Source organism: Rhinopithecus roxellana, chromosome 13 (genome assembly GCF_007565055.1).
Source record: "Rhinopithecus roxellana isolate Shanxi Qingling chromosome 13, ASM756505v1, whole genome shotgun sequence".
Classification (NCBI taxonomy): Eukaryota; Metazoa; Chordata; class Mammalia; order Primates; family Cercopithecidae; genus Rhinopithecus; species Rhinopithecus roxellana.
Genome location: NC_044561.1, coordinates 67,752,217 through 67,896,395, shown reverse-complemented (window position 1 = coordinate 67,896,395; position 144,179 = coordinate 67,752,217).

Here is a 144,179-nt window from a genome sequence, read left to right as displayed (position 1 = left end):
AGGAAGGAATAAAGAAGAAAAGGAAGGAAAGAAGGAAAGAGAGAGAGACAGAGAGAAAGAAAGAAAGAAAAAAAGGGAGAGGAAAGAAGAAAGTGGGAAATGAAGGAAGGAAGGCAAGAGAAAGGAAAGAAGGAAGGAAGGAAGAAAAAAAGAAAGGAAGAAAGAAAGAAAAGAAGGAAGGAAAGAAGGAAAGAGAGAAAGAAAGAAAGAAAGAAAGAAAGAAAAGGGAAAGGAAGGAAGAAAGCAGGAAATGAAGGAAGGAAGGCAAGAGAAAGGAAAGAAGGAAGGAAGGAAGGAAAGAAGGAAGAAAGGAAGGAAGGAAGGAAAGAAGGAAGGGAAAGCTCTTCTGAAACATAAAAGAGGTGGACATATTTCTCAACTTATCAACCTATTTCTCAACTTATTTTAGGAGGCCAGAGTTACTCTTATATAAAAAACAAACACATACAGCTCATGATAATAAAAATACAGACCAACTGCCCTCATGTAATAGACATAAAAATCCACAACAAAATATCCAAAATACGACAGCAATGTACTATTGAAGTGATATTTATCCTGCGAGTGCAAGACTGTTTCAGTACTTTCAAATCAATCAAAGTAACAAATAATATTAGGAGCCTAAACAAGAAATAATCACATGATTATATCAATTAATTCAGTTTAAGTGTTTGACAAAAATCAAATTCACAATCTGTATGCTGAAAATGACAACATAACACAGATACAATAATTAAGAGAAGATGTATAAATGAAAATATATATCACAATCATTTATTGAAAAAATAAACATGGTAAAAATGTCAAATCTCCTAAAATGAATCTACAAATTCAGGATGTTTCCCTGAAGGTTCCAGTGTATAAGCAACCCCTGTTCTGCACAGCCTTGCCAGCATCTGCTATATTTTGTCTTTTTACTAACAGCCATTCTGACCAGTATGAGATGGTATCGCAATCACAGTTTTGATTTTCATTTCTCTGATAATTAGTGATGTTGAGCATGTTTTCATGTTTGTTGACTGCTTGTATGTCTTCTTTCTAGAAGAGTCTCTTCATGTCTTTTGCCTACTTTTTAATGGGGTTCTTTGCTTCTTGCTTGTTGAATTAAGGCGTGAACCACCGTACCCAGGTAAAAGCTCTTTAGTTTAATTAGGTCTTACTTGTCTGTTGTTGTTGTTACAGTTGCTTTTGGGGAATTAATCGTAAATTCTTTCCCAAGGCTGATGTCTGGCAATCCCATTACTGGATAAATATTCAAAAGAAAATAAATTGTTCTACCAAAAAGATACATGCACGTGTATGTTCATTGCAGCACTATTCACAATGGCAAAGACATGGAATCAATCTAGGTGCCCATCAGTGGTGGATTGAATAAAGAAACTGTGGTACATATACACCATAGAATACTACACAGACATAAAAAATAATAAAATCATGTTCTTTGCAGCAACATGGGTGCTGCTGGAGGCCATCATCTAAGCAAGTTTACAAGGGAACAGAAAACCAAATACTGCATAGTCTTTTTTTTTTTTTTTTTTTTTTTGAGATGGAGTCTCACTCTGTCAACAGACTGGAGTGCAGTGGCGCTGTCTCGGCTCACTGCAACCTCTGCCTCCTGGGTTCAAGCGATTCTCCTGCCTCAGCCTCCTGAGTAGCTGGGACTACAGATGCATGCCACCATGCCCAGCTAATTTTTGTGTTTTTGGTAGAGATGAGACTTCACCATGTTGGCCAGCATGGTCTCAATTTCTTGACCTCATGATCTGCCCACCTCGGCCTCCCAGTGTGCTGGGAATACAGGTGCAAGCCACCACACCTGGCCTGCATATTCTTATTTAGAAGTGAGTACAAAACATTGGGCGTCATGGACATAAAGACAGCAATGATAGATACTGGGGACTATTAGAGGGGAGTGGGAGGAATGAAAGCAAGGTTTGAAAAACTACTGGGTACTATGCTCAATACCTGGGTGACAGGATCAACTATACCCCAAACCTCAGCATCATGGAATATACCCATGTAACATACGTCCATATGTACCCCCACATCTAAAGTAGGAGTTGAAATTATAAAAAAGGTAAATGCAGAAAATGAAAATTGTATTATAAAATAAAGAATACAGCTACTTGGGAGGCTGAGGCAGGAGAATCGCTTGAACCCAGTAGGCAGAGGTTGCAGTGAGCTGAGATCATGCCACTGCAATCCAGCCTGGGCAACAGAGCGAGACTCCATCTGAAAATAGTAATAAATAAATAAATAAATAAATAAATAAATAAATAAACAAACAAACATCTACGTACTCTTTTGAGGAGCTTAGATATATAGTGTGCTTTATCAGCTTCATCCTTTTGAAGCTGCTTTTCCTCTTTCATGGAATATTTTGATTTTAGAATTATAGGACTAATGAGAAAATTGATAAAACTATGCTAGAATTCAAAATGTAATTAGCAGAAGACAGAGCAAAGAAAATTGAGTAGGGATGGGGAGAAATAGTATAGTAGAGGCATAGAGAAGAGATGGTCACTATTGAAAAAACACAAAATTATCTCACTTGGTATTTCAATACTCTTTTTTAAAAAATTGGAAGATAATTACATGAAAATTTTAAAAATAGAGAATTTTTGTATATTCTTCATTGAATTTTCCCTAATATTAATATTTGATATATGAGACACTATTGAAAAATCTTAACTAAATAAGCACTGGAATAGGTACTATTAATTAGACAGATTTATTTACAATTTGCCAATTTTTTCATATTGTCCTTTTTGTGTACCAGGTTTAATTCCTGGCGACCATACTGCAGTTAGGCACATGATAATTTTAATCATATACATGAGATATCTTCCCCACATCTTAGTTTTATAGAATTCATAAATTAATTTCAACTAAGTGAAAACTTGCTTTTTTTTTGAGACAGAGTCTCGCTTTGTCACCCAGGCTGGAGTGCAGTGGTGCGATATTTGCTCTACTGCAAGCTCTGCCTCCTGGGTTCACACCATTCTCCTGCCTCAGCCTCCCGAGTAGCTGGGACTACAGGCGCCCGTCACCAGGCCAGGCTAATTTTTTTTGTATTTTCAGTAGAGATGGGGTTTCACCGTGTTAGCCAGGATGGTCTTGATCTCCTGACCTCGTGATCCACCCGCCTCAGCCTCCCAAAGTGCTGGGATTACAGGCGTTAGCCACCACACCTGGCCCACGGCAAACTTTTAATTAAGAAGTGATGGCAATTTCCTGTTATGTTAATCTTAGGAACTAACCTAATACACCAAAACTTCCTCAGAGATTATGTCAATGAGCAAATTTGTACAACTGGATTCAGGTACAACTAACAGAAGATAAAAAGTAATAACAATTTACATCTGATTTCCATTTATCACAATGTAATAAGATACATTTTTTGCAGAAAACCCCACATTTATTATGTTTCTATAATAAATATGACAAAGAGATTATATTTGGTTATACATTTTATTTTCTAAATATTTATTCAGATTATTATAATTAATAATTCTGGAAAACCTGTTTAGAAGTCAGTAGACTAGACAGATAACCATGAGAGAAGCCTTGGTAGGCATTTGAATAACATTACAAATTTTTTTTAAAAGTTATATAGATCTTAAAATTCATACAATTTTCTTTTTAGCACTTACCGGAAAATAGAAAGTGACTGAAGTCATTGGTTACACTCTGTTTTTATGAAAACAGTGACATTCAATTTTTCTGTGGGCTATATACAATAAAATTGATTTCAATTACATTGACGAGTTTATGGATAGTGATCTGCTCATTGATGCATAATCTAAACCATCATATAGAATTTAATTTGGAATGGGTATCAAAATAAAATGCGTATTGAACTACTTTGAAACTTGGATCTCCTAATATTAAATTATTTTTGTTAATCAAAACTTTTAGAAAATAGCTGGAAGTGGTGGTATGCACATGTAGTCCTAGCTGCTCAACAGGCTGAGTTGGGAGTGTTGCTGGAGCACAGAAGTTCAAGGCTAAAAGGAGGTATTTTCACATCACTGCACTCCAGCCTGGGTGACAAAGCAAGACTCTGCCTTTAAGTATAGATAGATAGATAGATAGATAGATAGATAGATAGATAGATAGATAAGATTATATGTATAAGATATGAGATATCTTCCCCACACCTTAGTCTTATATATATATATATAATAGATACACATATGTATATACATATGTAAATATATTTAATATATATTTAGTATAATTATTAATTAATCATTATGTCATACCAACATTCTCACATCGAAAGTAAGATCTTTAATGTAGTGGTGAAGTTAGAAGCATAAAGTCGCGATTTGACAAGAGTTTCAAGCTAGCAAGCTCACCTACCACCGTTTCATATACAATGTACACTGACAGAAAACACAGGACCCTTCCTTAAGAGACAGAGACTGTTCATTAGCCATGATAAAAGCCAGCAGCCACAACAACAGTATGTTGTGCTGATTCTGTGAGTCCCAATTCCCACAGAGCTACGCAGTAAAGGTCGGAGTTATTTTTCAATTTCTTCGAGAAAATATTTCTAAAGCAGCAAAGCACAGTTCAGTGAAACATTATTTTAATTTACAAATGAGGTATAGAGGTACTTGAGTTCCTCAGAAAAATAAAGAGCTATTCCTGCAGTGCTTTGCATTTGTAACTTGTTTTCTTTTTTTGAAAGACATGCTTGGGTCTCTAAATACTAGGTGTTTTCAAAAGTTAAGGCCTATTAATGCTTAGTTTTTAATAGTATTTTCTTACAGTGCGATGAAGAAATTGATCAAGAAAAGACAGCCTGGAAAGCAGAATTTAAGTTCCCAGATAGGAAAAACAAGATGAATAGAAAATATGAAGAAGTTCGAATGTATACTCATGTCTCATTGTGTGTGTTCTGACCCCTTAGAACACTACTAAGGGGTTCTCTTATTCAGTGTATTTACCACATTCTACTACAAATTAGAGTATTATGAACTGAAGTATTATACATTTAGCAATTAAAAATCATGCAATGCCAATATCAATGTATGTGATAAACGTTTTCCTCATGCCTGGATTCCTGCTTGGTTTTCAAAGACCATTCTGTTAGTGTAATTTAATCCCTTTTCCTTCCAAACATCTCGCTTCCATTTTTCTCCCCCTTACTTTCTATTTATTTGCCATTAATATGCTGCTTACAAATGAGCAGGTAAAACCTTTCAAAATTGGCATCTTTTTATGTTTGAAGCATTTTGACGCACTGCTTATTGGGCCTTTCTTAATCTCTATTAGAAAAGCCTAAATCCATCTCAAGATAACTCGTGCATTCTATTTGTATATTTTCAACTAGTTTTCAGTTTGCCTTCTAGATAACATAGAAATGTGCATAATCCAAATTGGCATTGTCTTGTTTTCTCAGTCAAACCTCCTGATTTGATTCTGTAATCCATTGGTTCTGTCTTTCCAGTCACCAGAACTACAACTTTCAAGTGCCTCTTTTCTTCTTATTTGCCTTTATAGTAAATCTATAATCAAGGTTTAATATTTTGTCATTTTGTTTATATGTTCCTGTCTATCATATATATCCAACAACATAATCTGGGGCAATTTTTATCTCATAACTACATTAGAGAAATTAACTGTAATTTATATATTCTAAATATCCTCCCATTGCCACCTGCAAAAACAACTAGGTTAATTTTCCTGAAGGACTGATTTTATAACAAAATCCCAAACTCAAAATCTTCTGTAGAAAAGAAAGACTAATTGCTGTAATCTGATTTAAGAGACCTTTATAGCTAGGGTTCCACATTACTATCAAATTTATTTCATCTAAATATAGTATATAAATTTCAATTGACATAGTAATTTTTAAAAAGTGAAACAATATAATTTTCTCTATTTTTTCCTAACTCAAGTTTTTATTCTATGTGAGTGTCAGAACACTCGGAGTAGGTTTGAAATTCCATGCTGCCAGCATCTGTCCTGGAGTTAGAATTAGTTTTAGGTGGCTTATTTACTGCCAAGGCAGAAATGTGGAGGTGGACAAGCCCACAGTCTCAGATACCTGATTGCATTTTTCAACAAAGATATATTTCAATTTTTCTTCTTGAGTCTCAGTTATTAGTCCATGTACATTGCTGCTAAGATAACCCTGATTCCCAAGAAGATGTTCCCTTCTGGTCCAGTGGCAATCTCTGTGCCTCATTTTAGTGTGTGAACTGCAGGTCCAATGTCTCACTAAAGCACGGGAGTCACTGAAGTTTGTTTAAATATGTGTGTGCTTCGATCGAATATACAGCCTTTCTTTATTGGACTTCTTGAACTGTTTAGAGTTCTCCTCTCCAATTTTGCAAATTTCTTTTGAGTGCTACCATTTCACTCAAGCCAAGACTAGAAACACCATATATTTTTCCTCCATACATGGCTCCATATATTTAAACTTCTTTGTCATTCCTTCTGTCCTCTTCTCCTGCCCTAGAAATATCTATACTTCTATATCTGTATCTGTATACTATGTTTCTTTTTTATTATTTGGGGAAGGGAAGGTCAAACCTAATCAAACCATATGTTAGCAAACCATTTGTTTAAATTTCTTTATTTCCTTAAGGATATCTACTCATAGAGTTCCAGGGGAAAAATATTTTTGCGATAATCCTTGAAGCAATGAACATAGAATAGCCCTATTTGTCTATGGGAAATGAGAGAAACACAAAGAAAAGAAATACATGAGAAAACTGAGTAAGTAAAAATATATTCCAACATCAATTAATGTACGAGAATCTAGTGCACATCGAATATTTTTCAGCTTGACAAACCAGTATATATGATGGTCCACATAACCTGCATTTAATTTTCCCATTTCTCATTTGTGCTTATGCAAATCCTTTTACCTGTCGGTCTCCTTCAAATTTAAATTATTCTGTAAAAATTCTCATGACTCCGTCAGACGAAAGTGGTTTCTTTTTGTCGTTGATCCGTGGAATAAGAATGGACACCCAACCAAACATTTAGTTAAGTTGTCGAGACTGATAATACCATACACAGACATCAAGAGAGTATGAAGCAGTTTATTACTCACATAATGAGGCTTTGTGGGATGAACATGGCTAGTTCTTAAGCAGGAAGAAAACAGTTTGAGGTCGCAGAGTTTGGGATGGGGATGTAGCCAGCGGCTTGACTTTTCTTACGGTTAGTAAGAGGAATCAGAGTGAGGGTTCGCACATACAGGCCTGAATTTGGATCTGCATTTGCCAACAACCAATATCAAGAGGATGAGACAGGCTTAATTATAAGCTCCCACTTTGCACTAAAATATTCTGTAGCGTGCATGGATGATATGACCCCAGAAATAATATATTAAAATAAAATTAAATGTTTGGCACTTACAATCAGCTTCACAGAACTGCACCTCCTAGGTTTTCCCCTCTGGTCAAAATACTTAATATGGCCACATACAAAGTTATACAGCACCTTCAAAGATCAAAACACATCATACAAGAACTATTTAGAGAAGGGGTAATTATGCCCACGGTTTCTCTTTATTTAATAACTGCATTTGGTCTATTCTTAAAACTGGAAATAATGAATAACACTTAATGATGGATTATTGCAACCTTAATGTCATAATTTCACCCATTAAGTCTTCTATACCCGATATTGCTTAAATTACTGACTCCATTCAATCCAATCAGCAACCGGTAAGTACTTTGTAGTCACAGATGCAGCTAATCAATTCTGTTCATTGCCTATTTCAACAGCTTCTTAGCTGCAGTTTTTCTTCACCTTCAAAAGACAATGCATCCTTACACAGCAACCCAGGGGCATCTCAACATATTTACTGTTGCATGCAGCCTTTGAAGGTAAAATCTTAATTACATTAATTTTTTTCTAGGAACATATGTATGACATTATATTGATGTCATCCTCTTCCTAGGAGACTCTATTTACACATTCATTCAGGACAACCAAACATTCATAACAGAGCTCACCAAAATTAGTGGACTATTGACTCACACAAAGCCAAAGGCCTTACCACTTCAGTAAAATTTCTCACTATCATTTAATTAGATTAGAGGGTGTTCTGTTCCTGACATTGTAAAGAAACAGTTGTTCACTCTGTCATCACCCACAATGTTAAAACAAATTCAACATCTTTTGGATCTTTTGGATTCTGGAAGAAACATATTCCTTATTTACATTTATTTAAGCTCATTTATGTTGTTGCTCACAAATTGACTTACCATGAATGGGTCACCCTGCAACAAAAGACTCTAGAATCTATCAATATTGCAATACAACAGAGACTTAAGTTAGTGTCCCCCAAAGATTGTTCACTGTAGAAGCTTTGGCAACCTCCTCTTATGTCTTTCAGAGGTTCCAGACTACCCATGTGATATGGTTAGGCTGTGTCCCCACCCACTTCTTTTCTTGTGGTTCCCATAATCCCCACCTATCTTGGGAGGACTGGTGGGAGGTAACTGAATCATGGGTGTGGGCTTTTCCCATGGTGTTCTTGTGATAGCGAATAAGTCTCACTAGATCTGATTGTTTTATAAAGGGCAGCTCCCCTGCATACTCTCTCTTGCCTGCCACCACGTAAGACATGCCTTTGCTCCTCCTGACTTCTGCCATGACTGTGAGACCTCCCCAGCCATGTGGAAATGTGAGTCCATTAACACACCATGATGGGTGGAAGCACTGCCATTACACATAATAGAGCCCACTGCATAACAGCCACTTTCTGTTGCTTAAACAGAATGTCCCTGATCAAGAATGAGACCCAAGGCTCAGCACAACTGGCCAAACACCACACAGTAATCTTAACAATAAATGCTCTGGCCAAGAATCAGCCACATCTGCATAACTTTACTGAATATTTATCTGTGGACAGTGGTCTGGCCATTTGGGCAGGCCAATGGTAGCAACAAAATTTTCATGTCCAACATTCTCCTGTGTGCAAAATTAACTCTGAAATTGTGTGAATTACAAGTACCCACTGTATCACCAGGGTTGCATGTCTTTTTACATAATGACGCCACAATACAAATCTTTATCAAATTATTCCTTTTCCCTTCAGAGTTCTAGACATTAATGATAATGAGCAATTGATTGTGAGCAACGAACACATTTTACTTGACAAAATACACAATGCTGGGCTCATGTGCTTGTTGGAGTTTTCCAGAAGAAAAACAGAACTGAGAGAGAGAGAGAGAGAGAGAGAGAGACAGAGATTGAAAGAAAGAATGAATGAGATTTATTAAGGAAATTAGTAATATCATGGAAGTTCATGGAGGCTAGCAAGTCCCAAGGTTTACAGGACAAGTCACAAAACTGGAGACCCAGGAGAACCAATGAGGTAGTTCCAGTCCAAAGGCTGGCAGGCTCAAATATCAGAAAAGGCTGATCTTTCAGTTTGAGTCTGAAGTCAGAAAAAGAAGCCAATGTCACAGTTCAAAAAGCGTCAGGTAGGAGGATTCTTTCTTACTCTAGGGCGATTCAGACTTTTTGCTTTATTCAGATTTCCAGCTGATTAGGTAAGGTCCAACCACTATACGGTAGAGAATCTTCTCTACTCAGTCTACTGATATAAATGTTAATTGCATCCCAAATGCCCTCACAGAAACACCCAGAATAATGTTTAAGCAAACACTAGGACATTCCATCATCCAGTTAAATTGACAAATAAACTTAACCATCACATCTGCTAACCAAGGAATAGCATCTGCTATTCAATGGAAGTTTTATTTCCTTACCATTCTCATGCTGTGAGCCTCATAGGTAACCATAATGGCTTACTATAACAACTTCAAATGCAATTAAATAAATCATAGCACATGTCAATCCTCCAACATTGGAGTGAATTCTAATAAAGAGTCTGGATTGATTTTTATTGTCTTATTATTAATAATTTTTATGTCTTACCACCCACCCTTCTCTTTTGTTCTACATCTTGGCAAGCCAGTTACATATTTAGATCTCTACCCAGGTGCCAGTGGACAGTTCAAACCGTGTAAACTTCATCCCAAATGCACAACTCCCAACCCCAAGCAAAATAACAGACAAGCTACTCATCCCTCCATATTATCTTAAACCATTTTCAGACCTGTTTTGGGGCTTGCCATGATCTGTCCAGAAAGTCTCATTATGTGAGACATAAATCTTTTCATACTCTCCTGGTGTATGTGTGATATAATCAGCTTTAATATCCCAATTAAGTTTGGGTCACAGGTATATTCTTCCTTCACATAGTACTCACGAATACTCCCTTTCTTCTGTCTTCCTGTAAAATCACATATATCACTTTCTAATCTAGAATTCTTGCCTTGATATCCCTACCTTTGCAACCAGGGATTAAGGTATGATGACCTTATAAAATTGGCATGAAGATGCTGTAATGTACCTGAAACCCATGATTCCCAGAGAAAATGAGGTTACCAAAAATGTGATTATTAAGAAAATAAATATGAAGCATATTGAATATGGTATTTGTTTTTTCTGAGAGATATAGTGAAAAGTGTTACATGTTTTATTCAGGTAGGCAGCTTTTTTTGGTGCTACCTGTTAATCAAATTTTCTTGGTGGAAAATGTGTGCCATTGTGCTGTAAACTAATGATGATTAGTATTTTCCTTATTGCCCACTTTTCTTCCATATTACTAAATTGTATAAAGAAAACAGTAGAACAATATAATGGAGCTTATTAAATAGTATATATAATAGCTACGGTTAACAGTAAAATGGCTTCAGATAAAGCCCTTAAAATATAAAATAACCTAAGATTATAGAGCAGAGCAATATTGTAGCATTCGTTATCAAGTTCAAAACGTGTTCAAAAGAAGACCACTTATTTTCTTTCCTTAAGAAGCACAGACTGTATAGGTCAGGTAGTCAAGCAAAATCTCCACAGCAGGATACATACATTTGAAATCTTTCAAAAGGCAATGTTTTTATTCCTTATAATTAGGCAATTAATTCTATTGGCATTTATAGGCTGCCTGTGGTGAGAGAAAAAGAGATAAAGAAAAGTAGTAAAATTAAATATTTCAATTTTACTTTAAAGGTCACTGAATTATATGACCCACCTTAGGAGTATTTAACTTGGAATAAAGAAGTCAGAAAACAAATGAGCTGAAAAACTCAAGTTGTGAAGTTTGCTACTTTAATTAGAACATAAAAGATTTTCTTTTTAAATAACTCACTGGTGTGTTTGAATACATGATCTCTTTGTGTCTTGAACTAAATCTTATATACTCCCCATTGTTTTATTCTACATATGCATATTCTGTATTCTATATCTCGTTTCTCTTTTATGATACAAAATACAGAATTAAAATAATATAATTTTATTTCTCTCACATGGCAGAAAAGCATATTTCCACAGAGTATAAATGAGCTAGTGGAAGTTTTGATGTCATGCTCTTGGAGCAGAATGACTTTATCTGCTAATAAATCATCAATATTTATCAAATTTATTTATTATCATTCTTAAAAGTTCAGATAATAGCATTAATAAATTTGCCTCTTTATTAATGATTTCTCCTTTACTGGATAAAAAGTAAATATTTCTGAAATATAAACTTTGACTCATAAAATAATTCAAGAGAGATACCTACAAAGGTTTTGAATATGATGCCTAATAGTTCTTTGTGAAAAACGTTTTCTAAAAGAGATAATATGTTTTCTTTGAAAGTCCCAATAGGACACACAGAAAATATACATGTATTACATATTAGGCCATAGTAAAATCTGAATAAATTTTTGAAAGGGAAAAAATGTAGTGACAACAAATAACTAATCTTCCATGAGTAATAGTTTATGTGGTAATTACAAATTTAGTGCATTTAAAAAATACTTTTCTTTTTCTTCTTTTTTTTTTGTTTGTTTCTTTTTTTTTTTTTTTTTTTTTTTTACATATACAGGGTCTATTTATACACAAGAATATAAGGATGCAGCAATCTTTATCCCAGAGATAATATACATAAGTTCTCAATAACTTGATTATCCACATGAGGTGCTTTTTAAATGCTGTTATTATCATTATTATATTACAAGCTCTAATTTAATGCACTGAAGTTTTACTGGATTAATTTAAAGTAATAACAATAAAAATTCTCACTTTAAATTAGTTCATTTGTTTGGAAAATTATTTAACTGCAAAATAAAAATAATTTAAGGAAATAACTGAAGACTTATGAAGACTCTTTCAAAAATGCTATTATTATAAAGCAATTAAATAGTGATGTACTAGAACAAACTGAAAGACTAGCTATAATAAGGACTGTAGTAACAACTCTTATAAGGAATTTAATATATACAAATTTATTGATGGCATTTAAACACTAGACAACATGTGAACAAAATAAAGTTAAAATTCCTACTTCATTCAATGTTTGCAACTTATGAGATTCACTCAGGAATAAAATTTTCAATAGAAAAGATTTAGAAAAGAAAAATCTACAAGCAAAACTAAGCAATTGGTAAAATATTTTTCAGAGACACACACCTATGTATCACAAAAGATGAAATCAAATGTTCAATTACACTAATAATCAAGGCAATATAAACAGAAATACTAGATTAATACTTTCCAAGCTACGAGGGGTTTCCTAATACACTGTTAGACAGCATCTGGGATTAGGGTGCGATTACCTGAATCGGCATTTTCTAATGCAGTTGGGAGAGCCCTGTTTGACGCAAGTGATTGGGAAAGTTTGCTTTTCCTACATTTTCAATATAACTCAATTTTTATGTAATAATAACAGAGTAGGGCACTCAAGTTTAAACTCCATTTTTAACATCAATTTTATGAAAAAATCGACTTGTCAATTAGTTTCTGCATTTAATTTATTCAAATTCATGGTGTATATGACATCCTTAACATTTGTTGCCAATGTCAATGCTAGGTTAAAAAGTGAAGTGGCTTGTCTATGTAGTATTGCTTTAAATGGAACTGAGGCTGGCTTGTGTTTATTTTCACTTTCTTGACGAAAACTCTACAATTATTTTTAAATTATCCACTCAACAACAATTGAGTAATCTCAAGGTTATTATGCCTTATAACATAGAATTATCATTTTGCCATTTTAAAAGGAAAATAGACAGGACATTACAAACAAAAACCCAAACAGAACACAACAGGATCTGATAAAGTCTTTGACCTTTTGTCCAGATGATAATATGAGCTGCTAAAAATAAATGGAGATGACTAAAAATGAAGTGAATAGGAACTGATATAATGGGGAATGTGAAAAGGATTGGAGAAGATATATGCAAAGTGGTTGAGAAGTAGATTCAGGACTCTTCTGGCTCTAAAGGGTGTTACTTTGTGAAGCATGCCTAGCTTAGCTGAAGATTCTGATGCTACCTGAAATTTAATAAATAAATATCTTTATTTTGGGTTTTGGTTTTTGGACTTTGTTTCAGAGACAAGGTTTCACTCTGTGGGCCAGGGTGGAGTGCAGTAACATGATCGATTGTAGCTCACTGAAACCATGAACTCCTGGGCTAAAGGGATCTTCCCCCTTCAGTCTCCAGAGTAGCTAGGACTATAGGCATGTGCCACCACACCCAGCTTTTATACACACACACACACACACACACACACACACACACACGCACACACATATATTAGAAATGGAGGTCTCACTATGTTGCTCAGGCTGGTCTCCCACTCCTGGCTTCAAGTGATCTTCCTGCCTTGGCCTCCCAACATTTTGGGATTACAAGGGTGGGCCACCACACCTGGCCTTTTTGTTTGTATTGACCAACTATTTCTATGTAATGCTGCACAAAAATCTATGTTTATAAATGTGTTCTACATTCTAAGACTATCCTTGTCACATTTTTGTATTTAGGTTACTCTAGCTTCAGAAAATGATAGAAGTAGTATTCTTTTTTTTCATACAGTAGAATAATTTGTACTATATTAGAGTTATTTATCAATAGGACTATCCTATGAATTGATCTATTCTATTCTCATTTTCAATATATTCTTAAATTCATTGCATTGTTGTTTTTATGATATACATATAGATTGATATAGATATAGATATAAATATGTAGATATATTTTATGGTATCTAAATGGCATATTATGGTATATATGCTTTTGATTCTCATTTTCACATATTGCTTATTGGCAAAAGCACTTACTTGCTAAAATTTGTTTGCAGCTTGAATATCACTTTCTGTACTTTCGTGGTCATTTATGGATATCTGCATAGAGCCAAAAATACAAGTTGCACAATGCATACATTCCCAAGTGAGATTAAGATTAAACACAGCGACACTTTGCCTTTCTGTTTCAGCTCACTTACTGCAAGCAAATGTCCTTTCTGTGCTTTATTTAGAGCTGTGTTTTTCACATTTTTGTGCTTTGTTGAAAATTTCACTGTTTAAAATGGCCCCCAAATGTAGTGCTTAAAGTACTATCTAATGTCCCTAAGTGCAAAAGGTGGTAATGAGACTTAAAGTAAAATTATGTGTGTTAGATAAGCTGTGTCTAGGTATGAGTTGCAGTGCTGTTGGCTGTGAGTTCAATGTTAATGAATCAACAAAATACATTAAACAGATTGTATTTAAATGGAGGCATATAAAACAAAGGTATGTGTTGATGGATTAACAAAATAATGTGAACAAAGGGTCACAAATCCAACTGTATTTTTGTCTGAGTTCAGTATTAGCTAATTCAGTGTCTGTGGGGACTCGTAAAACATAAATACTGCAAATAATAAGAATAAAGTATAGGTATGTGTAGCTATATTTTACCTATAAATACAGGGACATAGAGATAGAGATGCAAATAGAGATGTGTGTTGTATGATATATAGTGTGTTTATATTTATATAATTAAATGTATACATATTTTTATGTGTCCAACTTTGATATTCATGTTTCTAGTCTCTACACTTCCTTTCTGCATTTATGTTATTATTATTATTTTTTTTTGTAGAGATGGACTCTTGCTCTGTCATGCAGTCTACAGTGCAATGCCACAATCGTGACTCATTGCAGCCTTGAACTCTGGGCTCAAATAAGCCTCCTGAGTAGCTGGGACTATGGGTGTGTGCCACCATGCCTAGCTAATTTTTTATAATTATTATTGTAGAGACAGGGTCTCTCTATGTTTCAGAGGCTAGTCTGGAACTCCATGTTTCAAGTGATCCTCCCGCCTTGGCTTCCCAAAATGCTGGGAGTATAGGTGTGAGCAACCACACCAAGCCTCTATTCTTAACAATGTGTATTTATGTGTTTTCTTTTTCCCGTATGATTCTCACTAAAGATTTGTCAGTTTTATCTCTTCGAAAATTATCTTTTGCTTTTTCTTATATTTCAGATTTATTATATATAAATAATTTCTGATGATAATAAACCATTTTGTCTGTATTCTGTATTATGTTAATAGTCTTTTTTTTTTTTTATTGATACGGAGTCTCACTCTGTTGCCCAGGCTGGAGTACAGTGGTGTGATCTTGGCTCACTGCAAGCTCCGCCTCCCAGGTTCATGCCATTCTCCTGCCTCAACGTCCAGAGTAGCTGGTACTATAGGCGCCCGCCACCACACCCAGCTAATTTTTGTATTTTTAGTAGAGACAGGGTTTCACCAAGTTTTTCTTTTTTATAGTATTACCAATTAAAGTTAAATATGTTTTATTTAGGTGTTAGTTTTGATATCTAATATTTATATTTTACACAATTTTATGTGTTTTCTGATTATTGTTACAGTAACTTTGGCCCATAAGATGTTTCGAAGTGTCAGGATTTTTTCATAATTTCTACTTATAAGGGTTTTTTTTTCTCACTGTTTAAACTAACATCTAACTTAATTTTATTGGAATTTTAGAATATGTGACGTACATTACATCAATGTTTAAAATTTGAGATTCAATTTCTGATCAATTCTTAGTCAGTTTCCATAAAGTTTTTAAATAAAAGTAATCAGCAACAAAATCTCTATGAAGTATTGTTGAATATGGTATTCCATTTATTTCTCTTTAATCACCTAGCTAGCCTTCTACATTCTTACAAGAGTCTGTTTGATTTACCAATTTTGAAGATAAGCAATTTATATTATATCTCTTAAAATGATAGTGAGTTTTTCCCTTTTTAATTTAATTGTACCAATTTTTCTTTATCTATTTTAACCTAGATTATTAGATACATACAAGTTTATTAGATTCATACAAGTTTTGATGTAATTTTATCGATTACATTCATCATCTACATATAGACAGATAGATAGATAGATAGATACATAGATAGATAGATAGATAGATAGATAGATAGATAGATAGATAGATAGATAGATAGATGAAGTAGGTAAATCTTAGTAAGATAGAACTATTTAGCATCATACATTTTTCTCCTATATTAATTTATGGATTTAATAGAAAAAGGTAGCTATTTAGTTGCCAAAGGAATAACATGTGTATGATAACATTGATGCTTCTTGTTTTTGTTCCTTTTTTCATTATTTTTACTATTTTATTTTATTTTATTTTATTTTAGAGATGGAGTTTTGCTCTTGTTGCCTGGGGTGGAGTGCAATGGCACAGTCTCTGCTCACTGTAACCTCCGCCTCCTGGGTTCAAGCAATTCTCCTGCCTCAGCCTCCTGAGTAGCTGGGATTTCGTGCACGCACCACCACGCCTGGCTAATTTTTGCATTTTTAGTAGAGACAGTCTTTCACCATGTTGGCCAGGCTGGTCTCTAATTCCTGACCCCAGGTGATCCACCCACCTTGGCCTCCCAAAGTGTTGGGATTATTGGCGTGAGCCACTGCGCCCAGCCTGTTGCATTATTTTTAAAGGTCAAGAATAGACTGTGTTTCAAAAATGAAGAGAAAGTTACCAGATGAATTTCTGGAGATAAGTAGATACAATTAAGAACAGGAATATAAGTATTGGGTTTTGAAATCATTTGTACCAACATACCCATTGCAAATAAGGGATAAAAGGAAAGAGTACTTGCTAATCCAGCTATGTTAGCAGTTCATTTTTCAAAGATAAGATGAATTCTCTACATTTTGTTTGTAAAGTCAAAGTGACAATATAAACTTTGACTTAGATGGGAGAAGGGTAGCAAGTTTAAGAAGAGTAACGAGAGTGATGATAGAAAAGTAAGAAATTGACTGGTCTCGGTGGCTCATGCCTGTAATCTCAGTACTTTGGGAGACCAAGGCAAGTGGATCACCAGGTCAGGAGTTCAAGACCAGCCTGGCCAACATGGTGAAACCTCGTCTCTACTAAAAATACAAAAAATTAGCTGGGCATGGTGACGCACAGCTGTAATCCCAGCTACTTGGGAGGCTGAGACAAGAGAATTGCTTGAGCCCAGGAGGCGGAGGCTGCAGTGAGCTGAGATTGCGTCACTACACTCCAGCCTAGGTGACAGAGCAAGACTCTGTCTCCAAAAAAAAAAAAAATGTTGGGATTAAAAAAGGAAAATCTCAAACAGTTGAGGAAGTAAGGATGGTCACTTAGTTTAAATAAAAAGGTTCAGGTCACACTGGAAGAAGTCCTTCTGAAAACAAAATAAAGGTTCAGGGAATAGATATGTTTGCATAAAATACAGGTATAGTTATATAATTTTAAAAACATGTAGAAGATGATGGTCAAATAATAGGCTACCTCAATGTAATATTGCACACGCTGAAGGTTAAAACTACTAGCAAATTCATGAGGTATGGAGAAACTTCAGTTTGAAGTAGAGGTGAAATTAAAGTATCCGAAAATGTGAGGTAAACTCATCTAGGGCAGTGTTTCTGTAGAAAGAGGAAAAGGAGATTTTTCCTTAATTTCAAATTTTTTTCACAGCGGTGCTTTTATCTAAAGCTAAACCAATGAATTTGGCAAATTATTATATGCAGGGAAGCTGTAGTTTTAAGGTTTCTGATGTCTTGTTTTCAATTTCTGTGCTTATCTCATAGTGGACGAATTACAGTTTTTTTTTTTTTTTTTAACTGGAAATCATACTTTCAGTAATACTAAATAGTTAGTTGGAATATCAACATGAAAGATTAGACTAATTAAGATGTTAGAGATAATTTGGAATCAAAAGAAAACAAAAATTAAAACAAACACAAAACTCCATTCAATTGGGCACTAAGTATAATAAATGGGGCATTAAAATGTTGGTTGAAAACCAGAGAAACAGGTGAAACATGGTAAAGCCAAAATTTTCAAGAGTAAGCATATTTTCTGGAGGTTAGCAAGGTAGCAATGTAACTTATAGGATAATGGACATAGTATAGGATGCAAGAGAGATGATATAATGAAAACACAGTTAGTTTTTAGTTATTTAAAAGCCTCTAAAGATGTTTAAGTTTTGTTGATGCTTAAACAAACAAAGTAAAAACAAACAAACAAGTGTTCCAGCAAGACAACTCGGTATCAAGCTGGTAAGAGGAGAAAACTAATGGAACAGTCGGGGGTGGAGTACAGTGGATGGTTACCCAGAGGGGAAGCAAATACGAGGATGACCAAAGACATGCTTGTATTGATGGGGTTACTTGATGCTACATCGTCACAAGAATTTTGATTGACCTGATGAATGACTCGGGAAGGAGGGACAGGCAGGGTTTAGGGTAACTCTGGTAAAACATGGCCTTGTTTCAAAGAGTGCCAGGAAAATGTTCTTTTCTTACTAAGATATTATTTTTCTGCATTTTAAAATTTTATTTTTCTTTCATTTTTTTCTCCCCTGGTCTCTTAATGCAGACTTATGCTAAAACTCATTATAAATGAGATCAGATCAATGACCTACAAAATTAAAATTAAATATGATACCGTTGTTGAATGGATTAATTCTATTTAATGTTAATGAAAGATTATTAACTCTTTTGTAAGGTAGAACAAAAATGTATATAGTAAATAATATCCAAAAATGTAGCTGATGAATTACTTGGTTATCTTAGTATCTACTTTTGATTCCTGTTTCACAAAAATGTATTTTTCTGGGAGATAGGTTTCTAGGTCAATGTTCAAATTAAAGAGTTTATTGTTATATTTGCTTACAAAATGTACCCGGTTTAGCTCCAAATTCTAACTTTACAAGTGATTCGGAATTACTATTGCCATTAATAATCATGTTTATTTTTAAGGTGACAGATTTCTTCACGAGATCTTTATCTCTCAGTTTTTATTTTAGATTTCTTTTATGTAAAAGATATTGGAAATTTTTGATTGTGTAGGGAGGAATAGAGAATTGGCAAGAAAACTGCATACAATAAAGTTTATAAATATTCAGCATGCAAAAATCTTCCTGGCTAACATGGTGAAGACCCATCTCTACTAAAAATACAAAAAAATTAGCCGGGCGTGGTGGCGGGCGCCTGTAGTCCCAGCTACTCGGGAGGCTGAGGCAGGAGAATGGTGTGAACCCAGGAGGCAGAGCTTGCAGTGAGCAAATATCGCACCACTGCACTCCAGCCTGGGTGACAAAGCGAGACTCTGTCTCAAAAAAAAAAAAAATAAAAATAAAAATAAAACAAAATAAAATAAAATAAAATAAAAATTCAGCGTGCAAAAATCTGTTTCTGGAGTGCATGCTTATGTTATTATTTCCATGTGAAAATTACTCTGTTTGGGCGGGGGAATAAGCTTTTGTTTGTATACATCTCAGGAAATGTGATTGGTGAAGATAAAAGTGTTGTATGATTGATAAACAAAAAACACACACTTAATATATACTATTTGGTGAGTTTTGACATATACATATACCCATGAAACTATCATTAAAATCAAGATAATAGATATATCCAAAACATAACATATTCACCACCTCCAAAATTGCATGCTTCGTGTGTGTGTGCATGTGTGTGTGTTGTGGTAAAAACACTTAATATGAGATCCACCCTCATAATACATTTTTAAACACACAGCATAGCATTGTTAACTGTAGGCTCTATGTTGCAGGGCAGACCTCAGGAACTTATTCATCTCACATAAATGAAACTTTATACTCATTAAACAGCTTCCCATTTTCCCCTCTCCCCAATTCCTGGCAGCCACCATTCCTCTTTCTGCTTTTATGAGCTTAACTATTTTAGATACTTTGATAAGTAGGATCATGTAATATTTGTCCTTCTGTGACTGACTTATTTCACCTACATAATGTTGTCCAGGTTCATCATGTTGTCCTATATGGCAGGATTTTCTTCTTTTTTAAGGTTGAATAATATTCCATCATATGCATATACTGCATTTTTAAATCTATTTTTTCATGGGTGGATATTTAGGTTAGTTCCATATCTTAGCTATGGTGGATAATTTAAATTCTTTAAACAATCATAAATGCTGATGGCTTGGAGCATGTTATTTAATGTTAATTGAAGATTACAAAACAGAAAAATAGTAATGAAGAGCTTCATTAAAAGCTACCACATTTTCAACTAAGAAAACTCGAGTGAAATTTATTGTTTTGCATCAGTTAAATGATGATGATTTTATGTGACAAAAATAGTCCACGCTTTTAAACGTTATCCATTAATAATATTTTATTTATATAATAAAATGAGAAAAAATATAACTATCATTCAAAATTTCCTATAATTCATTGGCTTGATGTATGCCAAAAGAAAAACCTGGTTTTAATTGTTAGTAGGTACTGACTGGGTTGGCTATTTTCCCTTATCTCTCAGTTCCATACTAACCTTTCTCTGCTCAATCACAACATTTGCAGATTACACTTTTCAGGCTCTTTTCATAATACATATAATTTCTCTTTTATTCTGTCAGTAGGATGTAAGTAGGCATACAGAAGATAATATCTCTGTAATTCTGGCTTGAACACCCAGTTGGTTACTGGTAGTTGCTGAAGGTTGAAGAAGGAGTAGCAGTTAGGTGATTCTGGAATCCAGCAGCCCAGCAAATGTAACATTATTTTGACAGTTCTAGCTTTGGTTGAAAAAGCACCTCTTCTTCATCTCTATATAAAATGCAGCAGCTGGTGTAGGCTTATGACTTCCAAACTGGGGGCTTTAGCTGCTTCAAATCTCTGAGATTAAAATATTTTTCCTTTTGTTCCTCCATTTCTTTTCACATAAACGATTCCCTGTTTCTCTTTTAACTAACTGCTTTGTAAGATTAGTCTACATTAAACTGCCTCTATTTGAAAAAAAAGTTTCGTATTCTAGTTTTTAAAAAATCAAAATGAGAATGTATTTTCTTAAAACAGATTTTAGAGCATTTTCTATATTTCTTCCATATAAAACAATATTGAGATATATCCCTTGTATGTTCCAGAAATTATTTGATGCCCTTAGGAGATTAAAACATCAACAAATAAGAAAGAGAAGGGTCTTTTCAATGATAGTGCTTAAATTGTAGCAGCACAAAATAAACAATAAATATGAGAAGTATGTTATCTAATATATCAGGTATTAAATGTTATTCATACAATGAAAACACAGAGATGGCTCAAGGAAATGGGAGGGCTAACTAGAAAGAGAAACTTAATGATTATCATTGGACATCCAAGAAAGAGACCTCATTGTGAAGGTGACATTTGAGCAGATTTCAAGGAGATGTGAGTGAATACTGGAAAGAACCAGTGCAAACGCTGCAATGCCGGATGGTGCTTCGTTCACTGATATCTGGAAGGGTCTCATGTGGCTATAGTGTGGTGTAAAGGGAAAAGCAATACAGAGATGAGCTCACTGAGAAAGTGAGTGGACGACAAATCACAGACAGTGAAACTGTGTAAGGACTTTGTCTTATCTCTGAGTAAAATGCAGGACTACTTTTGGATGATGAGCTGGGTATTGACATGATCATACATTCACTTTAAAAGGATCTTTCTATATAAGAGAGCACATGAAGAGGTGGAGAAACTTAGGAGGCTTTTGCAGTAATACCAGTGAAGGTGGCAAAAGAGGCTGAAATAGAGATAGTAGCAATGGATGTAATCTAAAGCAATCGAATGTTGAATATATTTTGATGAAATCAAAAAGAGAATATTCCATTCCTCAGTCACGGTAGTAAAGAGCTGGAGTTCCTCCTAATTTTAAAGATATATCCAACTTTGATCTGATGAGTATAACAAAAACAAGGTCCAAGGATAAAAAGAGTGCCTCTCATTTTGCGTATTTTCTTTTTTTAAAAAATTATACTTTAAGTTCTAGGGTACATGTGCACAACGTGTAGGTTTGTTACATATGTATACATGTGACCTGTTTGTTTGCTGCACCTATGAACTCGTCATTTACATTAGCTATATCTTCTAATGCTATCCCTCCCCCATCTCCCCACCCCACGACAGGCCCTGGAGTGTGATGCTCCCTGCCCTGTGTCCAAGTGTTCTCATTTTTCAATTCCCACCTATGAGTGAGAACTTGCAGTGTTTGGTTTTCTGTTCTTGCAATAGTTTGCTCAGAGTGATGGTTTCCAGCTTCATTCATGTCACTACAAAGGACGTGAACTCATTCTTTTTTATGGTTGCATAGTATTCCATGGTGTATATGTGCCACATTTTCTTAATCCAGCCTATCATTGATGGACATTTGGGTTGGTTCCAAGTCTTTGCTATTGTGAATAGTGCCACAATAAACATACATGTGCATGTGTCTTTATACCAGCATGATTTATAATCCTCTGGGTATATACCCAGTAATGAGATTGCTGGGTCAAATGGTATTTCTAGTTCTAGATCCTTAAGGAATCGCCACACTGTCTTCCTCAATGGTTGAACTAGTTTACACTCCCACCAACAGTGTAAAAGCGTTCCTATTTCTCCACATCCTCTCCAGCACCTATTGTTTCCTGACTTTTTAATGATTGCCATTCTAACTGGTGTGAGATGGTATCTCATTCTGGTTTTGATTTGCATTTCTCTGATGACCAATGAAGATGAGCATGTTTTCATGTGTCTGTTGGCTGCATAAATGTCTTCTTTTGAAAAGAATCTGCTCGTATCCTTTGCCCACTTTTTGATGGGGTTGTTTCATTTTTTCTTGTAAATTTGTTTAAGTTCTTTGTAGATTCTGGATATTAGCCCTTTATCAGATGGGTAGATTGCAAAAAATTTCTCCCATTCTGTAGGTTGCCTATTCACTCTGATGGTAGTTTCTTTAGCTGTGCAGAAGCCCTTAACTTTAATTAGATCCCATTTGTCAATTTTGGCTTTTGCTGCCGTTGCTTTTGGTGTTTTAGTCATGAAGTCCTTGCCCATGCCTATGTCCTGAATGGTATTGCCTAAGTTTTCTTCTAGGGTTTTTATGGTTTTAGGCCTAATATTTAAGTCTTTAATCCATCTTGAATTAATTTTTGTATAAGGTGTAAGAAAGGGATCCAGTTTCAGCTTTCTACATATGGCTAGCCAGTTTTCCCAGCACCATTTATTAAATAGGAAATCCTTTCCCCTTTTCTTGTTTTTGTCAGGTTTGTCAAAGATCAGATGGTTGTAGATGTGTGGTGTTATTTCTGAGGCCTCTGTTATGTTCCATTGGTCTATATCTCTGTTTTGGTACCAGTAGCATGCTGTTTTGGTTACTGTAGACTTGTAGTATACTTTGAAGTCAGGTAGCGTGATGCCTCCAGCTTTGTTCTTTTTGCTTAGGATTGTCTTGGCAGTGTGGAGTCTTTCTTGGTTCCATATGAAATTTAAAATAGTTTTTCCAGTTCTGTGAAGAAAGTCATTGGTAGCTTGATGGGGATGGCATTGAATCTATAAATTACCTTGGGCAATATGCACTTTATCACAATAATTGATTCTTCCTATCCATGAGCATGGAATGTTCTTCCATTTGTTTGTATCCTCTTTTATTTCATTGAGCAGTGGTTTGTAGTTCTCCTTGAAGAGGCCCTTCACATCCCTTGTAAGTTGGATTCCTAGGTATTTTAGTCTCTTTGAAGCAGTTGTGAATGTGAGTTCACTCATGATTTGATACTCTGTTTGCCTGTTATTAGTGTATAAGAATGCTTGTGATTTTTGCAGACTGATTTTGTATCCTGAGACTTTGCTGAAGTTGCTTATCTGCTTAAGGAGATTTGGGGCTGAGACAATGGGGTTTTCTAAATATACAATCATGTCATCTGCAAACAGGGACCATTTGACTTCCTCTTTTCCTAATTGAATACCTTTTATTTATTTCTCTTGCCCGATTGCCCTAGCCAGAACTTCCAACACTATGTTGAATAGGAGTGATGAGAGAGGGTATCCCTGTCTTGTGCCAGTTTTCAAAGGGAATGCTTCCATTTTCTATAGATCACTAACCCTGCTTGGATCCTTCTTTCAGAACACTTTAACTCAACTTACTCAACACTTCAATGCATTTAAATTAACATATTGATTACATTTGACAGCACTTTTTCTTGGCAATTGTGTTTTTAAATATGTAAAGTTATAGTAGACTGTATGTATAAGTAATATAAACTATAGCTTTGGGAAAGTGGATTACATATTTTAAAGAAGACGTTTTGTAGAGTATATTCTAGTCTATTGTTTGTGTAAGTAAAGTAACATGGACAATTTTCTATTATGAGTCACTACGATCACATTTATGACTAACTGTGATTAGTTGAAGGAATCCAACATGTTCTAATGTTTATTCTAAGTAAAATAATGGCTAATGTGATTGAGTTTTGCATGTAAAAATTTAATAAAAAATACTTGAGCATAACAGACTTTTCTTATTACAAAATATAATGCTTTACATTTCAAATGCCAAATTTATGATAATTGTAAAGGGACGACTGAAAGAAATACAACTAGAAAAATTATATCAATAATTTAGCATTTTCTACCTCAAAGAAGATTGGTATAAAAATTAAATGGTTTTATGTGTCAAACATAATTCAGTAGAAATAAACTGCCATCTGTTCCATTTAAGATCATTATAAAAAATAAGGCATATAGTGCATCTCGTTTTGTGATCTTACTTAGACTATTGAGAATAATTTGTTCCCAATACTTTATAGATTGAACAGTCTGCATAAATAGCAGCCTTCTTCATTCCTTATTTAAAATAAATGGAGCCACTTAAGTAAGATGAAAAAGATTACAGAGCGAACTAGTTTGATTTAATAATATATATTAGCATCCAAATGTAATGTTTCTTAGTATATTGTTCTAAGCTATGAAATGGTGCATATTTATATCATTTTTCTTGCATACATTTTAAAGAATTTATTCTTCATTAGTTATGAAAGTGCAAAATCAATAATAAATCACACCTCTAACTATTTATATAAGAAACACACACATCCATATGCACACACATACATACTCATATGTTAAAGGGCGTCTGTACAGTATATTCATATTTTAAATAAACTGTTCAGGCATACATATGATTATATCCAAATACACACATGCATATGCAATGAAAAAATATTTCTTGAAGTCCTACATTAAGAATGTGCAGCCAGGGTTAGCCAGGGCGTGAGTACCTATTCTGCTCAAGAGAAAGATAATTTTAAAATAACTTGAGCAGAGTGATCAGAAATGCAAATAACCTAAGTAAATGCAAAGTCTGGATAACAGGTGGCACATCTTTAAATTCCAAGGGGCACTCAGACTGATGAGGTGGTGAAGTATGTCAAATTAAGTAAAGTACATTTTAAGTGTGGAGGGAGGTTGCGTGGTGAGTTTTTCTAGGCAGCGGTCTATGGCAGGCCGGATTTGCCTGTAAACTTAAGACCTGGTATCTCTGATTCCATAATCCAAACCTTTACACCCTGCCAGATATTAGTCCAAGCCTGAGTGGTTTAGCCAAGGCAAGCTTAAAAACAAGCCTGACTGGATAAATAGCTAAGTCATTTAGCAAAAGAATGAAAACATGGTGGAGACTTAGCTCCAGGACCCTGAATCTTTATAGTTGTTTTTATTACAAGTTTAGATTCTAAAATCAGGTAAAAACAAAGCTATGCAACATAGCATTTTTCAAAGGCATTGTCAATTATAAGCAGTTAATTTCTATTTAATGATACAAACGCATCATTAGACTTACTATTAATTCATCTGTTGATTATGCAATTAGCGCTATTCTTCATACTTTGCAAAGATAGCCACTGTTTTCAGCCTTCTATAATGTCGTAAATTATGTTCCCAAGTTAATGAAGAACTGTCATTATTAGAAATATATAACTGAAAAAGTACAACATCATTACAAGGTACCACTTCCTACAGTTAGAGGGCGCACATTCAATTTTTGTTCTTTCATTTGAGTGCTGCAAAAATATTTAGTCTTGAAACTTATTCTAAGTTCTGAAACTTAGAAATTTAGCATTCTTCAGCTGCTTACATTAGATTATAGCAGGTTATCTAGAAACAATCCTGCAGCAGCACACTTCTTTGAAAATATTGATTCCATTCCTGTTAAAAGAAGTATTTTATACAAATATCCAAAGCAAATACACTTCAAGATGAAATTTAATGTTTGCATTTTATGAGAAAAAATATATTTGAAATAATTACACCTGGCACACGCAATCTTTACATTCATTTTCTTAATCATTTGTCATTATATAAATAGAATTTGATGCCACCTAAAAGCATAAATACTAATAATGTATAAAACAGTTATTAAATGATGTATTTCAAAGGCAGTGACATAATCGAAAGTGTTAACCTTCAGGATGATTTCTGTGAGTTATCATTTAGTATAGCTATCTTATATAACGACCTTATAAAATCATCATTTGCCTGAAACAATGAAATCAAACCTTTCCCAAAATATCGTGACAGAAATGTTATTGTGAAGACTGATATAGTTGATGTTTAGATTTTCTGGTTAATCCAGATATTGAATAAAATAACAATTTCACATTTGAATTTAAAAGATAAAATGTTCCTTTAATGTGTTATGCACGATTGCTTAACAAGCTGATTTTTAAATCCATCTCATACCAATCAGAATGGTTATCATTAAAAAGTAAAAAAACAAAAAAAAACGGTTGTTAGCTCATAGGAATGTATATTAGTTCAGCAACTTTGGAAAGTAGTTTGGAGATTTCTCAAAAAACTTAAAACAGAATTGACCCAGCAATCTCATTACTAAATATCTACCCAAAGGAGTATAAGTTATTCTACCAAAAAGACACATGCACTTCTATGTTCATAGCAGTACTATTCACAAGAACAAAGACTGGAATCAACCTAGATGCCCATCAATGGTGAACCGGATTAAGAAAATGTGGTACATATTCACCCGTGGAATTCTATGCATCCATTTAAAAGAAAAGAAATCATGTCCTTTGTAGTAACATGAATAGAGCTGGAGGCCACTATCTTAAGCAAATGAATGCACAAACAGAAAACCAAATACTGTGTGTTCTCCCTTATAAGTAGGAGCTAAACACTGAGTACACATGGATATAAAGGTAGGAACAATAGACATGGTGTCTACTTGAAGGCAGAGGGTTGGAGAAGTGGGAGAGTAGAAAAACTACCTATCAGGTACTATGCCCACTACCTGGGTGATGGGATCATTTGTACATCAACCTCTAGGGACAGACAATTTATCCCAGTAATAAATCTGTACATGTAATCCTCTAGACTTAAAATAAAACTTTAAAAAAAATCCAATTTTTCGAGATAGATAAATCGTCATTGGATCTAACAAATTACAGATGTTTAAAATCAAAATCTCTGATTTTAATATCATGTAGTTGAATAATTTAGATTTAAACTCATTTTACATTGTCCTAAGCTTCTATAAGTCACCTTGATAGGTGAAGGGGAGAACAAAGGTTGGTTTTCTAGTTCTCCAAACCACGCTTCCTCCTCTTTTTCTGGTCAGAGGAACCTAAAGAGAATGTTAAGAGGAATCGATTTAAAATAATAAATGAATCAACAGCAAAACTGGAGGAAAATCAAAGATTGCTAACTTCATCCCTTGTACTACAAACATCTGATGTCTTTCTCAAAAAGCCTCTTAATATTCTCTTGGACTTAATCTGAGATCCCTTGAAGCCCAGTTATTTCTGTCTTAGTTGCTACTCTTTGCCCTAAATCCATCCATGACTTCACATGGCACATACAGGTTTTTCAAATTCTTCAACTTACCAATTCTCTTATTTCACTCAAAACACAAGATAGCTGTTATATCAGCAAATAATGTTGAGATTAATATTTTTTATTTATCATGACAACAGGTTTACAAAGAATACAGAGCTTAGAGTTTGTTCAAAAGCTTCGTATAACAATAAATAGAATTCAGCAAAAACTTACCACACAGTCTTAGATTGTGAGGTTATAATTCACCAATAGGTTCAAATACTAGCCTATTTGGCCAGGTAATCATGCCAATACAGTAATATATATTATTAATATTCATTAGTCACACTCGAATTCATCAAATATCAAAAAATTGGTCCTGTGCATTTAATACACAAGATTGGAAGAGTTGATAAACTGAAAATAATTAAAAGTAGAAATTGCATAAAAGATGTGAAAAGAAATAAATAAGAAGAGATATCATATGCAAAATTATAGAACAGTAAAATTTTTAAAATGACATTTTTCAGCTAACAGCTTGGAAAAAATGTTCACCGTCTGCATTACAAGCTTTTTGCAGTGTTGGGGGAGAGGTAGGTGTAAAGTGAAGTTGTTATTTGTGGCCTCAATGGCTTCCTGAGTGCCAGCACCTGCCATTCTTGCTTTGAACTATTACACACTTATTGCCCATTTCTGGGTACCCGTCTCCAACATATGCCTTCAAGTGCCAAGCCTCATGATGACTTCCCCATTTTATCAGTTCCTCCTTTCCATGTTGACCCAGCTACATTCAAATTACTCAGATACAGTGCCCCCCATGTGCCATAAACTACCCCCGCTATGAGCCTCAATAAAGGAACTAGCCCGGGGGTCCTTACTCCATTTTCTCTCTGCTTGCCATGACTTCGTGTGTCCCCCTGGACTTGCCGTGCTGCCCTCCCTCGGACCTGTGAGTATAATAAATTCTTCAATTTCATATGCCTCTCGGAGTGTAATTTCTGCAGTTACATTGAAGTGATTCTTAAAGACCCTACAAGACAGACTAGCTCTCCCATTGACAACACAGTGGGCAAGTAAAAATGCTATACTATTTACAGGAATATGAAATAACTAATAAATGACATAGCTGATAACATAATTGTTAAAAATTTTTGGAGGAAAATGTGAGTGTTAATTTAAAAGGTTATGCACATGTTACATTTCTTTCACAAATTCCAACCTTAGGACTCTACTCTTCAGGAGGACTTGAGAAAAATTTAGGTTATAGGTATAATGTATTTACTATTGGTTACATTTGAAATAAAATAGTAGGAAATATCATTTATATTCATTAGTAGGAAATTATTTTAATATGTGGTTATTCATCCACAAGATGAAATAATTTGTAGCCATTAAAAATGAATGAAATACATTCATTCATGTCGTACATGGAAAGTTCTCCAACACATATTTTTAAGGTAATTAAAGCAAAATTCAAAGAAAATATATGTGAAGCCTCGGAAGAAGGACTGTCTGAAATTGATATCCTCTTTTTTGAGAGTTATGTTACACATCTCTATATCTATTACACAACAAAAGTTTCAAGACAGTTCTCATAGAGTTATTTCTGATTGTTTTCTAATGATATTTTATTTTCCTTCTGTTCATTACAATTAATGTAAATATTTGGTGAAATTATTGTTTACTAAATTATATATTTTCATTTATATTGGTTTCCAACTTTGGACTTTTTGGGAGAATGGATCTGAATCACAGAAAACATTGTTCTTTGAAGTAGTAAATCTGTCAGTTTTCAGAGTTCTCACTTACAAATTACATTTTGTTCTGAAATTTATCTATTAACATTTGTTAGATCAATAAAATAAACAGTGTTTCAAATATCTACACCATCATTTTTAGCAAAATGTACCATGAATTTACATGTAAATCAAATTTTTTGATAGTCGCATTTTTTTGCTAAACATTGTCCATAAAATGTAGTTTCAGCCCCCACCTACTTGTCATTCAAGAGACTTTTTTCCAAAATTCCCACAGTTTTCATTTCCATGGGCAATATATTAAAGGTCCTTATTTTTCACATTTTCAACAATATTTGTTATTTCTGATTTCTGTGTGTTTTTTTTTTTTTTTTTTTTAACTAGACATACTATTAACTTGGTGCAAAAGTGATTGCGGTTTTTACTATTGAAAGTAATGGCAAAAAAACCGCAATTACTTTTGCACCAAACTAAGAGTATGTATGAAATGATATCTGTGCTTGAAATTTGCATTTCCTTGATGACTAAAGATGGTTTTACTGGTAATATAACTCTCTTATTAGTAATTTATATATCGTGGTTAATAAAATGTCTATTTTTATATTTGTCCATTCTAAAATTAGGTTGGTTATTTTCTCATGGAGTTGCAAGAGTTTATTGTATATCCTAGATAAAAGTCCTTTGTCAGATATATATATCTCTGTACTTCACAAATGTAGTCTCCTAGCCTTTTGCTTATAGTTTTATTTTCTTAACACTGTCTTTTGAGATGGAAAGGTTTTCAATTTTGATAAGGTCCAAATTATGTTTTGTTTGTTTAATGGATCACTGTTCTCAGTAACAAATTTAAGAAACGATTACCTAACCCAAATCTCAAAGATGTCTTTCCACATTTTCTCCTAACATTTTTAGTTTAAGCTCTCATATTTAAATGTATCACCCATTTTGGGTTAGTTTCTGTGTGTTGTGTGAGATAAGGGTTTAAGTTCATCTTTCTGCATGCAGATAATCAAATGTCCCAACACCATTTATCGAAAATGACATTAAACGTGAACGCTAACATGTCCTGATTTTGTGACTGTGAGCAGGATACTCAAGTTCCTTTGTTTCTGCATTTTTTTTTTATTTTTGATGGAGTCTCATTCTGTCACCCACGCTGGGGTGCAGTAACAAGATCTCGACTCATTGCAACCTTCACCTCCCCGTTTCAAGCGATTCTCCTGTCTCAGCCTCCTGAGTAGCTGGGATTCCAGGTGCCCACCACCACATACGGCTAATTTTTTGTATTTTTAGTAGAGATGGGGTTTCAGTAGGTTGGGCAGGCTGGTCTCTAACTGCTAACCTCAAATGATCTGCTGCCTTGGCCTCCCAAAGTGCTGGGATTACAGGTGTGAGTTACCAAACCCGGCCCTTTTTTCTTAATGAAAGGGTTGAAAAACCCCAAATATACTCTGGAAGCACATACATGTGAAAGCACATGTGAAGAATCTTACTGGGTACTGACTGAACACTGGTGGTATTTTGCTGTTTTAACAGAGCCCTGATAAATATAATCCATTTTTGTAATCAAAAATTAAATATCCTTCAGACTTGTATATATGTTGGTAGACAGATAAAACATTTTCTCCTAGAATAAAAAGCCCACTAGTAACTATGATTAATCTGGGGAAGAAAAATTTGGAGAGAGGGCTGAGAAGAGTTTTTAATTTTATTTCATATTTTCATCTACATTTTGAACTTTTAATTAAGTTTTTTATCCGCAGCACTTTTGTAGTTTGAGTTTTTTACCCATTTCTGTATTTCTTTATATGTTACTGTGTTTTTACAGTGTACCAATCAAATTTTAAAAACTGTATTTAAATATTACCTTGTTAAAAGGTGAATCAGTTATTTCTAGACTGTTATTAACTTAATGTATGATTTCTCATGAATTACGCTAATTTTGATTTTAAATGGCATAATGGTAATATTAATATCAGCCTAAGTGTAAATCAGCTATTTGTTTATACTTTGTGATCTGCATATAAAACACAATACTCACACACTCAACAAGTCTTCTGGATTAGAAGATACATTTTCCAAGTACAAACATAAAAATCTTGTAAATATGTATTGTTGGATGAAAAATATTATTATTATTATTTTGCGACAAAGTCTTGCTCTGTCATCTGGGCTGGAGTGCAGTGGCATGATCTCGGCTCACTGCAAGCTCCGCCTCCTGGGTTCACGCCATTCTCCTGCCTCAGCCTCCCGAGTAGTTGGGACTACAGGCGCCCACCACCATGCCTGGCTAATTTTTGTATTTTTTAGTAGAGACGGGGTTTCACCGTGTTAGCCTGGATGGTCTCGATCTCCTGACCTCATGATCTGCCGTGCTTGACCTCCCAAAGTGCTGGGATTACAGGTGTGGGCCACCGTGCCCAGCCAAAAAGTATTACTTTTTTCGTGGTCAAATCATCAATTGCTTCATAAGTTGAATATGAAACTGTCAAACTAGTTATTTTTGTTCAAAATCTTGGCATTTCTGCTGTCATCGAGCCAACTGAGAAAAATTTAAACAAAAACCAAATAGTACCATTGAGAAAGCTAATGAAAATAACAGTATACTTCCACTTTTCTAGAATTGAAAACAGTTTAATGCATCAGCAATTGGAACATCATATACTAATCTTAGATAAAGATGAAGTGTTGATGTGGATCTTTAAAAAATATTCAACTTCTAGACATATGGAAAGAGACTTGTTAGCAATAAATAAAACATAAAACAGGCTGTGGGTTGAATATAAGAGATTTTTTTTGACATTCCCTGAAATACACCAGGGGGTTCTTTTTTTCATATTGTGCCTTAGAATTCTTAATAGATCTGTAAGGGCCTCTGAGTGAAGGTAAAATGGGCTCTGTAGGTCCTTGTGCCTCTATCAGTTAGAAAAGACCAAGGTTTTAGGTTGTAAACAGTCATGTGTTTTATAATATTCCACTTGAGATAAAGTTATACTAGATAGAATAAAAACCTATAAAAAGACATCTATATGCAAACAATAAGTCTGAACCTTATATTCAAACTCTCAACGACAACAATAATGAATGAAAAAGAAAGTTTGGGTGGGAGATTTCATTAGGGTAAAGGATGCCCACAAAATTAGAATCTTAATATTTAGAATGCCAAATTGACCCCAATTTTAAATGTTGTCACTCCTCGAGTTTTACTCTTTAGCTCTGCATGCTCTTCATATTTCACCCAAAGGCCAGTCTCTTTCAGGAGTATTTTTGTGGCTATGCTTGGACCATTAATATCACATCAGATTTATGGTCATGCTCCCATATGCATGTGATTGTGCCTATGACCATGTTTGTCCCTATAGATAAAGTATCTTCTTAAACATAAATCAATTTCTACTTTCTTTATGTATCCTGGTAATTGATAGTGATTCATCAAGTGTTTGTTGTTGTTGTTTTACGTTATGGTTATGTGTCCATTACTTTACTAATGAAAATATGAGTGAGAGAACCAGTATTTTTATTAGTTATCTGTCTTAAAGGGGAAGACAACTGGGTGACAACTATGTATATAAATAATTACATCAAAAGACTGGTAAAGCTTAATAACAACACATATGGAAAGCTGTAAGGCCATGAGTTGATTTAAAAAGGTTTTAACATTTAGAATCACACTGCTGTGGGAGCTATTTGATCAGTAAGCACACTCAACTTACATGTGATATATATACAAGTATGTACTTTCTACTTTCAGGGCTAGTGGAAGAGTAGATAATTACTAGAAATCTGAGGGGCATAAGCAGCATTCTTTCACCTTACAAGGATTCTAAATCAGTTAAAAATGAAGACAAAATAACCTATACATGTAAAACAAAAGTATCTCTTTAGTATTGTCAAACACTAGGGTAAAAGGTATAGCTTGATTAAGAGACAAAAACACTTTGTAGATGCTTTAATCCTGGAACACCTTGGGACATCCCACTGCAGGGAAACTTGGAGCTCTTATTCTATCACATCATAAGGCTGCAAATTTTCCAAACTTTTGAGGTTTGCTTCCCTTTTAAACATAAGTTTCAATTTCAAATCATCTCTCTCACGTTCAATGTTCCACAGATTTCTGAGGCAGGGGCAAAATACCAAGAGTCTCTTTGCTAAAGCACAGCAAAAGTGACCTTTACCAACAAGTTCACCTTCTCCATCTGAGATCACCTCAGCCTGGACTTCATTGTCCATATTAATATCAGAATGTTGGTCAAAATCATTCAACACATCTCCAGGAAGTTCCAAATTTTCCCACATTCTCCCTATGTCCTCTGTGCCTTTCAAATGGTTTAATCTCTGCCTGTTACCCAGTTCCAAAGTCACTTCCACATTTTTTGGTATCTTTATAGCAGTACCCCACTCTCTGCAGTACCAATTTACTATATTAGTCTATTCTCATACTGCTATAAAGATACTATCTGAGACTGGGTAACTATAAAGAAAAGAGGTTTAATTGACTCAGTTCCACATGGCTGGGAGGCCTCAGAAAACTTACAATCATGGCAGAGAGGGAAACAGGCACATCTTACCTAGCAGGAGGTGCAAGAATGTGTTTGAAGAGTGAAGGGGAAAAAAGCCCCTTATAAAACCATCAGATCTTGTGAAAACTCACGCACTATCATGAGAACAGCATGGGGGAAGTTCCTCCAGGATCCAATCACCTCCCTCCCTCAACACATGGGTATTACCATTCAAGATAAGATTTCCATGAGAACACAGAGCCAAACCTTATCATCCCTAGTCATAAGTCTCTTCATCTGGCTGGGCACAATGGCTCATGCCTATAATCCCAGCACGTTGGGAGGGCAAGGTGGGCAGATCACCTGAGTCCAGGAGTTCGAGACCATCCTGGCCGACATGGTGACATGCCGTCTCTACTAAAAATACAAAAATTTGCTGAGCATAGTGGCGGGCACCTGTAATCCCAGCTACTCAGGAGGCTGAGGCAGGAGAATCACTTGAACCCAGGAGGCAGAGGTTAAAGTGAGCCAAGATCACACCATTGCACTCCAGCCTGGGTGGCAGAGCAAGATTCCATCTCAAAAAAGAATCTTCATTCATTCTCTATCACCAAAATTAGCATTGCTAAAAATTATTAAAGAATATGCTACTTTCCTCTCTCACTGTTACCTTGTCCTCTTACACCCAGCGCTATGCTAAGGTCATGAAAGCACCCTGCTTCCGGAATAGATGTATACATACAAACTCATATACACAGAGTTTGGTTACTTCCTCAGATTTTATATTTGATTAATAAGCTATATACCACCATTGTTGTTTCTTTATTTCCAATATATGACTATCTGTGTCTTTGTAGAATTAGGCAATGTTTAATGAATTACAAGCTTGGGATTTTGAATAAAAAGTATTTGTTTCAGTACGGCTTACTATATGCTCATAGATACGTGTTTACTTTTGAAATATAATCTGAAATTTCCCTGTTTTTCCAAGCTCATACAACCTTATCCTTGCTAGGCAATGTTTGCTAGGCTGTTTCCATTGTCAGACAAAATTCTAAAATGTTCAGCTTTACTTCAGTATTTATGACTTTATTAAACCATACAGGAAGAGCAGTAAAAAGACCATAAAACATTAACAAAAACCCTGCATCCTTATACCATGCAGAATAAGTCATCATGCAGAAACTAGAATAACCTTCAGGATATAACACAATTCTTTTCCTATGGTCTTAATATTAATATACCTTGCTAGAAAAAGAATTTAGCAATATCTCTCCTATTTGCATGTCCATTGATAGGTTCTCTGCAAGAAGAAAAATATGGCTCTTTTTGCCCAACCCTGCAGGCAGTCAGACCTTATTGTTGTCTTCCCTTGTTCCCTAAAGTTGCTGTTATTCTGTTCTTTTTCAGGGTGCACTGATTTCATATTGTTCAAACACACATGTTTTACAATCAATTTGTACAGTTAATGCAGTCATCACAGAGGACCTGAAGTGATGTACATCCTCAGCTTACAAAGATAACAGGATTAAGAGATTAGTAAAACAGGCATAACAAATTATAAGAGTATTATTAAGGAAGTGATAAATGTCCACGAAATCTTCACAATTTATGTTCCTCTGTCGCAGCTCCAGCTGGTCATTCTGTTCGGGGTCCCTGACTTCCCACAACAGACAGACCCCAGACTCTCATAAAAGTATTAAGATACCTCAAGGATACAGAAGGTGCTCAGCCATTGTTGGGTATATGGACTAAAGAGAAAAGTACCCTGAGAGCTAAAGTTTTCAAGCTCCAAGGATCAGGGAGTCTTTGCAGGAGTTTTATGCTCGTTCATTTTCACTTCTATCACATTTCCTGTTTTATTTTATTTCACTAAGTTTAATTTTAGGATTTTTCTTTGAGAATGCTAATACATGGAAATGATTTAAAAATGCAAACTATAAAATATTTACAATTGAAGTAATTTGAGGGTTTATACAAAAAAAGCAGCCATCTGTTTGTACCATTCTCATAGCTCATGTTCTCACTTCCTTTAAGTCTATTTCAGTGTTGGAACACCTTAGATAAAACAGCACCCACCACCATTTCTCTGTCCTCCTTATATTGCATTATTCTTTTTCGTAAATGCATCTCTTACTTGCAATACCAGTATTGATTACATATTAGCATCTGTCTCCCTACAGTGGAAATTATGTTTACGGATATCAATATGTCAAGATTAGTGAAGGGTCTGAAAATCTACTTTACGTGTAAGCTTGTAAGTTAATGTGTCACAGTTTTGTAGATGCTGGCAAAAGACACAGATTCCTGCTTTAGAGACAAAGGTATTTTTTCTCACAGCACAGTGGGTAGCACATATTTGCAACTATTCCCCTTTCCCTGAGGACCACAGGATGATACTGAAAACACAATGAATTTATGTCACAGCTGAGCAACCTTAGCTTAGGAAGCCCATAGCCTTATAACTGTGTTGCTGGAAAACTGGCTCAATTTTTTCCCTGAACAGGAGTATCCTCTTTATTGTCCTGGTCAGGAAACAAATCTGCCCTCCTGAAAGATGCAAGTAAACAAAATTTTACTTATATCATTCAAAACTGTTTGATATACAAAATATTCTTAAAAAGACAATTTGGAATAAAGTTGTCAATGTCCCTTACTCAGAAGACATGTAGTAGTGTGAGAGACCCATGGAAAATTTCCACACCCTTCCAAATTTTTTCCCTTATTTCCCTACTGTTTTGGCTTCTGGAAAGTTTTCTCATGAATACATCATTTCATCAGCTAATCTGACTGATGTGTAATGAGACAACTTTGTTAAATTTGACTCACGCGTCATTTAACTGAGGCCACTATCGATATACTGCAAATAGCAGAATGATGCAAAACTTCAATGATAACTTAGTCATGCCCAGACCTCACCAGCACCAGTTGCCCAGCTTAACTAATCCAATAAACTATCATAACCTACCTTAGAAAGTTGGGTAACTTTCTTTTTAAGCTTCCATATTTCACTTGGCAAAATGCAAATATTACTTCTTCCCCTTGCAAAATGGTACAGTCATTTTTTGTTTTGTTTTGATTTTAATTTAAATCTTCAATTACCAAGTGACTAAGTATTTCTACTCTATGTGTACACTCAGGAGAAATAAAAATGTATGTCCACACACACTTGTAAATTCATACTCATAGAAACTTTATTCATGAGAGTCCCAAAAGGAATAAGCTAAAATGTCCAAATGATGAATGGGTAAACAAACTGTGGTGTATGCATGCAATGAAATATTACCCGGCAAATAAAAAATAAGCAAGATACTGATACAGCAACCTGGAAACATCTAAAAGTAAACTAATGATAAGAAAAAGAAACAAGTCTCAAAAATGACATACTGTATAATTCCATTTATAGGAAATTATTTAAGAGGCATACCTGTAGTGTCAGAATCTGGTCATTGCCAGTGGCCAAGGATCAGAGGACAAATTGAAAGCAAAACAACATGAGAGAACATCTGGGGGAGACAGAAAATTTTCTAAAGCTATATAGTGGTAGTGGTTACATTTCTTATAGCTTTACCAAAACTCATCCAATAAATAACATGAGTGGATTTTCTTGTATGTAAATTATACCACAATAAAGCTAAAGAAAATAACCTTAGATGAAGGCATATACACTGAATTATTTTGAAACATAACTATGAAATTGATGATAGTGGTTGCCTTGAGGAGAGAAATGGATTAGACATTAGGGCTGGTTTCTTCTCTATGCAACTGATGAAGTAACTAGGGCTTAGTGGTGGCTTGAGTACCATTAGTTACACTCTCAACTCCATGAGTATACATATGATAAGTAGAGAATCTAAGTAAAATAGTGTGCTTACTCAGTCTATAACTACTTCCATAAAATTCCTTAGATCTTTGTTTATTCATTCATGCTTGCAATACATACATTTATTAAGACCCTATTATACATCTAGTGGTCTTATACTTCTCATATCTGTATTCCTTCATCTGCATCTTAAATTTGAATTAGATCTATCTAATAAATATGGCATTATCATATTTTTTAACTTCAAATTTTCTTTAATTTTATTTGGTTTCAGTGAGATTTTCTACCAGTTCACTTATTTTAAGCATATAATATATTTAATTCTATTAATTAATACATTTAGGAAATCTATGAAGCATTTGTTTGCTAAGTCTGATAATCTCAGTCTAACTGAAGTCATTTATGCTGAATGCTTTTTTCAGAACAAGAATCACATTTTCTTATTGTTTTGCATAGTTACTAATTCTTTTTTTGAAGACTGGACATTTTTAAAATACATTTTAGTGACTATACATTTTGGTTTGTTCTTTGAAGGTAATTGGATTTTAATTTTTCAATGCAGTTAAAATGCCCAGACTCAAATTTTCAAAGTGGCGTCCCCTGCTGTGTACAATTGATGGTCAATGTCTCCGTAGAGATATATCCTGCACTTACGTGGTTTAAAGGCCAGAAAATGATTTCCCAAGGCTGTGCTTAGACTCTTCAAGCCAATTAGGCTACTTGCCATTTGAGATGCATGAGGATTAAAGAATGCTCTCACAGGCACAGCAAGTTTTCAAGTCTCCCAGGCTTTAAATTTTCACGTGGATTCTGGCTTCTCTATGTTTATGTAGTTAAAGTAGTTTATCAGTCATCCCAGAATATGTAGAATGCTTATTATCTTAGTCCTTCTACAGTTCTCTCATTTAAAATATTTCCTGGTTAGTTTTAAGTTCCTCTTCCATATTCTCAGTCAAAAAGTTCATATACTTACCATTCTTATCTCAAAAAGTAGTTTTTTAATGAATCACTTTGGGAGTTTTCAAATTTGTTGAAATTGTTATTTTTAAATGTTATTTTATTTTTTATAAATATCGTTTTTATTTTATATGTTTTTTTTTTTTCTGGACTGAAATTAATTAGTTTCCCAAGCTGTCATTACTGAAAGTAGTCTTAAATGTTTTCTGTAAGTTACCTTTGTTAGAACAATTATTTGTATCTCAAATTATGTTCTTTTGCTTTCAGTTTCCCAAAATCATTTTTTTAGAGATTACTAGCATCATGCAACCAGATTAATTTGAAAATTTATTTAGCATACATAGCAAGGAAATTTTGTAAGAGTTTTATATTTATATCACAGACTAACATGACAAGTATGGTCTCATTGTGCAATGTTTAGCAGAATCAGCCTTGTAGCTTTTACTTCCTCTGTGTAGATCATTTTTTCTTAAGAAGTAATAAGACTTTCTATATGACATTTGCTCCGGATTAAATCATCTAATTTACTTCAGATAACATGTCCCCTTACATGATACTAATATATCATATAAGATTATTGATTGTTTTCACTGACATCCAAGTTTTCAAAGGTATCCAATATTAAATTATTTCATTTTAGATATTTATTGAACTATTATCTTCATAGGATATAGGAAGCTATTGCAATTTGCACTGTCAACTAAAAATCTTATTCAATTATTCAGGAAAAAATGATATGTGTTCCATTTTATTACTCATAGATTTATTGCTACTGAGAATAATTAATGGCCCATTGTGATGCTGGTACTAAAGCCAAGCTAAAGTTAACTAAAAGAGACAAAGAGTTTTAAAATGACACTGCAACAGCTATTTATTATCACATTTTTTTGCAAATCAAAAATAATTTTACATAGTGTCACAATACCCGAAAACTTGATCAGGCTTTCTGAAAACATACGTTACCTCTTAATTCAAAGTTTGAATTAATTTTAAAAGCATAATTTTAATAAATTTAATTAAACATATTTTAGAATACACCTTCAATAACTAAAGTGAAATATATTGAGTAAAATAAATGTTAATTGTATGGATATTAGTAAACTTTTGACACTAATGATATATTTTACAGATGTCTAATTATTTGTCCATTAATGATGACATTCTTTTTGTAAATCTGGTTTATGCCAATGCCTTACTAATATAAAGCTATCATACTCAGTTTATGTTATGTGGTACCATTTATAACATGGAGTAGATTTAGTTATCAATCCAGCAGGTATATTTTAAATCAACCTGTATGCCTAAATAAAAATTCCTCTACTAGGTAGCTACAGATATTGATTGATTTACAGAGAAGACTGATTTACAGAGAATCGACTTTCAGTACTCAATATTAATTCTATTTCATATTTTATTACTTAAAATTTGAACACCTCTTATTTCTGAAATGTCACTATTGTGACAACATTGTAGGTGAAAAACATAAATATTAAAATTTTCATTTATAAAATTTTACATGATCATACATAAGTTGTTCCACCCACATCTTTTAAACAGCCTTATGTTAATAATTAATAATGTAGTTCAAGAACTGATTGTTTTATATGTTAATATATCTTAATTGTTCATTGAAACCTTATCATCAAAAACTTACTGATACTATAAACTGTTTTTAAGATACTTGTGCAATAACATTTCTTATTACTCAAAACTTTTATAGTGATTAATAAAATCTATCACTTTTTTGATCCTCGTGTCTGGTAATTTTCTGCATCAGGAGACACTGGTAAGCTGTCATGTGGGAGAGGGTCATAACACCAGACTAATATCTCATTTGAAAGGTTGATTCTGCTTCATGTCTATTCTTTCAATTTTTTCAGGGGAATATTTTCTTTATTATTGTTTTTTGCCTACATTTCTGTCTGTTTCTCAATGTGTCTTTCTCAGTGAATTTCAAGAATCTTGAGCCTAGACAGCAAGTGGTTATGTCAACTGTTTATCAGGTATCTTGTGTTTATTTGGATCTTTTTTGGGAGATACCTCATTCCACTCAAAAGTCTTTAACAATAGGTTTGGGAGGCAGAATATTTTCTTTTAACTATTGTTTCAAAATATAATAATTACTGTTCATTGCTCAAAGACCTCAGTTTCTACATAACCTTTAGGGTTGAGAAGCGAATTTCCTTTACAATCCTGAAAGTTCTTGAATTCCTCGATTCCCTTATTTCTTTTCACTGTTCTTCAAAGAATAGTCAGTTCTTTCCTATGTTCATGTATTTATTATTGTACTTTGCCAAATAGAGCTATCTTTTTCTTTTCTATCTCCTTCCAGTAAGGCTATGTAAGTTGGTTACACTCTCTTCCAAGTTACTGCAGGTCAAAATGTCCCCTAATATTTCATTGGCACTTACCATGGTTCTTCCAAACTCTGAAACAGCATCATTGCTGCTATTCAGCAAACTACCAAGCCAATACCAAATATTTTTATCTTATGTTAGTTCACCATTCACTTTTGAGTGTCAAATCAACTGGACTGTGGTACAGAACAAAGAAATGTTTTATTTCATACTATGCTATAGTAACAAAAAAGTTTTATTTCTCACTGATTCAACTCGTTCATTGGGAGGTAGCTGGAACTGTGTGGAGTCCTCTCATTCTGGAATTAAATATGGCGGATCTTGCTCAGTCTGGAACACAGCAATTCATCATGACAGTAAGGGGAGAAGGTGGTAATGTGTGCTGTTTCTTAATTCTCTCTAGAAGTGTAATGTTACTTTTATTAACCTTTGCTTGGCCCAACCAAGATTAATAACAATGTCTACTTTGAGAGTAGATTGAGAAGAGCATTACTAACATTTTAACATTTTTTTTTTTTTTTTTTTTTTTTTTTTTGAGACCGAGTCTTGCTCTGTCACCCAGGCTGGAGTGCAGTGGCTGGATCTCCGCTCACTGCAAGCTCCGCCTCCCGGGTTTACGCCATTCTCCTGCCTCAGCCTCCCGAGTAGCTGGGACTACAGGCGCCCACCACCTCGCCCGGCTAGTTTTTTGTATTTTTTAGTAGAGACAGGGTTTCACCGTGTTAGCCAGGATGGTCTCGATCTCCTGACCTTGTGATCCGCCCGTCTCGGCCTCCCAAAGTGCTGGGATTACAGGCTTGAGCCACCGCGCCCGGCCCATTTTAACATTTTTTTTTTAAAGGAGAGGTAAAGAAAAATATCTGTGAATGGCCCAACTTTATAAAATATAAGTTTTTAAAATAATAAATACTGTCTTTGCTGAAATTATATTTTCTTCTGCTAGCATCTCCTCCTTTAAAATCCTCTACAAATAAATTAGTCCTCAAAGAGTAAGTCCTTAGGTTTCAGAGTATGACCTATCTATGGGTAAGTAAATCAACCATATAGCTTGCAATGTTGTTTAACTTTTAATTAATGTATATTAGAAGAAAATTGAATGGGATTGAAAACATCTGATATCACTGTATTTAGTATTGCTTTGTAAAATCTTGCTTTAATACATATGTGGGTGTGTTTGTGTGTATGTGTATATAAATGTGTTATTTATATAATATATAAATGCATTATATACAATCTATAAATATATTATGTAACATATATTAATGTATTATATAACTGTATTTAAATGTATTATATATAATATATATATGCCTTGAGACTGTAGCAGGTTGAAGGTTTACAATTTGAATAATTTTAGCCACCATTTGTGTGCTATGCTGATTTGCAAAGCATATTCACATTATCTTTTAATTCCTCCTCATTGAAACACTATAAAGTTTGCATAATTTCTCTATTTTTATGTAAGTAGAAACTAAAGCTCATGAATATTGTGAGTCAAAGGCATAATTGGCACATGACAAGACCATGAAGTAGGCTACTAACTTTCCTTAAAAAATCATTCTTCTTCCAGTACATAATAATGATTTGGCAGTATAGTTATGGACTGCTGCTATTGGAACATGCATTTTCTGAATTCCAAGATTCACTTTTTTCACTTTATAATTTTTATATATCATCATTTTACAGGACTCTTAATTTTTATGTATTCAATAATGTGTGAGTGATATTTTCATGAAATGAGATTTCCTCATGCTGTCTGGAACCTCTGGGTCTTCAAAGAGTATAGGAATTTAGAAGCCAGCAGTAGAATCAGACACTACTTACTACAGCTAGTGCACATTTCACCAAGATTTTCCTTATATAATGTTTCTAGAACTGTCATATTCAATTGTATAAATTATTTCAGTTTTAGAGATAACAAAACTGAGAGTTTGAATAAGTAAGTGACTCTGAAGCCTCTAAATGAACAAATGGTGGACACAGCTCTCTAATGGATTTCTACTTAATAACATATTAGGCAGGACACAGTAAGTTTTGGACTAAAAATAAAATTATGTAATTATTAACAACATATCATACCATATCTTGAAGTCCAGTGAAAGCTTTGGCCAGGCATACAATATGTATAGGTAACAGTTAATTAATGTGAGATTATTCATGTCACATAAGAAACATGAATTTTAAATTTATGATTAATATTAATATTTAAGTATATAAAAGTTATTATATTTAAAAGTAGTTGTTCATTGACATTGTTGTTCAAACATATTTTATTATCAATTAACTTAGAATTCACAAAGTTAAATATTAGAATGCTCTTAAGGGCATTCTCCTCTTTCCTGAGAGCCGAACATTCATTGGGACAACTTGTCTGCAGAGAGGAGCTACTCACTGTGGGTCTCCTCCGAGCTATTGTGTAGCTTAATAAAACTCTTTGCCTTGCTCACCATCCACTTGTCCACATACCTTCTTCTTCCTGGATGCAGGACAAGAACTCAGGACCCACCAAATGCTGGGAGTAAAAGAGCTGTAACAAAAACAGGGCTAAAATACAACCCCTCTTTGCTCACCACAAGGTTGTGGGAGACAAGAAGGAGAGAAGAGACAAGAAGGGAGAAAAGAAGGAGAGAAGAGAGAAGGAGAGAGGAGCTGCAGCCCGTTGGGGAGCCTAGACCTGGGAGCTCCCCAAGCCAGGGCTGTACCCTCTTTGAGACATTGTGGTCCCTGGCTTCTCCAAGCTTCACCACATTCAACAGTGCCAGCCATGGAAGCTGCTTGTGGGACACCTGCTCCAGCTGCAACTTCATAGTTAGCCAGTGCCCATGCCAGAGCCTGATGCTACCCACCCTGCCACACCCAGTGTGCCTGGCTATGTGTAGTGACCAGACCCCTTGCTTGCTTACACACCCCTTGCCACTTTGCACTTGGCTTGCCTTTGGCAGGCATGGGATTCAGGCCAGTAGCACAAGCTGAGCACAGAGTGCCATGCTGGGTGGGCAGAACAAGCCCAACAGATATAAATAACAGATATAAACTCAAGCAATGGTGCGGCTGACCACAGAGGTTTCTGACTGGTGAAGCAATACCCCGAGATTCCTGTGACACAGATATGAATGTTTTGTTAAGATACATTCCGGCCGGGCACGGTGTCTCACTGCCTGTAATCCCAACACTTTGGGAGGCTGAGGCGGGCGGATGAGGAGGTCAGGAGATCGAGACCATCCTGGCTAACACGGTGAAACCCCGTCTCTACTAAAAATACAAAAAATTAGCCAGGCGTGGTGGCGGGCGCCTGTAGTCCCAGCTACTTGGGAGGCTGAGGCAGGAGAATGGCATGAACCTGGGAGGCGGAGCTTGCAGTGAGCCAAGATTGTGCCACTGCACTCCAGCCTGGGCCACAGAGCCAGACTTCGTCGCAAAAAAAAAAAACAAAAAGCAATAACAACAACAAAAAAGACACCATTCCAGAAAATTCCGGAATGCAGTTACTGGTAATTATGGCTATTCTAAAATGAAGTTAACAATAGAAGAAAAAATTAAGGAGAGGCCAGCTTTTGTGTGTAAAGAGAATATAAGCATTTTAACCTGAGGGATTCAAGCAAGAGGCTCCCAATTATGTTAATCAGAATATCAGGAATATTTAGAATAATAAAGATCCAGATAATACTTCACATAGGTTTACAACATTATATGATTTAGTAGTGAGATATTTTATGTTGAATTTGTCACCTTAATGAGGTATAGTGGTAAACTCACAATTACATATGCATCATATTTATTCTACTTGTTAACTCATGAGCAAATGCTGCTCATGACCAGATGCTGTCTTCCAAAAGGTGATTGCTGCATTGGAGTAACTGACATATTTTGCAACCACCAAACATTATGCAGTAGTATAATTTTTAAGTAAACTTACCATAGGAAGAGTCTACACTTGCTTTTTAAAAAATGTGCACTAAATTGCTCTAGTACCTTTTGAATTCTTCTTATCAATAAACATTATTAATGACAGTATGTGCTAAAATAATATTTTAAGTCACTAACTATACAAAATATGCCACATAAAATTGGCAAATGAGTCTTTTCTGTAGGTAAAGATTAAGGTTGCTATTCTGATTAAGTGAAAAAGTATAATTATGTCTTTAATTAAATTCACCATGGTGTGACTCTTCTGATTGCATGACAGTTAGCCCAAGTGAGCCTCATTTAAAATAATGATCTAGTGTAAAACTGGAATTCTAGTCATCTGTTTGAAGAATGAGGAAAGAAACATTCCTGATGGTTATAATTCCACGTATTCACAACACAGTGGCATTTAGTAACCTAAAAATGAGACAATCCATTTTACAGCCTGAGTATAAATAAAAATTCCAGTATTGATTATCTTTGTATTCGTTCAAAATTAAGTTGAATATAAATAAATGTATCCAGATCTTATGTTTTACCCTAATTAATTCAAATGATCTAGAAAGTAAGTCAGGTAAAAGATCTGTCAGTATGCTCTAGTTCTGACTTTATTTATATCAAGTTTTTAAATACCACACTAATGTTAGGTCACTTTTGTAATAAAACAAGCAATACTCTTAAACCCTTTTCCAAATATAGAATAAATCCTCTGCAGGCTTCTCTGGGGTTAATATAAAAAGAATGAGTTTGAGCAATTTAATTAATTATGAGAGGTCATGTGTTCATAGGCAAAGTAATTTAGCATCTGATGTATTCATTAAATTTACCAAGCAGAAATTTAATTTTTTTATAATTATTACTAGAATTTATTTTTAAATACAGAATGGAAGCAATCAATACAATTGCATTTAGAGGGCATCTATTACAGGGAAACTACCTAGAATCGTGGTGTAATTTTTTGTTGCATCCCAGAGTTTTGTAATTACTTGTTTGCCAGTTTTCGATCAAATGTTTCCTAAAGGTAAAGAGCTATAACAATTTATTACAAAACTGCTTTAAGAGTGCTAAAAATGTCTAGCAAATTTAAAAAATGGGGTAACAGCAACGGAAAGCTTAAAAATCAGAATTTGCTTGAAATGTGTTCTATGAAAAACAAAAGTGAATGTTTGAGGAGAATAAATCATGCATTTTATTTTTACTGAGTGAAAATAGATCTAGAAAGTTTCTTATGGACAACTGCCAAACTATTGTCTTATGTAAGTCTCCTGGATAAAATAGTTCTGTCTGATTCCACATGCTTTTTCTTAATATCTGAATTTAGACATATTAGATATATTTGTCTCAATTTAGCTCATTTAAAATTGGAATCATAATGTAGGAAAAAACGGTTTTAGAAATGTAATAGAATGTAAGAGAATAAGAGTAATTCTAATATTTAGGTCAAAACTTATGAACTGCAACAACACTGGAGTAGGCAGGGATTTAGTGGACTCAAATTTACAAGTCAGCAGACACACTGTGATTAGAAGTGTAGTGTTCAGAAACAATAGAGCTCTACTCCTCAGATCACACCTTACCTAGTCTGTTTATTTTTAAGACCAGTTTTCAGTGAGGAATATTGACAAATTGAAGGATAACCAAAAGGATTACACATTCAAAAATTAATGTGTTGTATAGTGGAATTAATTATCCTTCAGTGTGGGAAATTGCAACCATAATAAGTTAAATGTATTTTTTTACTTAAAAGATTGTCTCATGAGGAGGAATGCATCCCAATTCATACAGTTCAAAGATCAAAACCAGGACTAAAGGAAAGATGTCATAGAAGTTTCTTGATCATATCAGTACTTTTGCAATGATGAAAGCTATTATCATACTGTGATAAAATGAGTTCCCATAATGGTGAATGCTAAATTAAAGGACTGATGACCCTATGACCTTTCAAGCAGCAGCAATTACTTCTAATTTTGGTATAGGATTGTGCTGAATGATCTCTATTATCTATTTATAATTTAAGACTGTAATTAATTTCATCTACTATGCTACATTATTCTGGTTGGTAGAAGCATATCTGTATACAGCTTTCTGTTGATGTCTCACTAGGATGTTTGTAGAATATATTATGATATATCCATATAGAATATATCATGTAATAAAATGCATAGATTAGGGTACAGTTCAATCATTTTTAGTGTACAGCTCAATGACAAATATATTTGTTTCTGTACTCACCATTTCAACAAAGATACAGACCATTATCATTACCTTGGAAAGATCCTATTTTTCCTTTTAGGAAATCTCTTTCATGTCTTATTCAAAGCGAACATTGATCTGACCTTCACAATCATAATTGTGCCTGTTCTAGAACTTCTTATAAGTGAAATTGTACAATATTTTCTGTTTGACTTCTTTCATTCAACATAAACTGAGATTCTTCCATATTGTTGCATTATTAGCAATGAATATTAGCAACATTTATTTTTGTTGATGTTGAGTAATACTCCATTGCATGGCTATACTATTACTTGGGTTGTTTACAGTATTAGAGTTTTTTATTTTTTATTTATTTTTTATTTTTTTTTATTTTTTACAGTATTAGATTTTTTAAAAATCAGAGCTCCATGAACATTAGTATAAATTCTTTCTGTGCTTATATACTCTCATTTATCTTCGTTAAATAACTGTAAGTTACATTTCTTGGTGAAAGAATGAATGTGTGGCCAGGGGCGGTGGCTCATGCCTGTAATCCCAGCACTTTGGGAGGCTGAGGCGGGTGGATCACGAGGTCAGGAAATCGAGACCATCCTGGCTAACACAGTGAAACCCCATCTCTACTAAACATATAAAAAATTAGCCAGGTGTGGTGGCGGGCACCTGTAGTCCCAGTGACTCAGGAGGCTGAGGCAGGAGAATGGTGTGAACCTGGGAGGCAGAGCTTGCAGTGAGCGGGAGATCGTGCTACTGCACTCCAGCCTGGGTGAGTGAGCGAGACACTGTCTCAAAAAGAAAAAAAAAAAAAAAAGAAAGAATGAGTGAAAGTGTGTTTAGCTTGATAAGAAACTGTCATACAGATTGTAAAATGGATATACCATTATATGGTCTTTTCAGTATAATGGATTCCAGTTGCTTGATGTCCTCAGCAACATTTGGTATTGTTGTTCTTTCAAATTTAAGCCATGCTAGTGCACTGAATAATACTGGTATCTTGTTGTCCTTAATTTACATTCCCTTCATGACCAGTGATATCGGGTATTGTTTTATCTACTGGTTTTCCATTTACATAACTTTTGTTGTGAATCGCCTGTTTCAGTCTTTTTGTCTATTATTTAATTTTAATATCTTCTCATTATTGAGTTGTAGGAGTGTTTGGTATTTTTTGTATTCTATTTAAAGTTTTTTAGTTATGAATATGTTTCTATATTTTTGGGTTAATTTATGTATTAGTGCCATTTCTTTGCCTACAAAAAAAAATTGGGGGGCGGAGCAAGATGGCCGAATAGGAACAGCTCCAGTCTCCAACTCCCGGCGCGAGCGACACAGAAGACCAGTGATTTCTGCATTTTCAACTGAGGTACTGGGGTCATCTCACTGGGGAGTGCCGGACAATCGGTGCTGGTCAGCTGCTGCAGCCCGACCAGCGAGAGCTGAAGCAGGGCGAGGCATTGCCTCACCTGGGAAGCGCAAGGGGGAAGGGAATCCCTTTCCCCAGCCAGGGGAACTGAGACACACAACACCTGGAAAATCGGGTAATTCCCACTCCAATACTGCGCTTTAAGCAAACGGGCACACCAGGAGATTATACCCACTCCTGGCCGGGAGGGTCCCATGGCCACGGAGCCTCCCTCATTGCTAGCAAAGCAGTCTGTGATCTAACCGCAAGGCAGCAGCGAGGCTGGGGGAGGGGCGCCCGCCATTGCTGAGGCTTAAGTAGGTAAACAAAGCCGCTGGGAAGCTCGAACTGGATGGAGCTCACAGCAGCTCAAGGAAACCTGCCTGTCTCTGTAGACTCCACCTCTGGGGACAGGGCACAGCTAAAAAAACAACAGGGGAAGCAGCAGAGGCCTGTGCAGACCCGAACGGCTCTGTCTGACAGCTTTGAAGAGAGCAGTGGATCTCCCAACATGGAGGTTGAGATCTGAGAACGGACAGACTGTCCTGCTCAAGTGGGTCCCTGACCCCTGAGTAGCCTAACTGGGAGACATCCCCCACTAGGGGCAGTCTGACACCCCACACCTCACAGGGTGGAGTACACCCCTGAGAGGAAGCTTCCAAAGTAAGAATCAGACAGGTACACTCGCTGTTCAGCAATATTCTATCTTCTGCAACCTCTGCTGCTGATACCCAGGCAAACAGGGTCTGGAGTGGACCTCAAGCAATCTCCAACAGACCTACAGCTGAGGGTCCTGACTATTAGAAGGAAAACTATCAAACAGGAAGAACACCTATACCAAAACCCCATCAGTACGTCACCACCATCAAAGACCAGAGGCAGATAAAACCACAAAGATGGGGAATAAGCAGGGCAGAAAAGCTGGAAATTCAAAAAATAAGAGCGCATCTCCCCCTGCAAAGGAGTGCAGCTCATCACCAGCAACGGATCAAAGCTGGTCAGAGAATGACTTTGACAAGATGAGAGAAGAAGGCTTCAGTCCATCAAACTTCTCAGAGCTAAAGGAGGAATTACGTACCCAGCGCAAAGAAACTAAAAATCTTGAAAAAACAGTGAAAGAATTGATAGCTAGAATAATTAATGCAGAGAAGGTCATAAATGAAATGACAGAGATGAAAACCATGACATGAGAAATACGTGACAAATCCACAAGCTTCAGTAACCGACTTGATCAACTGGAAGAAAGAGCATCAGCGATTGAGGATCAAATGAATGAAATGAAGTGAGAAGAGAAACCAAAAGAAAAAAGAAGAAAAAGAAATGAACAAAGCCTGCAAGAAGTATGGGGTTATGTAAAAAGACCAAATCTACGTCTGATTGGGGTGCCTGAAAGTGAGGGGGAAAATGGAACCAAGTTGGAAAACACTCTTCAGGATATCATCCAGGAGAACTTCCCCAACCTAGTAGGGCAGGCCAACATTCAAATTCAGGAAATACAGAGAACACCACAAAGATACTCCTCGAGAAGAGCAACTCCAAGACACATAATTGCCAGATTCACCAAAGTTGAAATGAAGGAAAAAATCTTAAGGGCAGCCAGAGAGAAAGGTCGGGTTACCCACAAAGGGAAGCCCATCAGACTAACAACAGACCTCTCGGCAGAAACTCTACAAGCCAGAAGAGAGTGGGGGCCAATATTCAACATTCTTAAAGAAAAGAATTTTCAACCCAGAATTTCATATCCAGCCAAACTAAGTTTCATCAGTGAAGGAGAAATAAAATCCTTTACAGATAAGCAAATGCTTAGAGATTTTGTCACCACCAGGCCTGCCTTACAAGAGACCCTGAAGGAAGCCCTAAACATGGAAAGGAACAACCGGTACCAGCCATTGCAAAAACATGCCAAAATGTAAAGACCATCGAGGCTAGGAAGAAACTGCATCAACTAACAAGCAAAATAACCAGTTAATATCATAATGGCAGGATCAAGTTCACACATAACAATATTAACCTTAAATGTAAATGGACTAAATGCTCCAATTAAAAGACACAGACTGGCAAACTGGATAAAGAGTCAAGACCCATCAGTCTGCTGGATTCAGGAGACCCATCTCACATGCAGAGACATACATAGGCTCAAAATAAAGGGATGGAGGAAGATCTACCAAGCAAATGGAGAACAAAAAAAAGCAGGGGTTGCAATCCTAGTCTCTGATAAAATAGACTTTAAACCATCAAAGATCAAAAGAGACAAAGAAGGCCATTACATAATGGTAAAGGGATCAATTCAACAGGAAGAGCTAACTCTCCTAAATATATATGCACCCAATACAGGAGCACCCAGATTCATAAAGCAAGTCCTTAGAGACTTACAAAGAGACTTAGACTCCCATACAATAATAATGGGAGACTTCAACACTCCACTGTCAACATTAGACAGATCAACGAGACAGAAAGTTAACAAGGAGATCCAGGAATTGAACTCATCTCTGCACCAAGCAGACCTAATAGACATCTATAGAACTCTCCACCCCAAATCAACAGAATATACATTCTTCTCAGCACCACATCTCACTTATTCCAAAATTGACCACATAATTGGAAGTAAAGCACTCCTCAGCAAATGTAAAAGAACAGAAATTATAACAAACTGTCTCTCAGACCACAGTGCAATCAAACTAGAACTCAGGACTAAGAAACTCAATCAAAACCGCTCAACTACACGGAAACTGAACAACCTGCTCCTGAATGACTACTGGGTACATAACAAAATGAAGGCAGAAATAAAGATGTTCTTTGAAACCAATGAGAACAAAGATACAACATACCAGAATCTCTGGGACACATTTAAAGCAGTGTGTAGAGGGAAATTTATAGCACTAAATGACCACAAGAGAAAGCTGGAAAGATCTAAAATTGACACTCTAACATCACAATTAAAAGAACTGGAGAAGCAAGAGCAAACACATTCAAAAGCTAGCAGAAGGCAAGAAATAACTAAGATCAGAGCAGAACTGAAGGAGATAGAGACACAAAAAACCCTCCAAAAAATCAATGAATCCAGGAGTTGGTTTTTTGAAAAAATCAACAAAATTGACAGACCACTAGCAAGACTAATAAAGAAGAAAAGAGAGAAGAATCAAATAGATGCAATAAAAAATGATAAAGGGGATATCACCACGGACCCCACAGAAATACAAACTACCATCAGAGAATACTATAAACACCTCTATGCAAATCAACTAGAAAATCTAGAAGAAATGGATAATTTCCTGGACACTTACACTCTTCCAAGACTAAACCAGGAAGAAGTTGAATCCCTGAATAGACCAATAGCAGGCTCTGAAATTGAGGCAATAATTAATAGCCTACCAACCAAAAAAAGTCCAGGACCAGATGGATTCACAGCTGAATTCTACCAGAGGTACAAGGAGGAGCTGGTACCATTCCTTCTGAAACTATTCCAATCAAGTGAAAAAGAGGGAATTCTCCCTAATTCATTTTATGAGGCCAACATCATCCTGATACCAAAGCCTGGCAGAGACACAACAAAAAAAGAAAATTTTAGACCAATATCCCTGATGAACATCGATGCAAAAATCCTCAATAAAATACTGGCAAACCGGATTCAGCAGCACATCAAAAAGCTAATCCACCTTGATCAAGTGGGCTTCATCCCTGGGATGCAAGGCTGGTTCAACACACACAAATCAATAAACGTAATCCAGCATATAAACAGAACCAAAGACAAGAACCACATGATTATCTCAATAGATGCAGAAAAGGCTTTTGACAAAATTCAACAGCCCTTCATGCTAAAAATGCTCAATAAATTCGGTACTGATGGAACGTACCTCAAAATAATAAGAGCTATTTATGACAAACCCACAGCCAATATCATACTGAATGGGCAAAATCTGGAAAAATTCCCTTTGAAAACTGGCACAAGACAGGGATGCCCTCTCTCACCACTCCTATTCAACATAGTCTTGGATGTTCTGGCTAGGGCAATCAGGCAAGAGAAAGAAATAAAGCGTATCCAGTTAGGAAAAGAAGAAGTCAAATTATCCCTGTTTGCAGATGACATGATTGTATATTTAGAAAACCCCATTGTCTCAGCTCAAAATCTCCTTAAGCTGATAAGCAACTTCAGCAAAGTCTCAGGATACAAAATCAATGTGCAAAAATCACAAGCATTCTTATACACCAGTAACAGACAAACAGAGATCCAAATCATGAATTAACTTCCATTCACAATTGCTTCAAAGAGAATAAAATACCTAGGAATCCAACTTACGAGGGATGTAAAGGACCTCTTCAAGGAGAACTACAAACCACTGCTCAGTGAAATAAAAGAGGACACTAACAAATGGAAGAACATACCATGCTCACGGATAGGAAGAATCAATATCGTGAAAATGACCATACTGTCCAAGGTTATTTATAGATTCAATGCCATCCCCATCAAGCTACTAATGAGTTTCTTCACAGACCTGGAAAAAATGGCTTTAAAGTTCATATGGAACCAAAAAAGAGCCCGCATTGCCAAGACAATCCTAAGTCAAAAGAACAAAGCTGGAGGCATCACGCTACCTGACTTCAAACTATACTACAAGGCTACAGTAACCAAAACAGCATGGTACTGGTACCAAAACAGAGATATAGACCAATGGAACAGAACAGAGTCCTCAGAAATAATACCACACATCTACAGCCATCTGATCTTTGACAAACCTGAGAGAAACAAGAAACGGGGAAAGGACTCCCTATTTAATAAATGGTGCTTGGAAAATTGGCTAGCCATAAGTAGAAAGCTGAAACTGGATCCTTTCCTTACTCCTTATACAAAAATTAATTCAAGATGGATTAGAGACTTAAATGTTAGACCTAATACCATAAAAACCCTAGAAGATAACCTAGGTAGTACCATTCAGGACATAGACATGGGCAAGGACTTCATGTCTAAAACACCAAAAGCAATGGCAGCAAAAGCCAAAATTGACAAATGGGATATGATTAAACTAAAGAGCTTCTGCACAGCAAAAGAAACTACCATCAGAGTGAACAGGCACCCTACAGAATGGGAGAAAATTTTTGCAATCTACTCATCTGACAAAGGGCTAATATCCAGAATCTACAAAGAACTCAAACAAATTTACAAGAAAAAAACAAACAACCCCATCAAAAAGTGGGCAAAAAACCAAAACATTTCTCAAAAGAAGACATTCATACAGCCAACAGACACATGAAAAAATGCTCATCATCACTGGCCATCAGAGAAATGCAAATCAAAACCACAATAAGATACCATCTCACACCAGTTAGAATGGCAGTCATTAAAAAGTCAGGCAACAACAGGTGCTGGAGAGGATGTGGAGAAATAGGAACACTTTTACACTGTTGGTGAGATTGTAAACTAGTTCAACCATTATGGAAAACAGTATGGCGATTCCTCAAGGATCTAGAACTAGATGTACCATATGACTCAGCCATCCCACTACTGGGTATATACCCAAAGGATTATAAATCATGCTGCTATAAAGACACATGCACACGTATGTTTATTGTGGCACTATTCACAATAGCAAAGACTTGGAATCAACCCAAATGTCCATCTGTGACAGACTGGATTAAGAAAATGTGGCACATATACACCATGGAATACTATGCAGCCATAAAAAAGGATGAGTTTGTGTCCTTTGTAGGGACATGGATGCAGCTGGAAACCATCATTCTTAGCAAACTATCACAAGAACAGAAAACCAAACACCGCATGTTCTCACTCATAGGTGGGAACTGAACAACGAGATCACTTGGACTCGGGAAGGGGAACATCACACATAGGAGCCTATCATGGGGAGGGGGGAGGGGGGAGGGATTGCATTGGGAGTTATACCTGATGTAAATGACGAATTGATGGGTGCTGACGAGTTGATGGGTGCAGCACACCAACATGGTACAAGTATACATATGTAACAAACCTGCACGTTATGCACATGTACCCTAGAACTTAAAGTATAATAAAAAAAATTAAAAAAAATAAAAAACAATTGTAACAAATGTATATTTTTAACTTTGATATAACCCATTTGTCCTATTACTATTTCATGTGTAATGCTTTCATGTTCTGGCCAAGAAACATTACCTCCCCTAGGTTTACAAATATTTTTGTACTTTAAAAATATTTTTTCTATGATTGATTTGCAAGTTAATTTTTGTACAAAGTGAGGTTGTGATCAAGGTCTTTTGGTATTATTGTTATTTTATTTTTTTAAAATACAGATAATAGGTTATCCTACCACTAACCAACAAGTTAAAGGGTAATTTTATTCTGTAACTTACTTGATTAATGCTTTCTTTTCAGGAGAAAGTAAAATATTATTTGTATTCCTGTGGGGTTGATTCCAATACATGTTTATTTTCACCCCCCAAAATATTAAAATTGTATTTCTTATCGCCACGATCTGAGAAGGGTTTAGATTTTTATTTAAAATATTGTCTTTCATTATGTTTATGATATAATGTTGATTTCTTCCTGGACTCATCATTTTACAACTGGGGGTTAACTAATACACAGCTGGTTAAAATACTGGGACAGCAAAATGGTGAAGTCATTAGGAACTACCTTGGGCCATAGATAGGAGAGCTCTTACACACACACACACAAACACACAAACACAAACAAATACAAATTATTCTCTGCAAGTTCAAAATCCTAAAAAGTTCACAAGACTAATTGGATTTTTGGTTTCTAGAGAAATTTCATACTATATTGAGGAACATGCTAACCTATTATTCAAACTATTTTGTTTTTGTTTTTTTTTCACCAATTTACTTTTCTGAATGTTAATTTGCATGGGATTCTGAGCAAAAACCATCTCTCAGAGCTTCAAAAAGTCATAACCCAGGAAATTCCTCTGAGAATTCAAAACAGGCTCAACGGTATTTGAAATGTCAGCCACTGTACTCACATGACTAGGAATTTTGGAATAAGTTCTTAACTGCCACCCATGACTGTTAAGATTTTACTAGAAAGTGACTTGAGCCTGCTTCTAAATACACTTCTTTGAAAGGCAACTGTTCTTCTGGGCTTTATTTAAAACTGCTTTTATTATTATTATTTTTAAAATTCTTCCTTATAAGAATGCATAAATTATTATTTGATATCATATACCCATCATGAAATAGACTGTGTCAGAACAACATTCCAGCAGGGAGAGAAATGTGCAAACACGTTTCCACATCAAATGCTCAAGCACCTATGTGAGAGGACCCCTGGAGGCATATATTGCCTACATGAAGACTTTCTTCCATGTCTTCGAGTCCTGTTATGTTGGTTCTTCCTGAGGAGTTGCCCTGACTTCACTGCCAAATGAGTTCCTATATATGGTCAGTTACTGGAGTTTGCTAAACACGCAGCAGGGTGGCTGGGCATGGTGGCTCACGCCTGTAATCCCAGCACTTTGGGAGGCTGAGGCGGGCAGATCACCTGAGGTCAGAAGTTTGAGACAAGCCTGACCAACATGGCGAAACCCCGTCTCTACTATAAAATACAAAAAATTAGCTGGGCGTCATGGTGTCCACCTGTAATCCCAGCTACTGGGAGGCTGAGGTGGGAGAATCTCTTGAACCCAGGAGGTGAAGGTTGCAGTGAGCCAAGATCGCGCCACTGCGCTCCAGCCTGGGACAAAGTGAGACTCCATCTCAAAAAACCAAAATATAAAAACAAGCAAAGAAACAACAGCAGCGTTTACTGTTCAAGGGTGGAGAGCTGGCCTTCAATCTGGAAGCAGCTGTATTACAACTGGTGGATAATTGCACTTACTTCATAAAGGGTAAAGATAAATCCACTCATTGGGAAGAAAATAGTTTTGCCCATGCTATCAGAGAAACTAGGGAGTGGTATTAATAATAGTGTATGGGTTTATATCAGTTTTGGACAGTAGCCAATAAAGTGTCTATGTGGTCAAAAAACAGGCCTTAAATGACTGGAAACTAAAAGGAATCACAGTGTCGAGTGCTTATTATGAAAAATTATCATGCAGTTAGAGAAGAAAAAAACGTACTTCTTACTTCAGCAGGATAACAGAGTAAACAAACTGATGACCTTATTCTTTCATTGGAAGTGGCCTCTTAGGTAGACATAATGAGAGGTAATGAAGTCATTTGAGCAATGCAACAATTAGCAGAATAAAGGGAGAATACTCCACTTTCTTTTTCAAAAATTGAACTTTGAATAACCCTTGGCCTTTTGTCAACAGAAATATAAGCCTAAAAACAGTTATGTTTCGTATTACCAAGAGGATCAGGCTGACCTATAAATGGCAAATCTATTACATTTACCCACCTTCCAGGATTCTAACTGAATAATTAGGGGATACTGACTTAAATTATATTGATTCCAGATTTGGACTTGCATATCTGATATCTGGTACCTGAACAAGATGCCATAAAGATATTGGGGGTCTTTGGCTAAAAACATTATTTCAATTTGGATCCACTGCTTTGTCAAATGATGAAGAGATCATTTTTCTGCAGTTGAACCATAAACTTGCTTAAGATTAAGAAACATGTACAATGAAGTTATTTTCCTTACAAGTCACAAGATAGTGGACTGATTTTTAAAAATAATGGACAATTGAAACATGTGTTTGAAAAACTAAGGTTTCAGAAAAGACTGAAGAGAGGAGTCACATGATTGAACAAATGTATGTAGAAGTGAAGAGGTCACCATCAAATCAATGGTTGAGATAAGGTAAGGAATAAAGGAAAGAGATAACGGGGCATGACATAGGAATTTACATACATTTTCACTTCTATGTTTTTTCTCTGCCTAAAATTGCAGTGGCAGGAAATGGATTAAATTTATGAGATCCTAAGAAAAGCTTGGTCACTAAAGATGACATCATGATCATACCTTTAAATGTTGCTGGGAAAAAGAGACTTAAATATAATTGACATAAAAATAGGATTCCTAGAAAAAGGGTAAGTGAATCTAAAAAAGAGTTATATTGAGGAAATAAACGTTGATTGCATTGGCTAATTAGAAGGGATGATATTTAAAAAGTGTCAAGAACTTTGAACAGATAATACAGATTAAAAATTACAACAAACTGAGATTACACAAACTCAGCAAACAGTTGGACAGCATGTCAGAAGAGATCAAATTGGGGAAAGATCATGAACACTGATTCAAGATGAAAAATTAAACATATTCCTGCAGATATTCAAACAGACAGTTGAAGTCTCTTATCAGTAAAAGTACAATAATTCGATGTACAGGACAATTGTTATATCACCGTCTATGAGAATTTAAAGAAGCAGAATATAATTTACATTTGGTTCCTCTGCCAGTGCCCAATGCCCAAATTAAAAATTGGCGTGATTAGTTGAGTATCTTTAGATAGAGACGTTACCCTGCATTATCTGAATGGGCCTAATGTGATCACAAGGTCCATATAGGATGGAGTCAGAGGATGAGAGTCAGAGAAAGAGATGTAATGAGAAGTAGTAGAGTTTGGAGGGATGTGGAGACACATGCTCACACATGCTGGTGGCCTCTAGAACCTGGAAAAGTCAAGGAAATGGTTCTTCCCTACCTCTCCCAGAAGGAATGCAACCTTTCCAATCCATTCTGTACAAAATATACCCAGAATGCATGTTTGCATGTGGTGACTGTTTTGACCTATTTCTGCTATTGAATATGGCCATGCATCCAGAGGGGTATAAAATATAAAAAATAAAAAACACTCCCTTGAGTATGAATGAGTTGTGCCGGACCCGGTGGCTCACGCCTGTAGTCCCAGCACTTTGGGAGGTTGAGGCAGGTGGATCCCCTGAGGTTGAGAGTTCAAGACCACCCTGACCAACATGGAGAAACACCATCTCTACTAAAAATACAAAAATTAGCCGTGCGTGGTGGTGCATGCCTATAATCCCAGCTACTCGGGAGGCTAAGGCAGGAGAATGGCTTGAACCTGGGAGGCGGTGGTTGCAGTGAGCCCAGATCGTGCCATTGCACTCCAGCCTGGGCAACAAGAGCAAAACTGTGCCTCAGAAAAAAAAAAAAAAAGAGTATGAATGAGTCTTCCCCAAGCCAAGATATTACACATTTTTGGCAGTTCATGATCTGGAGACAAATTACATCCTATGTGATTGACAGTTAACCCTGGAAGATATGCCTCAGTGTCTCAATCGTCTTGGATGTTTGTCTGTATATTCTTTCTACTGCTGTATTTTATAATTTGACCATCATAAAAATATACAGTAATAAACCTTGTTAACATCTTGACTAATTGCTGTAACTAAAACCCTGTGTTGTCTCGAAATGCAGACAATTTGCAGTACCTGAATCTTGAGTGGGGGTCTGCTTATTCATGTGATTCAAGTTTAATTTTCATTGGTGCTTTTTAATCACAAACAAGCTGCTGTTGTCCTGCAGATCCCGAAAAACTCAGATTTGCTAAAATGTATATTTTCAGCTTATTTGTATAGGTTTTTTAATTTGTAGAAAATACTGATTTATTCTAAGTTTTCTATATTGCTTTAAATTACCCACATGGAACATATACAAATTGAAAGTACATTTAGTTAATAATATGCAACATATACAAATTGAAAGTACATTTAGTTAATAATATGATTAATTTTTTTAAACTTTTTTTGCCTTGCAATTATGTGCCAACTTTTTAACATCTGAGAAACTATAGGGATAAACATGTGTTACTACTTTTTTAAAGAAGTAGAAATAGTACTATATATTCTAAAAATTACTTATCCATGGTTTTGTATGTAAGATACTTTACTGTATATGAATAACCTGTGAAGTAAGAACCTTTTTGGGAAAAAATGAAAATTTAACAAATAACCAATCAATGTCAATGTTTCTTGAGAACTTATGCCATGCTTAATGCTAAGTACTAGATATATAAAGAAGCCCAAACCAAAATTCCACCAAGCGTACACGTTTGAGGTTTAAATGCACAAAACCAAGTTCAATAAAATCTGAAGAATTCTAAGATTATAATAACTATAGATTGCCATGAAAGTACTGGTTTCATGGTTATATTTAACACATTTAATCAAAATGGGTGGAGTGGGGTAGTGGTCAAAAAATATATTCTGGAAAAAAATTGATAACCAACTAAATGCCAAGAATAGGTGTTAACCAGAATTCTCTGGGTCTAGGGAAACTGCACTGGGTAAGAGAGAGTGAATGAACATCACATAGCAATAAGGAGAACAGGTGAAAATGTCTTTTTTGAAGAAGAAAAATATTTCTTGTCAACAAATAGCAGAGTAATTGGGGTGGTAGAGTGATATGGTTTGATTCTGGGTCCCCACCCGAGTTTTAACTGGAATTGTGTTTCCCACATGTCGAGGGAGAGACCTGTAATCTCCAAGTGTCAAGGGAGGGAGGTGATTGGATCATGAGGATGGTTTTCTCCATGCTGTTCTCATGATAGTGAGTGAGTTATCATGAGATCTAATGAATTTATAACTGTTTGAAGTTTCTCCTTCAGTCTTCTCTTTCCTACCCACTTGTAAAGAAGTTGCCTGCTTCCCCTTCCATCATAATTGTAAGTTTCCTGAGGTCTCCCAAGCCATGCTGAACTGTGAGTCAATTAAACCTCTTTCCTTAATAAATTACCCACTCTCGTTCCGTTCCGTGGATGTGAGATATGGAGTCAAAGGGGATCATTTTGGAGCTTGAAGATTTCATGACTGTCCCACTGGATTTTGGACTTACATGGGGGTCTGTAGCCCCTTTGTTTTGGCCAATTTCTCCCAAATGGGAGCATTTGTGCAATGCCTGATTCTCCATGGTATAAAAATAACTAACTTGGTTTTGATTTTACGGACTCACAGGTGGAAGGCACTTGCCTTATCTCAGGTGAGACTTTAGACTGCAGACTTTTGAGTTAATGCTGGAATGAGTTAAGACGTTGGGGGACTGTTGGGAAAGGATGATTGGTTTTGAAATGTGAAAAGACATGGGATTGTGAAGGGCAAGGGGCAGAATGATATGGTTTGGCTCTGATTTCCCATCCAAATCTCATCTTGAATTTAATCCCCATGTGTCAAGGGAGGGACTTGCAATCCCCAGGTGTTGTGGGAGGGAGGTAATGGATCATGGGGGCAGCTTTCCCCATGCTGTTCTTATGATAATGAGTTCTCAAGAGATCTGATGGGTTTTTATGTGTTTCAAAATTCCTCCTTTGCTCTTCTTTTTCCTGCCAAATTGTGAAGAAAGTGTCTGCTTCCTGTTCCACCATAATTGTAAGTTTCCTGAGGCTTCCTCAGCCGTGCCGAACTGTGACTTAATTAAACCTCTTTCTTTTATAAATTACCCAGTCCCGGGTATTTAAAGCAGCGTGAACATGAACTAATACATGGAGGATTGTAGAAATGATATCAGATCACATCTCAGAGGTGCAAGAACACAAGTTTATGTAGTTAGCAGTGGGGAAGAGACCCATAAGGTAGAATTCTAATGGCCTCTCATGCCCATGAAGCGCCGAAATGGAGAAAGCATTCAATGTAACAATTTCCTGTTTCCTGATAATATGCTCCACCTATTGATCAATATTGGCTTCCCAATGTCATTTTAGGTTTTACACTTGCTTTTCCATTTGAAACCTTTTGTAATCATAATCTCCAGGTGATATCCCATTTATTTCTTTAAAATGAGGTATTACCTGGAAATTAAATGTGTAAACCTCTTCATCTTCCTTTTTATTGGTGGATATTTTAAATAATAAAATAAAGCATGCAGCAGATATGTGTACCACTTATTCTGCCTGAATTGGAACCAGTGCTGAAATATTTTTATGAATTGTTTTGCAGTCTTCAGTATTAATGAGGTTCTTAAATAGTACATTTAAGAAAATGAATATGTGTACACACACACAAACACAAACAAACATATGACCACTTTTGCATTCCTGCAGTTTCCTGTAGAATTTCAGATAATTGCAAAATGATCACTGATATTTTAGAAGTAAAATATTTGCTTCATGTACAGAATTGAATAAAAAATTATTGAAAACAAAACCTGTGCATTGTTTCCTATCTTTCTGAAAATCCATCAGTTTTCTTCGTTCTGGGATTCAAGCCAGAAGGATGGTGATATTCAAATAATGTTGTTTCCCTATTGTGATATTTATTATTCAATTAATTTTTGATGCTTCCATCTCCTAGATGCAAGAGTAATAAGATTCCCCTAATTACTTTGCATTGCACATAAAGCTGTTTTGAGTGTTCTGGGAAAGCAAATTCTAATTAAGAAACTTAGAAAAAAACTGGGAAGTAATTTTACCTTGTGATTTTCAGTGACTGTTGAAATTAAGGGTCAATATAGCAACAGTCAAGATTATAAACAAAACAAAGCTCAAGTCTGTATCAAATCCTTTTTATTTTTTATAGTTTACAGAATTTTTAATGTACTTTTTACATTTATTATCTAGATTAAGTCTGTGATAATGAGGTATGAGATTCAGAATTATTTACAATGAACTTAAATTTAATAAATATTCTGAAATGGTTATAACCTTACATTACCTGGATTTTTTTTCTGTTTTTGGTATTTTTATGACTCTGCTGGATGTTTGCACAGTGGTTATTTTATAGCTGATGAGAACTCTCCATTTTAGTCTGACGTTGTTATAAACATGAACAAATATGGTCACAAATACATTACTCAAAAGTCTTTATAGCAGAGATACTTCTTCATTTCATCATATAAGCCATTTTAGAGGTTGGCATCACTATGAATTAAGTATACAATCAAGTATTCAGTCCAGTTGTGCACATACATCTGTAATCTTTCAGTCAGATAAAATGGCTATGTGGGAAAAAAGAAAGATAGCTAGAAATCAGATCTAGATTCTAGTCAAGAAAGTGGAAAAGTCCAGGCTCTAAAGTCAAACTACTTGGTTCTAATCTCAGCTCTGCAATTTACCAGCCCTGTGACACTTTGCTTCTCTGCTCTTCTTTTTCATCTATAATAGGCTTAATGATATCTCCTTTTCCATAGAGTTGTTTTAAATGTCAATTATTTAATCAATAAAATCACATAGAATACTCTCCAAAATAGTATGTGCTCAATTAATTATTGTTTTTAGTATTGTCACTGGTAACTGGCACATAACTTTACTTCTTGTAACTTTAACCAAAAAATGAGATAGTGAAATAAGCAAGTACAAATATAAATAGACAAATTTTATTTCCAGACAATAGTTTATTATTATCTCAGAATTCTGTGGTATCAACTTTCTGCCTTAATAATGTTTCCTTTTATTTGCTCTCCTTCACAATGTCCTATTTAATTGCCTTGTCCAAACCATAGTTTCTACTACCTTTTTACTCTCTAACCACCAAATGCTCTCATTTTCCATTTTACTAAACTTAAATTCTGTAGCCTATCATCATAATCTTCACCTTTCACATACCCACAAATCCCATTAATATCCTCATTTTATGCAAGCAGGAAAAGCACAGGTTAAATCCAATTATTTACTTGTTCACATCTTCTCATCATGTGGGCATGAGATACTGAAGGACCGGTGAAAAACAATCATTATGAATGAATCATTTTGATTTCATTACCAATGACCTCCAGTAGGCCCTATACCTCCGTGGAATCCTATAATCTTTCCCTGGATTAATCACTCTTCAATAATCTTAAATAAATATTTAAATATCCTATTTTCTCAAACTTCTAATGTATAGTACTGCCTCCAGACATATGGAGAAGAGGCTCACGCCTGTAATCCCAGCATTTTGGGAGGCCGAGGCGGGTGGATCACGAGGTCAGGAGGTCGAGACCATCCTGGTTAACACGGTGAAACCCCGTCTCTACTAAAAATACAAAAAAATCAGCCGGGCGTGGTGGCGGCACCCAGCTACTGGGGAGGCTGAGGCAGGAGAATGGGGTGAACCCGGGAGCCGGAGCTTGCAGTGAGCTGAGATTGCGCCACCGCACTCCAGCCTGGGCGACAGAGCCAGACTCCATCGTAAAAAAAAAAAAAAAAAACTAATAATAATAGTATTTTTCATCCAGCAATACATATTTACAAGATTTGTATGTTTGTACTTGGAAGATTTATCTTCTAATCCAGAAGGCTTGTGGAATGTGTGAGTATTGTCTTTTATATGCAGCTCACAAAGCATAAACGAATAGCTGATTTACACTTAGGCTGATATTAATGTTACCATTATGTCATTTAAAATCAAAATTAGCAAATCCACTGCACTCCAGCCTGGGCGACAGAGTGAGAGTCCGTCTCAAAAAACAAACAAACTAAAAAAGGATTAAAAAGTTTCAATATCATAGATAGAGATTAAGAGACATTTTTTAGACTGGGTTTCCAAATAGAGGACAATAGACACATTAGTAGACGCACATAATTCAACCATCTTTGAGACTATGTTGGAATCAACAGTCCTCTTTTGCAACTCTGGCTGCACCAATACCATTATTACTTGAAACCAAAGAATTTGATAAATGGCATCTGTACATCATAGAATATCTGAAGTTGTCATTGTTTTCTGCACCTGCAGAAGCAATCCTTGAGTGTCAGGAAAATGGCTGCTGTTTTACTTCACCTTTCCAAGTTTGTTTCAAGTTTGTTTAATGATCAGAATCTCATTTGAAGTCCCCTCACACACACACACACACACACACACACACACACACACACACCCCTCGACTTTCCGTCCCCCTTACTTCTATGTCCGTGAAACTTACCACATCAAATGATGTGCTGTATGCTTTGTTTACCTTTGAATCCTGGTGCTTCAGAAGATGCAGCCTGAGACGCCTCATCTTCTGCCTTCACTGTGCAATTTGTCTTGACTTATGGTTTCCTTCTTGACCCTGGTGTGGGAACTTGCTCTTGTGAAGGCATAGGCCTATGTGGACAGGAAGTGTGAGATAGTTAATTCTTCATAGTGTGAACTTTTACCAACTGGAAGCCAACTAGCTTTATTTTCCAGCAATCATACTTTCTGAATTTCACCAACTCTGCATTGTACAGGTCGAGTATTATCAATATTTTTTCATCTTTCTCCGCAAACATCTATAAATACATATAATTTTATTTTGCTCTTCAGTTTAATAGCATGTACTCACAGTTAAATGTTGTGCTTAGATCCATCAAAATTCAAAGTTGAAAGAATCTTTGTGGGCAGTAGAATTTATTCCTCCTTCTTTCTAACTTTGAATAAGTCTCAAGAGATTACACAATAAACATGTTGCTCCTTTGATGGTGTCAGCAGTCTCAGAAATTCATTGTCTTTGTTCATTTTGTGCTTCTATAACAAAATACTTGAAACTGGGTAGCTAATAATAATCAGAAAATTATTTCTCATAGTTTTGAAGGCTGAGAAGTTCAAGATCCAGGCTCTAGCAGGTTCGGTTGTCTAGAAAATGGTTGCTGTCGGCTTCCAAGATGGTTCCTTGTTGCTAAATCCTCCAGAGGGAGAAATGCTGTGACCTTGCATGGCAGCAGGCAAAAGCACAGCTACAACCAAATGGTGTGTGAAGCCTCTTGTATAAGGACATTAGTCCAACTAATGAGGGAAGAAGCCCTCATGTCCTAATCACCTCTTTAAAGCACCACCTCTTAATATCATTGTATTGGACCAGGCATGGTGGCTTATGTCTATAATCTCAGCACTTTGGGAAGCCAAGGCAGGCAGATTACTTGAGGTCATGAGTTCAAGACCAGCCTGTCCAATATGGTGAAACCCCATCTTTACTAAAAACTACAAAAATTAGCTGGGTTTTGTGGCATGTGCCTGTAGTCTCAGCTACTCCGGAGGCTGAGGCAGGGGAATTGCTTCAACCTGGGAGGAGGAGGTTGCGGTGAGCCGAGATGGCGCCAGTATACTCCAACCTGGGTAACAGAGCAAGACTCTGTCTCAAAAAAACAAAACAAAACAAATCATCACACTGGCAACACCTGAATTTTGGAAGGAACACATTCAAACCATAGCATTCATCTAACATTCATTGTTGTGAAAGACCCATAGAAAGTTATACTTCTATGAGATGCACAACACAAGTGCTATGAGTTGAATTGTGTCCCTCCCCCCAAAATTAATATGTTGAAGTCCTAACCTGTAGTACTTCAGAATGTAACTGTATTTGGAGATAAAATATTTAAAGAGCTAATTAAATTAAATTAGGGTTACTAGGGTACAGTTTTAATTTAATATGACTGGTATCCTCGTAAAAAGAGGAGATTAGATTGTAGAGCACAGACAGAGGGAGACATTGTGAGGATACAATGAGAAAGTACACAACTGCAAGCCAAGTGGAGAAGCCTTAGGAGGAGTCGAATCTGCTGACACCATGATCTTAAACTTCTGGCCTCCAGAATTGTGTGTAAATAGTTTATGTTGTTCAAGCCATTTAATGTGTGTTATTTTGTTATGGCAGCCTCTGCAAAGTAATGCAATTAGGTATTCACTAAAATACTTAGCAATCATTTAAAATATTTTCCAATATTATTTCTGCATTTTACTAAGTATGTTTGCCTCGTTTCCATTTAAAAAAAATAACAAATAGCGAGTCTCAACAAATAAAACATTACAATTAAGTACTTTAAAAAATGTCTCACCACATATATCAAACAATGCACATTTAGGTCATTTTTAGAAATGCAATTAAATAGGATATTTAACCAAGAAAATTCACTTTTGTCTAAAACTTTCCAAGTAAATAATTTTAAGAATCCTTTTTTTCTATTTAATGTGTTAGACTTTGGACATGAAAAATACAATCATGCACTTCTAGTATTTTCTAACACAGTAGTTTACCTACCTCTCTAGAAATCTAAGTATGCAGATGTTGGATAACAGCTACTAGACAGAGGTGATCGTAAATTATATTATTTCTTCATCACATTGCCTTGTCCAAATTATATATAAGCTGTTTAGAGCCTATAACAACAGGGCCTTAACAAAATACAAACATAAAGTGATTGTATGAAGAATAATGTTTGTATCAAGATGCAAGATGTTAACAAATAATTTATTTAAAGGTTAAATTATAATCATCAATAGAATATATCCATTCTCTATACATTTTGTATTTGGAGAAATTCAAATTAAAATAAAATATGTTTTATTGGAAAATGTGTTCAGTATACTATCGTTTAAAATTTTTAATTGAGCTGTGTATCCTCTGTAAAAAGGTTTGAGATGCAGAACTCTTGACAATACAACCATGAAATGGGAGTTTACAAAGAAGTCTATGCAGCCACCTCATCTGGCTGCTGTGAGTTTCTACCTCTGGTCCCAGTGCTTGCCTGAGAATACTGGAATTTATTTTTCTCTCCCTTTCAACATTCACACAATTAAATCCCATTGGTAAACTCTAATCTGGAAAGAGATTCTTGGACATGTAGTTTCTGCATTCTTCTCTTGACTACAGAGGGGACCTTGGATGCAAACGGTAGTCGTGTAACTCACAAAACACAATTTCTCTTTCAAGTATTTCAATATTGTAGATTTGCCTTCAAGAGACCAGAAAATCTTTGAGAAATAGTGGTATATGACATTGATCCCTGTTAAATATGCAAGGATTGTGAACATTAGTAAATAAATTGGTCTCAGTAAGTATAAAAGTCTCTGTTCTTGGAAGCATGCTTAACCCCATCTCTGCACTGTTATGACTCTGTTTATATTGGTGTGACCCAGGGTGTCCAAAAAGAAGCACAGTCAGAGGCTGAGGCAGGAGAATTGCTTGAACCCAAGAGGCAGAGGTTGTAGTGAGCCGAGATCGTGCCACTGCACTCCAGTCTGGCTGAGAGCGATACTCCGTCTCAAAACAAACAAACAAACAAACTAAATACAGTCAGCATGTGGACAACATGTTGTCCACTTTGTTATGTATGCTGCCTCCATATGCCTCTAACACAGTACTCATTGTCCTTGAAGTTCCAGTATTTGTACTTACAGGCCCTGTCATCCCCATTAGGATGCTAATATATTCCCAGTCCTTCCTGCTACCATAGCTCTTACTGTTGGCTACTCTAACTGCTAAGAACATCAATCTCTGCAGCGCACCTACTGGACCTCATTTATTATATGGTCCCTGTAATTCCAGACTGTAAAAGGGGGTCCACAATGAGACTTTGGGTACCCAAATTGTAGCCGGTCCAGGAATAGAGCAAAGAACCACGATTTTTATTGGTATGACTCTCATCTCCCTCTTACCCTCTTCTGACTGTAGATACTAATCAAAACCTTATTTTTTACTTCTAAAGAAGGCAGCTTCCACTGTCACTACAACTCCCAGTGTCTGACTTTCTGACTTTGCCAATTCTTATGAATTCTGTGGTTATGCGCCACCATCTGGTCTCTGTTGATCCAGGATCTTATGTTCTCCATCACTATTAACAAACTAAACCCTGTGACTACCTCTTCTACCATCAATCTTGATATGCAAAAGATAGCTCATCTTTTGTGATGCTGGTGCGCTAATTAACAGCATATTTCTGATGGTCTTAGTGAATAGTGTGTCTTCTGGGACCTCTCCTATATGACAATCATCTGGTAGGTTTCATGGCCTCACACAACCTTCACTTTATCACAGCTACTTTTCTGAGCTTTTTAAAAATTCCTTCCTCTACCATCTGGCATAGAAACATATATTTAAACTTCATGCAGCACAGACTATTACATTTTCTAGGCTTCTACTTAACTATGCAGTGAATTTGCCCTACACCCTAAGGTTCTAAACCAAATGTTAAATCCTGTGTTTCATAAAGTGCCTCTAGTTAGTGATTTATTACTTATCCACTTTACATTCTAAGTTCCTTGATGAAGAAGTCTCAAAATATACTTTAGTCATATTTCTCTTTTAGGCCCAGCATATTGCCACATGGCTTATACTGGAAATTCATGGTAATTATTGGTTAACAGCTAGGGCACGAGGTAGGCCACGTTCCTATAGGAAACATCTATTGCCTTATGAGGAAGTGAATTGTAAAGGGTCTTTTCACATGTGATAGGGTTTGGCTCTGTGTCCCCACCCAAATCTCATTTGGAATTGTAATTCCCATGTGTCTACAGAGGAACCTCATGGGAGGTGACTGGATCATGGGAGTGGTTTCCCATGCTCTTCTCGTGATAGTGAACAAGTTCTCACAAGATCTGATGGTTTAAAAGTGGCAGTTTCCCCTGCGTTCTCTGTCTCTGTCTCTCTTTTGACACTGTATGAAGACAGTGTCTGCCTCCCCTTTGCCTTCTACCATGATTGTATGTTTCCTGAGGCCTCCCTTTGCAGAACTTTGAGAAAAATAACCTCTTTTGTTTATAAATTACCCAGTCCTAGGTAGTATGTTTATAGCAGTGTGAAAACAGACTAATACAACATGGTAGGAACGTGAACTCTTACTTAAGAAGGGTGGGCCAAAAACATGTTGCACATATTAAATATAAACTTTTTTTTTTTTGAGACAGAGTCTTGCTCTGTCACCCAGGCTGAAGTGCATTGGCATGATCTTGGTTCACTGCAACCTCTGCCTTTCAGGTTCAAGCGATTCTTTGGCCTCAGCAGTCCTGAGTAGCTGGGATTACAGTCACCCACCAACACACTTGGCTAATTTTTGAAATTTTAATAAAGACACGGTTTCACCATGTTGACCAGACTGGTCTCGAACTCCTGACCTCAAGTGATCCGCCCGCCTGAGCCTCCCAAAGTGCTGGGATTTCAGACATGAGCCACGATGCCCAGCCAACAATTTTTTTTAAAGGGTGAGTTAATGTTGCAAGCTGGCATAGATATAGCATGCCATATTTTAGAGTTTCAGATTTTCTCAATTAGGACTTGATTACAGCATGACAGATCTAATTTGGCTAATCATTTCAACATATTTGGAGCTCTGTGACTCTACTAAGTCCTGTACTTGCTTCTCAGCTGTATACTTTCTTACACTCCATATAAGCTGTATAAGAGGCCAACTTTCACTTTTAAATATTATTTATGCAACGGCATCAGTTTTTTTAATCATTTCTTTGTGGTATCTCAGTACACCTTAGCCTTTACAAGTTAATATCATTATCTTAACATGCATACCCCGTTAATTGCCCTGGTCCTTTCAAATGTCTAAATCATCTCACTGGGAAGAGCTTTCTCTTATATCAGACTGTTTTCCTGGGTCACCACTGGTGAAATATTTGTAAGTTGGGTCACCACCTAGTTTCAAAAACTGTCTGCACCCAACCCAACATGCTACTTAGGATGCAATGTTGATTCCATTCAGAAGATGGTAACGCAATTATTTTACCTAATCTTACCACCAGCCTTTTCAAGCAACTTCAATTTCCAATTGTGTCAGCTTATGTCCTGTGGGATGCACACTCCAGGATAAAATTAGAAGAGTGGTGACTTGGAGGGAGCAATGCCTATGAAATTTGAAAGAGGAGAGGGTGCAAAAATAGGCATGTCAAGTCTCAGGCTCTGATGTAAGTCTGACACCCGTGAAGGGAGAGAGAAAAGGAAGAAAGATTGGAGTAAGAAGAGCAGAGCAGCTCTGAGAGGTTTTGCCAGCTTTCCAAAGAGGTTAAGAGAAGAAAATACCCATTAGAGGAATTCCACTTTTGACAAAAATATTTTAATTCTTTCAGTCTTGCTATGCTGAGGCATTGGTTAATGGCATTTCCACTAAGAACACGCTCTTTTTTAGTTTGTTTGTTTTTGTTTTTGAGACAGAGTCTTACTCTGTCACCCAGGCTAGAGTGCAGTGGCGCGATCTCAGCCCACTGCAACTTCCAAGTCCTGGGTTCAAGAGATTCTGCCTCAACCTCCCCAGTAGCTGGGATTACAGGTGCATGTCACCATTCTCAGGTAATTTTTTTTCTTTGTATTCTTTTAGTAGAAACAGGGTTTAACCATGTTGGCCAGACTGGTCTTAAACTCCTGACTTGAAGTGATCTGCCCTCCTCGACCTCCCAAAGTGCTGGGATTCCATGTGTGAGCCACCGCGCCAGTCCTAAGAGCAAGTTCTTGACATCAATGGTGCAGTAGGTCCCCAAAGGTGCAGCAGCTGAAGGACTTCAGAATGTGCAGTTTTTGTTTGTTTGTTTAGAAACGAGGTTTTCCTGTGTTACCCTGGCTGGAGTGCAGTGGTGCAATCACAGCTCACTGCAGTGTCAAACTCCTGAACTCAAGCAATTGAGCTGCCCACTGCATTCAGCAGACTGTGCTCTCTTGATGGGAGGTACAAGAAGCATGTTCCATGACTGCCACACCATTAATAGTATATTTTCACTGTTAGGGGCTACCATAGCAACTTTACACTTTTGATACAGCATTTATTAAAATATCAGTCTTAGTCCAATATCTCTTTCTTATAAACCACCCCTCTCCAGTATTTGTTCTCCACTATTTGTGTTCCCTAAGAGAAATACGCTGTTTTATATGCTGTTTGATTTATGTCTGTGCTCCCTTCATTTCACATGCAAACACCTAGCATAGTAAATTGTATATATGTATATATTTAGTATTATTATCCATTTGTGGAAGGATGCAAGAAAAGAAAGAAGAAAACTAGGAAACAAGTAAAGAAGAAAGAACAAACAATGAAAAAAGGCAAGAGTATAGGTTAACCTATTTTCAGGAATAAATAATTTATCTTAAGGGAGGACAAAGCTTTCTATTTTGTTCTTACTCAATAATCAGTATCACAGAAATCCCAAATATAATCCCTATTGAGCAGTACCCATCCAGAAACTTAGGGAGGTCAGGGTGAATGATGAACTGGCACAAATGAATGTGAAAGAAAGTTTCATAATCACAGTGTAATCATCAAAGGCATTCTCCAAACAGGAGGGCTCCTATTCAAGCTAGAACAAAACAAAGGAGGCTGAAGTGATGATGGCAGCTCTTTTGCATGGGTGTGTGTGGTTCAAGGGTGTGGTTAGAATGATATTTTGCAAAGGTATCGTTTGTATGTGAGTTTACCCGCTTTCAATTTACCTGTGGGTGCCATGCCAAGAGTTGGGCTTTCTTATTGTCTTCCTTAGATGTGGAGCAGAAAAGCAGAAAGCAGTCATCAATCAAACAGAAAAAATGGAATCATCTACTTTAGTGCTCATAGATAGAGCATATTACACAATAATCTGAAATTTAACTGTATATTAAACGAATTATATTCATAAGCATAAAACTAATTACACAAACTCCATTCTTAATTGTGTGTACCAATTGCACCAAGAACAGGAAAACATAATTTTAAAGAGCCTTTAAATATGTTACTTGTATATACAACTCTATGTCATCATGAATTAGATATACTTTATTAAACTCTTTGTAGTAAGTATTAATTACATAGAGAAAACTAATAATTTTTTGTATTTTTTTGTATTTTGGCCCCTCAGAGCCAGAAAGGATGTGCAGAGGTGGCCTAAATGATGAAGGAATTTTGCACAGTTAACATGAGAGCTAGTGGATGCTTTTTTTCCCCATGAAAGAGTTTTCCCTAAAAAGAAGAGACAATCCTTATGATTACGCTATTTTGAAATATATCCAGAATATTGTAGTATATGATCAATAGATGATTGAAATATTATAACTCTGTTTTAATGGGACTCTTGGCAAAATGCTAGGGAAGAATCCTCACTGTTGAACAAGATTTTACTTTCCTTCTTAGTAACAATTTTAAGACCGTACTTTCAATGCTTATAATTATGTAATCATGGTTAATAATTGGAAATGTTTATAATATTGCAAGGCTGTTTCTTGTTGCGTCTTTTTTTTTTTTTTGAATCATTTTTAAAGATTGAAGAGAATTCAATGCTTCTTGTCTTCTTATATCAGTGGATCATGCCTAAAAAAAAAAAGGTTTTATCTATTCCAGCTCAAAGTTTATTGACATAAACTGATCCCAGATTCACACCTTTGAAAAGAAAATAATTAGGACTCATTTTTAATCGAATCATGCAAGTAGAAAGACTATACTGTTTAAAACAAGATGTGGCCTGGGTGTGGTGTCTCACGCCTGTAATCCCAGCACTTTGGGAGGCTAAGGTGGGCAGATCACAAGGTCAGGAGATAGAGACCATCCTGGCCAACATGATGAAACCACGTCTCTACTAAAAATACAAAAATTAGCTGGGCGTGGTGGCATGCACCTGTGGTCCCAGCTACTTGGGAGGCTGAGGCAGGAGAATCGCTTCAACCCAGGAGGTGGAGGTTGCAGTGAGCCAAGATTGTGCCATTACACTCCAGCCTGGCGACAGAGAGAGACTGCATCTCAAAAAAAAAAACCAAAAACCAAAAAACAATAAACCAAAAAAACAAAAAACAAAAACAAGATATGAATAGCGTGTTTTAATATCTTATGCATTTATTTGTACTTACTTCTCATTTATAAAATTGGATTAACTTTATTTTTATTGAGCAGTTTTAGGTTTACAGAAAAATCGTGTGTAGAGTACAGAGCTCCCATAATTCCCTCACACTCATCCCAGCTTTTCCTAGTACAAAACCTTGCTTAAGTGTGGTACATTTGTTCCAATTGATGAGCCAAGTTTGATACATTATTAAGGATATAATTCACTCTTTATCTTGTACATTCTATGAATTTTGACAAATAAATAATGAAAGATACTCACTGTTACAATATCATACAGCATAGTTTTACTGCCCTAAAAAAATCTCCTGTGTTCCCCTTATTCCTTCTTTCCTCCTCCCAAAGCCTGGCAACCCCTGATCTTTTTACTGTCTCCATAGTTTTCCACCTCCAGAATGTCATGTAGTTGGAATCAAACAGTATGTAGCCTCTTCAGATTGTTTTTGTTCACTTAGCAAGATGCACTTAATTTTCCTTTATGTTTTTTCATGGTTTCATAACATTATTTATTTTTAATTCTGAGTAATTCACTGTTGGTATGTAACAAAGATTATTTACTCATTTACCTACTGAGAGACATCTTGGTTGCTCCCGCATTTTTGAAATTATAAGTAAGGGTGTTGTATATATTTGTGCGCATATAAGTTTGCAGTTCAGTTAGCTAAATACCGTGTAGCAGGAATGCAGGATAACGTGGTAAAAATATGCTTAGTTGTCTAACTGCTAGACTGTCTTCCAAAGTGACTACCAGCTTGCATTTAAACTGGCAAGGAATGAGAATTCCTGTTGCTCCACATCCTCATCAACATTTTCTGCCGTTCATTTTTGTTTATATAAACTATGTCTTAAGTGTGGCTCTGTTCAAGTGTTAGAGTTTCTATGTTTTACACTGTTTTAAGAATAGGAAAGTATTTTCACAGGACAAACATCAAAATTTTCTAGGAATCCCCTGGGCACCCACTACTGCTGGTGTGGTCTTTTGTGTTAAAGATTATTTTCTAAAACACCCCACAATTCTCACGTTTATCATTCCTTTCTGAGTCCAAATCTAGAAAATGTAACTGCCAATTTATATAAAAATAAGCCAAAAACTATAATCATCTTTGAGACACTAATTTATTTCCTGGTGTCAGCAATCAAAATATTATTTCTTTATAAATACTTCCAGACTATTGTCATTTCATTACTGTGATGTTTTAAAAGTTTCCTTTGTAAAATTACTAAAATTAACCTTTAATAAATTGACTAGATTTCCAGTGTTTTATACACATGTAGCAATTTGATAATAAAGGCTCTGAGAAGTATGGTTATAAATTACATGTATGCAGAGAGGAGACTGCTACCTTAACTGAGCAAGGTAGAATATGCCTGGTACACCAGAATTCAAGACAAAGCTAATCTCAGCTTTCAGGGGATTTACATTCAGTGCAGAAAAAAGAGAAAACATTATTCACAAAGCACATAACTAAAAATAGATTAGCAAAATCAGAAATTACAAATTCTTAAGGGTTGCGGAGGAATCCAAAGCTAGTAAAGTAATTTAAAAAATGAATTACTTTTTAAAAGATCTGGGCCCAGTGAAGTTACTTTTTCTAGTTTTTTTTTTTTTTTTTTTTTTCAGAAATCCTTCTTTTATCATCATTATTGCCTTTTGAATGTCACAGGTCTGAGGAATCATTGGCAAAAAAACCATATCCCATCTGATGCCCAATTAGCCTAATATTCTTTTCTGCTTGTTAAATTCCTCTCATATAATTTCAATTCTAGAACAAATATTCTTCTAATGACATTTCTCCTAAAGTTCAATTTTTGGCTGATGGATCAGAGAAAATGCATTTGAGAAAATAATGCGCATTTTGGTTAATAGTGTGTGTAAATATAAAAATATAATCACAAGTGATTCTCTAGGGAATTAAAAAAAAATGTGATTCTGCCAAGGCTTTGGGAGGAGGAAAGGAGGAACAAATATGTGGAACACAGGAGTTTTTTTTAGAGCAGTTGACTCAAAATATCTTTATATTATATTTTCAAAGAGAAGACTCCAAGGCTCACTGCTTTACTATTGAATATTGGAATATTTTCCTTAAAAGTTTAGATTTTTTAAAAAATGACTGAGTATACTCACTAGGCTTTTAAGGCAAATATTTTAATAGCTATATTTGACAGCAAAGCAGTAAGCCTGGTTCAGATTATTCTTTTAAAACATAGCCTAATATGGAGTCTATATTTATATATAATATTTATAGAGCATTTATAAAGAAATAATGTTGTCCCGTTCTTCTAGGATTTCATTTATCTGTTCCCACAGAAGTGTCCTAAACTTTAAAAATAAAGCCTGGAAAAGCTTTTTAATATAAAGACTGGCTTCAAACACACACGGTGGATCAGAAAAGTTACTGAGACATGATCTTGTCCAGTTGCCTCCTATTATGTTAAAATACATTGGATAAAGGGTAAACAAGTTATTTCTTCATAAATGCATCTCAATACTAGTGAGAAAAATTGTTTCCCCTAATCAACCCATTACTACCTCTGTCGTTCCCATCTGTGGGTCACTAGACAAATTGTATAACCGAACCTCATTCTTCTTTCACAATATCAAGAGACTTTGGCAATTCTATGAATATCAATGATCTTCTTCATATAAAGGAAAGACATCTATGTTGAATAATATTATTTTGCGTCTTGTGTTTAAAAATATCCTATCAACAAAGGTACCATATACCTAGGAAGAACTTCATTTTTATATGTTGTAACAAAAATAAATGCGGTCATTTTGCCTAAAATAGTCTTAAATTAGATATCATATCATTACAGTTAATTTTAATACAAGTAAACATTAAATTTCATTTTAAACGAGTGAGAAAACACTCTTGTGCACATATCTAGATATAAAAAGTCCAATTGTTTCCACTTTTAGCATGACATTTGAAAAAAGAAACTCTTCCATCAAAAAGAAGTTGAATAGAAATAGAGTCACATAATATACAGAATTAGGATCCTTTTTCCCTTCCATTAATCTAATTTAGTTTTATTGGGCAAAGTTCTCTAATAAATGTATCTCTGCCCTGTGAAAATGTCAATGAATGTGATAAAGGAACTTCTTTGGAGATTTATCATAGTATGTAACTTCTGAATTTTCCATTTTGTCTTACTGTGCAGTGTCACAGATAAAAATGCTTGTGAAATTGCTGTTTGCTGGATGATTCTGAAAAACTTGAAAGGTCATGAGACTCCCTTCTGTAACTGTTAGATAACAAGCAAGGTAATATCTTACAAAGCATAATTAAACCACCGCATAAGATCATTACTAACATTATTGCATGTTTTCTTTTGTTTTTTTTTTCCCCCAATATATTTAAACGTGTAAGGCTCCTTTGACATAAATCTTTATTTAATAGCTTATATTTATTTAGAAGCATAGATTAAAGCAAGTGTGGATAAGTCAATCTGCTTAATCTAAACTTCAAGCAGTTGGTTAAAAATATGAGGTTTATGAATAGCAATTTCTATATCAAGAATAGAGGAACCAGTCACACTGCTCCAGATACTTTGCTATTTAATTGAACATAGTAAATAAATGAATATAAATAGTATGTATGATCAAATAGTATAGCAAAAGTATTTATTTGTGTCTACTTACTGTTCAATTTAAATAAGTTGTAGAATTATGAAACACAAGTGAAAATAAAAGGACTGGGACATTTTAAATTTTGTTAATATTTTCACCTGACTAAATTTGACAACACTAACAATATTCAACTAATATTTTATTCAATTTGATATTGAGTTCAAGTAGGTTTGATTCTGGGTATATAAATTTAACAATCTATAAAGACTTTAAGGTTGAGCTTTCACCTACGTAAGCTGGATACATGGTGGAACGTCAGTAAGAATTAACTTCAATTGTTGCTGTAATGAATACCAACCAAAAAAGTAATAAACCTGCCTTCCCAAAAGGCGTTTCCCAAAGAACTGATTTTCTCACAGAGATTGGTTACAGGAACTGATAATTAAATACTATAAAATCTCAGTAAAATTTTGGAAAATTGCACGAGACGATTTTTTCTTTAATTTATAAAAGCTGTATCCTATTTGTAAACATTAACTTATTTTTATTTTATATTTACTTTTAATACTTATTAACTCAGGTTTTAAGTTGCAGAATGTAACAGAATCAAGGCAAGGAGTACAAGATAAATGGGTAGAATAGATAAAACACAAAAGATCGGGCAAAGAAAGTGAAGTTGGGTGCTGTACGGTAGTGTCTCATTATTCTGTAATTATGTGGTAAGACTACTTATAATCTCCTTGGACCCTACAATCTCATGGCATTGGAATGATTAGGAAAGAACACACATAGAATGTCCAATGTTAGAAGAGAAGAGAGAATGCATTAATAGTTAAGGTAGTTTTGTGGTTGAGAGATAACATGTATACTCATACTAATTTGTCTCAAGAAAGGTAAAGGTGTGCAATTTTATCCTAGTGGCCAACTAACAGATTTGTCTGCTACAGTTTTACTGATGCTGTCAGAAAATGAGACTGCTGGATCAGTGATAGAGTAGGCTTACTAGTCATAGCAGTAGCTATAGTCAGATATCAGCATGTTCTTGTGACATTACTCTAAACCCAGAAGGAAAACCAGGTGACACTTGAATCCACAATGGGTTGCATTACAGGAAAGGAATACTGAGTTTAGGAAATCCCATTCTATTAAAATTGGCTTTATGCAAATCTTCCTGACCTTTGGCACTGAAGAATAAACTATCTTTATTAAACTGGCCTGTATGCTCTATCTCTGGAGGCAGAGACTATCTCTGTCCCATCAAGGCTGCACACTACAAAAACATCCCTAGTGTTGAAAAAAGGGAACTCTAACACACTGTTAGTGGGAATGTAAACAGTAAAGCCACTATGAAAAATAGTATAGAGATTTCTCAAAAACCTAAAAATAGAACTATCATGTGCTCTGGTAATGCTACTACTGAATATTTATCCAAAGGAAATTAAAGCAGTGTATCAAAGGGATATCTGCCTTCACAGATTTATTGTATCACTATCCACAATAGAAATGATATGCAATCAATCTACATGTTTATCAATGGATGAATGGATAAAGAAAATGTCGCATGTGTGTGTATATATATACCTATATATACACACACTCCATATATATACACAATATATATACAAACTATATATACTATATATATACACACACCATATATACACAATATATATACTATATATATACACCATATATAGGTATATATACACACACCCCATATATATATACACAATATACATACTATATATATACACACAATATATATATACTATATATATATACACACACACAGACACACATACAATGAAATACTATTTGGCCATAAAAAATGGCAAGATGGATGGAAGTGGAGGTTACTACGCTAAGGAAAATAAGCCAGACACATAAAGACAAATTTTGCATGTTTTCACTGTTGTGTCGGAACTAAAAATGTCGATTCCAGAGAAGTAGAAAGTGGGATGATAAACACCAGGCTGGGCAGGGTGTATGAGCGAAAGGAGGGATGAAAAGAGATAAGTCAATGAATACAAACCTACAGCGAGGTAGAAGATACAAGTTCTGGTGGATAGCAGAGAAGGATGATTATAGGAAGCAAAAAGTATAATACATTTCAGAGTAACTAGAAGAGAGCACTTGAAATGTTCCCAACACACAGAAAAAAATAGATACTCAAAGTGATGGATACTCCAAATACCCTGACATAATCATTATGCATTCTATGCATGCAACATAATATAAGATGCCTCGTAAATGTGTAAAATATTCTGTATGAATTTTTACAAAATCCTTGGAAAGATAGTCTAGAATCAAGGGGTGATGCCTCCACTTGCAAGATGTGCCCAAACATGAGAAACTCACGGAGATTGGTCCCAGGAGTTTCTACACTTCCCCTCGTTTCTAAACTGTCTTACCTTCTGGCCATGAATACGATGCCCCATTGGCTACTCAGATTATTTGACTAGCATAGGCTGTGACCAAATTTGTTATTTGTATAAACCTTTAATTAATTAAGGCTATTCTTATCAAGACTCCCAACAGCAGGATGTGGCAACCTGAAGTAGTGACCTTAAAAATGTTCCACAGGGTCCCAAACTCAACAGCCGCACAAAGTTTCTCGCCATCAGGAACACCTTAGAAATCCAGGTGGATTTCTCTTTGAGATTCAGTACTGACCTTTCCACCTTTCCTGAGGCATTCATCCAGGTATAGGGATGTATATTGTATAGAATCTGCCTTGGCCCATAGGGAAAATGTCTAGGACAAAGCTGTCTTTCATAACACCTTGACCCATTCGTTCAGGCTTTCCTGACCTGAAAGGATGTCATTGATCACTTCAACTAGAGTCAGAGACAAATTTCATACCAGTATTTCCAACTGAATAATTCCCATAGTGTAAGAACTGCCGACCATTTGTGCATAAATTAGAATTCAGTTACCCTTTTCCAACCTCCATGTAACCTAGGATAGCCTCGTTTGCAAAAAAATAAAATAGAATAAAAAAACAAACCTTCGCCTTCATCTGAGTGTTACGTGATGTTCTAGTGGTTTGTACTGAAATGCCTGTGGGTCTCTTAAGACTGCTTCTCAGGGGTACGTCACTATGTTTTGGAAGGATGTTAGTTCGTTCCTGGTTCCACACAAAAATATTACCACTGGGGAAATAAAACATTGTTTATAATTGTGGTGACCACTCTCCCAAGTGGGACCTACATCAATCGGGGACGAAAGTTCACTTTGCCCCCAAAGTGGCACCATGGCTCAGCAGTAGACCTTTAGGGTCTGTCTTCCTTAAGAATTGAGGCTAGTATTTTGTTTTTAAAGGGAGTCTCTTAAGAGAAGGTAGTCAAACCTGTCCTTTATATCCATTGTACCAACTGGTTGGCATTCTGCGCTAAGGAATAATGAGTGACGGTTTTGGGAATAAGAACATGGCAGAAAACCAGAAATGTTGACAGGAATTTTGCATGGGAGGTGCAGTGTCTGGGACCATCTTACTCTAACAGACTGCATCTGGTAGACTTCACGGAGAGTTTAAGTGAACTGGTAATCCAATTGTGTTCAGGGATTTTTGTTGGGGGATGGAAGATCCAGTAATTAGTTAAAATTAATGTGCTTTTAATAGTTTTGAAGACGCACAGAAGAGTGCTTCCCTTGGAGAAGAAGATTAATTAATGTCTCTTCCTCATCTTTTCCATACCACCTGGAATCTTAGATGTTTTCTCCCCATTTGCCTGGGTCATTACTCTCTGCAAATGTTCTGTTTTATCCAGAAACTCAATGATATAATTATCCCATTCCCTTTTTAGATAAGAAAATGAGTTTCTGCTTTAAACTTAGAAATTCCCATATATCATTCAGAGTTCTCTTTATAATTTTATTTTTCTAGATGTGCTCCTTCTCCATTTCTCTTGTCACTTTACGAGTTACCTAAAATATTACCAAGACCAAAAGCTACCAAAAACTTGGACAAAATTCAAATACTACCATTATTTTCCATTTTAGTATTCCTGTCAGTATTACAAGCAGAAGGCCTGTTTGGTAAAGGCAAATTAAAGCAAATAACAGAAAAAAAGTACGTCAGTGGTAAATACAGCTGAGCCACGTTCTGTGTGACTAGAAATCTAGAAATGCTGCATGTTATAATGAAACACGGCATCAAAGCCACAATGCACACTCACACACACACACACACACACACACATTTCTACTATGGTGTTTTTTTTTTTTTTTTTTTTTTTGAGACGGAGTCTCTCTCTGTCGCCCAGGCTGGAGTGCAGTGGCCGGATCTCAGCTCACTGCAAGCTCCTGCCTCCCGGGTTTACACCATTCTCCTGCCTCAGCCTCCCGAGTAGCTGGGACTACAGGCGCCCGCCACCACGCCCGGCTAGTTTTTTGTATTTTTTAGTAGAGACGGGGTTTCACTGTGTTAGCCAAGATGGTCTCGATCTCCTGACCTCGTGATCCGCCCGCCTCGGCCTCCCAAAGTGCTGGGATTATAGGCTTGAGCCACCGTGCCCGGCCTATTGTGTGTTTAACAATTCAATTCTTTCTTTTGTGTCCTGAATATTGTTAGCAACATGTGGTTTCATGAACACAGCCTCAGAATTTGAAATCCTATGGTTTTGCACATCATTCAAGACCATGTCTGATGTGTGAAGAAATTGAAAATGAGGGAAATTATATGATTTTTCTTCTGAGGTTATATAAATGGTGGTAGGACTTGTACTCTACGTCAACTAACCTAACCTCCTCTCCAAGGCCCATTCTTCTATGTGTAAACAATAAGAGTGCACCCTATATTCCCATTCTTCTAACTACCTTAGAGGTATTAATTGACTTAATCCTTTAACGGTATTATAGAATAGTATAAATTGTTCCTATTTATCCTACAAGAAAATTGTAGAACAGAGATGCTGAATAATTTCCCTAGAGTCACCAGAGTGGTAATCTGAACCCTGGAAGCAGGTGCTTCAACTATTCAACTATGCTGCCTCTTATTTGATAACAATGTTTAAACTGAAAGCTGTAATATTTTAGACCATGAGAAGACCTTCAATAGACCGGAAAAATGACCAGTTATGTGTTTTTTCTTTTGTAGAATTTTAATATTTTCATTCAAGTATTATATAATTGAGGGGCCACAGGGTGGCACTAATGGTGTCTTCATCCTGTACCAGTGGTTCTCAGCGAGAGGTGGTCATCCCCTCTGCCCCAGGCCCCCAATAGGAAGAATTTGGAAATGTCTGGGGGAGTTTTTGATTCTGACAGTGGGGAGATGGTGCTTCTAGCATGTGATGTGTTGGAGGCCAGGTCTGTTGCTAAACACCCTGGCAGTGTATATTACAATTCTCTATAACAAAGAGGTATACAGTTGAAAGTGTGAATAGTGCCAAGGATGAGAAAACCTGTCTGGGATCTGGGAACTGGCTTTTCTTTTTAGCTGTGTGCTTTGGATGTCAAAACACCTAGGAAAATGAATGCCATTTGTTCATTGGTAAATATTTGGAAAATACTGATATCATTTAGGCTTTTTAAGGATTTGTATATATTTACACACAGTTACAAAGCATAAGTTTAAAAATGTGGTCTTGGTAAGATTGCATGGTAACTACATATATAAATTGATCCTTAACTTAAAAATATGATTGATAACACACTTGTGGATAATGTGATAAGGGATGGGGACCCAGAGACAAGGACACTAAAAAAGAACCGGGAAGCTGATAGATGCAAACTTGTTCTGTGGAAGTGCAAGTAAATGGATACATTGAAAGAGGAATTTGCAAAGCTTTTAAATTTGACAGGTATTTAATAATAGTGATGCCTGTAAGAATTATAGCCAAAATATTTCAATAACCCGAAAATACAACGACATAGTCTGGTCTGACCTTTGTTTTGTAAGAGCAGAGACCTTCATCCTGTCATCTTACATATTGATTATGATGCAATGTTAAAATAGAACTTCTTCTAAGCTTGTATTACGTTCAGGGTACAGGTGCAGGTTTGTACGCAGGTAAACTTGTGTCACAGGGGTTTGTTGTACAGATTATTTCATCACGCAGGTGTTAAGCCTTATACCCATTAGTTATTTTTCCTGCTCCTCTCCCTCCTCCCACCCTCCACCTTCTAATAAACCCCAGTGTGTATTGTTCCCTTAAAGTAAAACATTTTTCATCAAATAGTATATGTTGAACTTGAGAGTGGGAAAGCCGTTGCATTCATTTTCAGATTCTGTAAGGAGAGAATAATCTTTCCAGGTAATTTCCAATTTTGTATATACAAAAACAGTGTTTATAGACACAACCACACTCCACATGGAAATTTGATCTGGCACAGCTTACAGGGTAAGTTGTACTTTCTTCAAGTGGAACAGGACCAATCCTGTTTTCATAATTAATTTCTCATTAAGCAATAATAAATTGCTATAGTCCGTTGAGAAACATAGGCAGAAAAATTTTGTCATCCCATAGTAATTTCTCAGTGTTATGTAATTTCTGTCTATTACTAGTATTTTCCCTCTTACCTTCTTTTCTCAGCACAAGATAAATAGGTTCTGTTACGGGAGATATTGGAGAGAACAGAACAACAAAACCCTCAACCTCTAATTTGTCATGTCCTGGCAGAAATTAAGTGGTGCTCTCAAGTTGGATAATTTGTGATGTGTTTAATAAAGAGGCTATTTATAATGATGTCAAAAGAATGTAGAGAAAACTGAGTAACTGGTAAGAGCATGACATGGACAGAAAGAAGAGCTCTGGGCAGCAGCTTACAACCTTTAGAATAAATGAGACAACAGGAGGTGTTGGCTATCAAATCCTGTATGCAGAAGATGACCTTTTAGTAACCAGCTAAAGTCACTCCCAGAGTGGGGGAGGTAACCAGCTCTCCTCCCACTCTTTGATCTCTTACTGTTGGCTCAAACTGATGAGAAGCCAGATCCCAATGGATGCAAGGATACTGTCCAGGAGCACAGAGCAGGATAGAGAAGAGTGAGTAGGTCTGGTGGAGCCAATGGAACTGTTTAACATAACCTCAGAGGCAAGAAATGATGGAAAATGAGCTTGGAAACTGTGTTCTCTGGTTATGTGACTAATTTTTGAGGATCCTATGACAGCCATAGAGTAGCAGAAGCAGTAAGTTTCTGTTGTATACATAAAATTTAAAAGTAACCAAATTGTGTCCCTCCTACATTTTTCCTTCCCTTTCTTGGCTTCTTTTCTGCGTTCCATTTCTTGTCTTTTCACCTTCAATTATTTTCATCATAACTTCTGCATACTCATCGTAAAACCTCCCTAAAGGTAAAGGTTTCTTGTTGGTTGAAAGGCTGTCGTTTATTTTTCTTCTCTTAGAAGTCCTCTCTCTCAGTTGCTGATTAAGCACTTCCTTCACGTGTAGTTGAGATGAATTATCAGGCTCAGGCTGGATGAGCTGTTAAGACCAAAAAGTAGCAAGATCACAAAGATGTCTCTAAGAAGCCTCACAGTTTCAGCGGCTCTAAGCGCAACTTGATTAGGCTCCAAAGTGAAAACAAGATCTAGCTAAGAAAGACAAAATTAGGACATATAACTTGGATTATATCATTCATATCTTCAAATTGGGAACTGTGGAAGTTTCAGATAACGTTAGCAATTCTGTTTCAGATTTTTTAAAAAGTGTGATTATTCCTATATATGATATGCATTTTATTCAAGAATCTGCTAATCCAAGTAAATAGTTTGATGAATGGAAATAGGTAATTCTTCTTTATATTATTTGTCATTTTCATTTGGTATTTGAATGCTTAGGTGATTTTAATCCTGTTACATAAGAAATCTAGGTTACTTTAAAATTCTATTTTATATTAAAATAATTTATTTTACTTAACTTTATGTTATAATTGATAAATGTTGTATCATGTGCTATGTAGCAGATTTATGTACGTGGGATCTCCTAAGCAAACCATCACTTGTATTTGGGTAGTTTTTTGTATTTACCCTGTTAAGGCCTGATCTCTTGCTTTAGGAATACATTCAAGGAGTTTTTTCGTAGAGTACTTAAATATATTTATCAAGATAAGCACCAAAAACTATAAAGGGGTCTTATAAATGCTTGCTTGATCATAACTTAAAAGTGAAATTCACTGATGACTCTGTTGACATAATGGTGATCTTATCTGTTCTGGTGATGAATTTGTAGACAATACTAAAGAAAGTTACGCACTTAATTTATAGCAATACTGTGAATAAAATAAATACGTACCACCATTGCCGCTGAGTAAAAGAAACTCATGAATATTAATGCTCACAAAAAGAGGTGGCCAATTTGCCATGGGGGCCCTAAAGGCTGTGAATCTAGGAATTGTAGTCAACTGAAACAATCCATTAAAAATCATCTTCTCACTACCCATATCGTGTTTTGCAATTCCAGCCTAACGCTGCATGTAAAATAGGCAATGTGAACTTGCTCTCAGTGGATAAGAATAAGCCCTGAAGAACTACTTTCAAACAGTGCATTTCTCCTCAGAATCCAGACTTCAAAAATATTCCAAACACACCATAAAGTTTCAAACTTCAGTGCCCTTAAAAGCTGCACGTGGTTCCCATTGACATCAATCAGAATTTTATGTGCATGGATTGGGGGCAAAGGATAACCGTTTATATAATCAACAATATGTTTGATGACTAAAAAAATTGCCTGAAATTTCACTGCTGTGCTGACTTTAGTTTCTGAGACTCTTAGTCTCAAAAGCTCAGCAGCTCTCTAAATATGATAGTCAATGCTATTTTCATCTTAAAATGTAGAAGTTAAAATGAATACTTTATTTGTAACTGAAAACTTAGAGTTAAATTAACTGAAACATATTGAAGAGACAGACTTAAAGTGGTATAAATATTTTCATACTGAAATATTTCTTTTCATACAAAGCATCAGCTTATTAATACTATAAATTTATAGGTACAAAAGCAAACGTGATGTTTTTTCAATTAAATTGAATATCAATAATGAACTGCAGGAAATTACCACCTAGTAAGCAGGAAATTTTTCTTCAATTGCAATTTCAATATTAAATAAAAAATATCTCAAAATATATTAAAAAAATGAATGTTTCAAACCCTATTCACTAATTACAATTGAGATTAAGTGTTATGTAGTTTCAATGTCTTTAGTTTCCTGGGTTATAGTTTTGTGCTTATTCATTAGAAATTATAAACCTCACAGACTGACTTTTTCCTACTAAGATATTTTTAGTTCTCTGAAATAATGTGGAATTCCTTCTTTGCTTTCAGGCTGAATGACTAAAGCTAACTCTAAAGCAGCTATTCTCTTAACTTTGCATTGACATGTTTGGCAACCTACCCCCTGCTGTGGTGGTCTGTCCTGTGCATTGTGGAATGCTGGGTAAAATCTCTAGCCTCTGCCCTCAGCGGCTAGTTGTATTCCCACACCAGTTTTGTCACCCAAAAATTTCTCTAGATAATGCCAAATCCTCCACTGATATAGAATAATTCATTTCTAGCATTGTGTTCATTGTCCATCTCAGTGGATAGAACTTCGCTTTTAGTAATCATTAACTTAGTCCAAAGAACTTTTTAAAACCTTAATAAGTGTCTTTAAAATACAAGCGTGACTGAGAAAGCATGCAAGTACGTTGTCACTAGCTAACTTCATAGCGAAGATTAGTAAGTCACAAATTTTTTTTTAAAAAAAACAATAAGACGTAATATAAGGACTGGAACATAATATAGAACAAAAAGAGCCAGATAATGAAAACTGTGGAGAAAAGTTGGAAAAGTGAAATAAGAAGCTGTGAAATTTAAACTTTAACTACCTTACTACCTGGGCTTATTTTGTTATACTCCAAGTAAGAGTTTATTATATCAGAAAAGACAGATTAAAATCAGCAAAGGTAAAATGTACAAGGAACAGAGCACAGGAAAAACCAGGTTCAAGTTTCCAATTGTCTTCTCTCAGTGGAGTCTTAGAGACACGACTTAATCACCAGGAATAATGAGTGACAATACACAAAAGGTATTGCCAACCAGAGAAGTTCACTGGACTCTTGGTGTTCCGCATTTTTATTGGGGATTGGTCATATAGAAAAGGCATACTCTCATGGCTGACATTAGTTACTCAATCTCCATTCTCTCTTTAGGTCAATGAATACTGCATGATCCAAGGCCCTCACCACAATTCAAAATGTTATCCTAGACTATCTGGCCTGGTGCAAGGTCACAGAGAAACAAAGACATTCTTCTCAGGTAGGATATGCCAAGAGTTTGGAGATCTCCAAGAACCTGATAAAGGAACCAATTTTCTTTGGAATGTGCTGAATTTGGACAACACAGGCCTGCTCAGTAATTCTTTACATATGCCTTTTCCTCTCAACATCTAATAGGTCTGTGATGTACAACTACAGGAATGTTATGATGTTCTCTTGCCCTTCAAGATTAACTTTATTCATGTCATATTTGTCTATATAGTTATGAATATTATTATTACTTATATTCACCCACATATCTGATACTAATAGGAGAATAAAGCATCCTTTCTTGCACTGAAAAAGAAATTAAGAGAGTGCTAATATGTATTATTTTTGTGTGCTAAACACTGTGCTAAGAGCTTTACACAGTTTAATAATTTAAAGTTCACAACAATCTTATGCAATGATGTATTAGAACTAGCTTCTACTTGTATACAAGGGCCAATTGTTAGATTTCAGAAATGTTGCTAGCCAGTAACAGCTACATTGAGAGCTTGATACTGGTCATTTTGGTAATATTTCCATGGAAATTGACAGATAATATGAATCAGCTTTCCCTCATCCAAAAACCCAGTAGTTAAATATTTTAACCACCACTTCACCTCACGTGGAGGGTAATTGTTGTACTCCAGTAAGTGACAGAGTCATGGGGAACTTCTTTTCCCCAATGCTTTCTAGCCCATGTAACTGAATCCCTTTGAAAAACACTTGACTTTGTTATTTCACTTTCTACTCAGACCTCAAAGGAAAATCACCAATTTGTGCTCCTCGTGCTCCTCCTCTGGAAATTTGGCAACTGATCATAGGCTCTTCCCACTGTCCACCTCTTTGGCCCCTTTTATTGGATAATCACTGGCTCCCTTTTGGAAGCTATGTAACTTCATCTATGTTCAATAAATCCTTTTGTCTCCTTTCACATTTGCCTCCATTTGCCTATATGGGATCTTTACACATGAATTCCAGCACTTCCTGCACAAAAACACCCTACAAACCCCTTTCCCATACACAGGAAAGCTTACCTGCTATTAAATGATGTTGAAAAACTTCACTTGTTTTTTTCCATTGCTCAAATAATTAAAATAGAGTATTTTAAATTGCAAGATTTCACTTGTATTTTTCAGTTTAAAGTTGCATAAAAGACATCTTTCAATTTCTTCAGTAAGACATCAATTGAGGGAAAGTATATTAAAACAGTTAAGTACAACTGGATCCTGGACTTCTCATACCATTTTATTCAATTATGAAGTTAAATAAATATTACTAAGTTCAATGCTTTCATGTAGAACAGTGGGAAAAACCCTGTCGTGTATTTTAAAGTCAACATTATATGTCATTCTTATTTTCCATCCAAGCATGTTGAAATATTCCCTATGTCATGGTTATGATAATTGTAACCATATGACATCTACCTTCTGGGAAGATGCACATTTCAAATTTAAATATTTTGTACAATTGAATTTAAGAGACTGGCAGGATATTCACCCAATATTTTAATCTGTTTGCAGTGGTTATTATACTATAATGTACCTGTGATGCTCTTATTAAATAGGTTCACCTTAGTATGTCAATTTACACTGTGCATCTGTTCTGATTGGCTGGTGTCTAAACCATATAGCTTAATCACTGTTTTGAATATCCTCTTGCAACATGAAAGTAGCTATTAAATGGTGAGAGGAAAAAAACCCAAAACAACAAGAAAATGCATTCAATAAATTTGAAATAATGTAATAAAATAAGTTAGCTTGTCAGAATATTTCAGAGATATTTCCTGTCTGGCCTATATGTTCATGAATGTTTTCCATCTCAGATGCACAGGGTTGAGTTAACACTGTTACCCAGTTGATGGCCTGTTACTATCAACAATCTGTACAATGCAGTCCTTCATTTGTTTATTCTCTTTCATCTTCATACCACATACTTGTTTCTCTCAACATCATAGATACAATTAAATGTCCTTTTTGCATGTTATTTTTATTTAAATGTGTTTTCTAAAATATGGAATATTGTATGTACATATGTCAACATATACATAATTATATATGCATGAACATACATTGTCACATTTATGTGAGGGGTGTATGTGGCATGTCCATGTATATATTTTGGTTCCCTATACACTATGGTACTAAAGTCCATCAAGTAACTCTGTGAATACCTAATCAATTGCATCTAACTGTTGCATCATACTCCACACATAGTTTTACTCCAAAATATCTTATTCCCTGCCAGTGATGCCTTCAAATATTATATCTGACCTCAAATATAACTGTCAAATACAGTATTATTATGAACATTTTAGTTCACACAAGTTTATAGACTTATGTGAAACTTTTTTTTACTGGCTGTGACATGGCTGAGTTCCTTGCACATTTCCATATGCAATTTGACTTTGAGATGTTGAATGGTTCTTTGGCATGGCTATGCCACTCTACCCTTCTACCAGCAAGGCCTGGACATCCATTTTGCCTCAAATTTCCACCAATGCTTGACTTTATTTGAATATCTAAGCATCTCATTATTGTTGTTGGAATTTTTCTATTGCTAGTAACTTCTGGACATCTATCCCAGTGTTTCTTGTTTGGGCTCCCCTTCCGTAGTAGGCTAAACAAAGCTTCTTTCTCCCTAAAGACGTCCATGCCTTATCTCTGGAACCAGGTCTATGTTACCTTACGTGGTACAAGGAACTCTAATGACGTAGTTAAATTAAGGACTTTGAGGTAGGGAGATGATCCAGGCTCATCTGGTTGTGCTTGGTGTAATCACAAGGGTCTTCATAAGAGGGAGACAGGAAGATCAGAATCAGAAGCAGCAGATGTGATTGCAGAAGCAAGAGACTGGAGGGATACGAGAAAGGACCACAAGCCAGAAAATGCAGGAGGCCTGTAGAGGCTGAAAAAGACAAGGAAATGGATTTTCCCTTCAGAGCCTCAGAAGGAAGCAGGCCTGCTCATACCTTCACTTTAGCCAGTGGAGAGTAATTTTTTTTTTTTTTTTTTTTTTTTTTTTTTGAGACTGAGTCTCACTCTGTCACCCAGGCGGGAGTGCAGTGGCCGGATCTCAGCTTACTGCAAGCTCCGCCTCCTGGGCTCACGTCATTCTCCTGCCTCAGCCTCCGAAGTAGCTGGGACTACAGGCACCTGCCACCACACCTGGCTAGTTTTTTTGTATTTTTTAGTAGAAATGGGGTTTCACCATGTTAGCCAGGATGGTCTCGATCTTGGAGAGTAATTTTAAACTTCTGAACTCCACAACTATAAAAGAATACATTTTTATTGTTTTAAATCACTAAGTTCGTGGTCATTTTCATAGTGATAAAAAAGAATTAATATTCCCCACCTTTTAAATTTCCTCTTTATATTTTTAGAAAATTGCATGTTGTGTTTTTGCCTTGTTGATTTGTGACGTTTATGTCCTAGGTATGATTCTCAGAAACAATTTTAGACATGACGAATACCTTATTTTCTGTTGTCGGCTGTCAGTAACTTTTATTTATGGTATTCTTTATTGAATATGACTTCCAGTGTAATCATTATTTTTGCTCTTTGAATTATACTTTTGAACACAATTTTCATGAAGTCCTTTTACTTAGTTCACAGAGTCTCCATTTTCCTCTGCTAAATAAATAGTTCTACTTTGTCATCGAGGTTCGTAACCATTTAGAGACCACCTTTCTATTTAGCGTTAGAGGGTCATTTTTTTTACGCTCATGTAATGTGTCCATTTTTCCAGCATCATTTGGAAAACAACCAATGTCATCTACAATTATCAGTGATATCATCTTTATTCACAATTAAATTTTAATGTATTCATATGAGTCTGTACTTTTTGTTTTCCTCAATATTACCATTTTGCTGTTTTTAACATGATATTGTATTATTTATATTTAATCTTTATTTGAATCATGAAGCTCATGCTTTCTCTTGTTTTTATTTTAATCTTTTTTATTTTACTTTAAGTTCTGGGATACATGTGCTGAACGTGCAGGTTTGTTACATAGGTATACATGTGCCCTGGTGGTTTGCTGCACCTATCAACCCGTGGTCTAGGTTATAAGCCCTGCATGCATTAGGTATTTGTCTTATTATTTTCCCTCCCCTGCCCCTCACCCCCCGACAGGCCCCAGTGTGTGATGTTCCCCTCCCTGTGACTGTATGTTCTCATTGTTCAACTCTCACTTATGAGTGAGAGCATGCGGTGTTTGGGTTTCTGTTCCTGTGTTAGTTTGCTGAGAATGATGGTTTCCAGCTTCATTCATGTCCCTGCAAAGGACGTGAACTCATCCTTTTTCAGGCTCATGCTTTCTCTTAAAGATCATGCTCAGACTTACTTATTATGTAACAATTTTCACCTGCTCCCAAACCACCAAATTCATTCTACAATAGAAACAAGGATCAAGAACACACTGACCATTTGGTTTATATTGAAACATGAACCAAATAAAGTGTTGTATAATAGAAACAATAATATATTACTTGGCTCAAACAGGAAAGGAATATCAATAAACAGATGGTGTGTGTGTGTGTGTGTGTGTGTGTGTGTGTGTGTGTGTATTCACTTAGGGATTTTATTTACAAATTTTAAGAACTAAAAATATATTTTATTTATGAATGGGCATTGATATACTACACATGGGGACAGGATCATTTGAGGAATTAGGATAACAAGACTCAGAAATTTTGAACAATTTGAATCTCATTTTATGTAAATGAGATTGCTAAATATACCCAAAATAAAAAGTGAGTTTTAAGATGAGAATTAGCCTTTGTAGTTTCCAAATAACGCTGAGTCTTATGTATGTGTTAAAGATTTGATGCCCCTTAGTTCAAGATTTAAAGAAAAGGAAAAAGGAAAAAATTTCAACCCTTTAAGACATATCTTTGGATCTTCATAATTCCAGAAATATCACCTATTAATTCTGACTTAGTCATTCTAATTGTAAAACTACATACATTGTTTATGAAAACTTTTACTCAGTAAAGAATCACTAACTGTCCTATGTCAGAAACAAATTAACTATTATTTATTTTAGCTTCTAAAGGTAAAGGAAGTATTTTGCAAAAAATTCAGGCATCTGTGTTACTTCTAAATTAAGCACAGATGTGTACTCATTCATAAAAATATTATCATATCAAGCTTAAAACACTTGAGACAATCCACGTGAATGGGAGAAAATATTTGCAAACTACCCATCTGACAATTAGTAATCAAAATATATAAGAAGCTCAAATAACTCAATAACAAAAAAAAACAAACAATCTAGTTTAAAAATGGTCCAAAGATATGAACAGACACTTTTCAAAAGAATCCATACAAATGACCAACAAATATATGAAAAAATGCTCAACATATTTGTCATCCGAGAAATGCAAATCAAAACTACAATGAGATTTTATCTCACCCCAGTTAAAATGGGTTTTATCTAAAAGGCTCCAATGAATACTGATGAAAATGTTAATGAAAACACACTCTCATACATTGTTTGTGGGAATGCAAATTAATACAGCCATTATAGAGAACGGTATGGTAGTTTCTCAAAATCTAAACATAGAACTACCATATGATCCAGCAATGCCATTGCTGGGTATACGTAGCCAAACTAAAGGATATCAAAATATCAAATAGCTCTCTGCACTCCCATATTTACTGCAGCACTATTCACAATAGCCAAGATATAGCATCAGCCTTAAGTGTCCATCAACAAATAGGTGGATATAAAAATATGACATATACACACAATGGAATATTATTCAGCCATAAGAAAGAATGAAATCTTGTATTGGCAGAAACACGGATAGAACTTGAGTGAAATGAAGTAAGCCAGGTTCGAAAAACACAAATGTTGGATATTCTCACTCATATGTGGGAGCAGAAAATGTTGATCTCTTGGAGTTAGAAAGCAGAATGACAGTTATCGGAGGCTGGAAGGGTAGTGGGGATGAAGGGGTAAACCAGGATTAGTCAATGAGTACAAAAACATATTTAGAAGGAATAAGATACAGTGTTAGGTAGCACAATAGGGCAACTATTATAAACAATAATTTATTGTTCAAAATAATTAAAAGGGTGTAAATATTCCTAATACAAAGAAATGATAAATGTTTAAGGGGATGGATATGTTAATTATCCTGATTTACTCATTACACATTGCATTCTTTATTTATTTATTTATTTTTTTTGAGACGGAGTCTCGCTCTGTCGCCCAGGCTGGAGTGCAGTGGCGCAATCTCGGCTCACTGCAAGCTCCGCCTCCTGGGTTTACGCCATTCTCCTGCCTCAGCCTCCCGAGTAGCTGGGACTACAGGCGCCCGCCATCTCGCCCGGCTAGTTTTTTGTATTTTTTAGTAGAGACGGGGTTTCACCCTGTAGGCCAGGATGGTCTCGATCTCCTGACCTCGTGATCCACCCGTCTCAGCCTCCCAAAATGCTGGGATTACAGGCTTGAGCCACCGCGCCCGGCCTACACATTGCATTCTTGTATCAAAATATCACATGCATCTAATAAACATTGCAACTTTTATGTATCCATAAAAACTAAAAATTAAAAATAAATAAATAAACTAAAGGTAACTGCACTATTGGAATGAATATATCATGCTCTGTTAGATCTTTTGTTCCCAGGCATTCAGGTTTAGACCAGAAGAAAGTGGTGTTTCAGAGAAAGAAGAAAATGCCAGAGTCTCGTACATGCTCCTTGCTTTGTATTGGAGAGGTGAGCTGTTATAAAAGCAGTTAGAGGCCGGGCGCGGTGGCTCAAGCCTGTAATCCCAGCACTTTGGGAGGCCGAGACGGGCGGATCACGAGGTCAGGAGATCGAGACCATCCTGGCTAACACGGTGAAACCCCGTCTCTACTAAAAAAATACAAAAAACTAGCCGGGCGAGGTGGCGGGCGCCTGTAGTCCCAGCTACTCGGGAGGCTGAGCCAGGAGAATGGCGTAAACCCGGGAGGCGGAGCTTGCAGTGAGCTGAGATCCGGCCACTGCACTCCAGCCTGGGCGGCAGAGCGAGACTCCGTCTCAAAAAAAAAAAAAAAAAAAGCAGTTAGATTATTTGCATATTTATACATTATCTTTGTTATACCGAGAAATAAATGAACCAACTTGTCATAGATGGAGGAGAAGGGAGTGACCTGCGAGGAGACTGTTGATCCGACAGCAGGCACAGTGGCTGCTGGTTTCTCCAACGGGCATTGAAATATGGCCACCTTGGAGCAGGAAGCTGTCCTCAGTTTCTCTAAGCTCAGGCACCTTGTTTACGTGTCAATAATAGTTGATGTGGGTGTGAGGTAGGTGGCAAAATGGATAAGTTTACTTATTGTTATTTTCTATTTTATTTCATTTTCATTTTTTTTTTTTTTTTTTGAGACGGAGTCTCACTCTGTCGCCCAGGCTGGACTGCAGTGGCGCGATCTCGGCTCACTGCAAGCTCCACCTCCCGGGTTCACGCCATTCTCCTGCCTCAGCCTCCCGAGAAACTGGGACTACAGGCGCCCGCCACCACGCCCGGCTGATTTTTTGTTGTTGTTGCTGTATTTTTAGTAGAGACGGGGTTTCACCGTGTTCGCCAGGATGGTCTCGATCTCCTGACCTCGTGATCCATCCGCCTCGGCCTCCCAAAGTGCTGGGATTACAGGCGTGAGCCACCGTGCCCGGCCTATTTTATTTCATTTTCAAACTGCAACGAAAGATACATTTCTTTTTGGCTGTGAATATTTCAAACTTAGCAAGAAGCATGTGTGTGTTTGTGCGTGCATGTGTGTGTGTGCCTAGATTGTACCCATCCATGCAATATTTTTTTCTCTGTATAGACATGATGTACTAGAATTGATTCTGTAAGCCTCAAGCTTACATTTACTATAGCTACATTCTGAATGTAAACAGCCTGTCCAATTAATGCCTGTGTGTTAGAAATAAAGGCAGTAGAGTAGAAATTCTTGGTAAAATTTCACAGTATATGTTTTCCCACCCAGGAAGGTGAACATGTTTCAGTACCACTGAATCTGACATGAAAGTGGCCCTGGTGATCATGTGTGCCATTTTAAAAAATAATCCTCCTTTCCAGCTTTCCTGTCTTTTAACATTTCACAGTGGGAGGTGGCCATCTTACCCCAGTGAGTGGGGAGAAATATCTTTCTAAATTGTTGACATAGCTATTTTATTAATAAAATATTTTAAAGGTATCATAATGCATAATTTTTGCCTAAAAACTATTTAGTAGGACTTACTTGTTAAACAGAATTTCTGAGTTATTCCAAAAAATGTCTTGAAGCAAGATATTATCACATAACTGAAAAAAAGTTTCACAGTGACATCCCACAACAGAATAGTACACTGGGAAAGATTTTATTGAGCAATGCTTTTTAAAATATAGCATTTTAGTGAGCTTGGTTAGACACTGCCCTAAAGCATGCCAGTGATTTTCATTTGTCATAGAAACATTCTGGTTACTGAGAAGCAGTTTAGTCATGGAAGATATATTTTTAAAGTATATTAGTAACAGAACATTGTTAATTTCTGCCATAATTTTGCTTGTTTTGCCTCAGACATGAGAAATTGTATTGTTTGGAAATATGATAGTGTTTTGCCCTTAAATTATGGTAATTTTTCACTAGACATCACAGTTTGCCATTCAAATAGACATTATGAACATTATGGTTTTATATAATTAATATCATTAAAGACTATTTTATTCAAATAATTTATAGAAAACAAACAACATACAGGTCTATTAATAACATTAATTGATAGTTCTATTATGAAGCTATCTATCCATCTACGATCTATTTATCTATATCTAGGTATACTTATATTGTTTTGAGTAGTATCTTCATCTGAATCTGTCAGTTTCCTCCATTTCAACTGATTTTGCTCTCATCCAACACACTATTATTCTTCTATTTACTCTATTATATTATTTAGTTCAATATTTTTTCTCCCTAAATCAGTGTTCATGCTTCCTTCCCTAAATCTCCCTCGTGTGTTCTCCATCCAAATAATATTACCTCTAGTAAAACACAAACCTGATAATGTCACCAAGGAACTTCAGACTATCTTTGTGCTTCCCATTGCTTTTAGTCTAAAGATCTACATTTTTTATAGTCTTACAAAAACCGTGCACATCCTGGTTTCTCATCCTGACTTTCATTTTATTCCACACGTCCCCTTTTCTTAGTGATTTTGCTACTTGTCTACCTGTAGTTCCTGGAACAAGAAAAGCATTTACCCAGTGTTGTCCCGCCACTGAATGCACATCAGTAAGGTGCTCACATGTAGAGGTTGCACAGCTGTGACTACAGCATTCCTGCAGCTGTAGCATACCTAAACATCAGGGAGAACTGATGGGAAAAAAGGTACAAACCACGGCCTCAGGTATGGCACTATTGGGTTGCAACGGTGTTAGTGAGACTTGAAAAGTCTCTTGACACAAAAGTGGATGCCTTAGCAGGGGCTGACGTAAACAAGCATGGAGCAGAACAATTGTATGTGGTGCCAGAGGTGTCCCAAACAATGGGGATAATAACAGTACTTACCTCATAGTATCAGTGTGAGGACTAGCTCAGTTGATACAACAAGATATAATAACAATCGATAATAAGATAGAATTTAAAACGCAACATCTGCCTTATTGTTAAAGCTAAGTCAGTGTCAGATATTTTAATTATATAACTTGTAATTTCTACTAATTTGTTTATCAACTTCTTTTTGATTTATAATTGACTTTATGTTCTGGGCATTAAAGCAGTGATTATTTTAGATGACAGAAGTATTTTTCATAAGTTGTTAATTTCTGCTACAAATTTTTATATGGTTTATATTACATTATGATATAAATGATCCGTCCTTTTCTGATTGAACTTTTTAGAATGTTTTCTAATATTTTAGGCATGTACCGTGTTTTAAAAATATGCCTCTTATTTTCCTCTTTTTTTATTAGTATTTCATTTATAATTTATTCTTATGATATAAGGTGAGTAATAATTTAATTTTTTTATTTGGAAATGGAATTTGGGCAATACTGGTTCTGGAAGAACACGTTTTTATCAATTAATATTGAATGTGATTTATATTCTTTAGCAACGTGTCAGAGACTTTGGTTTATACGGAAGTATCTATTTTGCTCCATTGATGCCTACAGATTAGTCCTGCTCCAATGTCAGTTTGCAAAATGTTGTCTCCTTTTTAAAATAATTACCATGTTACCTCCGCTGTAAGCTTTTGAAGATATTCCAAACCAGTTTATCAGGTACCATTGTTTGAAATGCTTGGATTACAGATTTATTTCTGGATAATTGATATTTTGCCATTACTGACCCTTTTCATTCTTAAACATAGCATATCCTTCAATTTATTTGAATGATTTTTAACGTGCTACAATGAACTTGAGTTTTTGATCCGAAGTAGTGCTTATCTAATTCACATGCATGTTGTCACTGCAATGTTAAAAACTTACCTTGAGGGTTCTGATTTCAAGACAACTGGGAAATCTGGTATGTACAGTACAATTTTGATTGAGACACTTTATTTGTTCTGAATAGGAATCGTCCCCTGATGATCTTTATTATTGTCATTAAAAGAATAAAATCCACTGCACATCTTTGATTTCCTTTTTGTATGTTTTACTTTCAAGGCATGGTTTAACTGAACTGTCTCTCTTAAATTTACTAATGTAACCGGCTAAATTTAATGCCTTTTCCTCCTCATATTAAATACATTCCTCCTGTGATCAATACTTTTCTCAGTAGTAATCTTCCATTTTAGAGGGTTACTTTAGCCTACTTTTTATTATACTTTGGGAAAAGAATTTTATCCTGCAGTTCAGAACAGTGTGGTTACGTGTGTAGAGGCTGAAGAGAGAAATAAAGAGAAAGGAAGACAACCCTCTTCTGTGGTTTTCATCCATTTCTTTTCCTACAGTTTCCAAGTTGAGCCAAGTTTCTAAGTTTTTAGGACTGACTTATTAGTGGTATAAGTTAATAACCTTAGTTAGTTTCTTTAGCTGTCATTGAAAGGTGGTTGAAGAGCTTCTTACCTGAAACAGTTTATTCTACTGGGTTTTTATTTTTGGTTCAGTTAGTGAAACTAGGACACACTAACACAGAGTAAAAGTACGTCTTAGCAAAGGAATATTTAGAGGCTTCCTTATATCATATTTCCTCAAACCTAGAGTTTCAAAATCGTGGCTCAATTTCATAGTTTAGCCTTCTACAGGGAACAGTTCTGATAAGATTCAGTGCTACTAAAGTCTAAATTCTTCTTGAGAGTAAAGCATGTCAAAAATAATTGTTTTCTAGCGTGCCTCCTTACATTTTCAATATAAAATCAAAACAGTTTTTTTTTCTCCAGGGAAAAAGAAGGACAGAAATGGATAACACTTTATTTGAAAAGCAAAAAGAAAAGATATATTTTCTATGGCCACTCAAAGTTTGGTTCTTAAGACTTTGTCAATAAGCTCTAGTTAATCTGTTAAATGGAACTATTAACTTTTTGGATAAAGTTACCATTCATATGTGTATCAGGCCTTATACAATTTTTGTAAAATGTCTACATTACTGAAGAACAATTTCTGCTTTCTTTTACATCTTAATAGATTTATACCCATAAGAATCATCATTTAATTATTATAAAGGGTTTTAAGGTCTATTCGATAATGACATAGAAAAAAAGTTATACATTTATTTATGATTGCTTATTTTCTTGGATATGATTAGCTAAGTATGGTGTCTCAGGCAGAGTTTAGTAAGGGATTTGTAGGGGGATTTAACCCCGGGCAATTGTGAGAGCCAGTTAAGCAGTCTCTGTAAGGATGTTGTCTTCCTGCCTGATTTATGGTAAAGCTCAAATATCATAGGACAAGCATTTGGGACAGGAAGATAAGACATATGGATGGCCAGAGCAAGAACAAACTGGTACCCACAAGTGTGAGCTGCAGCCCACAGATGTAGGTGAACACTCCTTTAATTCTCATCTCATTGCCTCTGACCTGAGTAGGGTGCGGGCCCTGAATAAGCCCAAGGCCATTTATCATGGAGCCAATGCATGCACACAGACACACACAGACACACACAGACACACACACACACACACACATGCACGCACACACACGGCCCAGGATTTGAAGAAGCTGAAGAAAAATCCAGTAAAGACTTAGAAACTAATGATAAAATATTGTGACCAGCCTCAGATCATATTTTAGCATTCATTTGCTAAGTGAATGGAATGATTATAAAACAAATGTCTCATTTGCCACTAGAAAAGGAGTTAGTTGCATAATAATAGACTCAATGATATTGCTTGTCTCAGTCTTCCCATTTTGCATTTGGGCAGCATCTCATATATTATATTTATTTTATTTGTATCCTCTTCCGGTATGCAAAATAGATTGATATGCTAGCATTGTGATCTCTGTGTTGTTTATATTTACAATTCAGCTTTTCATCTTCCATCAAAGGCAAAAAAGGAGGCATAAAAGCAGGGGTTAGAAAACGTGTTTTCCTTAGATATTGGTTTTCACATTTACTGTTTGTTTTTCAGTTTAATGGAGTGTTTCCTTTTTAATGGTTCAATTCATTGTTGCTTCAAAGAACACCATTTATAAAATCAGTAAGAATGTTTTATTTTTCCTATCAACAATTGATGTAAAGGGCTAGGGTTTAGCTTCTATCGTATGTATTATGATTTGTCTTTTATACTTCTTGGTTTCATAATCTACTGGCATTAAAATCAAATTTTTAAAATTCTTTTAAAATATTTGCTTAGAATATCTGCAGTAGAAATGAAGTTGGAAAAAAAAATGTATTATATATGAATCAAAGACCAAAGGGAGTATTTCTCCAGCTTTTTGGATAGTGTTCTGATTTTTTTCTAACAGTGATAAGAAAGCATATATAGGGTGTGAAAAGAGAAAGTGTGTTGGCAGGGTTGAGAGTTGTTTAATGAAATAGAAAAAGAAAGTGCATTTATATACTCTGAAAGTTATAAAGGAAAGATTTTCTGTAATTGCATTTAGAGATATAAAATATAGTGGTGTTCTTTATATACTATGAAATCTGCTTTAATCCTCACAATTAACTGAATCACATATTATCATCATAATAATTTTAGAGTTGAATAAAATGTACACATAATACTTTTCAGAATTGAGTTAAATCTGTCAGACTACAAAGCCTGTAGTCCTTTCTGTACCATGCAGGTTGCACACTGTAGGTTTCAGTGAATTATATAGGTGGATGCAAATAACATTCCATTATATGTCATGGAATCATTTTTAAAAATTGTATTTACAATTATGGTAACATATAATATTTTGGTTTATATTGAATAAAGGACATAAAAGATCTTTAACTGAAAACTGCACAGTATTGTTGATAGAAATTGAAGAAGTCCCAAAGAAATGATGAAATAAACCATGTTCATGGATTGAAATATTTAATATAATTAAAATGGCAATTTCCACAAAAGTGATCAATTGATAACAGATTCAAAGCAATACTAAAAAAAAAAAGGTTGTTTTGGATGTAAGTGATAATACAGCTACCTAGAGCAAATTTTTAAATGAAGAAAGATATTGGAGGATTTACTACTTGCAGTAGTGTTCCAGTAATCAAGACATCATAATATCCAGAACACAATAGAGAATATAGAAATGGACTCACACAAAATGGCCAATTGTTTTTCAACAAAGGTGCCAGTTAAAGGGAAAAGAAAACATTTCTGAACATACTTTTTGGATAACTCTGTATCTTCATAGGATCTATCTATGTGAAATAAAAAGAGCATTGACCTTCCTTTCACATCCTATACAACATTAACTCAAAATGTATCATAATCGTCAATGAAAAAGCTAAAACAATAAAACTGCTAGACAAATTTAAGAAAATAAAAACGCAAGACACATAATGGGAAAATATTTTCAACACAGAGATCTAATAAATAACTCAGAAGCAGAATATATAAAGGACTTTTATAATTCAATCATAAAATGGAAAACAACTGACTAAAATAGGCAATTTCAACAGGCTCTAGATAAAACAAATGCAAAGCTGTCCATTAAGCACCAAAAACAATCCTCAGCAAAAATTAAAATAAGAAGTATTTAAATTAAAACCAAAAACAAGATTCTACCAAAAAGATCACTCTAGAATGATCACATATTTTGTGAGCAACTGAAATGTTCATACATTAGTAGCAATATGAAATTGAACAACCACTTTGCTAAAGGTTTGTCGGATTCTTAAGTAATTTAAATATACTCCTACCACATGATATAGCCTTTCTACTCCTAGATGCTTACCCAAAATAAATGAAAACATATGTCCACACAAAGACATATACATGAGTATTAATAGCAGCAAAATTTACAATAGCAAAATATGGGAAAAAGCCGAAATGTTCATGAACACATAAACAGATGAATAAAATACATTATGTCCTTTCAATGGAATACTTCTCAGCAATGAAAAGAAACAAACTACTGATACCCATCACAGCATGGATGAATCCTTAAATTATGTGGAATAAAGGAAACCAGACACAAAATAGTACACGGAGAATGCAATTAACCTATAGTGACAAGAAGCAAGTCAGCCGTTGCCCGAGTCCAAGGATTGTGGAAGAGATGCATTGCAAAATGGTGTGCAGAATTCATGGAAAAGGGAAGAGTGACAGAAATGCACTGGATTTTGATCATTAAGGTGATTGCAGAGGTTTATAAAATTACCACAGGATACTGAGTTGTACAGTTTCAATGGATAAAATTGACTGTACATAAATTATTCCTTAGTGAAATTGTTGAGAAATAAGTAAAAATTATGACTAAATATAGTATGATAAGTAAGCTAGCCTGAGCTAGTGATGGGATTTCTGTTAAGTAGCCACAATTCTGGTATTAGTATATTATAATTCATAAATGCATTTGATTGACTTACTAGGAGGTACAGTAGCACTTAGCAAGAATCAGTGGAATAACAAGCTGTATTAATATTTAAATTCTAAAGATTGCTTAAATGCCAAATTTATTTAGAAAGTATAAATATACTGCAGTATTTTTTAATCATTAGAGAATAAGTTGAATATAAGTTGAAAAATGTACTCGGAGAATGTGATGGAATCATTTCTTTAAAAAGAAGCAATACTGTTAATACAAATGGGAAAGAAATTCACTCGAATAGTTTTGCAGCATTCAAAAGGCATCAGAAGTTTTGTGACAAAAAGGAGAAAAATTACTAAAGACTTGTAGACATTGGCATCACTTAGGTTTTTAAAACAAAATGACTGGTTAGTTCCTACTATTTGCTATTACATTTGATTAAAATTTTATATAATAATTACCTTTTTGTCATTTCTCTATTTTATATTTTTTCCATCCCATGAAGTACCTATGGGAGTTTTAATATGTGGTCAACTATAAATTACTTGTCTTCATAGTAATAGAAATAAGAGATGTGTTTTCTACTTCCCAGAATATTGCTTCCCAGAATATTGCTATAATACTGAATTTATATTGAGCATTCTCTGAATTTTTAAAATGAACTAAAATTTATAAAATTAATGATAGTATAAAATCTTTTAATTAAATGGGAGATAATAGGAAGGTAAAGAACTAACTAAATTCGCTGAACTCTAAAGGAAAATGGCTAGTAACCTCCAAATTTTAATAAGGATCTCTGCATATATTACAATGTTTTAATAAGAAAAAGATAATTTCCAAAATGTCTACTCATTCTGAAATAGCCATAAGCAATAAAAAACTCAATGAAAAATAATAAAATGGGCAAAATAGAGAACAAAACGCTTAGCATGATGTCATTTATGTTGTATAAGTTATTTATATCTTACAAGATGGTGTCATATCTGAAGAAATATACATTGTGATAAACACATTCAATTACATTAAATCTATATAGAGGTGACAAAAATCTGGAATCTCAAAAGAGGATTGTATTAGATTCCTGGGACTGTCATAACTAAGTAGCACATACTGGGTAACTTAACCAATAGAAAAATGCATTGTTTTATTGTTCTGAAGGCTGGAAGTCTGAAATCAAGGTGTAGGTAGGATTAGTACCTTCTGAGGATGGTGAGGGAGAATCTGGTCCAGGCCTTTTCCACATTCTGGTAGCTTCTGGCATTGCTTGGCTTATTCTTGTTTTTCTCTGTGTGTCTTCACATTCTTCCCCCTTTCGTGTCTGTCTCTATGTCCAAGTTTGTCTGTTTCAGAAGGACAACAGTGACACTGGGTTGGTTATCTTCATTAGCTGCAAAGATCCTGTTTCCATAAAAGGTTATATGCACAGGTACAGGGAATACACACTTCAAGATCTTTTGGGATGACAAAATTTAATCTATAACAAGTTTCACTGCAAAAAAATAATTCAAAAATCTATTCAGGGAATAATGTAATAGAGATTATTTAACTCTCTTAGTATATTGTTTTCTGTAGCCAAGTTACATTACATCCTCAGGTTTTAAAATATATGTGAGCACAGTATCTGGAATGTGGGAAAGCTGGTCAAAAATGGAGAGGGGATCATGCTCCCAGAAAATAAAACAAGGATATTTTCTTATATTAGAGCTCAATTGGCTGGATAATGACTTGGATATAAAAAAATTAATAATAATGAAAAAAGGTGATTACTAAGATGCAGCAAAGTTTCAACAACTATAAATGGTTTTATTAAATATGGTTATTGGTTAATCAGTAAAATATACACCACTCTTTATCTTAAATACCAGACACAGTTCACAGTGTTATTGTGTTAAAAATAGATAAAATTGTGTTGAGTGTTGAAATTTTCCTTTGTATTTTACCTAGTAGATAATATCTAACTATTAGGTAGGTATCTAATATTATCTAAGTTTCCGGTATTTCCTAAGTATTAGCTATGTATCTAGTAGATAATACTTAAATATTATCACTGGAAGAATGTAAACTTCGATAACTGACCTAAACCACTTCTGAACTATGAGTTCCCAAGCATCATATTTTGAATTTACGAAGAAAATGAGAGGAATTTCCTAACAGTTGCTAGACTAGAATTTAAAATAAACAATAAGCACCACACATGAAAGGCAAAAAAAATCCTTCTGATGTGAGAGGTGTGTTCACTTAATAAGATCTTGGAAATGACATTTTACATCTTTACTAAAGATAAAATGTTAGCTAAAAAATAATAGAACCATAATGTCATCTGTTATGTAAAATTTAATTAGTCCATTTCATTCTTTACTTTCTTGTTCAATTATTTATATCATATTATCATACATATATTGCAAATCAGAATGACATATAAATATATATTTGAAAGAACTTGCTAGAGTATAATGTTAACTGAATCAAATGTTTAGACATCTATTTTTGGAATATTTTGAATATTATAAAAACTTGACTTGCATAACTCCAGAGATAATTAAAATCAATTAAATTATAAATATAAACAAATTCTGCTTAATGTAAATAATATATACCTGGTCCTGGTACAATTTTAACTGTTAAGAGGTAAAATTGGCCTGGTGCAGTGGCTCACCAGTAATCCCAGCACTTTGGGAGGCCGAGGTGGGTGGATCATGAGATTAGGAGTTTCACACCAGCCTCCCCAAGATGGTGAAACCTCATCTCTCCTGAAAATACAAAAGTTAGCCAGGTGCAATGATGGGCACCTGTAATCCCAGCTACTGGAGAAACTGAGGCAGGATAATCAGTTGAGCCCGGGAAGGGGAGGTTGCAGTGAGCCGAGATTGTGCCGCCTCACTCTAGCCTGGGTGACAGAGCAAGACTCCATCTCAAAAAAAAAAAAAAAAAAAAAAAAAAGGTAAAATGGACAATTATGTTGTTCTTTGCTCAGGATCTCTATTTTCTTGGATGAGCATTTCACCTTATTCCAAAATCACGTGAATGGTAGCAACTAAGTTTGTACAGACTTTTGACCATTAACCTCTTTTGCTCCAGGTATAGGCACTGAATTTCATTTGCACCAATTAGCATATCAAGCTCTTTACATCGGCTTGGCAATGCTTTTGCAATCCCTGTTCTTTAGCCACAGTTCATTTACTTGTCTTGTAGTAGAGATTCAAGTAATTTAGGCTATTAAAAATCTTCCATAGAAATTTTTTTACTGGAAATAATGATGTCCTTCCATTTCTCTGCAAGTGCAATAATCATCATTTATGGATATTGGAAGCTGTCATTTTCTTCACTTTCTAGGACAGTACATACATAATGAGTAAGAATTAAACAATGTGATAAATAAGACAAAAAGAGGGCCTCCGAATCCAAGAGGTCTTTGAAAGTCAGCTTCACGTGTGTACATCCTGAAGCTCGGTTTTTGAACTATTTGTTTTGTTTTGTGTACCATATTCCTACTTTCAAATAGAGTCTTATTTACTCTAGGTGTGTTCAAATAAGATTTAGTTTACTTATTTCTGAACAGCACAGAAAGCCCAATGGGGAAGCCAGCAGTCTTTCCTAGTGATATTTTAAAGTGTATTTCTCAACTTCTTGGTTATATCATGAAGACTTGGTTAACTATAAGATTCAGAGAGTGTGATTCTAATGATTTAAAAAATAATTTCTGAGTTTTACAAATACGGTCATTCAATTTCTTTACTAGGGTTTTTATTTAAATACAAATGTTTTACTTCACCTTAAATTTTTATCTGTGATTGATACATTCACTTCTCCCACAGTTTTTGCAGGACTCTAGAGAAATAGGGATATTGAAAAGATAATCCATTCCTGATGTTTAGGATGTTAGCCTTGATTCATAGTAATGAGCTACACACTGATACCACACTTAGGCTTATATCATTAATAACAGAATAACAGAACAGAAAGGCGTAACACTTAGAAAGAATTGCGAGGCAAACTTCGAATGTTTTCAATGGAAGTTTCATAGAAGGATGCCATTAATCTTGAGACTGGAGAATTGATTTGGTAAGTTAAACATGGTTCAAATTCTGTTCCCCAGTCACATAATTTAAAAACACACAGGAGGCCAGGCGCAGTGGCTCACGCCTATAATCCCAACACTTTAGGGGGCCAAGGCCGGTGGATCATCTCAGGTCAAGGCCAGCCTGACCAACACGGAGAAATCCTGTCTCTACTAAAAATACAAAATTAGCCAGGTATGGTGGCACATGCCTGTAATCTCAGTGACTCGAGAGGCTGAGGCAGGAGAATCGCTTGAACCGGGGAGGCAGAGGTTGTGGTGAGCCAAGATCGTGCCATTGCACTCCAGTTTGGGCAACAAGAGCGAAAATCCATCTCAAAACACAAACAACAACAACATGAATTGAATCAGACACTACTTGGAAATGAACATTTAGCAATCAAGCATTGTAGAAACTGATATAAAATCAGAAGTTATTTTATTCATTTAAAATGAAAACAATACTTGTTAAGCTGGGTCAACTTGGGTGCCCTTTGGCCAGTTGGTTCTCTGTTTTGGATTAGAATATATGTGGACACAAATTACAATTAATAGACTAGAGAGCCTATGAGAGAATAATTCGTGTAATTTAGTTTTCTGATGGCGGTGCATAAACTTACTTATGTGCTCAGTCCCACAATAAGCTAATATTACCAAAAATAGTAGAAATGACCCACTTGCATTTTCAAGAGTGTTCATACTTAGATAAAAATCTTTACAGTCACCCTAAGGTTAAGTGACATGAACAAGATTACACAGGTGGTTAATTGAGTGAATAGGGATACTAGGATCAGAGACCACCTGTGGTCATTTTCAGCAAAATGAGTTCTCAGTAAGGCCAGAGGTGAAATTTATCCTTGAAGGAGTCTTAAATCTAAGAACATTTTATTACTTTATAATAATACTTTACTTTGTGTGCATTTCATCCATCATTAAGTTCCAAGTAGCTCTGCAAATAAAAGCACTTTCTTAATTTTCAGCTGAGCTGCAATCATTAGAGCATATTTTTGTAATCTTTAACAAAACTAACATGACTTGATCTATATTTAATTATTTTCTCAAAATGATTATCTTCAAAATACACTGAAAGTAAAAAATGCACAAAGTAACAACCATAAAAATAAAATTATTGATTACTAGTATTCATTCTTAATGGGGGACAATATGACCTCAGGAGATTTTTGGAGGTGGTAAAAAAAAAATCTTAAAGTTTTTATTATAAAAATACAAAGTAGATAAAATGAACATACAGTACATTTGTGGCATTAAATCTCATTAGCAGAGTTAACTCAGGGGAAAAAAATCTTAAAAGCTATCTTGGTAGGAAAAAAATTAAAAACACATGCTAAACACTGATCTATACAATTTATTGAAACATTCTTTATGTATTAAAACAAAAGCCAAGTGGCTTTATGAAAGTCAGATGAAATGATTAGCTCTCTTATAGGAAGATCCTTGAAGATTATCTAAATGCAAAAATCTTTTCATTCTTTTTCTTTCTTTACACCCAATGTCCTTCCTCATTTTAGTTTTTATTTCCTCTCTAGTCAAATCTTCATTTGAAGTCTTCCTGGTCTTGTCAGGATCCCTTTCTTTCACAACGCACCCTTTACAAAATTCATGTGAAATTCGGATACCCTTTGTTAGAAATCTTCTTGTCTGGCATTATAAGTCCTGGTTCAGAAATATAAAACACTATTTTTTACAAATGCTGTTAAAACAACTCATAACTGTTCTAGAATGTTCATTTTTACTTGTAAGAAACATCATTCCTTTTCAAATATTTATTCTCTAAATAAAAAATATTTATGTTAATATTTCTAAAATAAGATTTTCAGTAGAAAATCTCATGTATGCTAAGATTAGAAATTTTTTTTCTATAAATCTAGTGATTATTTTGAGCTTCATTTCCACCTGGAAAAAGAAAATGTAATCTTAAGCATCTGATATAGTTTGAATGCATTATGTTGGTACAAAAGTAATTGTGTTTTTGTCGTTGAAAGTGATGACAGAAACCACAACTACTTTTGCACCAACTTAATATCTACCAAAAGTTTGCGTTTCGGAAACTTGTTCCCCAGTGCAGGAGGTGGCACCTTTGGGAGGTGGTCAGGTTATGAGTGCTCTACCCTCAGGAATGGATTAGTTCATTTATATATTGATGGATTAAAAGAGTAATAAGTTATCAGGGGAGTGGGTTAGTTAGCACAACAGTGGATCTGTTATAAAAGCCAGTTTTTCTGTCCTGAGCCCTCTCGCCATGTGATATCCTGCCCTGCCTCAAGACTCTGCAGGGAGTCTCCACTGCAAGAAGGCCATCATCAGATGTGGCCCTTCGACGTGGGGTTTTCCAGTCTCCACAACTGTAAGAAATATATTTCTATTCTTTGTAAATTACCCAGTCTCAGGTATTCAGTTACAGCAACATAAAACAAACTGACAGTATCTTTAGGTAAACTCAGATACTCTAGGGAGATTTTTCTTCTCCTCCCCTCTTCAGAGTTGACTTTAAATTGGAGAGTTGATGACATCCTGTGGTGATTATGAAGGGGCTGATTACTTCTGCAAATTGTCTGCTCCTGAGTTATACTATTCACATCTTTTCTTAAGCAATATCATCAGAAATACGGCACATTTGGCATCCAGCGAGAGATTTACATCTTAAATTGATTTATAAATCAGGATCCAAAACTAAAGTCAGTGAATCGTCTAGAACACAAAATAGAAGGAGCACTCACTCACACTTGGGTTATCGGAGTACTCCCCTCTGATGTAAATATACGCTTATACTATATTAAGTTGAGGCCTCTCATTTTCGTTCTTTTTTTTTTTTTTTTTTCTCTCTCTTTTTTTTTGAGATGGAGTCTTGCTCTTATTGCTCAGACTGGAGTGCACTGGTGCGATCTCAGTTCATCACAGCCTTCGCCTCCTGGGTTCTAGCGATTCTCCTGACTCAGCCTCTCGAGTAGCTAGGACTACAGGCACCTGCCACCACACCCAGCTAATTTTGTATTTTTAATAGAGATGGGATTTCGCCACGTAGGTCAGGCTGGTCTCGAACTCCCGACTTCGGATGATCCGCACTTGGCCTCCCAAAGTGCGAGGATTACAGGTGTGAGCCACCATGCCTGGAGAGGCTTCTCATTTTCAAAATTAGAAAAAAAAATTAAATCAGGCCTTAATCTCTCTCATGCTCAGTGAACTATTGATCACTTTAATGACAAAGGTAAGTTCCATTACTTTTTTATGATTTTACTTAAGCTAAACTTTAGTGAATCTCTTCCATACACACACACACACACACACACACACACTTTCTAATATATTGCAATCTACCCTAGTGGCTTGAAAACACCTGCAAGCTTGCCATCTCTTTAAAAGAAGCTAGAACACATATTTCTAGCCTCACAACAAAAATTCAAACTGTCACCCTAAAATTCTATACTAAGCATAAAAAGTTTTCAAAACTAAAGGTGAATTACAGACATTTCCAGACATTTAAAAGCTAGAATAATTCATCAGCAGCAGACCTATATTACAATACAATCTTACATTAAGACAATCAAGGAGAAGCAAATTGTTGTCAGGTTCAAATCTAAATCTATGGGGAAAAAATGATGAGAATCCAAAAGTAACTGCAACAAAAGCAAAAATTGACAATGGGATCTGATTAAACTAAGGAGCTTCTGCACAGCAAAATAAACTATTAACAGAGTAAAGAGACAAACTACAGAATGGGAGAAAAATTTTGTAAAATATGCATCTGACAAAGGTCTAATATTCAGCATCTATAAGGAGCTTAAACAAATTTATGAAAACAAACAACCCCATTAAAATTGGGCAAAGGGCATAAACAGATACTTCTCAAAAGAAGACATACATATGGCCAACAATCACATGTACAAAAGCTCAGCATCACTGATCATTAGAGAAATGCAAATCAAAACCACAATGAGAGAACATCTCACACCAGTCAGAATGGCTGTTATTAAAAAGTCAAAAAATAACAGATGCTAGAGAGATTGTGGAGAAAAAGAAATGCTTTTACACTGTTGGTGGGAGTGTAAATTAGTTCAACCATTGTGGAAGACAATATGGCAATTCCTCTAAAACCTAGAGACAGAAGTACCATTCAACCCAGTAATCCCATTACTGTGTACATACTCAAAGGATTATGAATTGTTCTATTATAAAGACACATGCACATGTTTACTCACTGCAGCAATATTCGCAAGAGCAAAGACATGGAATCAACCTAAATGCCCATCAATGATAGACTGAACAAAGAGAATGTGGTACATAGACACCATTGAATACTGTGGAGCCATTACAAAAAGCATTAGATCATCTCCTTTGCAGGGACGTGGATGGAGCTGGAGGACACTATCCTTAGCAAACTAAGACAGCAACAAAAAATCAAATACCACATGTTCTCATTTATAAGTGGGAAGTGAATGATGAGAACACATGGACATATAGAGGGGAACAATGCATACTGGGAACTATGGGAGGGCAAAGGATGGGAGAAGGGGAGAGGATGAAGAAAAACAACTAATGGACACTAGGCTTAATACCAGGGTGATGAAATAACCTGTACAACAATCCCCCATGATACATGTTTACCCACGTAATAAACCTGCACATTCTGCACATGTGCCCCTGAACTTAAAAGTTAAAGAGAGAATCAAAAGCAGTAAATATGTGGGCAAATATAAAATATGTATTCTGTTTGGACTCTCCCTGGCCAGAGATCAGAGGACCAAAACTAAAGTATCACCATCTTGGCACTATAATTAACCATGACAGGCAGTAAGAAATAGAGTTGCTATTAACATTATGGACCCAGGCAGGAACGTCTTTTGGACTCAAATGATGCTGTTGCATTACTCTTTTTACTCTCTCTCTCTGTGTCATAATTGTGAATGTGAATGGATATATACAGTAACCTTTCTAAGAAATGCATAGTTAACAGGGCTCTGACGTCTCTGGAATGAGAATTTTTACCACACCACAAGTCAAATACTATGAGTAGCAGGTGTGGTTTTGTAGGAAAATGATCAGTATCAATCTTGAAGTTATCTTCATTGATAAGAGCTGTAGTTAATTCCACTAACCTCTATCTTACGTTTGTTTCCTACCAGCCTCAGAGAAAAAGGACCACAGGAATCTTGGACCTCACCTATATATGAAAAAGAAGTTTTATGATGTGCAAATTATGGATGGTGAGAGTAATTTGTACAGTTCAGATAACTGTTCACAAACGAACATACTAATTCACAAAAGAACATGTAAGGAGTGTAGCTAGCTGGCAGTCTTCAGTTCTTACAGACTTCTGGATCAGACACATCTTTCAAACTGAGGCCACACCCCTTCAAGGAAGCCCCAGCCAATGATTGAGCTGGTATTGGGTCTGCCCATTACTTTTCAACATGGGACTCCTCTAATAGGCAGTCTTTGCTCTGGAACTCCGTGTTGTACCTCTGCACTGTGGTCTGAGTCTCTCTTTGCCTTTTCTTCTCTTCTTCCTTTCCTTACATGTATCATATATGCATTGCGGTCGAAGAATTTCTTTCTCCAATTCCAATTTGTCCTCATTTTATCTTTCACAGGTATTAACCCCTAATAAGCCTCTTGGACACCTCGCTCAATCCCAGCATTTATTACTCATAGAATTAATTACATATATCCAAAAAGTCAATAATTCATTCATTATCTGCAAATGTAGACTTTTAAATATATAGGTTGAACAACTATCCCATTAATTTGATGAATGTAAAACATAACTATAGCTGATTGAAACTTTAAACAGTTTGTTGTTGTTGTTGCTTTGTTTTGCTTTTTTTCTAGTGGATGCATACAAATTGTTTTATTTCAATTATTTGGACCATTTTCTTCTGTTACCTTTTAACATTACATATGAAGGAATTTAACCAATTCCAAAAGTGAGTCTTTTAAATAAAGTCCTGTCTATTATGGACTTTAAACTTGGTTCTTAAAATATGATCATAGGGTATGTAAATAATACCTTAATAATATTACCCTTACCCAAGGGAAAAGGGTAGTAACAATACAACAGTTAATTGAACTTTTATTTTTTTTTTCAAATGTGCTATTTACTGTAACATCCTTTCTGCTTGGATTCTAAATGATCCATTCTTGGATATTTTTACTGGTATCTTCCTTTCTGTCTTATCTTTGTCTGTCTATTTATCTTTTAGATGCTGATACTTTAAAGTGTAAGTATTAAAGGGGACTTTCCATTATATCCCCAATTCTGTTATATATTACTACAGAGGATTTATTCTGCCTCCTGCTAATTGCTCATATATTATGATTATTTACTCATCCACAAGTTTCATAATAATATGTATCTCAACAAGGACTATCATTTTAAAGTTTATATTTATTTCTTAAATTTATGAATTTACATTAATGACTTTAAGCTTCTGTATTTGTTTTAAAACATCTGTATGTATTTTTAAATTTTTTTTTAAGGGGTGGAGTCTTATATTGTTGTCCAGGCTGATCACGAACTTCTAGGCTCAAGCAATCCTCCAGCGTTGGCCTCCCAAAGTGCTGGAGTTACAGGCATGAGCCATTGTGCCTAACCATAGAATATTTGTATGTTTTTGTTATGAAAGATTAGGGTGACTATAAATAAATGAATTGTGTGGTTGTAGTTCAAGTTAGTGTTACTGATTGTGGTAAGCAGAGTTCTGAAGATTCCCATTTTCAGGTAATTAATCCAAACACAAATCTCGGTACTGCTGTCAGGGGACTTTGCAGATGTAACTAAAGTGATTAATCAGCTCTCCTTAAAATAATGACATTATTCTGAATTATTCAGACGTGTTCAACATAATCACAGAAGTCATAAAAGACAGATAATTTTTCTTTGGTTAGGGGCTGAGAAATGTGTCAGAAGATGAAGTCAGAAGACAAGAGGAAGAAAGGAAGGTGAGAGAGTTTTGAAGTGTGAGGAGGTGGGAGGTCTCTATAGGCTAAGATTGACCGCTGGCCATTAAGGAAACAGGGACTAGAGTTTTACAACCACTGGGCACTGGATTTGAGCAACAACTTGAATGAGCATAGGAGCCAGTTCTTCCAAGAGTCTCCTGACAAAGAGCCAAGTCAGCCAACAGCTTGATTTTGCCGTTGTGAAACCGAGACCAAAGAAACCAGCTGAGCCAGCTTGGATGTTTGGCCTACAGAACTGAGAGATACTAAATCTACATTCTTTAAAATTACTACATTTGTGGCAACCTGTTATAAGAGAAAGAGGAAACTTGCAAACTGATAGAGGATTTTTTTCTTAGATTTTATATTGTAAATTTGCATAGAATATGAATACCAAGCCTTTATAATATCAGATTGGTGGAAAAGTAATTACGGTTTTTGCAATGAAAAGTAATAGCAAAAATCACAATTACTTTTGCACCAACCTAATAGAATACCCAGGTTCAGTCTGAAGTTTCCACTGGGCTTCAAAGACATTTTATATTCTTTCTTTTCTGTCTGTGGTGACCATGGGGGTCACATGCTGGAAACAGTGGCATCAAAGAGGTAAGGAGACTGTAAAACCAGGTTATTACTTCAGGGATTGCCACTCATGTGAAATACACAATCTTCGTTGAAGTGTGCCATGAATGAGAAATAAAACACATAGTGTTAAACCACTGAGATGTTTTTGTTCTCTTGTGTATGTGTGTGGGATGGATGTAGAGAAAATCGTATAAGCAACATGTTTCATTATTCTGCTTCTGAGATGTTGGGAGGCACTTCATCCCTCCTAAGGAGCTCAGTGAATGCATTTGATGAAAAGAGTATGCAAAGAGAGTTTTGACTTACAGTAATTTTGACTTATTTTCAGATGATAGAAATATATATGAGACAGTTAACCAGAAGCAGGAATCACTGTTTTTTTCAGTATTGATATTAAGTATTGTATTAGTCCATTTTCATGCCACTGATACAGGCATTCCTGAGACTGGGTAATATATAAAGACAAAGAGGTTTAATGGGCTCACACTTCCATGTGGCTGAGGAGGCCTCACAATCATGGCAGAAGGCGAAAGGCACATCTTACATGGTGGCAGCCAAGACAGAATGAGAACCAAATGAATGGGGAAACTCCTTATAAAACCATGAGATCTCGTGAGACTTACTTACTATCATGAAAACAGTTTCATGGAAAACTGCCCCCATCATTCAATTATTTCCCACCAGGTCCCTCCCACAACCTGTGGGAATTATGGGAGCTAAAATACAAGATGAGATTTGGGTGGGGATACAGTCAAACAATATCAAGTATTTTTGTTCGTTGGTTGGTTTTTTGAGATGGAGTGTTGGTCTCTCTCCCAGGCTGGGGTACAATGGTGGAAGCTCAGCTCACTGTAAACTCCACCTCCTGGGTTCATGCGATTCTCCTGCCTCAGCCTCCCTAGTAGCTGGGATTACAGGCATGCACCACCATGCTTGGCTAATTTTTGTATTTTTAGTAGAGATGGGGTTTCACCATGTTGGCCAGGCTGGTCTTGAACTCCTGATCTCATGTGATCTGCCTGCCTCGGGCTCTAAAAGTGCTGGAATTACAGGCATGAGCCACTACGCCTGGCCCGTATCAAACATTAATATGAGTTTCTCCTGGATCCTACAATCTCATCAGGTATAAAATTAAATATGCTAGTGCAAGATCTTTGCCTTTCCATGTATTCTCCTTGATATGCAGAACTAGGGTTGATAATGGTCACAACCTGAGCAATATTAACACCTATTATGATTGGAAAACCATGCAGCCATAAAAAAAAAAAATGAGATCATGTCTTTTGAGGGATCATGGATGGAGCTGGAGGCTATTATCCTTAGCAAACTAATTCAGGAAGAGAAAACCAAATACCACATGTTCTCACTTATAAGTTGGAGCTAAATGATAAGAACTTAAGAACACAAAGAAAGAAACAACAGAAACTGGGGTGTATTTGACAGTGGTGGGTGGGAGGAGGGAGAGGAACAGAAACGATACCTATTGGGTACTGGGCTTACTACCTGGGTGATGCAATAATATGTGCAGCAAACCCCTGTGACAAGTGTTTACCTATGTAACAAACATTCACATGTACCCCTAAACTTAAAACAAAAGTTAAAAAAAAAAAAAGAAACGCAATGCTTGTAAGAAATATATCTGAGGACAGAAATCAAAGGGATCAATGCTTGGAGATGGCACTAAGCATGTGGAGTTAGCCTAAAATCGGAAGGTTACTGGAGGTCCTTTGAACTAGGGTATGACCCGGTGAAGATGATTTTATCAACAGTGTGAGAGATGAATGTGAGGGACCTGACACTGGAAATAGAAACTGACCCATAGTAAGCCAGCAGTGTTGGAGAGAAGGAGACAGATGTGAGAACTATTTTAGAAACAGGATGTGGCAAATTGTAGAAGTATGGAGTGTTACAGGAAATAAGGAAAAGGGAGTCTACAGAAACTAACAGTTCCTGTCTTTGATGTTTTGATGATTTGTATAACCATAATCTTACTGAAAGTGTTCAAGAGGAAAAAATATTTCCTATGCATTTTTTTATTTTTATTTTTGTAGATAGGGTCGCGCTCTGTCATCCAAGCTACAGTGCAGTGACATAATAGCTCACTGTAACCTGGAACTCCTGGGCTTAAGCAAGCCTCTCACCTCAGCTTCTTGAGTAGCTAGGATAACAGGTGCGCCACCATGCCCAGCTAATTTTATTATTTATTTATTTATTTATTTTTGATAAGGACAGTATCTCACTATATTGCTCAGGCTGATCTCGAACTCTTGGCCTCAAGCAATCTTCCCATTCTGGCCTCTTGACGTTCTGGGATTACATGCATGAGCCACCACATATGTTTTATGCATATATTTTTCTCTACATTTCTTCAAAGGTGGTTTCATGTTCATAATCTAAATCTTAGTAGAGATTGAATGGAATTGCTATCATGTATTACCTAATACAACAGCTCATTCGGTTATTGTTCTAATTATGTGAATGAACAGGTTAATGTACCATAAAATCCCAGTCTATAGAGAAAAGCATCACCAGGTCTGAGATCCAAATAGGATTTTTAGAGTGGTTTTACCTATGGCTTTTAAATTAAAAACCTAATGTGCTTTCACCTTCAATTAAGCACAATTGCCAAGTATAATTGACCATAGTAATATAACTAGTAATTTGAGGACACTCAACATGCACATGCTGTACACACTTAAAAATGAGTTTAGCTTATTTCATGGAGCTTTAGGCCTAGAAATCACTTCATGAAAAATCTAATTTAAACCTTTCTCTGTAAGGAGGAGAAATAATTATGAACCGCAGTTGCTCAGCAAGCGTAAGGTACATCCAAAGGAAAAACCAGGCCTAACCCTTGCATGAAACAAAGCCAGGCCAAAGCATTCTCTATTTGTCATTGTTTCCAGAATTCATGTTTATTAACTAGAATTAACATTCCCATCTATCTCCTTCCTCCCTACTCACTGTCCACCAATCAATTAATAACTTTTTTTTTCATTCTCCTATCTGGCTTCCAGGTATTAGTGGCTCAGATAGGATACATTACCAGTGCATTTTTAAAATGAGAAGGTTTCAGGCACAAAACAGTGCCAGTTCCATTTAGAAAACATAGGTATTGGTGAGATAGAAAAAGACAGGGTTAGAAAACATAGGTATTGGAGAGATAGAAAGAGACAGAGGGAAGGAGAAAGAGAATCTTGTCACTAATTTAATCCCATGAAAGAAAAACCTTAGATGTGCTCTTTCTGAAGGAAAAAAATGGAGGTAAAAATGTGGTTATATTTAACCACACCAGATTTTTATACACTTTAGAACCATTCCAAATAACTATTTTTTTTTTTGTTTTATTCATTCTCTCCATTGTGTGCTTTGCTTTTCCCTGTTTCTTTACTTTGCTTTCATCATTATCATTTCCTTCTTTCTGCATTTTACAGGTCAATTTTTTTAATCCTAACTTTCTGAGATAGATAGGATAGATTAATTTTCTCATTTACGCTGCGCACATATTACTGGTCATTACTGCTATGTATTTTTGTCTTTATACTGCTTTTGTGCATTCTTCAAGTCATCACCTGTATTACTTTGGTATAATTCAGTTAAAGATATTTTCTAATTCTATTGTGAATTTATAGGTAATGGATTGTTTAGTCTTTGATTTCCAAGTTTGTAAGGATAATCTAGTTATCTTTTATTACTGATTTATCAATTAAGTTATGAACAAAAACCATACATTGACATTTTGAAATTTGTTACTATTTTATTATTTTATTAGCTACTAAGAAATGTTTTGCTGAAATTGTAGATTTGTCTATTTCCCCTTGGTTTTCTGTAAATTGGTGAGTCTGCATTTTAAAATAGTATTATTAACTTCTTATATATTTCTTACAACCTTTTAGGAATTGATTTTATTATCAATATTAAACATTTCATTCATCTCTAGCAATGTATTTTATTCTTAAAATGAGTTCATCTGGCATTAATATAGGTTAATGTTTGATTAGAATATTCTTTTACATTGTTTTTATTTGCAAATTTCCTGTGGTTATGATTAAGTGTTTCTCTTCTAAATAACTTAGTTTTTTTTTCCATTTTGAAAGTATTTTTCGTTGGCCAATTAATGTAATTATATATATATGTGTGTGTGTGTATATATACATGTATATTTATGCATATATGTATATAACGTAATTATATATAAACATAAGTGCTTTCTATTTGTTTCTCTAATGATATATTTTTTCTCTCTTTGATTTCCTTATTCTGTATCTTTTTTTGTTTTTTCTGCTTCTATTCTATCTGTTTCGATGTTATACACAGTATTTTATTACCGTTTAATAGTAATGGTTCCATGAGGAACTTCAACACATTAAAGTATCTCAGACTTATAAGAGTCTTACATTGCTGACTACTTTTTATTCTTCTCTAAACAATGAACTGCACTTTTAGTCTCCTTTTCCCCCTCTACAAGAATATACTATTACTTTGCTGTGCCTTAATTAGGTCTATATTATACATTTTAAATAATATTGCTCTTTTGGTTTTATATAGTCAAAATTTATTTAAACATAGAATATTTATCTTTAACTTTTCACCTGCCTGAACAGTACATTCTAGTATTTCCTTCAGTATAATTATGCTGGTTACTAATTTTCTCTCCCTCCTTCTCCTTCTTATCCTCTCTCTCTGTTCTCTTCCCTCTCTCTGTTGGCTTTCAAATGTATACATTTTACCTTAATTACAAAAGAGTATTATTATAGGTAGTTTTTTTTTATTACATGGAAGACTCCATTCAGTATACAGCATTTTCAGCATTAGAATTTTTTATCTTTTTGTTTCTGGCTTTTAAAATATCTCCTATTTGCCTTTGCTTTCTGCAGAAATAACAGTGGTAGATTTACATATTTCATGCTGCTTAGAGTTTTGTGGATTTCTTATATTTTTATTGTTTTCATTTATTTCATTAGTATAGAAACATTCTGAACCTTTATCTATTCATTAACTATATATTATTCTACATTCTGTATTTTTCTTCTGGTAATCCAGACATTAGATTTCTCTTACTATCCCCTGTATCTTTGATTTGTCAAAAATATACACTTATTTTTCACAACATGATAACTGCAGTCTGTTCCATTTGCCTGAAATTATCCCCACAAGCATTTTGTGCTGATGACTGATTCAAAAGTTCAGAAATCAGTTTAAATATCACTGCTTTAGAAAAATGTCTGCCTATTACATCTGTTGACTTATTCCAAAACACTATTTTCTCCATTTCCTCATTTACTATTTTTGTGTGTTTTTGCTCACTTTTAAACCTGAATAAACTCTACAACTCCGAGGAGCTTATTGGTTTAATTTACGATAGCTATACCATCTATAAAATTGCAGACCAAATTTACTTAATAAATATCACTTAAATTAATAAATAAAAGCATGATATAATAGTTATAACTGCATCATAAGATTGTTAGAATTACATAAAATAATGCTCATATCTTATTAGTACCATGCATGGCATCCAGTAAGGTTTCTATTTTGACCATCACCATTATCATATTACTTATACACACAGTAAGATAAAATACTATTCAATGAACTTGGGATCACAACCAAATTAATCTTCTAACTTTGGTGTTCTGTGATATTTTTAGAAATGAATATCACTAACATGTGAATTCCAATCTCATATCTATTTAAGAAGATGACACACAGAACTGCAACTGCTTTAACAAGTTCTATCTCTACGTTGCCATGAGCTTTTACTTTCCACTCGTATGATATTCTATGGTCAGCTCAATCACCTATTCCCTTGTTTTCCTTCTTTTTATATTAGAACATTATGATTCTTAAGTTTGATTTCTATGGCATAATTTTAATCGTAATTTTTGAAATAACAATAATAAACTTAGAAATCTTAAAATTTCATTTTAACTCAGAGTCCATAAAGAAATTACCTTCTCATGTACACTGAAAATGTTATAAAGCAAAATTTAAATAGGTATTAAATGAATATTGTTTTAACTTGACTATCTTCCAGGGAATAAAGAGTTTGAGTACAATAAAGATGCAAGGAAAGCCCATACTTCTTAGCTCTGTGAGTTATTAATGGGTCCAAATGGAAGCAGTGAACACATCATATTGAAACAAATCAGTTGGTAATGGGATTTATCAGTTCAGTAGGCATTTGAAGCCTGTTTCATGTTAATGAACTATCTTAAATTCTAAAAATTGTAATTTGTAGCAGTATTTGTACTTACTATATTATGATCATGCTATATCCATTTCCAAATTTCTTATCAACAGCTATTTTGTACCTTCAATGGTTAGTGATATGTCAAATTAGATCTCTGACAATTTTATTATGTTTACCACTATAATCACCACATCATTTTTATGCTAAGAAGACAGAGATGGGAAATTCCATTTATGACAATTTGTACATTTTCATGTGATACCCTGGACATCACATGCAGAGAACAATAATATCTTCATTCACCTTAGTGTGAGTGACCATGTGAATTGACTTTTCATGTGTGTAATACATGTACATTACATGTTATTGAAATCTAAGATAATGTTATTTTAATAGAATAGTTGAAAAGTAATGCTGTATTCATAAGCAACTACTTGACTTTCTACATATATGTGTAGAAAACGTCCTCAACTCAGGCAATCACATTAAAATAAACTGAAACAATTTTTCTCATTTCAGTGGTCCATTTTGTGAACCAGATTTCAGTGAGAACAAAATAATTGAAACCTGTTGTTTCAATAACTCTTCCAACAAACTTAATGAAATTAATCCGTTGTATATCCAGACACAAACTGTCAGACTAAAAACTATAATCTGATGTAACTGAAACCTATTCTATTTGCCAAGTGTTTAAAAGCTATTTCCATATATCTCTTCCCCAAATTTTTATGAGGTGTCCTAAAGGACACGTTACTATTTTTAATATTTTTCTGGGCTCCGGATATGGCCAATTTTAAAAATAATATGTTTGTTTTAGTTTTACTTTAAAGTGTTGTAAGATGTTAACCTCAGAGCTCAACCAACAGACCAGAATTATAGTAAACAAACAAACAAACAAACAAACAAACAAACAAAACTCTCACCTCTTTATATTCAAAGCTTTTGAAATCCTTGATCCTCAATGTCAGCTTATGCAGCTTCTCGAAAGAGTTTCTCATGTTCTTCCTGCCCTTAACCTCCCAAATTGGGAAGGACATAGCTGTGAACTGGTAAGTTCATTTTCCATTCATCTAAACCCACAGTCACTTCCTATATCTATGGCTTCCTTCGGGCGTCTTTCTCTGGGGCTCTTGCTCTCAGACTCGCCCTTTTGCTTTGAGGACTGTATTTACCTCTTTTAAGGAGTTATTTACTATTGCCCCCAATAGACTCATTTCTCCTAAGAACTTAGCTTTTTGAGGATTTTCAGTTTTTTTCTGATTGCCCGTTTGTAGATCTATTTCTGTACATTAATAAGATGCATAATTTGTGCATCTCTGAAAGTGAGATTTTTTTTGTAGGTACCCAGGAATGTGGCATTTGCTTACTCATTAAATACTCCAGTTGGTATTTCTAGTGACGGTATTCCCAGGGGTTATTCTAAAACACTTAAAAAAATGCCTCATTACATCTGATCATTAAAGGGAGCTTTTCCATGCCGAATACTTTCTGACTTTTGCCAACTTTAATCCATCAGATATTGGGAGAGTTCAATAATTCTTTAAATTTTAATTAAAGTATGCTTTACTGAAGTATAGTGTTTCTGACTTTAGTTGAAACCAGAGTACAATGTTTCCCTACAAATGTTTTACTTGGCCGTCTTCACGAAAATTGCAATGTAACATAGTCAAGATCTCTGAGCATTAAAAGTTTTAGGTAAAATAAGAGTCCTTTTCTATTGCTAAATCTTGGTCACAAACATGAAGTGTAATAAGTAATCTTTGCCAATATTGTCCTTTTAAATTCTGATTCTCTTTTTCGTGAATGTGCTATAATAGCTCTATAGTAAACTTTCTTATTGTCCCCTCAGTTTTAAAAATATAAGATGATCTATGGGCTCTTTATCGTTAGAAATTAATAGTACCTTTCTCATAGAACCTTTGCTTAATAGTCATTATTTTTTAACTGAGTGAATGTTTCCGTGTAATACTTCTTTTTTCCTTCTCAAACTAGGGTTCTTCAAGATGTTCATAAAAAACAGGTATTATTTAAAAGTATCAATTTTAAACATTTTTTTGTACCAAAATAAACTTATACTAACTTGTTGCAACTTTTCTTTTTCTTTTTCTTTTTCTTTTTTTTTTTTTTGAGATGGAGTCTCGCTCTGTCGCCCTGGATAGAGTGCAGTGGCGTGATCTCGGCTCACTGTAAGCTCCGCCTCCTGGGTTCAAGCAATTCTCCTGCCTCAGCCTCCCAAGTAGCTGGGATTACAGGCACCTGCCACCACGCCCGGCTAATTTTTTGTATTTTAGTAGAGACGGAATTTCACCATGTTACCCAGGCTGTTTTCAAACTCCTGAGCTCAGACAGTCTGCCCACCTCGGCCTCCCAAAGTGCTGGGATTACAGGCGTGAGCTACCGCACCCAGCCGGTTGCAACTTTTCCTAACTTGTCTCAATATGATCTAGTTTGAGGCACCAAGGAGAGGACACCGGTTTGAAAAAAAGCCCTATCAGAGCAACATGAATTCTGTGAAAATTGAAGAAAGAACAAACACAAACTTATGGTAATCCTTAGGTGGAAGAATGATGACATCATTAATACCTTATAAAAAGTTTCTGGGTAATGTCCATCACAGTTTCCCTTTTATAAATTGGTACATTTGATGTCTTCATATTTTAGGTAGGATTTTACATGCATTCATTAATAAAAATGGCTTGTAATTTTCCTGAATTGTGAAGTCCCCATAAAGTTGATTCCAAAGTTATAAAAGTCTCATAAAGTGAGTGGGAAATTTTCCCGTATTTTCTATTCTGTGGAAGAAAAAAAAAAGAGAGAAAACTTTATAGAAACAATGCCCCCAATAAATCAGCAGTTTACAACAGATAGCAAACTTTAAGAAGGGATGAGATGATGTTGAAGATGAAGCTTGCAGTGGCAGAACATCTACACCAATTTGCAAGGAAAAAAATTAGTCCCTTTTCTGCCCTAATTGAAGCAGACAGATGACCAAAAACAGAAACAATAGCCAATACCATAGATATCTCAACTTGTTCAGCTTACATAATTCTGACTGAAAAATTGAAATTGAGAACATTTTCTACTTGATAGGTGCCAAAATAATTACACTGAGATCAGCTGCAGACCAGAGAAGAGCTTTCAGTGGAAATTTTAAATCAAGTGGTACCAAGATCTTGAAGCAATTATTTTAACCATTATAACAAGAGATGAAACAAAGCTTCACCAGTACAATCCTAAAGACAAAGTACAATCAAAACAATGGCTACCAACAGGTAGAAGTGGTCCAGTCAAAGCAAAAACAGACTGGTCAAGAGCAAAGGTCATCACAACAGGTTTTCAGCATGCTCAAGGCATTTTACTTGTTGAGTTTCCAGAGGGCCAAGGATAATGACATCTGCTTATTATGAGAGTGTTTTGAGAAAGTTAGCCAAAGCTTTAGCAGAGAAACACTCAACAAAACTTCACTACCATGACAATGTTCCTGCTCATTCTTCTCCTAAAGCAAGGGCAATACTGTGAGAATTTCAACAAGAAATTATTAGGCATCCACTTTACAGTCCTGATTTGGTTCCTTCTGACAATTTTTGTGTTTCCTAATTTTAAAATTATGTAAAGAACAGCCATTTATTTATTTAATAATATTTTTAAAAGACTGCATTGACATGGTTAAATTCCAAGCATTCTCATTTCTTAATGGAGGGACTAAATGTTTGGAATCACTTATAAAAGTGTTTTGAACTTAATGGAGCTTCTGTTGAGAAATACAGTTTATATTTTTATTTTTATATTTTATGTCAATTTTTCCATGAATTTTTGAAGTCTCCTTATAGTTTCATCTTTAAATTAGGATGTGGAAGTTGACTCTAGGCTTTTGATTATTTATTATTCTTATTAATTTTTTAAAAGTATTATTACTTAGGTGATGGCTCAGCTTTTCACATAGTCATGGTTCTTACCCCTCCTGTGAAGGCATTTGAATTTGTTAAAAACAAAGTATGAATTTAAAGGCACGGATTATTTTTAAAAGTCTGTGATCTCTAGACATGTGGCCTTATATATTTTATTATTTCTTTGTGAATATAATATTACTTTAAACTCCTACTCTCAAATTCTCAGCACATCACTGCATCCTCAGGACATCTTCCATAATGATTCTGCCAAGGTCAAATAATTAGTAATTCAAAATATCCATAGCTCAAATTCATTAAGCTCTCACTATGCTTCAGAGAATGTTGTTTCAGAACATTTTACATAAACTTCACATGCATCATCGTTATCATCCTTAGACTGGCTAAAATTTTTTATAAACCCAATTGCCAACTACATGAATCATTCCCTTTATATTCTTTTAAAACAGAAGCTAAAATTTTCAAAGTTTGTGTAACTTACCTAATATCATATGGCTTTGAAATTTCAGAAAGTGATGGAACTTTTTTTAAGCACTATATTACACGGCCATATTTCCCTTATTATTATTTTAATTTATGATACTTCTTCATTACCTGTTATACAAGTTGGAATGTAACACTCATATCTGAAACTTTTTTAATAATAATCTCTTCATGTATGTGAGTATAAGATCCACTGGGGTAAGAGAGATTCTGGTTTGACTTACAGCTGAATCACAGACACCCTGTAAAGTGCCTGACATGTAGACGTGGATGAATCATTTGTGGGAGAAAATGAGGAAAGAGTAAAGGAAGAAACAAAAGAGGAAGGAAGAGGGGTGGCGGGCGGGCGCCTGTAGTCCCAGCTACTCGGGAGGCTGAGGTAGGAGAATGGCGTGAACCCCGGAGGCGGAGCTTGCAGTGAGCTGAGATCCCACCACTGCACTCCAGCCTGGGCGACAGAGTGAGACTCTGTCTCAAAAAAAAAAAAAAAAAAAAAAAAAGAAAGAAAGAAAGAAAGAAAGAAAGAAAGAAAGATGAAAAGGAGGAAGGGCAGAAAAGAGAAAGCAGGAGCACCTGCAATTTTGTGTTTTACATTCAGCGTGGTGGACAATATTGAGGGACAGGCCATTCCATTTGCTTCAAGCTTACTTAATACTACATACTCGCCTTTTGTGATAATGTAGCTATGTCCACACCTAATTATAAAAAAGGGAGAGACATGTATTCTAGTTGGGCAGTCATGTTAATTATCTCTGCTAATTATCTCTGCTGAAGATAAAAAGGATAAAATTTGGTAATATCTTAGGGATTTTAGCCACAGAGACTTTGCCTAAATTCCTTTGCAATCTTTACTCTGTGTATATAAAATGTATTTTTTTAATAGAAGGAATCCAATTTCCAATCTCTCCATGACACCTTTCCTAATTTTACTGCGTAACATATGCAATATATTAGCATTCAATTATATATTAAATTAATTTACTTAATGACCTGACTGTGAATATTCTCTATCATAGCCAGTCTCTCTTCTACTTTCTCTGTCCTCGCTATGCTATTATCCTTGTTGTTTCTTGAATAGCCAAACATGATTCCAGCTTAAGGCTTTTGCTTTCACTGGTCCTGCTCCCTAATCGTCTTCTCTCTGTCATTGTCAAGGTTCACACTCTCCTTTTTAGATTCTTCATTCAGATACTATCTTCTCATTAATGTGAACTTCTCTGAACATCCTCTCGAAAGTCCCAAAGTCCCCATGATTTCAATGTTTCTTTGATTATTTTTTCCCTTGGCTTTTATTATTAAGTTACCATTTGTTTTGCTTATTTGTTTTCCCCATGTCTAGAGGGCAAAGATATTACCCCCCCCTTGTTTACTGCCTTATCCTGTATATTAGCATTACTACACGTTTAATAATTATGTACTGAGAAAATCATTATTTGCCATAAATATAACACCATCAGTATAGAGATCAATTTGTGTTAAAACAAAATGTGACTGTTTCTACATTTTTGCATGATCATGACTTTCTAGGCAAAATGTACTGGCAACCCAAGTTGAAAAAAAAAATGAGGAAGAGACAAACAAGTCGTGGAAATTAAAGATAAAAACCCTAGGGAAATTTACAAATTCATCATCTCTAGAGCCATTCATTTACATAACAACAGGTAATCAATTTCTGACCCATTCATTTACATTTTAAAGAGTTGAAGCAACTTAGGGACCTTTTTGTACACTTTCCAGAGGGGATTTGTTTACATTGAGAACAAAGCTTTCTCTTCTTTCTCAAGAAGGGAAGAAAAAATATGTACATACTGCCCCATATAAGTTTGGAGATTTTGTAAGTGTGGAGCTCCAATCCTGTACTGCAGATGCCTTCTATATATGCAGGTTACTTCTGTAGAAATGAAACATGCAGAACCTGTGTTAAGATATTCTATAAGTAAATCATATTTTTAACCTCTGATTCATAAACTTTGTTTTTACCGTCAGATTTTAAAAAATAAATATAAATATTAAAAAATCAATTTAGGTAAAGAAGGTGGAATCTTGTCATAAAAAAAAACAAGGGCCCGTTAGCTAATAGATATTGGTAAGCAAGCATACTGACTAAATCATTTAGCCAATTGGTAATGTGTGGTTCTCCTCCTTTTTCTTTAAGGAGGAATTGAGATGTTTGTTATGTGGGAAGTAGCATTAATACAAGGAGCTGAATTGTTGCTGCTGGTTTTCACTTTCTCCTCTAAAGAGAAGTGAAAGATTATTTAATTTCTACAGCTGGAACATGGTTTTGGGAAGCTCAGCTGCTGTTCTTCAACCTGAAAGCAAATGTGTCTCATTCACTGACACAGATACAAGTTTTTCCATGTTCACCTGATCTCTCGCTACTCTTCTACAGAGGACTTTACTACTTTAAAAATTAGGGTTGAGTCCAAGGTCTCACTGTGGATATCATAGCCCGTATTTGGAAATTTCAAGCAAAGAAGGATGTTAATTCTTATGGCTCTTTTGGATACTGGCACATGAATATCCATTCTCTTATGGGTAGTGGGTACAGAGGTGGCTAAAGGTGCCAAGAAATGTAGGCTGGAACCATGGTAGGATCTGACCGGGCGCAGTAAATAATCCCTTGGGCCCTGGTTACTCCAGATGCACAGGGATAAAAACTCTGTATCAAGTAGTTAAAAAGGAGAGAAAGAGAGCATGTGTGCCCAAGACAGCGTACAAGCACGCTCACTCTTCTGTTGCTTAAGTGATCTCTTGGAGAGCTTCTGCCACTTCAGTTCCACCTTTGCATTACAAATTTTCTAGCCAGGAGAATAACAGGATCACAGGATCTTGTGGCAGCTGTGAGTTTATCTCTAAAACAATAAAATAATGGCTTTGAGCAAAACTTGTTGTGGAGAAAAAAATAATTAAATGTTTTATTGTAGTGTTTCATTGCTTCTGCCTTTGAGTGTGTGTTAGGAATTGATGTGTTATGTTAGTTGCTTGTTATTTTCCATCTCATAAGCTCCAGAGTAGACTATCCCAATAAAGCAATAGGGGAAAGTTGTAATTACACAAGTGAGACACACTCCTCTGCCCTTTACAACCAGCAGGTAGTTTGGATTTAATACAAGTGCCTCTAGTCTCTAAGGTCTGGCAGTCTGGCAGTTCAAATTCTATCTCTTTTGCTCCTAACCAAGAAAAATGGAAGCAGCTATAGATACCCCCTTTTGGAGTTCTGAACTTGAGGTCTGACTAACTGAGAGACATATCCCTTTTCAAAGAACAGCTATTGGGTTGATAATGAGCCTTTGTTGAAATCCAATGCCTAACTCATCCAGGCTTAATTATTCTCCAGTCTGAGATACCCCCTTTTGACTATGTAATTGACATGGTGGAATGGTCTCAGCAGATTCTTCCTATTCAATTGCATATGCTATGATAAATAATGTCGCTGCCTGATCCCATAAGCATCTCAGTTTTACATTAGAATTTAGTAGCTATTACTCTTCTCCATTCCTACATGTGACTGTTATCTTTTGACATTAAAATTATGTACTAAATGACTGGAAACAAAAGGTGATCACCCAGTGAGGTAATACAAAATAAATTTTATAAAAATGCATATGGCAACTGTCCTAAAAGTCAGCAATATTTTTTTAGTTTCTTCTTTTCCATTTTGATTATAAACTTGGAATACAAAATAAATATGGCTGGCTTAACATTTTCTAAGTTATTCTAAAATAAATGTAATTTGAAATGTTGCTTGTAAAATAAAAAGAAAAATGCAATTGTAATCAGTGTTAAATATTGACCAAAGCTTTAAAGGCTTGTTAGTAGACAAAATGACATGGCAATAACTTTATTGATTGGCAATCATTCATACCTCCATCCACTCAACTATTCAAGGAGCATCTGTAATGTGCAACATAATCATTAATGTACCAGCCTTGACAAACATGGAGATGGACAAGTTATAGCCATTATTTCAAGGAACTCACAACCAAATAAGAAATACAGCATTGAAAGAAGTACTGGATAATTAAACATAAATTTGGTGAAATTTGTCTTACCATACACATGAAAATCAATATTAACAAAATTAAAACCATCAAATACAGCAAAAGAAATTATATTTAATTATACCAAAATGAGATGGGAGAAAAATAATGAATAGTTAAGGTCAATGACTCTTTCAAAGACAGTCTTTTCAATTTTCCATGAACTGTGACATTGTGTAAGAATCATCCACTGTTTTCCCTTTATCTCCTCCCTTTTCTTTCTTTCTTTCAATCCTAGGACTTGCCAGGAAACAAAACAAAACAAAAGCCTGACTTCATATTCTAATTACCTTGAAAGCTGTTCTTAACTACAAATGCAAATAAGGATTTCATCAATTTGCAAGAAGTGCAAGTTCTAATCCTCAAATTCATGAATATATTAGCTTACATGGGGAAGAAAAATTAAGGTTTTAGATAAAATTAAGGTTGTTAACCAGTTGACCTTAACTAGAGAGATCATCCTTTCTTATTTAACTGAGTGCAATGTAAACTCAGAAGTCCTGAAAAGTGGAAGTGGAAGTCAGAGGAGTTGTGACTGCACAAGAATGGTCACAGAAAGGCAGTGCTGCAGACTTTGAAGATAAAATAATGGGGTCATGAGCCAAACAATGTGTGAGACCTCTAGAAACTGTAAAATACAAGATAATGCATGCCCCACTAAATTCTACAAAAAGTAATAAGTCTTCCCAAGACCTTGATTTAAGCCCATGGAGACACTACAGAACTGTGAGATAATCCACTCGTATTTTTTAGACACTAAATTCATGGTAATTAAAGCAGCCAGAAAAAAACTCATTCAAAAGAAGAGAGTTTCATAAGATTCATTTAAAGAGAATAATCTTAATCTTTGTGGCAAGTAAGTATAAAACAACTCAGAAAACTCTTGAGAATGTTGCTTTTGTATATTAAGAGACTACAGGAAAAAGAAGAGTTCTTTCAGACAAATCTCTCTAATAAAATAATCCATTATGTTCTAAATAACACACTGATTTTTATTCAAAGCTGATTTAGCGGGAGTCCATAAAGTGAAAGCAAGTTTATTAGGAAAGTAAAGGACTAAAAGAACGACTACTCCCTAGGCAGAGAAGCCCCGAGAACTGCTGGGTTGCCCATTTTTATGGTTGTTTTCTTGATGAGATGCTAAACAAGGGCTGGATTATTCATGACTCCCCTTTTAAGACCATGCAGAGTAACCGCCTGACATTGCCATGGGATATAGTTTGGCTGTGTTCCCTCAAAAATCTCATCTTGAATTCCCACATGTTGTGGGAGGGACCTGGTGGGAGGTAATTGAATCATGGGGCCAGGTCTTTCTCATGCTGTTCTCATGATAGCAAAAAAGTCTCACAAGGTCTGATGGCTTTATAAGGCAGAGTTTCCCTGGAAAAGCTCTCTCTTTGCCTGCTGCTATCAATGCAGGACATAACTTGCTCCACTTTACCTTTCACCATGATTGTGAGACTTCCCAGCCATGTGGAACTTAAGTCCAATAAACCCCTTTTCCTGTATAAATTACCCAGTCTCAGGTACCCTTTATAAGCAGCAAGAAAACAGACTAATACAGTAAATTGGTACCAGGAGTGGGGTGTTGTTGAAAATATACCCAAAAATGTGGAAGCAACTTTGGAACTAGGTAACAGGCAGAGTTGGGAACAGTTTGGAGGGTTTAGAAGAAGACAGGAAAATGTGGGAAAGTTTGGAACTCCCTAGAGACTTGTTGAATGGGTTTGACCAAAATGCTGATAGCAATATGGACAATAACACCCAGGTTGAGAAGGTCTCAGAGATGAGGAACTTGTTGGGAACTGGAGCAAAGATGAATCTTGTTATGTTTTAGCAAAAAAATTGGCAACATATTGCCCCTGCTCTAAAGACTTGTGGAATTTTGGACTTGAGAAAGATTGTTTAGGGTATCTGGTGAAGAAATTTCTAACCAGCAAAGCATTAAAGAGGTGTCTTGGGTGCTGTTAAAGACATTCAGTTTCAAAAGGGAAACAGAGCATAAAAGTTTGAACAATTTGCTGACCCACAATGCAATAGAAAAGAAAATCCCATTTTCTGAGGAGAAATCCAAGCCAGCTGCAGAAATTTGCATAAGTAACAAAGAGACAAATGTTAATCTCCAAGAAAATGAATGGGGAAAATGTCTCCAGGGCATGTCAGAGGTCTTCATGGCAGCCCCTCCCATCACAAGTCCAGAGGCCTAGGAGGAAAAGATGGTTTCATGGGCAGGGCCCAGGATCCCATTGCTAAGTTCAGCTTAGGAATGTGGTGCCCTGCATCCCAGCTGTTCCAGCCATGGCTGAAAAAGGCCAAAATAAAGCTCAGACTGGGTGCAAGTCTCAAGCCTTGGCATTGAGCCTGTGAGTGCCCAGAAGTCAAGAACTGGGGTTTAGGAACCCCCACCTAGATTTCAAAGAATATATGCAAATGCCTGAATGTCCAGGCAGAAGTTTGCTGCAGGGGCAGTGCCCTCATGAAGAACCTCTGCTAGGACAGTTTGGAAGGGAAATGTGGGGTCAGTGTCCACACAGAGTCCCTACTGGGGCACCACCTAGTGGAGCTGTGAGAAGAGGGCCATCATCCTCCAGATCTCAGAATGGCAGATCCACCAGTGGCTTTCACTGTGCACCTGGAAAGGCCACAGACACTCATCACCAGCACATGAAAGCAGCTGGGAGGAAGCCTGTACCCTGCAAAGCCCCTGGGGCAGAGCTGGCCGAGACCATGGGAACCAACCTCCTGCATCAGCATGACCTGCATGTGAGTTATGAATTCGAAAGAGAACATTTTGGAGCTTTATGATTTGACTGCCCTGCTGGATTTTGGACTTGCGTGGAGCCTGTAGCCTCTTTGTTGTGGCCAATTTCTCCCATTTGGAATAGCTGTGTTTACCCAATGCCTGTACCCTCATTGTATCTAGGAGGTAACAAACTTTCTTTTGGTTTTGCAGGCTCATAGGCAGAAGGGACTTGCCTTGTCTTGGATATGACTTTGGACTGTGAACTTTTGAGTTAATGCTGAAATGGGTTATTACTTTGGGGGACTGTTGGGAAGACATGATTGGTTTTGAAATGTGAGGACATGATATTTGGGAGGGGCTATGGGTGGATGATATGGTTTGGCTCTGCCCTCAAGCAAATCTAATCTTGAATGCCCTTATGTTGCAGTAGGGACCTGGTAGGAGCTAATTGAATCATGGACAGGTCTTTCTCATGCTGTTCTCATGAAGTGAATAAGTCTCGTGAGATCTGATAGATTTATAAGGCGAAGCTTCCCTGTACAAGTTCTCACCAGGACAAGGATACACCAGGCAGAAGTGCAGAAAAGGGTTGCCTCTAGAATAGCTAGGGGGCCTGGCTAACTCCACATGTCCCTGGACTTATTCAGAACCTCATGCTCCAAAGTAGGTAAATTGAACAATTTTCAAAAGTCAAACAAGTAGTTTATGACCATAAAGCATTTAGTTAACTTAATATCTGACCCAATTTAGACCAATTGTTGACGTTTTTGAAGATATTATTTTACCAATAATCATTAAAACTCTTTATATCCCACAGATTACTTAAGTAACATGAACTAAAAGACATTACACTTTTTACTTTCTGACAAAATGTTTGATTTAAACACTTATTTTTAAGCCAATTAATCAAAGCTCTTTTATATCACACACACAACACATATGAACACACAGACAGAATAAGATAAAGGACTTATCTCCTAAGCAAGGAACTGAACTCTGAGCCTTGGTCTCCATTGTGAAAAGAGAAACCACTGACACATGGTTACAAGTTCAAGCTCCCAAGTACGTGACTGACCAATTTGCTGGCCTGTCTTGAAAAGCAGGCTTACAGGTGTCCCAAGCCCATGTTCTGTCCTAAGGTACCCCTCATTATGATGGAACAATACAGGAAGACACACAAAGCACATGAATTGGCTACAGTTTGAGATTACCCTCACAAATCCTTTTTTCTGATTAAAACTTTATGGAGTAGACAAACAGTGATTTTTACCATTTAACCAGTTTGCACAGGGAGACAGACAGACAGAAAGGAAGCAAGGTCTTCATGACCTGTATTTTGTGCTGACCTCCTATCTCATCCTGTGAGTTGGAATGCCTTAACCATCTGGGAATGCAGCCCAGGAGGTCTCAGCCTCATTTTACCTAGCTCGTATTTAACACGGAGTTGCTCTGGTTCACGTGCCCCTCACAGACATAACTGAATCCTAGTCAGAACCTTAGAAATGGAAAAAAAGAGATCTTGAGATCAAAGCCTAGGATACACCCTCAACTCGTTTTCTGTTGATTCTATGTGTAGAGCTTGGACCTGTATTGCTAGCAACACTGTAGCTTGCTGAAAGGGAGGCAGTTCTAGGTGTTGAGACTTGAAGGAGGCAACCTCACTAACATTAATTTTTGTCACTTATATAAAAACAATTTTTGCTGTCATGAAATCTTGTCATATCTATTGAAAAATACATTTATGTAATCCAAATGCCTTGCTTTCTAAGTGTGAATCTCAGTAATTTATTAACTTTTCATCCCTAATCCTTTCTACAATGTGTTTCTGGATGACCTTGTGTACAGAAACATAACTACTACTATTGTAGCAAATGAGACTATGTTATCAAATACAGTACATATGAGTCTTTGCTGTAATATTATTTTCATGAGTATTATGGCATTGGTAATTACTATAGCTAGCCAAATTTGAAATGTGCCTGCGAATAATGATTCAAACTCAATAAACCAGGTTAATGCAATTGCTGGTTGTGGCTTTTGAAGCTCATGACATGGAATTCTATTGTTGTTAGATTTACAAGGAATAGTTACTATGCCAAATCATTCCAAAATAAACAAATATCTCCTGCCATCTCCTACTCAGCAACAAACTGACTAACAATGTGCAGAGAGAGGCAGAAAATTAAGGCTTTGAGAGTGTGAAATTAAGTATCCTGCATCCTACCTTTACTCAGTGACCAGTTACAAGGTGACTTTTAAAAGATCAAATCCACAGATAGATTTTAAATCAGTAAATGTTGATATTTCAGTATTTTCAAAGACAACCAGAAGAGTAAAGCAGTTACCATATTTGGTTCACTTTACTCTCAAAATGATCCTTCCTCCGATATTGTAAACCAGTCAAATGTGTGAAGAATAAAGGAGTAGGAAAGAAAGAGGGGATGAGAATGAATTTTTCAGGTGCAGGGAACAAGGAAAATTATCTTCCACAGAGAACAAATTAAATAATTGTATGCTTTTTCCATAATTTTGAGTTATACTTCTGCTTGTTGGTCAGGATATATGTGTTTTGCACACAGGATAAAAGTAGAAAGAAGAAAGTAAAATGGCAAATGAAAGAAGGGCTGAGAAAATGAAGTCATCATAGCTTCTATGTCTTTCTCTTCTAAACAAAATCACATTGTAATTTAATCATTCAAGGTTCCTTCTTAGCACTAAAAAGAGCCATAGTTTTGCAACCCAAATTCATGCACTTCAGGGTGCTACGAAGGCTCTGAAAATGAAATACAGTTTAAATTACTTCTAAATAAAATAAATTATTATTTGTTTTGTTTTATTAAGGCATTTATGATTAAAATACAATTTTCATATTTATAGTATTGCTATCATTAGGGAAATACGATTTGCCATAATTTGTGTTTGCATATATAATTATGTGACAGAAAGAATAATTTATGCTTAAATTATCCACAGAGAAACTTTGTTGTACTCTTATTTCTTGATCTGACAACAGTCTTAGACACAGTAGACCAAACTCTGTTTATTTATCTTCTCTTGAATCCCACATCATCTCAGTCTCTTGGCTCTCCTTCTGTGTCACTGTCCAAACATTCCAAATCGTTTTCACTGCCTTCTTCTTCTCTTTGAAATTCTTAAATGCCCATTTCTCAAGGGCTCATTCCTAAGTTGTATGTAATCGCTTGCACACATGATATTCCTACATTCCAATGACTAAAACATGTACACCGCTGACCCTTCTTCACTGAACTACAGATTTTTACATATTACAGAACATCTCCACATGACTGTTATATACACAATGCAAACCTCACAATAAGATGATGGTATTTACCAGTAAAACCTATTCATTCCACGTTCCTCAGAACATGACATGAACTTTTACTCAGTGTTTAATTTTAAAGCAAGAAATTAGCCTTCTTCTCTGTCTTCTGATTCTCTATTGAATACACTAACATTCCCTTGCATGTCCTTCTACCTGTACATCCTAAATAGGTCTACTTCTTTTTCCCTCCGTTTTAACCATGATTACCCAAGTAGCCTGAAAACTATCCTTACTGATTTCTACTTTTTGACACTTCTGAAATGTATTTATTCACACAGTAGTGATAAACATAAAGAATGTGCTTAAATAACCAAATTAAACCACCTAGTGATTTTTTAATGCATTTAAAATAAAATCCAAAATCCTTATCTTGATGCAAAAGTTCTTATGTGGTTGGCCCAGGCCTCCATTTCTGACATTATTCTCTACCCTTCTCTTTCTAATTTATAGTCTCCAGACTGGTAGATTTTGCTGTTGTTGTTGTTGATTTGTTTTTGTTTTCCTGATCCATGCTAATATCAAGATTGTTTTCAGATCACCATATATAAAGTTACCTCCAGACTACTCATTTTTATTCTTTATTACACTTACAATAGTTAATATTTTTTTGCTTGATCAATTCTAATTAATGTCATTGTAAAAGTAACCATTTTAGTGCTCTATTGGCCTTCAGAAACTGATGGAGAACTGGGGGTGGGTAAAGCTAAAATTGTAATGCATCTGACAGTATTCCTGTGCTATTTAACAAAGAAATATGAATTACATCTCCTTTATTTAGTGGTGTCTGCATGCTTAATTCAACAATATTTATTTTAAAAATGTATCTGCACTGGACTGTGTTTAGGCATTGTTGATACAACGGTAGATAAGACTTGGGGAACTCAATTGTGAAACAGATGTCAACCACATATAGGGAGCATTTTCATCTCAGTTGACAATTAAAGATATAATTTTGTGTCAAAAAGACCAAAGCATTGCTTTTACTATATGCTTATTTTCCACTATCATACTTATCCTATAATTATCAGTAACATTTTCTGTTTTTTTATGCTTGTAACATAGGAATAAAATCAAACTTTATATAATAAAAATAGTTATTTTGATTAAATCTAGTTAATATTATTGACATGGTGGAGTTCAATAAGTACAGCCAAAGAAACTTACACATTGTACATAACATCATCTTATCTGGTTTTATATGCTGTATTCTCCCCAGTGGATACATAATAGAATAATATCTCACTGTGAAAATAATTGTTTATAACAAAGCATCATAGCAATCTGTAAAATGACTGAATAAATGTAAACTCTGTCATATAAAATCTCATGTAGTTTAAGAGATTCACATATTATAAGAATATATATATGTATATATGTATACATACATATGTACCTGTATGTATATGTATTAGTCCATTCTCGCACTACTAGTAAAGACATACCTGAGACTGGGTAACTTATAAGGGAAAGAGGTTTAATTGACTAACAGTTCTGCAGGGCTGGGGCAGCCTCAAGAAACTTACAATCAAGGCAGAAGGGAAAGCAAGCATGTCTTTTTTTTTTTTTTTTTGAGACGGAGTCTCGCTCTGTCTCCCAGGCTGGAGTGCAGTGGCCGGATCTCTGCTCACTGCAAGCTCCGCCTCCCGGCTTTACGCCATTCTCCTGCCTCAGCCTCCCGAGTAGCTGGGTCTACAGGCGCCCACCACCTCGCCCGGCTAGTTTATTGTATTCTTTTAGTAGAGACGAGGTTTCACCATGTTAGCCAGGATGGTCTCGATCTCCTGACCTCGTGATCCACCCATCTCGGCCTCCCAAAGTGCTGGGATTACAGGCGTGAGCCACCGCGCCCGGCCTAGCAAGCACGTTTTACGTGGCAGCAGGCAAGAGAGTGTTTTTGAAGAGCAAAGGAAGAAGCCCCTTATAAAACCATCAGATCTTGTGAGAACTCAGTATCACAAAAACAGCATGGGGGAAACCACCTCCATGATTCAATTATCACCACCTGGTCCCACTCTTGACACATGGGGATCATTACAATTCAAGGTGAGATTTGGCTCTGTAGCCAAACCATATCAGTACATATACACTGTACCTATATGTATACATGTATGATATGTGTACATATACACATGTGTATGATACAGTGTTATAAATAAAAGCTGACATCTGATGAGGGCAGAGATTTAAAAAATACTTTAAATCTAAATGGAGGGGTCATTTAGATTAATGTTGAAATCTTGATAGGTTTTCAACTAAACCATTTTATTTGTTAAGAAGAAGAATTTGAGTAGGAAATTCTAAAAAAAATCATTTTTTATGTTTCCATTTGTACAACTGTTCTAAGTAACATTGTAGTAAGTTGTTCACATATGGATCATTCAGCGAACCAGCTACATTAAATTATACAAGTTTTCACTCTCTTATCCAAGAGTTTATCTTTATGACCAATTATAAATTTCAAAGTTTTATGAGCCATTACACATTTCAAGATATTTTTCAGTCTTGGATACATATTTACAAGGGTAAGTTAATGCTCACATTTCATTTTTATAATTGAGAATATTTAGGAATATGTGCTTGCCAAATATTAAAAATATGTATAAGAAACTTAGAATTCTGCTCTTTTAATCTTACCACTCTTACCATAGATAACTTTTAAAGAGGCAAGCACTGCCTTGAGGAGTCCTGTATTTTGTGAGATAACCAACCATAGAAATTGGTCAGAAAAAAATCTCTTTTTTGTCTATTTCTGTTCACTGTGGAAGATCCTTTACACTTTGAAGGTCTGATGACATTTTAAAATACCAACCTTAACAAATGCAGTTAGCTAGGCATGTTTACCATGTTAAGAAAATGAAACTACAAGTTGAAAGAAGACTTCTCTCTGAAGCCTATGAGCATTATAACTTCTGTAACAGGACAAAGGGGCAGAGAGTATGACTCCAGTGCGTGTCCCTCTGACTTCATATTAGGATGAAAAATCTTCAAAAGAAACTGAGACTTGGAATGGTGTCTCCTGTGACCCAGGTTCACATCCCAGTCTTACATGAACAGCATTTGTGAGACTGAGGTGATAACCCAGCAAAAAATTGAAGCAACAATAACAGAAGCCTTGAAAGGTATACTGAGACACCTCCTTCACTTTAAATGTGCTTGCATTTTTAAAAATAAACATTGTGTTTGGTTGATTTCTGAATTAAGTATAACGCATAAACACTGTACATAACTTGAAAAATATAAATATATAAGAAATATTCATCCCTAAGTCTGTAATACAGCAAGTAACACTATATTTTATTCATCTATTTCCTTCAGTCACATCTAGTGATGTAAGTATAAGCAAAAACATTTTTTTTTTCTGCTACAAACAATTGCAAATTACATAAAACTCTCTTATATTCTCTTTTCTTGGATAGAAAAGAGAAGAATTGAAATGTGTGACAGGGTGTTAAATTGGGAGTGTCTATTGAATAGCTGAGCTAACATAGTCTGTGGTTATTTGTAAGATGGTAAAGATGAAAGGAAAGGATAGGCTGAAGAGAGAGACTCTGAATGAGAGTTGGTGCTGCTTTGTAAATAACTGCAAACCCCTCCATGAAACCCTGGGACCAGACTTGGACTCCAGGGAGCAATGTTAGACTGGGATAATTTAAAATGGATACTTTAAAAGATTGGCTTGATAAATACTGCACCAAAACAGTGAGAGTTTACATGGATTAGGATGCCCAAAAACAGTTAAAAATTGAAATAGGGACAAAAACTGCCACCTGAAGCCAAGTACTGCCCATCAAAGGAATCACACATGGAAAGGCCAGGCTGGAAGCAGCCATAAAAATACTCACCAGGGAACAGCTTCACTTCATTACAGCAGGGATTAAAGAGGAGTTGACCTTTCTGCTACCTTTCCTATCCTTAAATTTTGTAAGTTCTGTTACAGTAGCTTTGGGAGAAGGAGATGGTGGGAAGAAAGTGTGAAGAGGGACAAAACCTGCTTCCTCAGGACTAGACAAGGATCTGCTGCCAAGCCCTTGCTGGTGGGGGGAGAAGGCAGGAATGAGTATCATTTTTTAAAAATTATGATTGAAGTTCTGAATAAATATATTTGGATGAGCATTCTAATTTCATAAGCCAGACTGTGTTTTTCCAGTTTAAACTGAACATGAAATTTTACCTTTCCTAGGAACAACCCTTGAACCATCTGAAATTTTTATTTAATGGCAAGGGGAAAAGATAATACTACATTGAATATTGAAGGGACTGTAGGAGACAATATAAAACTATTTTTAATTGCATTATTTGTACCATCCTTATACAGCATGTTATTTATGATTTCCATAACAGTTTGGCAATACAGCTTTATTTAAACTATGTATTTTAGATTACAAAGAAAAGAGAAAAAAATTATTTATAATTACACATTAGGTGTTAGAAGTTAACAATGTTCCTGAAATAAGTATGTTCAATGGTGATTCGAATTATTTAATTTGTTTCTAACTTTCGTGCCTATTTTTTTGAAATTCAACTAAAGACATTATCATTTGGAATTATTTAATTTTAAGCACAATTAAGAACTGGGACCTATATGTCTGTTTTGCAGATTGAAATGAAAAACAGTAATACAGTAAAATAGCAAATTTGTTTAGGGCAGGAAAATATTAACATTAAAAAGAACTTGCTTTCATATTAAAAGTACCTTGGTTATTGGTTATTGGTTAATGATTAGTAGCGAAGCTGCTTTATCAAAAATTGTGAAGTAATAGAATAAATAAAGAGACTTGTTTTGCCTGAAATATATGAAAGACAGCAAATTCTCCAAATGCTGAACTGGAACTCTGATATGCCCTTCAGTCAAACTTCTTGTTATGGGTAGTTAGATAGGCTTGGGTGAGGGGCAGGAGAGGTCTTTTCTCCCCACACGATTAAGAATGTCAGGTTCAACACTTACCACACTGCCTCTCTAAAAATAATAATTCACAGCCGGTGCCAGGGAGAGACAACCTCCTCATGATCCACAGCTATAAACATTAAAGGGTTAATGAAACGCAGATGCCAGGTGGAAGCAACATCCCGCCCATGCGCATTAAGAGACAAAATGGCGGAGTAGGAGCGCCTAAGTGCGCTCTGCCGGAAAAGAAAAGAAAGCCTCAGATGGGCGTGCATACAACTGCCTAAACACACTCCGTGTGCTCAACTTCCACGGGTAAGAAGGGCACTGCACATGCAGGCAGACCACTTTAAGAATCACGGGAGAGAGTTTGGGAGGCCGAGGTGGGTAGATCACCTGAGGTCCGGAGTTAGAGACCAGCCTGGCCAACATGGTAAAACTCCGTCACTACTAAAAATACAAAATATTAGCCGGGCGTAATGGCGGGTGCCAGTAACCCCAGCTACTCTGGAGGCTGAGGCAGGATAATCACTTGAACCCAGAGGCGGAGGTTGCAGTGAGCTGAGATCTCGCCACTGCACTCCAGCCTGGGCGACAGAGTGAAAACTCCTTCTCAAAAAAAAAAAAAAAAAAAAAAAAAAAAAATCATGGGAAAAAGATGAAGCTATAAAGCCCTAGGATCAAGGTTAAACATGGCCCTTGGCATTCACGTGCACACTTGGGTCTCTTCCAAGTGAATTTTCCTTTCTTTCCTGTCCTGAAGCCTTTTAAAATAAATATCCACTCCTGCTCTGAAATTTGTCTCAGTCTCTTGTCTCTTTTTCTGCTTTATGTCTCCCAATTGAATTGAATTCTTTCTTCTGAGCAGGCAAGAACTGAAGTTGCTGCAGACCTCTATGGATTCATCGCTGGTAATTGAGGATAACTCAGATCTTCCACCAGTAACATTCTGACAGTGTTTCCTAAAGTTCTGTAGAATAAATCTAAAAGACACTATACTATAAAGCAATACACTATTCTGGACAAAGCTTCTTGGAAAGAGTGAGAAGAAAAAGAAATTCATGGACATAGGTAAGTCTCATTTATGATGATGCTTTAAAAGTTTTTCCGTGTGCTAGATGCCTGAGTATTTGTTTGCTATCACTTCGTAAGTATTATCAAAAAATTAGATTAAAACACCACATATAAATTCTCTCCATGTATGTGAGGGTCATGATACCAGGTATGGTTTAGCTATAGCTTCTGCTCAGGGTCTCACAGGGCTGCAATTAAAGTGTCAGTGATAACTGTCCTGTCATCTGAAGCTTATAGTTCTCATTCTACCTTGTGGTTGTTGGCAAAACGTATTTCCTTTCAGTGATAGAATGCACAATGCATTCTATCTTCAAACCTAGCAGAAAGTGAGGGAGTGATATTGTGTCTGCAATTGGTGGGTTCTTGATCTCACTGACTCCAATAATGAAGCCGCACACCCTTGTGGTGAGTGTTATAGTTCTTAAAGATGGTAGTCCAGAGTTTGTTCCTTCAGATGTTGAGATGTATCCGCATCTCATCTTTTTTCCTTCCGGTGGGTTCGTGATCTCGCTGACTTCAAGAGTGAAGCTGCAGATCTTCCCGGGGAGTGTTACAGCTCTTAAGGGCAGCATGTCTGGGTTTGTGGTATCACTGGCTTCAGGAGTGAAACTGAAGACCTTAGTAGTGAGTGTTACAGCTCATAAGGGCGGCAGTGGACCCAAAAAGTGAGCAACAGCAAGATTTATTGTAAAAAGCAAAACAACAAATTTTCTACAGCATGGAAGCAGACCTGAGGGGATTACCGCTGGCTAGCTTGGGCAGCCTGCTTTTATTCCCTTATCTGCCCCCTTATCTGGCCCCACCCACATCCTGCTGATTGGTCCATTTTACAGAGCACTGATTGGTCCATTTTGACAGGGTGCTGATTGGTGTATTTACAATCCCTGAGCTAGACATAGAGTGCTGATTGGTGCATTTACAGTCCTCTAGCTAGACCTAGAAGTTCTCTAAGTCCCCACTAGATTAACTGGACACAGAGCACTGATTGGTGTGTGTGTTTACAAACCTTGAGCTAGATACAGAGTACTGACTGGTGTATTTACAAACCCTGAGCAAGACAGAGTGGTGATTGGTGCATTTACAAACCCTGAGTTAGACACAGAGTGCTGATTGGTGCGTTTACAATCCTTTAGCTAGACACAGAGTGCTAGACAGAAAAGTTCTCCAAGTCCCCACTAGGTTAGCTAGATACAGAGTACTGATTGGTGTATTTACAAACCTTGAGCTAGACACAGGGTGCTGATTGGTGTATTTACAATCCCTTAGCTAGACATAAAGTTTCTCCAAGTCCCTACTAGGCTCAGGAGCCCAGCTGGCTTCACCTAGTGGATCCCAAACTGGGAGCTGCCTGCCAGTCCTGTGCTGTGCACCCACACTCCTCAGCCCTTGGGCGGTCAATGGGACCAGGTGCAGCAGTGCAGGTGGCGGCCCTAGGTGGGGAGCCTGGGTAGCCTTGGGTAGTGCAGGAACCCATGGTGGGAGGAGGAGGGAGGGGGCAGAGGAGGGGGCTGGGATAAAGGGGGTAGGGTGTCGGGGTAGGGGGAAGGCTCGGGCATGGTGGGCTGCAGGTCCCAAGCCCTGCCCTGTAGGGAGGCACCTGAGGCCCAGCGAGAATTTGAGTGCAGCACTGGTGGGCCAGCACTGCTGGGGGACCTTGCATGCACCCTGCAGCTGCTGGCCTGGGTGCTAAGCCCCTCACTGCCTGGGCCATTCGGAGTGTGGGGCCTGCGGAGCCCACGCCCACCTAGAACTCGCGCTGGCCGGTGAGCGCTGCGCACAGCCCTGGTTCCTGCCCCTGCCTCTCCCTCCACACTTCCCAGCAAGCAGAGGGAGTTGGCTCCGGCCTGGGGCAGCCCAGAGAGGGGCTCCCACAGTGCTGTGGCAGGCTGAAGGGCTCCTCAAGCTTCAGCAGAGTGGACCCCGAGGCCAAGGAGGCGCCAAGAGCTAAGGTTGCTAGCACATTGTCAACTCTCAATATTAAGAGTAAGAGACAGAAGAATGGGGAAAGAAGTCTGTTGCTTCCAGTCTTTTACATTCAGTCCTTATTGTATTTTATTTCATTTCATTTCATTTATTTATTTACTTTTTGAGATAGGGTCTCACTCTGTCACCAGGCTGGAGTGAAGTAGTGTGCATACAGCTCCAGGAAGCTTCAAGCCGGCAGGCTCAAGTGACCCTTCCACTTCAGTTCCCCAGGAAGCTGGGACTACGGGCATGTGTCACCACTTCTGGCTAACTTTTGTGTTTTTTGTAGAGACTGGGTTTCACCATGTTGCCCAGGCTGACATTGAACTCCTGAGGTCAAGCAATCCTCCTGCCTCAGCCTGCAAAGTGCTGAGATTACAGGCATGAGCCACTGAGCCCAGCCTAGACCCTATTTCAAAGGACTTGTCTGATTTAATCAGATCCAGCTAGGGTAATTTCTCTTTTGATTAGAAACCTTAACTAAATCTGTAAAATATTTTTGCCATACAGTTTACCATAAACATAGGAATGACATCTCATCATACTTAGGGTTTCTGCTCACACTTAAGGGGGAAGAATTACATATGATGTGTATTTCGGGGGCAGAAATTTGAGAACCATCTTCTTTCCATTCTGCTTTCCAATGGAGTTTAGTATTTTTCCTTACGGCTATTTGTAGGAAGGTAATAATCTGTATCCTCTAGGTTTTGCATCTAAAATTGGTCTTTTTATGACACAAGGGTTTATACTTAGAGGTATCAGAAGCCACAAAATAAAATTGGAGCCTCTGATTTAAGTGTCAGTTTTAGAAAAAAGTTGAAGAAATGCTAACTCTATGCTAAAACAGTGGAAAACGATAGCATGGGACATTTTTCACCTGAATCCTACGATTTGAGGGATTCAAACTTTTCTGTTCTAAAAGAGCTTCAGTGATTTTCCCTCCCCTGCCAGGTACCTCAGGGCTGAACATTTACTGATCTTTGCCTTTATGACTATGTTAGCAGAAGAGGGTTAAACTCATTGTACTCTATGGGTAGAATAGCCATATGAGAGATCTGAAACTCTGGTATCTACATAATCATAAAATAAAAAATTTAATGAGGAAACACTATTATTAAGGGAAAACCTCTAAAAATTATCCATAATTTTCAGAAAACATTAAAGAAAATTTGAGTAATTATTTTTAACAAACATTTAGTAGTCAAAAATTTCTAGACAATTATGTCTAGAAAATAATAGCTATCTTGTTGCAACAAAAAATTCAATTGAATCACTTAAAATTAAAGAAATAAAAATTCCAATTTGTATGCTAAGTTCACTGTTATGTCTCACGGGCCTTTTATATATCATTTCAGAGATGAGCCCTTAGGGATCATCAAAAGGCAAAACAATAATGTTTGAGCCTGAATCCTGAGCATTGCAGTGTTTAACTTTGTTGATAGTATTAATATGCTATCCTTCTAATATGAGTATTTTCACCAATACATATGAATTGCAATAGCTTTATTCTAAATGTTTATGTTTACAGGCAAGAAGATTCATTCCAAAATAACTAAAAAAAATTCTGAAATACTTTGGCTGGCTCATGTCTTTTCAATTCACATTTCCTAAATTGCTAGGTGTCTTAATCCAGCTACATTATGACATCTGTAGTCCTCAGAGCTGAATTTGGTGCTTTTTTTTTTCATAATTAGCAGATTTTGTTGTTTGTTTCTCAATGTAGTTGGCACAATATTTCAGCAAATCCTATCAGACAACTTCTGAATGAAGAGGTCACTGATGAAATCCATGGGTTGATATATACCAATGCTTAATTACATGGGAAGAACTAAACATAATTGCCTATCAAAACTTAACAGCCCAAAGTAAGAAAATAATCTGATATTTGCAGTATAAAATTTATTCACCCTTAGGCTCCGCCATTGCCTTTATTTGTCCAGAATTTAAGAATATAAAATTGAGAAAAATAAAGTTAAATTTTCTCCTATTAAGCTAATAAAAATTATGATATATTTTTCATATATCAAAATCTCATAAATGAACAGATTTTATCTGTTATATCAAGCAAA